The sequence below is a fragment of the Gossypium raimondii genome, chromosome 1 (genome assembly GCF_025698545.1).
Source record: "Gossypium raimondii isolate GPD5lz chromosome 1, ASM2569854v1, whole genome shotgun sequence".
Taxonomy (NCBI): Eukaryota; Viridiplantae; Streptophyta; class Magnoliopsida; order Malvales; family Malvaceae; genus Gossypium; species Gossypium raimondii.
This window is the reverse complement of record NC_068565.1, coordinates 50944065-51085217: the sequence shown is the minus strand read 5'-3', so window position 1 is coordinate 51085217 and position 141153 is coordinate 50944065. Positions and strand designations below refer to the sequence as shown.

At 30.8% G+C, this 141153-nt stretch overlaps 17 protein-coding genes and 3 long non-coding RNA genes across 35 annotated transcripts; 9 read left to right on the top strand and 11 right to left on the bottom strand.

The window, feature by feature from the left end:
* The first annotated feature begins 629 nt into the window (after positions 1 to 629).
* LOC105787117 (beta-glucosidase 44-like) lies at positions 630 to 3852 on the top strand. The gene is made up of 12 exons (XM_052628309.1): positions 630 to 654; positions 1063 to 1269; positions 1363 to 1421; positions 1544 to 1619; positions 1719 to 1790; positions 1949 to 2036; positions 2139 to 2391; positions 2479 to 2594; positions 2795 to 3012; positions 3096 to 3127; positions 3342 to 3444; positions 3575 to 3852. The coding sequence occupies exons 1-12, from the start codon at positions 630 to 632 to the stop codon at positions 3850 to 3852; spliced, it is 1527 nt and encodes a 508-aa protein (XP_052484269.1).
* Positions 3853 to 7014: 3162 nt separating this feature from the next.
* LOC128032037 (nuclear transcription factor Y subunit B-10-like) lies at positions 7015 to 10000 on the top strand. Its single transcript, XM_052620597.1, has 7 exons — positions 7015 to 7198; positions 7317 to 7556; positions 7714 to 7843; positions 8287 to 8292; positions 8417 to 8491; positions 8708 to 8764; positions 9597 to 10000. The coding sequence occupies exons 2-7, from the start codon at positions 7327 to 7329 to the stop codon at positions 9633 to 9635; spliced, it is 537 nt and encodes a 178-aa protein (XP_052476557.1). The 5' UTR covers positions 7015 to 7198; positions 7317 to 7326; the 3' UTR covers positions 9636 to 10000.
* Positions 10001 to 11834: 1834 nt separating this feature from the next.
* Positions 11835 to 14935, bottom strand: LOC105786441 (protein SRG1). Its single transcript, XM_012612883.2, has 4 exons — positions 14577 to 14935; positions 13869 to 14119; positions 12824 to 13145; positions 11835 to 12310 (listed from the first exon to the last, which is right to left on the bottom strand). The coding sequence occupies exons 1-4, from the start codon at positions 14817 to 14819 to the stop codon at positions 12074 to 12076; spliced, it is 1053 nt and encodes a 350-aa protein (XP_012468337.1). The 5' UTR covers positions 14820 to 14935; the 3' UTR covers positions 11835 to 12073.
* An 8024-nt stretch (positions 14936 to 22959) lies between these two features.
* LOC105786437 (PWWP domain-containing protein 5) lies at positions 22960 to 26087 on the top strand. The gene is made up of 3 exons (XM_052620587.1): positions 22960 to 23115; positions 23257 to 25150; positions 25250 to 26087. The coding sequence occupies exons 2-3, from the start codon at positions 23266 to 23268 to the stop codon at positions 25876 to 25878; spliced, it is 2514 nt and encodes an 837-aa protein (XP_052476547.1). The 5' UTR covers positions 22960 to 23115; positions 23257 to 23265; the 3' UTR covers positions 25879 to 26087.
* On the top strand, positions 25791 to 32217 carry LOC105786438 (uncharacterized). Of its 5 annotated transcripts, XM_012612873.2 has the most exons (10): positions 25791 to 25939; positions 27759 to 27869; positions 28237 to 28431; positions 28875 to 29141; positions 29503 to 29537; positions 29627 to 29731; positions 30016 to 30166; positions 30268 to 30932; positions 31078 to 31888; positions 32041 to 32217. In XM_012612873.2, exons 2-9 carry the CDS (start codon positions 27779 to 27781, stop codon positions 31846 to 31848), a joined length of 2280 nt encoding a protein of 759 aa, XP_012468327.2. In that variant the 5' UTR covers positions 25791 to 25939; positions 27759 to 27778; the 3' UTR covers positions 31849 to 31888; positions 32041 to 32217. The 5 variants fall into 5 exon arrangements, with proteins under 5 accessions (XP_012468327.2, XP_012468331.2, XP_012468329.2 ...); XM_012612877.2 differs by having other exon boundaries at positions 29636 to 29704; positions 31078 to 32217; XM_012612875.2 differs by having other exon boundaries at positions 29636 to 29731; positions 31078 to 32217.
* An 880-nt stretch (positions 32218 to 33097) lies between these two features.
* Positions 33098 to 34761, bottom strand: LOC105786442 (40S ribosomal protein S23). The gene is made up of 4 exons (XM_012612884.2): positions 34603 to 34761; positions 33715 to 33870; positions 33500 to 33626; positions 33098 to 33412 (listed from the first exon to the last, which is right to left on the bottom strand). Exons 1-4 carry the CDS (start codon positions 34605 to 34607, stop codon positions 33272 to 33274), a joined length of 429 nt encoding a protein of 142 aa, XP_012468338.1. The 5' UTR covers positions 34608 to 34761; the 3' UTR covers positions 33098 to 33271.
* A 545-nt stretch (positions 34762 to 35306) lies between these two features.
* On the bottom strand, positions 35307 to 38438 carry LOC105786440 (interactor of constitutive active ROPs 2, chloroplastic). 4 transcript variants are annotated; one of them, XM_012612882.2, is made up of 4 exons: positions 38267 to 38438; positions 37427 to 37507; positions 37042 to 37225; positions 35307 to 36954 (listed from the first exon to the last, which is right to left on the bottom strand). In XM_012612882.2, exons 2-4 carry the CDS (start codon positions 37444 to 37446, stop codon positions 35416 to 35418), a joined length of 1743 nt encoding a protein of 580 aa, XP_012468336.1. In that variant the 5' UTR covers positions 37447 to 37507; positions 38267 to 38438; the 3' UTR covers positions 35307 to 35415. The 4 variants fall into 4 exon arrangements, with proteins under 4 accessions (XP_012468336.1, XP_012468332.1, XP_012468334.1 ...); XM_012612878.2 differs by having other exon boundaries at positions 35307 to 36957; positions 38267 to 38437; XM_012612880.2 differs by having other exon boundaries at positions 35307 to 36957; positions 37042 to 37222; positions 38267 to 38437.
* Positions 38439 to 44536: 6098 nt separating this feature from the next.
* On the bottom strand, positions 44537 to 52443 carry LOC105786434 (ribonuclease MRP protein subunit POP4). 4 transcript variants are annotated; one of them, XR_008188609.1, is made up of 10 exons: positions 52125 to 52441; positions 49903 to 50125; positions 49777 to 49812; positions 49611 to 49687; positions 49262 to 49527; positions 48856 to 48924; positions 48663 to 48721; positions 47949 to 48050; positions 45308 to 47820; positions 44537 to 45173 (listed from the first exon to the last, which is right to left on the bottom strand). XR_008188609.1 is itself a non-coding variant. In XM_052620586.1 (10 exons), exons 3-10 carry the CDS (start codon positions 50102 to 50104, stop codon positions 47723 to 47725), a joined length of 909 nt encoding a protein of 302 aa, XP_052476546.1. In that variant the 5' UTR covers positions 50105 to 50125; positions 50360 to 50423; positions 52125 to 52443; the 3' UTR covers positions 44537 to 47722. The 4 variants fall into 4 exon arrangements, 2 of the variants coding, with proteins under 2 accessions (XP_052476546.1, XP_052476542.1); XR_008188600.1 differs by having other exon boundaries at positions 44537 to 45667; positions 46935 to 47820; XM_052620586.1 differs by adding an exon at positions 50360 to 50423 and having other exon boundaries at positions 44537 to 47820; positions 52125 to 52443.
* LOC105786435 (flavonol sulfotransferase-like) lies at positions 44744 to 45677 on the bottom strand. The gene is made up of 4 exons (XM_052626109.1): positions 45616 to 45677; positions 45308 to 45468; positions 45035 to 45173; positions 44744 to 44948 (listed from the first exon to the last, which is right to left on the bottom strand). Exons 1-4 carry the CDS (start codon positions 45675 to 45677, stop codon positions 44744 to 44746), a joined length of 567 nt encoding a protein of 188 aa, XP_052482069.1.
* A 2108-nt stretch (positions 52444 to 54551) lies between the features above and the next one.
* LOC105786436 (mitochondrial import inner membrane translocase subunit TIM14-3) lies at positions 54552 to 56258 on the bottom strand. The gene is made up of 3 exons (XM_012612866.2): positions 56125 to 56258; positions 55835 to 56013; positions 54552 to 55092 (listed from the first exon to the last, which is right to left on the bottom strand). The coding sequence occupies exons 1-3, from the start codon at positions 56155 to 56157 to the stop codon at positions 54933 to 54935; spliced, it is 372 nt and encodes a 123-aa protein (XP_012468320.1). The 5' UTR covers positions 56158 to 56258; the 3' UTR covers positions 54552 to 54932.
* An 880-nt stretch (positions 56259 to 57138) lies between these two features.
* On the bottom strand, positions 57139 to 60217 carry LOC105786433 (protein IQ-DOMAIN 2). The gene is made up of 6 exons (XM_012612855.2): positions 60043 to 60217; positions 59707 to 59803; positions 58763 to 59050; positions 58330 to 58551; positions 58075 to 58194; positions 57139 to 57985 (listed from the first exon to the last, which is right to left on the bottom strand). The coding sequence occupies exons 2-6, from the start codon at positions 59779 to 59781 to the stop codon at positions 57290 to 57292; spliced, it is 1401 nt and encodes a 466-aa protein (XP_012468309.1). The 5' UTR covers positions 59782 to 59803; positions 60043 to 60217; the 3' UTR covers positions 57139 to 57289.
* Positions 60218 to 71432: 11215 nt separating this feature from the next.
* LOC105786431 (elongation factor 1-alpha) lies at positions 71433 to 74068 on the bottom strand. Of its 2 annotated transcripts, none has more exons than XM_012612852.2 (3): positions 73843 to 74068; positions 72554 to 73024; positions 71433 to 72458 (listed from the first exon to the last, which is right to left on the bottom strand). In XM_012612852.2, exons 1-3 carry the CDS (start codon positions 74038 to 74040, stop codon positions 71577 to 71579), a joined length of 1551 nt encoding a protein of 516 aa, XP_012468306.1. In that variant the 5' UTR covers positions 74041 to 74068; the 3' UTR covers positions 71433 to 71576. The 2 variants fall into 2 exon arrangements, with proteins under 2 accessions (XP_012468306.1, XP_012468307.1); XM_012612853.2 differs by having other exon boundaries at positions 72554 to 73035; positions 73843 to 73987.
* Positions 74069 to 77713: 3645 nt separating this feature from the next.
* LOC128039783 (uncharacterized) lies at positions 77714 to 78634 on the top strand. The gene is made up of 2 exons (XR_008194430.1): positions 77714 to 78093; positions 78182 to 78634. It is a non-coding gene; the product is annotated as an uncharacterized LOC128039783 (long non-coding RNA).
* A 4226-nt stretch (positions 78635 to 82860) lies between these two features.
* On the top strand, positions 82861 to 85716 carry LOC105786432 (cell number regulator 8). Its single transcript, XM_012612854.2, has 3 exons — positions 82861 to 83301; positions 83856 to 84058; positions 85150 to 85716. Exons 1-3 carry the CDS (start codon positions 82998 to 83000, stop codon positions 85387 to 85389), a joined length of 747 nt encoding a protein of 248 aa, XP_012468308.1. The 5' UTR covers positions 82861 to 82997; the 3' UTR covers positions 85390 to 85716.
* Positions 85717 to 87613: 1897 nt separating this feature from the next.
* LOC105786430 (DNA-binding protein S1FA) lies at positions 87614 to 89952 on the bottom strand. The gene is made up of 2 exons (XM_012612850.2): positions 89797 to 89952; positions 87614 to 88248 (listed from the first exon to the last, which is right to left on the bottom strand). Exons 1-2 carry the CDS (start codon positions 89824 to 89826, stop codon positions 88030 to 88032), a joined length of 249 nt encoding a protein of 82 aa, XP_012468304.1. The 5' UTR covers positions 89827 to 89952; the 3' UTR covers positions 87614 to 88029.
* A 4618-nt stretch (positions 89953 to 94570) lies between these two features.
* LOC105786429 (L-type lectin-domain containing receptor kinase VIII.1) lies at positions 94571 to 96924 on the bottom strand. The gene has a single exon (XM_012612849.2). It carries the CDS (start codon positions 96791 to 96793, stop codon positions 94691 to 94693), a length of 2103 nt encoding a protein of 700 aa, XP_012468303.1. The 5' UTR covers positions 96794 to 96924; the 3' UTR covers positions 94571 to 94690.
* A 12722-nt stretch (positions 96925 to 109646) lies between these two features.
* LOC105786428 (pentatricopeptide repeat-containing protein At5g14770, mitochondrial) lies at positions 109647 to 113661 on the bottom strand. The gene is made up of 2 exons (XM_012612848.2): positions 110348 to 113661; positions 109647 to 110149 (listed from the first exon to the last, which is right to left on the bottom strand). The coding sequence occupies exon 1, from the start codon at positions 113564 to 113566 to the stop codon at positions 110459 to 110461; it is 3108 nt and encodes a 1035-aa protein (XP_012468302.2). The 5' UTR covers positions 113567 to 113661; the 3' UTR covers positions 109647 to 110149; positions 110348 to 110458.
* A 1887-nt stretch (positions 113662 to 115548) lies between these two features.
* Positions 115549 to 124179, top strand: LOC128039780 (uncharacterized). Of its 3 annotated transcripts, none has more exons than XR_008194426.1 (3): positions 115549 to 115602; positions 123320 to 123405; positions 124046 to 124179. It is a non-coding gene; the product is annotated as an uncharacterized LOC128039780 (long non-coding RNA). The 3 variants fall into 3 exon arrangements; XR_008194428.1 differs by lacking the exon at positions 123320 to 123405 and adding an exon at positions 116070 to 116155; XR_008194427.1 differs by lacking the exons at positions 123320 to 123405; positions 124046 to 124179 and adding exons at positions 116070 to 116155; positions 116797 to 116927.
* Positions 124180 to 126093: 1914 nt separating this feature from the next.
* Positions 126094 to 127355, top strand: LOC128039779 (uncharacterized). Its single transcript, XR_008194420.1, has 2 exons — positions 126094 to 126206; positions 127155 to 127355. It is a non-coding gene; the product is annotated as an uncharacterized LOC128039779 (long non-coding RNA).
* A 1558-nt stretch (positions 127356 to 128913) lies between these two features.
* LOC105786427 (probable DNA helicase MCM8) lies at positions 128914 to 138276 on the top strand. 3 transcript variants are annotated; one of them, XM_052620549.1, is made up of 18 exons: positions 128914 to 129028; positions 129931 to 130182; positions 130831 to 130971; positions 131054 to 131168; positions 131252 to 131474; positions 131613 to 131776; positions 132030 to 132293; positions 132590 to 132685; positions 132871 to 133023; positions 133209 to 133279; positions 133353 to 133471; positions 133611 to 133740; positions 133947 to 134004; positions 134126 to 134279; positions 134377 to 134551; positions 135302 to 135472; positions 135562 to 135675; positions 138087 to 138276. In XM_052620549.1, exons 2-18 carry the CDS (start codon positions 130003 to 130005, stop codon positions 138135 to 138137), a joined length of 2379 nt encoding a protein of 792 aa, XP_052476509.1. In that variant the 5' UTR covers positions 128914 to 129028; positions 129931 to 130002; the 3' UTR covers positions 138138 to 138276. The 3 variants fall into 3 exon arrangements, with proteins under 3 accessions (XP_052476509.1, XP_012468299.2, XP_012468300.2); XM_012612845.2 differs by having other exon boundaries at positions 134123 to 134279; XM_012612846.2 differs by lacking the exon at positions 128914 to 129028 and having other exon boundaries at positions 129910 to 130182; positions 134123 to 134279.
* Positions 138277 to 141153: the final 2877 nt, after the last annotated feature.

Genomic DNA, 141153 nt, shown 5'->3' with positions numbered 1-141153 from the left:
GCTTAAATTGGAAAATAATTTTACTATGATTTGAATTTTGTAGCTAGGATTTTGCTGATTATGCAGAGCTTTGTTTCAAGACATTTGGTGATAAAGTAAAGACTTGGATAGCTTTCAATGAACTGAGAGTGGTTGCTACTCTTGGTTTTTGACAATGCCATCAACCCTCCTAATAGATGTTCAAAGAAATTTAGAAATTGCACGGATGGAAACTCTGCCACCGAGCCTTATATTGCAACACATCATTTGATTTTAAGTCATGCTGAAGCTGTTAAAAGATATCATGAAAAATATCAAGTAATTGTCTAGAAATTATTATGTTTTTACATATTTACGTAGATGTCTAATATACTTATTTGAATGAATTTGATGAGGTCTCTTTTCAGGCTAAACAAAATGGAAGAATAGGTCTCACTTTCATCGAGTTTATCATAGTGTAGTAACAAATAAAAGATTGGAAGAATGAACCAAATAATATATGATTCGAGTAATATATTTTTCGCGTGATTTTCTAATAATGCATAAAAATTTGTGAATATATCAAACTATTCAAAAATGTCTAAGGCAATCTCTTTGAGTTGGAGATTTGTATATTTGATTAAATTTCATTTTATTCAAATTTGTTTGAGATGAAACTACAATGGTTTCTAATTTGTTTTGATTTTGTTAAACTTGTAAAGAGAATTGTTTTATGTCTTATGTTCATTTCTTAAACATTTTCTTTATAAAATTAGAAATATAAATTAAGCGAAAAAGTGAATCGAGAGAATAAATTAAGTCCTAGTAAAATTTTTATTAGTGGTTACCATAATTTTTTCTGTTTTCATTATACATTGGAATTTATTTTACTATTTCATCGATTCAAATTTCATATAGATTCTCTTAACTAATAAAATATTGTTTAAAAGATTTGATTTTTTTTATTTGATTTCAAAATATTATATTATAAAAAAATCATTTGGCATCAAAATTTTCATCCCACACCTCTCCATAAATAGGGATGGATAACAAGGTTTTTAATTCATTAAGAAAACCAAGCCCTAACCACCATGAAGCCTTTAGTGATTTTACTATCTTTCACTTTTTTTAGCACAATTTTATGTGCAAATTCCAATTTACAGCAACATTTTGACACTGGAGGCTTAAGTAGAGGAAGTTTTCCAGGAGGATTCTTATTTGGAGCAATGACATCAAGATACCAAGTGGAAGGAATGGCTAGCGAAGATGGTAGAGGGCCTAGCATATGGGATGCATTTGTTAACACTCCAGGTTAAATGAAATGGTTTCTCTTTTCCTTTTTCTTCTTTGTGGCTATTTTTTTTCTTATTCTAATGCTAAATGATGCGATATAACTTGAAACAGGACATATTGCAAATAATGAGACTGGTGAAGTTTCTATTGATCAATACCATCGCTATAAGGTATCTTTTTTCTTTTTTACTTCACATTACATTACAAGAAAAGCATTCACTTTCTTATTCCTGTGTGAAGCTCCCATGTTCCCAATTTCATCACTACCTATTGTCTTCCTTCTTGTTTGTAGGAAGATGTTGATTTGATGCAGATGTTGAATTTTGATGCCTATCGATTTTCAATCTCGTGGTCGAGAATTTTTCCAAGTATCTAAGCTATTTGTTTCGATTATATCAATAATCAACTAATTTGTAATAATTATCATATACATTTTAAGACTAATTATTAAAAAATCATACTTGTAGATGGGACAGGAGAGGTAAACTGGAAAGGAGTTGACTACTATAATAGATTGATTGACTATTTGCTAGAAAAAGGTACGTATATTTACAGATACTTACACATGTTGAGCATAGTTAATATAATATTTTCAATGGCTTGATAAAAGAAAATATGAATTTGGACCAAACAAATGATGTATAAAAGAATTATAGTTATGCTCACGTGAAATTCGTAACATGTGGCATGAATGCAGGAATCACTCCACATGCGAATTTGTACCACTATGATTTGCCACTAGCACTTCAGGAAAAATATTTAGGTTTGCTAGACAGACAAATTATGTAAGTCCAAAAAAAAATCAATATTTTTCAAAGAGAAAAGCTAATATTTGAGAAATTTTGCTTAAATTGGAAAATAATTTTTCTATGATTTGAATTTTGTAGCCAGGATTTTGCTGATTATGCAGAGTTTTGTTTCAAGACATTTGGTGATAGAGTAAAGACTTGGATGACTTTCAATGAACCGAGAGTGGTTGCTGCTCTTGGTTTTGACAATGGCATCAACCCTCCTAATAGATGTTCAAAGAAATTTGGAAATTGCACTGATGGAAACTCTGCCACCGAGCCTTATATTGCAGCACATCATTTGGTTTTAAGTCATGCTGAAGCTGTTAAAAGATATCGTGAAAAATATCAAGTAATTGTCTAGAAATTGTTGTTTTTATATATTTACATAGATGTCTAATATACTTATTTGAATGAATTTGATGAGATCTCTTTTCAGGCTAAACAAAATGGAAGAATAGGTATTTTCTTGGATTTTGTTTGGTACGAACCTCTAACAAGATCTAAAGCTGACAATTATGCTGCACAACGAGCAAGAGACTTTCATATTGGATGGTAAAATCTCTAATGAATAGACAAATTAATCATCCTATAGAAATGCTTATATGTTTTAGAAAATATAATAAATGAAACATTTCTCAACCAAAAGACCGAAAACATACCAACAATAACTTCATTTTCTTTCAAAAATTCATATCCGAAACATATTGTTATTGAAGTATAGTCTCCAACTTTTTGTGAATTTGATTTTGTAGGTTTTTGCACCCTCTAGTTTATGGAAAATATCCAAGGACAATGCAAAAAATTGTAAGAGAAAGGCTTCCAAAATTCACCAAAAGTGAAGTGGAGAAAGTGAAAAACTCATTTGATGTTCTTTGTCTGAACCATTATACTTCGTACTACATATACGAACCGCATCAACCTCCATCTAATGTGACTGGTTACCAACAAGATTGGAATGCTGGGTTTGCTTGTAATTTCATCATCTCTTTTTTCCATCAATTTTTTTATTGTTTCCATACTATGAACTAATTAATTTATGTTTTAATTTAATAGATGAACGCAATGGTGTGCCAATCGGTCGCCGGGTAATTATTATGCAATTATATCATGAACTTTTTCAATCTATTGGTGCTTTTTACAAAACATAAATCAATATATAAAAAGTATTATGCTCAATGTTGTCTTTGGTGGCAAATTTAAATGTTTATCTCAAAAATGAAAAATTGATGGCATTTTCAATTTGTAATATTCTTAATCATGTCAATTCTAGCTCAAGTGTCTAATTTACAAGAAATGCAGGCTCACTCCGAATGGTTATATGAAGTTCCATGGGGTATGTACAAAGCAGTCACATATGTAAAAAAACGTTATGGAAGCCCTAATATAATTCTCTCTGAAAATGGTGAGACAACAGTTATTTCAACTCTAATATATATATATATATATATATATATATATATATATATATTGTCCAATTTTTATTTCTTTAAAGCAATTGTATCTAATTATTTTGTGTTGTTAATTAATGACAGGAATGGATGATCCCGGCAATCTCACATTTCCTGAATCGTTATATGACATTAATAGAGTAAGCTTTTATAGAAGCTACTTGAAGGAATTGAAAAGAGCTATGGATGATGGAGCTAATGTTACTGGCTACTTTGCTTGGTCAATTCTAGACAATTTTGAATGGCTATTAGGATATACCTCAAGATTTGGTCTGGTATATGTTGATCACAATGATCTCAAGAGATATCCCAAACTCTCGGCATATTGGTTCAAGCAAATGCTCGAAAGAAAAAATTCCTAGGATTGATTAAGAATACTTTTTAGGATCTTAATGTCGTTTTAGATATTTTTTTATCGTGATTTTGGTTTTAACTTTTCTATTTAGAATAATCTCTTTCTAGATTTATCATTTAGGGATCTTGTAATAAATTATTTGGTGGATAAATTTTAATTATATATTTTATGGTGAAAAATGTCCTTTAGCCATATTTACTTTATTAAATAAGAGTATTATTAGCGTGTTTACGTTTTGATCATCCAACTTTAAAAGGTTACAATGTGGTTATTGAACTATTCGAAAGTTTTCATGAAACAACTTTGAACGTCACAAATCTGCAAACCAAAATCCAAATCACTTTCTTTTTTGATCTCTGGTGGGGTGAACAAAACTCGATTCGAAAAAATAAAAAAAATCAAATTTTGAGTTAATCGAATCGAGTTGTTTGAGTCAACTAGAATAAGTAATTCGAGTTTTGAGTTCAAGTCGAGTTGAATTTTACAATTCGAATAACTCAAATAATTCGAATATTTCTAATAACATATTGGTGTAAATACCCCTTTGGTCCTTGTCAATTTTGAAAATGAGCAAATTAGTCTCTCTCTCAACTCAACAAAATTACAAAATAATTCAAAATAATTTTTAAAACTTAAAATATTTATAAAATTGTAACATTTATATTTTAAAATATTATAAAATTTTAAAAAATTCTAAAGAATATATAAAGATACTTAAAATTTTAATTTTTCTAAATAATAATTTTGGGACCTAAATAAATGAATTAATTATTCAAGCTTATCTTATTATTTTTAATATATATGATTTCAAATTTATGTGCTAAAACATGGAATTAGTTTACTGCAACAAGATTTTAATTAACATGTTTAGTTTTTTAATATAACTAGAACAATTTTACTCGACTCGAATTTCATTTCACTCGACTCGATTTGAAAACATTTCAAATCAAGTTAGGATGATAAAATAAGACTCGTTAACTCAATTAACTCGAAATTTTTTCACTTGATTTGATCAAAGGCTCACCCCTATTCTCTAACACTTACTATCAAATCAACATCAATGGGTATCGTTCAACCATTTTGATCGTCGAATTGTTGCTTGAACATCACTAGTTGGACTTTAAAAAGAAATTTAACAATTCAGTGACTTGCATAAAAACTTTCTAATAGTTCATTGACTTAAATAAAAACTTTTAAATAATTCAGTAACTAAAACGTAAATTTACTAATAATTTAATGACATTGACTAAACCTTACCCATTAAAAAATATGAAATAAAAAAAGTATTCGATTGGTGACTCGTCAAAATTTGTGATCACAAGCTGTGAAGTAGCCATCTCTTTACTTGAAAGATGAATTATGACAATAACATCACATTGCCATGTCCACCATTGTTGGTGCACCATCACATCTCCTTACCCCATGATTAGAAGAAATAGGTCTTAGGTACATTAGGATATAGGGCAGAAGGTATTGGAGGATATAGGGTTGTCTAAGGATCAAAATGAGAATTTGGTATTAACTAAAATTTCATTTCAAGGAAAGTTCTCGTTGGTTGACATCTAATTATGATTTTAATTATTTTATTGTGAAAAATATTACGATTTAATCTTTATATTTTAATAACATAATCCTATCTTATTGTTTTTATAAGAAAAATAACAATATGACGGTCCATAAGACGTCCCTTGCAACTTATAGATAAGTTTTCTTGGTCACAAATGGTATCTAATGGTACTTAAACTTTGTTTTGTCACAAATGGTACCTAATAGCTCTTTCATCAAATAAAATCAGTGTTTCAGAATCGGATTTGACTGATTGGCCAGTCGGTCGAACTGGTTGAACTAAGAATTGACTTGAGTACTGGTCTAGAGATAATCGATACAGATCAATTGAATCAAGCTAAAAAAAATTAATTGAACCGATTTTTCTCTATTTTGTAAATGTTTTTTTATTTTTTTATGACTTTTTAATAATTTAGTTAATTAAATCGGACGAATCGATCAAATCGAAAGTCGGTGGCCTGATCGGTTTAATCGTTGATCTGATTCTAAAACCCTTAATAAAAACCATGAAACCCAAAAGAAGTCCAAGTGAGAAGAAGAAAAAAGAAAGAAAATATAAAGTAAAAAGGAAAATATTTTTTTTGTCCTTTTTATCGCATGATAATTTTTAATTGGATACTTTAAAAATAGATTTAACGATTGAACTAATGAAGTACTAATCCGAGAAAAAAGTAATTTAAGCAGCATTTATGACTAAAAATATTTAGGTATTATAACGAGAAAACGATATAGTTTAAATACCAATTTACAAGTTTTGATGTAAATAATTTTACTCAACTGAATTAGTATCTAATTAACCCGAGACACTAATTCATTAATTAATGACATGAATAAAAATAAGTCATAGCATTATTATAGGTTGAATGTACAGCTTGCTTTCTTTTAATGACGTGAAATATTTGGAGTAAACTAATAGAATAGTAATTTAAGCATCAAAGTTTACCTAAAATAAATTTAGGGTAAACTATATTAAAGTTCTTGAACTATTAGTAAGTTTACATTTTGATCATTTAACTTCAAAAAGTTACAAAATGATCATTAAACTATTTGAAAATTTTCATTTAAGTTACTGACTTTCTCTCATCTTCTATAGTTTAGTTTTTTTCAAGAAACAATTTTGAACGTCACCAATCTACGAATCAAAATCCAAACAACTTTCTTCTCTGATCTTCGATACTGACCATTAGATCAGCTTGGATCTAAGATTTTTTTTACTCATCGATGGGTTTTGTTCCATCATATTGATCATCAAATCGTCGCTCGAAACTCGTTAGCCATACTTAAAAAAAAAAAACTTAACAATCTAGTGATTTAAAAGAAAACATTTGAATAGTTTGGTGACTATTTTAATTTTTTAAAGTTAAGCCATGGAAATGTAAACTTACTAATAATTTAACAGCTTTGGTTGTAATTTACCCATAAATTTAAATATTAATGTAAGAAAAAGATATTATTTATGAACGACGGCGTTTAGGTTCTTTTTGACAGAGTGAAAATCACCGAACAAGTGGTCAAATAAGAGAGCAGAGTAGCACATAAAAACCGTGCCTCTCATAACGGAACACCTTCAATATATTATATTTTTAAAATAAAATAAATAATAAAAAGGGAAAACTCAACGAACGGTGTTGATAAAACCTGGTTGGCTCATCAGATCTGATCTGAGTCGACTTATCTTTTTCCTTTCTTCTCCAGCGTCCGATTTTCCCTTGAAAATCCAATCTCTTTCACTCCCGCCCTTTTCCATTTTTCTTTTTAATCAATTTCAATTTTTTCCCCACTTTCTGGTAATTTTCTCCCTTTTTTTTTCTTCCTAGGGTTTATCATTTATGTTTAGAAAATTAGAGATATTTTGATTTTAATTAATATTTATTATGATTTTCGATGATTTATTGGATGAGTCAGGATTCTTTACATGGCGACGTCGGCACCGGTTCCGGCGAGTCCAGGCGGCGGTGGAAGTCACGAGAGCGGCGGCGAGCAAAGCCCGAGATCCAACGTGCGAGAACAAGAGAGGTTTCTCCCTATCGCTAACATTAGCCGTATCATGAAGAAAGCTCTCCCTGCTAACGCTAAGATCGCTAAAGATGCTAAGGAGACCGTACAAGAGTGCGTTTCGGAGTTCATCAGCTTCATCACTAGCGAGTTCGATTCTTTAGCTTATTTTCTTTCTTTCTTTTGTTTTTCATTTTTTTTATTAATTTTGGCTTTTTATTAACTGTTTTAGCTGAATTTTGTTAATTTCATCATATGAAATTTATTTATTTTTAATTGTAAAATTGGGCATGAAATTGATGAGCAGAGCCAGCGACAAGTGCCAGAAGGAGAAGAGGAAGACAATTAACGGGGACGATCTTCTCTGGGCTATGGCAACTTTAGGGTTTGAAGATTACATCGATCCGCTTAAGATTTACCTTACCAAATATAGAGAGGTAATTATCTAAAAACTGTTCTTTGTCATTTGATCCATTTTTCCCCTTATGGTTATTTTGGATGTTTATTTGTGACCCTTTAATCTAAAGTAAAACTTATTATCATCCTATATGTTAGAGGCAGAATCAAATGACTTCGTAAAAACTTAATGGGTATTTGACAAGTATATAGGTAATAGTGAATGAACAAAAAGAAATTTATATAGGTAATTGTCCATGTGAAAATAATGGCAAAGAAAATTGGCTTATGGATGGTGACATATATGAGATTTCATTTTTTTTTCTCTGAAACCAAAGGGGCCGTCTGGTTTTAAATAATTGTGTATTCTCTGACTTCTATATTGGTTTTGATAGCTAATTTTTTTATTAAGTTGTATTGAACTGATTTTTGTTTTTTGGTGTGTATGTGTGGTTATTTTCATGGTCAATTTGGGTCACTGCAGATGGAGGTGAGTTAATGCTTTTCTCTACAAATCAAGTTGCTAATTATTAAATATTATATTGCCTCATATTTGTCTCCTGTAAGCTACCTCTCTGATATGGCTTTGTTTTTCAAACTATGTTGTTTGGTAGGGTGATACAAAGGGTTCGGTTAAAGGTGGAGATACATTTGCTAAGAAAGATGTACAACCAGGTCCAAATGCCCAGGTAGGGTGTAAGGTGTTTTTTTTTTTTTTTTTCGTTTGAGATTTCTCCTGCATTCATTTAAGTTTTGGTCCTCACTCATGCATTGCACATCTTTTGTTCCTTTCTTAAAAATAAGGTAGTCCCTACACAAATTATGCCATCTTTTTCTTTGATCTTTCTGGTAAACTAGAGAAGCTTTGACATCTTATTCCATCTTCTGGTAAATAATTATCACAGCTTGCTCATCAAGGTTCGTTCTCGCAAGGTGTTTATTATGGGAATTCTCAATCTCAAGTAATCTCTCTCTCTCTCTCTCTCCCTCCCTCTTTTTATGCTGCAGAACCTATTAATGCATAAACACACTAGTAACTCCTTACATATGGCTGCTTGTGGTTATCCATCCCCTTTTTGTTTGGTTTTGGTATCTCATATGGCAGCTTATGCTTGTTAACAATCATAACCTAGCCTTTCAAAGTACAAGTGGTGAACCTTTTTTATTTGCTGAATGCTTGTCGCTTAACCTGATAATAAATAACCTAAGAACATTAGTTTGTCAATGAAACCTCAGAAAGTATCTTCACAGAGTTTAATAGCTATTTGAGTATTGTACTACTACTACATTTATTTCCAAACTACCCGTGATGATTCATTGTTGTTGTGATGCATCATCTTCCATCAATTTTGGTTTATGGTATGCTTGGTTGAGTGAAAAGAGGGAAGGACCAAAAGATGAGAGTGGAAAAGTTGGAAGTAAAATAAATTTTGAGCTTACTTGATAAGAAAGAAAAATGAGAGTAAAGAAAATAAGAAAGACAAGTATTTTCCATCATAATCCATAAAAAAAAATAATTTTAAATTGGAATGGCAAGAGACAAAATGAGAGAGATATAAGTAAACATTATACATTTGTTAAAATTTTCATTTTTCCATCTTTTCTACCAAGCACTCTAGTGAAAAGATATATATATATATATAATGCTTATATCTTTCAATTTTCTGTCTTTTCAATGTTCTTTTCACCCTACCAAGCAAAGACTTAATGATATTACTCGATGATGTTTAAATTTTAAGAAGAAATAAGATTTGGTTGGTCAGTCCGGTTCTAATATCTCTCAAACTTTTGTAGTCACAAGCCCATATGATGGCTTCTGATGCCAGGCACTGAGAACGAGACCAAATCCTACTTGAGCCAATTTCATCATCTAAATCTCATTATCATGTTTCAATGGTGGAAGAAACAGGTGTGAAAAACTGACATTTTGGATGGTTCAGATCATCCTTCACATGTAAGCTGTTAATATCAGTATGTTTGGAGTAGATTGAGTTGTGTGAAAGAAATGGTGTAAATGTTAAGAGGGTATTATTGTAGATTTGAGCTCTTGGAGAGGACATAATATTGTGTTATTAATGACATTGTTTAGGGAACTTGGTAGTTTATGTTAATCATATATTTATAACTGAACAATTTAAGGTTCAAATACAATGTACAAAGTTTATTTATGTGATTGTTGATTTCTACTCTTTGGACAATGTTATTGTTGCCAAATTTGGTGATTGTTGATTTCTACTCTTTTATGTATCTCTTTTTATGGAATTATATGATTTCTTATTGTGGAAAAAATTGGAGGATAGGGTAAGGACTAAGGATTAGTTTAGAATTTTATTGGGTTACTTTTTGAAAAGTTATGGTTTGGAAAATAAAACTTTTGAAGATTGTTGTGAAAAAAAAGAAAAAGTTTAGCATTTACATCAAAAGTATTTTGAAAAGTAAAAATAAGTTATTTTAAATTATATTTAAAATTGTTGAATATAAATTTTGAATTTTTTAAAGTAATTAATATAAATTGTTTGTAATATTTTTTAAAGTTTTTTTGTCACTCAACTATTTGAATTTTTCTTTTATGGTCATTAACCGTTAAATTACTTATACCAACGGAAGGATGAAATAGTAGTATAATAATTTTAATCCTCAAAATTTATACATTGTATTAATTTAGTCTTAATTATAAAAATAATTTAACCCTCAATATTTACACATTATGTAATTCGGTCTCTCTTTTTTATGGTTTTACTTTTATTTGTGACATTAATGGTTAATTTTAAAAGAATGAGAAAAATAAAATTATTATCTTAGATTTTTAGGTGGTTTCATTTTTGGTATATTTTCGATCAAATTTAGTTTATAGATTTCCTTTTTTTTTTTACTTTTAGGTGAAATGACACAAAGAAAAGAAAAATTAAAAAATAAAATAATTTGTAAACGTTGAGGATTAATTATTTTTTAATCAAGCCTAAATTGACACGATAAATGTTTAGGGTTAAATTGGCCATTATTCCAATTTTAAAAGTGACATGTCATCTTTCCATTAGTCATATAATAACTGGTTCCCAAAGAAAAAGAAATTGAATAATTGAATGATCGTTTTATAACTTTTCATAGTTGAGTGACCAAAAGAAAAACTTACCAATAATTAGGTGAGTATAAGTATAATATACCGATACTAAAATAACATATAAATATAATTCTTACAAAAATTAAGGAAAAATTCATAATTGAGAGAATAGCTTATTTAAACCCAAAGTATTTTTTCTATCATTATTATTATTACTATAATGTTATATTACTATTATTTTGGTATTAACCAATGTTGTCTGCTAATATTATTTATAACAGATCGTTTGATTGAACCGATTGAATTGAAAGATGAAAGTCAAATCAATTCACCAATGACATATAATTGAAAAACTTATATCATTTTGTATCCATACAAAATAATAAATAAATAAATACAACAAAATAAAAGATTTTGTTATTTTTGAATTCATAACCAATTTTTCATTACATTTTTAAAATATTTTTCTTCATTTTAATTATTATTAATTTTTTAAGTGTTTAAATACAATTTTTGTTAAAAATAACAATTTTAATTTTTCAATAATTAATAAAAATTATATTTTGTAAACCGAACAATGATAATAATTATTTAACCCAACCGCTTATACATCGCATACGGATCGGAAAACTAGTATCGTAATATTAACAATGAATTACCATAAATTATTTTATTATGTTTATATTATAATCTAAGTTGATATTTGTTAATACTAAAATAGTAATACGACATGTTCGTAATAATTATTTCATCACTCACGATTTTTATTAATTTACAAGAGTTATGTTTATACACTATTATAATATCTAAAATATGATTCGTGTATCAAAATAGATTTTACAAAAAAAATTATATTAATTCCTTAATTTTATTTAAATTCGATATTAATAAATTTAAATATTTTTAAATTATCTTTGTAACATCGTATCTAAAACAAACATTTTAACTTTTCACAATATTTTTAGTAACACTTTAATTAAATTAGCCCTAATTACATACAAACATATATTAATTACATATATTTTCCTTCACCACACATATTTATTACATTCCTTTTTCAACCCAATCATTTATTATTTTGACCCCAAACTTAACCAAATTCCCATTAATATACACAGTTATTTAAAACGCGAATTTAAACCTTGAAAACGATAGTATTAAGAAGATAACTACGAACCTCACACATAAACCGTAAAACCAACCAATTATTTTAAACTTGTGCAGCATGGAGAGCTCTCATACCTCTTTGGTAATGCTCCCAATGTATGATTTCATAATCTTTAACATGCTTGAAAAGTCTTGGTCTTTCCTCATTCACTAGACCATCTTGGGGTCCAATCTCTTTGTTTTTCTCTGGTGTGTAGAAAACTGCAATTGATGTCCTCACTTTCTCTTTGTTTGTTATTACCCTGTGAACCGGGCTCTTGAATATCCTATTTGTCATTATCTGTCACAAATTTCGAATATAAAAAGTACAACAGTTACGAAAAATATTCTCCGAAAAAATCATAATCATTATCTTGTTCGTGTTTATTTCTTATATTATAATCAAGTAAAAGTATCATAGATGACATTGTACTAGGAATCAGATTATATTTTGGTCAATTTACTTAAAAATGGACAAATTAATTCTTATACGTTAAATTAAAGAGCAAATTGATCATTTGTGTTAAAATTTTCATCCATATCTATTGTTCAAAACCGCATTGCTAATAGAATAACCATAAAGTTACATGTGACGTGCTATGTGCACATCATTTTAACGTACAATGACCAGTTTTTAATAGTAGATATGGATAAATTTTTTAACAGAATGACCGATTTGCTCTTTGATTTAATGTACAGAGATTAATTTGCCCATTTTTAGAGTAGAGAGATCAAGTCAAACACAATCTAACTTTTAGTACAAAGGCTTACATTATATTTTTATCACCATAGTTGTGTATTTATGTACGTATACCTCCATTTGATCACCCATGAGGATGAAGAGGGCATTTGGTACGGTGGGAACAGTAAGCCATTGTTGATTTTGGAGGATTTGAAGGCCTTCAATATCTTGCAAGATGATGGTGTAACCTGTGCCATCTGAATGAGGTTTTAAGCCAAGAACAATGTCAGGCCTTTGACAACATGGGTAATGGTTGAACCTTGCTTGCAATGTTGCTCCTTCACCAAATTGTTCCAAGAAACAGTTTTCCTCTAAATGCAATGACTTAGCCATGGATTTTGAAACAAGCTTTGTCACCATCCTCATCTTGCATGTGTAATTTTCTAAAATTTCGCTGCAATAAAGAATGGTGGGTTAGTCACATCTTCACAATCATGAAGCCCGTTATGGTTGCGCATAAAAGTCCGTGATCAAAGTACATAAGACAATCATTTCAGTAAAAGGAAAATTATATACAATATCACTCAATTATTAGTAAGTTTACGTTTTGGTCAAAAAGATACAAAATAGTCACTAAACTATTTGAAAGTTTTTGTTTAAGTCATTGAACCAAAATCACTTGGCAGTTAAGTTTTTTTTTTAAATTTGGCTAGCAAGCTCCTAGTGACAATTTGACAATCGGTACGGTAGACTAATACTTATTAACGAGTAGAATAACATACCTTAGATCCAAGTTGATTTGATAGTCAATATCGAAGATTGGAGAAGAAAGTTGTTAGATTTTGGTTCGTAGATTTATGATTTAAAGTTGTTTCGTAAAAAAAAGCTGAATTGAAGAAAAGAAGAAAAAAGATAACTATTAATTAGTGTAGACAGTGCAAACAGAAAATATCATACAACAATGATTCTAACTGTCTCTCATAGTGAAGAACCATTGAGAAACTCATGTTATGCATAGGACTACTCAAATTGAATGAAAGGGGAAAGGTACGAGAATTTCAATACCCTTCAATTTAAGCCATTTTCAACATAATGTTTACTTTTTGACCCCTCCAAAGTTTCAAATTTTTATTTTGACCCAATATCGATTTCCTAGTTTTGCTCCAAGGTAACTCACCTGAATGATTGAGGGTTTTGAGGCCAAAACTTGGGGACCCTTAAATCATGAGGGTAAACCGTGAGAAGCAAACGATCTTGCCAGTCAAGGAATTGACCTTGTTCAGGTGAAGGATCACCTCCATACCCTTCCATCTCTTCCACTACTCCTTTGCTGTATTTCTTCTTCTCTTCCATTGACTGTCGAAAGAATTCCCTCGTCACTTGCTGAATCTCATCAAGAAATGAACTTGGTATCCCATGATTTATAGCCTGAAACAAATTAACCACCTATTACATACATACATACATGCATACATACATACATATGCAACCTTACTAGTGGATAGTGATTAAAAGATGATAGAAGTACCACCGATATCACTTATTACGAGTTAGATTACGTTTTGTTTTTTTATTTAAAAATGGGTAAACTAATTTATATATATTAAATTAAAGAGTAATTAACTTTTTTTTGTTAAAAACTAACGTAAATGACATAATAATCAAACAATAACTCGTGCGGTATCACTTGTACCATATATTGACGTATAGGAACCAATTTTTAACCACGAAAATGAATGAAATTTTTAATAAAATGACTAATTTACTCTTTTATCTCATGTATATGAATAATTTATCCATTTTTTTTAAATAGAAAGGAGTAAAATGCAACTTTTAGCTCTAAAAGAAGAAAAGAGAACTGGGTTTACAGTGTTGAATTCCAAACCTGAAAGCAACCCCAACAGCATAGTGCTGATTTCAGCTTCTGCAATTCTTCTTCAGTGCTTGATGATGAGAGGAGACTAAGGTCGATAATAGGGATTGGAGCTAACGGGGAAATTGGAGCATTTTGAGCATCTTTTTCATCTCTACAAATGTAAAGTGATACAGGTTGTTCGCCATTGACGACCATTTCTTGAACTCGCCTTGACAACAGCACCTCAGCAAGGGTATTTGAAGAACTCGCCATGTTTGATACTATGATTACTCGGAAATCGCTTTGTATTAACAAGGTGAAGTTTTAAGTTTACAAGGTAGATCTCGAGGAGAAAAGATTGAATGAGATAGTAACGCCACGTTATTTGTATCTTTTTTAATAGTTTTATGTCCATTAAGTATTTTTATCTTAAATTTTAATATTTTTATCATGAAAAAATCGAACCTAAATGAAAATTTTGAAATTCAAGATGAAATTGTTGATGTGATATAAAACTCTTGAAAATATATAATATCCCAATTTCATACAATACTTTCTCGATGTTGAGTTAGGCAAGAATATATACACGTAAATTAGACTCTCTTTTTTAATAAAATAGATATTATATATGCATGCAAATGTTTTTTCAAATGTAATTATAAAATTATATCATTTAAGTTGCACTTAATGTCACTAAATTATTAGTAAATTTATAAAATAATCATTGAATTATTTAAAAGCATTCATTTAAGTCACTGGGCTCTTAAAATCGTTATTGTACTTGTATGCCCTTCCTTGTTCGCACTATCTACACTAATTGAAAACTTTCATTCATCTTCTCTTTTACAGTTCATTTTTTTTTCATAAAATAGTTTTGAATATTATGAATCTACGAATCAAAATCTAAACAACTTTCTTCTCTGATCTCCAAAATTGTCTGTCAGATCGATTTGGATCTAAGTATGTTCTTCTACTCATTAAATGAAAACTTTCGAGAAATTCAATTATCATTTTATAACCTTTTAAAACTGAATAATCAAAACGTAAACTACAGCACAACTTAAATTATTTGATATTGATTTCGACACGAAAGGTATCTATTGGTTGATACAAAAAGTATGATAACGACATTTTTAACTTTTCTTTCTTCGACTCTTCACTTATTTTTATCCCAACATGTACATAAAAATGCTATCTTCTAAAATGGTTAAAATAGTACATATATTTTTTAATAAAATAAATCTCAAAATTATACGTGATTTTTTATTTAAGGTGTAATTTGATTTGATACAATTACACACATGAAACTTTAATTTTAATTTAATTATACATATTTAAAGGAAGAAATACCTCGATTTATTTTTAAATTGGGTAAATATAATTATATATGTATACAATATATATACATAAAATGATATTATATCAATAATCATATATAAATAATTTATAAAAATTAAATTAAAATTTTATGTATAAAATTATATAAAATTACACATTGAACTAAAATTCATGTTTAATTTTAAAATTCATCCCATAAAATAAAATATACTTACATCAAGCATTGCTTAGCTGAAGCTGTAATATTGAGGAGAAATGTCAATTAGCATATGGCTTGTGTACGAAGGTTATTGGTTAAACCTTCAATGACATTTGATTGGACCAAATTGAAAGATAACATTTTTTTTTATAATTTTTCTGAATAGATGTTTAGATATTTTTGTGCACACCCCTTGATGACCAGAGAAATTGTAGAGGAAAAACGTAAGCAGTGATGTAATTTAATTTTGTGAAGCAATTATTTACGTATCTTAAAAGAAATTATGTTTAATTTTTTAATTATAAATAATAATAAAATTAATTATTTCTCAAAATTAATTTTTAGACCATGACCATAACTGATATTTTGAAAGTGTGTGAACCCGTCTTTGAAGATCGATCATGTGAAGCAACGATTTCTTGCGGATTGGATCGAATTAGATCAAATAAATTAAAACCCTAAATTAAGGAGACTCGATCAAATGAATTGAAGACTTATCTTGAATATCTCTAAAATATCCTAGACTTTATTAGGATATTCTTGATGTTGCATTTGTTGTGCTTTCATGGGGATGGAGATTGCGTTTGATTCTTTATGGTAGCAAGTCCGATATGCTTTATGTATCGAGATTTTAACACTTAAATTGTTCTATAGAAATTAGAATTGAGAGTGCATTTTGTAAGTAAAACAAGTTAATCATTTTATTTTACTTTTGTCAAAACCAAAAATAACAATGATATTCCTAGTGACAAGAAAGTGAATCAACATTATAGGATTGTGTGCTATCACTATAGAGCGCTCAGGCATATCAAGCCAAAAATGCTTCAAAATGTTGAGACTTGAGGTTGAAGTAGGCAAATACAATTGCAGTTCCAATTGCTCATGGCACTGATTGCATGCAAAAGCAAAACCTTGTATGGAGGAGGAAGTATCAAAGGTGTATGCTATTTGGGCATCAATATTTAAAAGATTATTGTCAATCTAGTGCGCTATTTTGATATTGGATGCTCTCACCACATTAATGGTAATATCGCTATAGTATTTAATCTCACCATCATCGTTATTTTTACGCTAATTGTAGATAAACGCATTGCCCATCCAAAGGGACCCTTATTTTATTGAAGTGTCATTATTTTATTGAGGCCTACAATAAATATAGATCCGATAACGGTGAATGTACCTTAGATTTTCCTTTATTATAAGGACCTAACCAAATTAGTCCATCCACTATTAAATGGATCAATTTAGTCCATGTACTATTAAAAAGAATCAAATAAGGCCAAACTGGAACAGAGCTAACATTATATTGTTAAAAAAATATCATTAATTGTTTAACGTAGTTAATATTTTAAAAGTTTTTATGGTTCTGTAAATGAAATATTTTGTTTGGAATTGAATTGCGACTGAAAAAAATAAATTTCAAGATATTTTTTCTACAGTGAATATTAGCTCGGTTATAATCTAGACTTATTTGGTTCTTTCTAATAATATAGTGACTAAATTAATTCATTTAATAATAGAGGGACTAATTTGATCTAATCCCTGTAATCCGAAGAACTCCCAAATATTTTAGCCATTCAATAACCATAAATTTTGCTTTAACCATATAAGATCTTGTTATGTGGCACGTGTATGCCAATTGTAAAGCTTTCTAAAACGGACACAAAGCATAAAAGAAGGCTTTATTATGATTTTAGTCCCACTATTATACTGAAATTTGATATTTATTTTTCTTTTCTTTGAATTTATAAATATAATATAATAAAAATACTTGCAAAGTAAATCAAAATCCAAAATAAAAGTCATCAATTAAATTAAATAAAACCCATGTATGATAATAGTTCACGATGAAACGAAGACATATATATGACAATTACGTATAATGAAACTCAAACTTAAATACTCAAACACTCGGAGTTTTAGCTTTTGTTAATAGTATTAAGGCAAATCTCTTTAATATAATTTGGACAAACTACACCCATAATTACCCCTTTTAGTGCATTTTCATTTTGATCACATATTTATGAAAATTTTCAATTTCATCACTAATATTATAAAAATTGATTATTGTCACTCATCTATTAATTCTCTAATTGAACATAGAGATGTCCATGCGAAGGCTTGTCCCAAAAATGAGAGGGTTTGAATAAAAATATAAGCTCGAAAAATAGGCTTGGGAAAAAAAAAAGACACATTTAGAAAACTGGCAAATCCCCAAGTAAAGCTTTTTGGCCTGGGCCCAGCCCGATTAAATTTTCAAAAAAAAAATCTATTGTTTTTGCTACTGTTTTTCCATGTTTTGCTGTAGTTTTTCCACTTTTTGCCACTGTTTTGCTACCATTTCACTATTTTGTTATTAATGTTTGGATATTGTATAACATTTATTTTATTGTTAATTTTACTACTGTTTTAGATACATTTGCTTGTTAAGTTGCACTTATCTTAGTGTTATTTAAATATAAAGACTTTTTAATTTATTTTCATTTTGTTGAGAAAACATTCATTTTAATATTTGTAGTGCATTTTTAATTTTTTTATATAAAAATAAAATTAAAAGAAATTAATATGGGTCAGACCCAAATTTTAGTATTTTTATCCAGACTGGACTTGAGCAAAAATTTAGATTCATTTTTTGAGTCGGATCTGGGTCTAACAATCGAGCCTAAAATTTTGTTAAAACTTTGTCCGAAACCAACCCGACCCATGAACAACTCTAACTGAACACTGGTATGTATTCTTTTCACACCCATGAACAACTCTAATTGAACACTGTATGTATTCTTTTCACACGTAGGAGTTTTTTTTTTTTTTTAATCACTAGCCAACCCAAAAAAAAGAAAATGATGATACTCAATTCTATATCAGGATATTATTTACTTTTTTAAGTTAACTCCTTATTTTCCGTCATTTTCTGAGCATCCAAACAATAATAAAAAATCCTCCAAAAGTCTATTAAAATACCCAGGATATTATTTACTTCCCAAAAAGTAATTTTTTAGAAAGTCAACTAAAATACTATTATTTACTTTCCAAATATATCTCCTCATTTTCTCAAACTTTCTCAGCAGCCAAACAAATCCGATCTTTAAAAACATTAAAAATAGTGTACGCAACATCAAAGAAATTCAAATCTTGAAATACATAATCCTACTAGAAAATCAATCTCTAAGGAAATAAAACGAAATCCAGAAAAATAATAATCAATAAAAATCTTAGGATATTATTCGAAAGTCAATAAGAAAATTCGAATGATGAGTACATCGTTAAGTCACTAAATTATTAGTAAGTTTATATTTTGGTTACTTAATTTCAAAAAGCTACAAAATAGTCACTAAACTATTCGAAAGTTTTCATTTAATCACTAGATTGTTAATTATATGTCTCCTCTATTCGCACCGTCTGCACCAATTAAAAACTCTCTTTTACCTTCTCTTCTACAATTCTGAAACACCCCTAACCCGTATCCATCGCCGGAACAATGTTTCAGAGTATTACCACGTAACTGTAATCTAAATCATTCATTTTCAAACATTTTAAAAAAATCATAATATAATTCATCATTAACATGTATAGAGTCCCTTATTAAAGCCTTTGAGGGCTTAAAATCACTTTAGAAACGATTTGGGACTAAATTGGGAACATTTAAAAATTTTAGGAAAAGTTAGAAAAATTTTAACTGCAGGGTTCACACAACCGTGTGGTCAGGGTGTGTGACTCACATGGCCAAGTTACACGCCCGTGTGTCTGGCCGTGTGGGCATTCGTAGTAGAGACACACAGTCGTGTCTTAGACCGTGTCCATGCCGGTGTAACTCACTGACTTGGGTCACACGGCCAAGCCACACGCTCGTGTGCCAGGCCGTGTACCCTTCGAAATGGCCTCGCACTCCCGTGTGGACCTAAAATGTGCCTTAAACAACAAGTTTACCATTTCCTACTTGCTTGGGCATTAAGTAATTCAAAAATTATTCGTTTAACCTATTCAAAACACGATCAAACACATTCAAAACATGCCAAAACAATCATCCTAGGTGCCTAACCAATGTACCCTCATCGGTACCACATTTATGTCATCAAAACATATCATCAATGCATCATTCAAATTAAAATTATAAACATGCCAAAATCCATCAATTTGGCCTAGCTCATATCTACCTAAAACATTAACTTAAATTCACATGCACATATCAAGCATTGCTTCAATTCACCATACCATACTATGGCTTCAAACACAAACACATGTTTACATAAATACCAAACCAACATTACACTTATAGCCTCATTTACAATCCATGTAACACCCCTAACCCTTATCCATCACCAGAATAGGGTTACAGAGCATTACCGAACTTTACGGATTAAGTACAGACATTTCACAACCTTTATTATACATTTCAAACCACACGCTGAGTAAAACTCAATGATATTTCTATAATCCGAACATTTAAAGACAGGAGAATACAAAATGCATAATTGAAATATAAACACATATTAATGACTAATATCACAACTATCATATGTCAACCTTTTGAATTCATACATATTAGCACTATCATTTCAACATTGTTTCGTACTATACTCAAATTGCACATGCTAACATCTTTTATTTGATTAACAATGTCCCAATTCACACAATTGCTATATAAATAGCTATTCACATATCAAACCACAATTGTTTATACATTGGCATTAGCAATTCAATACTCAATTCATGAGTACATAACTCATGTATCTCATTTAGTCACAAAATATCTCATTTTCATGTTTCAAATCTCTATCACATTTTCAATTCACATACAATATCATCCAATATCAATTATAGAACCGTTTTATTTAATTACCCTTATTAACACGACTCGGACTCGGATGGATACACGGATCTAACCAACACACCAGTTTGGCACCCAGTGCCTCATCGGATAAATCCAAAGTAATAAGTGTGCCCAGCGCTATATACATTGACACCCTGTGTCTCATCAGTTAAACCGAAGCAAATTGGCACCTAGTGCCTCATCGACTCGAAGTCGAAGAAATTCCTGAACTCTTCTTATCCTATGGCATTCCATTTATATCCGACTCAGCCCGATACAGTTAATAGGGTTTAATTTTACATTTCAAAAACAACCAATATCCAATATAAAGTTTTCTTATAATCACATATGCACATGAATTCTATAATAATCAATATTCAAATTTCACATTAGCACATATATTCCTTTCAATTCAATAATCAATACATTCATAATTTATATACCAATTCAATCCATTTCAATCAACTATCAAAATGTCAAATACTCACCTCAAACACTTACCATATGCATTAAATCGAATTACAACAATTAACAACTAGGTTCGAATTATAAAAATACAAACCGTGAATTTCGAGCTATTCGACGTCGATTTTATCCTTCCCCTTTTTAGTCGAGGATTCCGATACGACGTTAGCTACGGAATTAAAACAATTAAAATTCACCAATACAACACAATTCAATTTCATATTGAATATTTTAATCTTTTTTCTCAATATTAGCCTAAATTCCAATTTAGTCTCTAAATCGAGACTAATTTTTATTCTTTACATTTAATTCTATATTTTCATACAAATTTCACTTTAAAATAAATTTAACTCTTTATTTTCAATTACCCTAAATTTTGAATTTTCACACTTTAGTCCCTATTACTCAAAATTTACAATTTGTTCTATAATTTAATCCTTTTTCATTTCTAGCATAAAAATCTATCAATTTAATCCCTAGTACAAAAACTATTCAACATTAACAACATTTAAAATATTAATAATTGCTAAAATTTTGACATGATTCGGATAGTATTAACACGAGATTCTAAAAATATAAAAATTACAAAAAAATTAACTAAATTAACTAACCAATTGAAATTTGAAAGTTTGAAGCCCTTAGGCCGTGGGTCTCTCTTTCTTCTTTCTTTCTTTTTCTTTCTTAATTTTGCATGTTTTTCTATTTCTTTTCTTTATTTCTTTTAATACCTACTTTGTTTTATTATACTAATTATTATTATTATTATTATTATTATTATTATTATTATTATTATTATTATTATTATTATTATATATACATTTAACTTAATAATTAAGATTTCTTAATATTAAACATATTTTTATAACATATGCCGTCCATTATACATATATATATAGGTATAATAACTACATTGGCCCTTTAATTAATTTTTAATTTATAATTAAACTTTTAACTCAAATGCGATTTAGTTCTTATACCTAATTACTTTTAATTCAAGTAATTCGCTTAACCAAAACCTAATTAACTACACAACTAACTTTGTAAATATTTATTAAAAATATTTACGAGTCTAATTTACGGAAATGGAGTCCCGAGAATATACTTTCCAACACCCCTGACTATCGAGTCATTACAAGTTCACTTTTTTTTCATGAAATAGTTTTCAACATCATGAAACTACAAAATCGAAATTCAAATAGCTTTCTTTCCTGATTTCGACACTGATCGTCAAATCGACTTAAATCTAAGGTATGTTATTCTTCTACTCCTCGATGGGTACTGATCCATCATACTGGTCGTTGAATTATCGCTTGGATCCTCATTAATCGGACTTTATAAGGAAAAAAAAAGTTAACAACCCAATGACTTAAATAAAAACTTTCAAAAAATTTGGTGATTTAAATGAAAACTTTTGAATAATTCAGTGACCATTTTATAATTTTTTGAAGTTGAGCGAACAAAACATAAATTTACTAATAATTTAATAATCTTTAATGTAGGTTAACCAAAAAAAAAATAGAGAGATTAAATAGCAAATTTCAACATAGTAGAGGGACTAAAAAACAAAATTAGACCAAAAGAGGAAAAGAAAAGAAAAATGAAAATCCTGTTTAACACACCAGACACGATTCCACTTCCCTCACTTTTTTTTTTTACTCTCTCTATCCCAAAAACCCTTTTTTCCCAAATTTCTCAGGTTTATTCATATTTGACTCTCGAATTAGGGCAACTTCATTTCTCTGCTGCTCCAAAATCAAGTAATTTCGTTAATCTCATTGCTAATTAGTTTCATATATTAGTACTTTTTTTTGTTCTTTTAACTATTTACTAGGTTTGTTTTATTCTAGTGAATTTAGAGTTTTTGATGTTTTCTTTTTTTTTTTTGTTATGATTTTTAGGGTGCTTTAATGTCGCAAAAAGTTAGTGAAGAAATCGACTTGAACTGTGATGCTGTTTCGGTTGACCGTGAAAACGGGGATAATGATGTAAATATTAGGGATTCTGGAACTTGTTTGAAAGAAAGTGTAAATAAGGCAGGGGAAGAAAGCAAAATTGAGAGTGTAAAAGATGAAGAGGTGAATTTGGAAGCTGATATTGGGTCTTTAGGTGAAGAGGTGGCTTTCGGCTCGGGTGAGGTTTCGAAGATGGAGGTTGATGGAGAGTTGAAAGGAAATGGAGATGGTGAGTGTGTCTCTGTGGAAGATAAGAAACCAGTGGTGGCTGAAGAAATGGCTGTGAAATCTTCTAGTGAGGTAGCTGAAGACCTTAATGTTGGAATGTGTCGTAGTGGGGATCCGTTGCTAGAGGGAACTAGTGTTCGGTCTATCTCAATTGTTGACTATGCTACTCATTCTGGTGACGAGAGGCTGAATTCTCGAGATTTAAGTCATGAAAACTCTTTACCTTGCGGGGACCAGAAAGAGAGTTTGAACGATCGATCTTCTTGTGGATTAGAAAGCCGGGATATGGAAATTGATGCACACGATGATACCAAAAAGAAACGAAATGCTGAAAATAGGTCTAGTGTGTTAAATGATGGGGTAGACTCGAATCAATGTACAAGCACGGATGAGGATGAGGATGAGGATGAGGATGAGGATGAGGATGAGGATGAGGATGAGGATGAAGATGTAAAACCAGAAGAACCTGAATTTTGTGTCTCGGATTTAGTGTGGGGTAAAGTAAGGAGTCACCCTTGGTGGCCAGGACAAATATTTGATTATTCAGATGCCTCATCGAAGGCAAAGAAGTATTTTAAAAAGGGCTGTTATTTGATTGCGTATTATGGTGATCAGACATTTGCTTGGAATGAAGAGTCACGGATCAAGCCGTTTAGGCCTCATTTCTCGCGTATGGAAAAGCAGAACAATATGGAAGAGTTTCACAATGCTGTGGATTGTGCCTTGGATGAGGTTTCTAGACGGGTAGAGTTTGGTCTGGCCTGTTCCTGCATTTCCAAGGAAGCATATGCTGAGGTCAAAACTGAGATAATTGTTAACGCTGGGATCCTGGAAGAATCTAGTAGAAGAGTCGGTGGGGATCGATTCTCAACCGCTGCTTCTTTTGACCCTTCTGAACTTGTTGAGACTATGAAAGCGTTGGCCCTATCACCTTTGTACAGTGAGGTTGATAGACTGCAATTCACAACATCACAGGCACAATTATTGGCATTCCATCGTTGGAAAGGTTATTCCCAGCTACCTGAGTTTCTAAATGTTGGTGGCTTGTTAGAGACTGATGCAGAAATCCTTTTGTTTGAGGAAGTGGAAACTGAAGTTCCTAGTTCCAAGGTTGAAAAAGAGAAGCCCGAGAATCAAGATAAAATCCCTGCAGGTTCGTGCAAAAAGGAGAAAAGCTTGTCGGAGTTTTTAGCTGAAAGACGGTTGAGTTTGCAGAAAGTTAAAAGGAAATTGAATAACAATGCTGGTGACAAGTTAACTTCTTCCCCTGCGAAAAAACTAAAGGCCGTTGACACTCTGCATGATGACTCAGCATCGAAACTGAAGAAAAGTTATGTGTCACCAGGGTCTGGTGATAAGTCTTTGCAGTCTAAGCAAACTTTCAGGGTTGGAGCTAGCATACTTAGGGTTGCAAGTCTACTCAATGGTTCAACGGTTTCATCTCCACTATTTAAGCATTGCGATGGGAAATCTCAAAAATCTGCAGTTAACAACAAAAAGAAAGGAAAATCTATGTCTGGCAAGTCTCCTGGGAAGGTTTCTCGGACAGATGCTTCATCACCTACTGGGATTCACTCACAGCTTTGCTCGGCTGCCACAGATCCCTTGAAAGGTTATAATTTTTTGACCCCTATAGTTTCTTTCTTTACAGAACTGAGGAATTCAATTGCTACGGATCTTAACTGCTTTGAAATGTCTGAACAATCTTCAGATCAAGGAACGGATGATATAACGAGGGAGAAATCAACCGGTTCCAAAGTTACTGGAAGGTCTGAGCTGGCCTCAATTAAAGACTCTTCTTGTTCTGACAGGAAAATCCGATGCCTTCCCGAAGAGCAATCACCGGTTGACAAGGACAATGAAACCTCCGAGGTTTCTCCAAACACACAACCAACTGTTCAAGCAAGTGTCAATACGGATTCTGAACCGAAACATACAGTGGAAGGTGAAATTCTTGGAACAGAAACAGAGAAGCAGCAGATAGCAGACTCAGATGAAAGTTTTACGAAGGATCAAACTCCAACTGCACTGATTCTGAACTTTTCAGACATCGATTCAGTTCCTTCGGTAGAAGACCTTAATAAGACCTTTAGCCATTACGGGCCATTGGTTTCACCAGGTGCTGAAGTGTTCAAAAAGAGCACCCGAGCCAAAGTGGTTTTCAAAAGACGAGCAGACGCAGAAACGGCCTTCAGCAGTTCCGGAAAGTACAGCATTTTTGGTCCCTCACTTGTTAGTTACCGCCTCAAACGACTAGCTGTTACACCAATTAAAGCTTCTACCGGTTCAACAAAACGATTCAGGGTGGGTGAAGCACGTGAAGATGAAAATACTACTTGATGATGGCTTATAGTATGGTGAAAGTTGATGTAGAAAAGAAAGGTCCCATTCATAGCTCAAGGTATGAACTTCTAAAATGCCTTTCTTTATGAAAATTATATTATTATATACAATTATCTTGGTAGGTTGTATTAGTTGAAAATGTTGGTAGTATCAAAACACTTGATTTAGCTATCAAATTCTTAGTGGCAAGCGGGTTAATTTACTTATGGCTGAGTAGCTAACCATCTCTTACATTTTGATTTTGTTGTGGTCAAAACTTCTTTTACATTCACTTTCACCACATTTTTTGCATTGCTTTTTCTATTTCTGTGGGTGTTGTATAGAAATCCTTAAGCATCAAAGCATCATTTTGAGTATGGATTTCTTGTTGAATCAGATGTTTTCTTAAATTGCAACAGCTTTTCCAGATAAAAGATGGAACCATTAGTAAGTCTCAAATATTTAGTTTCATCAAATTATACCTTTGAGTTCTATTATTATCAAGTCAAGTCACTTGTGTTCATTTCATTGAATAGTTTTTAAGGTACAAAGATGCACACTTGTGAATTTCTGGATCTTGTGTTAAAGTGTATGATGAGTTGACTTTTCCATAGTAGAATTACTTGGGTAGTTTGTAGAACTTATCAAATTTGTTAAAGTTTGGTTATTGATAATAAAATTATAAGTTAATCCTTTAAAAAATAATATAGTAATAATTTTTTATTATTTAGTTTTAACTCAGTTGATAATCTCATTACTGCAATGAGTTTAATGGTGTTTTTGGATATAATAAAATATATTTGACCTATTCAAACATCTGGGGTGAATGGCAGGGCACATTTTGAAACCCCCATATGGCATTGTAATGATGAAGGTTTGAAGGTGGCAAGCAGCGCCTTCTTATCATCACCTTACCCGCTCATCATCTGAGAGGAAATAATATGCCCCAGCACATTATAATAATATTTATACAAACACAATACACTGAATTACTTAGATCCTGAATCATTTTAATTTCATCTATAACAAGTATATAACAAATTCAACAAATTATACCATTTTTCATCAATTTTACTATTTACATTGTTGATAAAAGAAAAATCAAAGATGTGTCAAGTATATTATAAAAAATTTAATTTATTATTTGATTTAACTTAAAGATAAAATGTAATTTAATTTTAATATAAATTATGCATAAAACAAATGATATGTATTATGCCATTCAATTCTTTCGCAATTCACACGTCATAAATTTGAAATTTAATGTTTTATTTTTATTTTTAAAATTTAATATATTTTCTTTTCAAATTTCAAGATTTAAATTCAGTTATTAACACTATTAAAATTATTTCGTTAAATTTTACATTACTGCCAAGTATTGTTTAATTTCAAAATATAACACCAGCAAAATGAATAAAGTTAATACTTAGATCTAAATTTTGAAATTTGAAAAATATAACGACTAAATTCCTAAAAAATAAAAATATGAGGATCAAATTTAAATTTGTGAAGAATATAAGGACTATTAATATCTAAATCTCAACAACCGTTGGATGATTCAAAATCCAACGGTCCAAATCACCTAATCACCACCACTAAAAGTCACAAAGTATTCGTAGATAAACCTCGTGAAAGTGCTTTATACATAAACCAATCCCAAACTTTTCTTTAAAAAAAAAAAAAAATCTTTTTCTTCACTTTATTTAATTAAATTTAATTTTGAACCGCCTCTTCTCCCAAATTCAAATTTTTTCCACTCTCCCCTTTTTTTTTTCATTCCTTTCACTCATCTCGCCTTCACTTCTCCATCTTTGATCAAGCTTTTATATTAATCGGCGTCGTTTTTTTTTTAAAAGTACAAATTTATATTAATCTCTGTGTGGAAATGGTTGATTCAGAGAAACAAAGCGATTTCAATATGAAAGGGCTAAGCCTCATCGATGTTTCGTCCGAAGACGATTCTCTCATCAATTCGCCACTCGCCGATCCCATAAACCTTAAATCTTCAGGTTCGGATTCGATTGTAACAATGTTTTCTATTTTTCCCCTGTTCAAATGGTTAGATTTGCTTGATTTGAGTATCTTTTAAATTTTAATCATGTTTTAAGATCGTGTTAAATGTTTTTGGCTGATTTTATTAGTTATTATCAGTAATTAGTTCCGAAAAGAAGTGTTAGATATTAAGTTATTTTTGCAATATGCTCGCTTCTTTTTCCGTTAACTAGTAATGGATTCCTTTTTTTTCTTTTCCGAACTAAATTTGTTGGGATAATTCTGGGCTGCTTCATGATGATACCCCTCCCCCCATTTTACTTTTTTCGAGTTGAAATTGGAACTTAAATCGTATTTTTATTGTTGGGGTTTTATATTGTACAGAGAAAGGAAGTGAAACCAAGACTGTTAGGTTCGCTGTGGATCCCGAGAGCGTAGAAATGGCAGTAGGCTCCATTGAAGAAGCTGGAAAGGTAAAGGAACCATCGGAGTCTTCAGAACAAGAGAAGACAAGCAAAAATGGAAAATATAATTTACGCAAAAGTTTAGCATGGGATAGTGCTTTCTTTACTAGTGAAGGTACAGATTTGTTTAATTTTAGGTCAAAATATGTTCTGTCCATATAGTTTGACGAAGTATGAGATTCAGTTCATGTAGTTACAAGTTAAAAATTAAATCTTCTTACCTTCTTTGGTTTAAAAATACTAATTCAATTGATACTGTTAGTAGTTTCTTTGTCAAATTTTCCTTCTGCCTACTGAGTTTATAGTAATTTACTTTTGAGGTTGGTATGATTGCATGAATGTATTGATGGTAAATTTTCACAAAAAATTGTCAACATTGATCCGAGACTTTTAAATCAAAAAGCAAGAGAGTAGTTTTCAACTTATTAAGTAAATGGACAAAATCTCAAACTTCATTTAAGCATATGGCTGACTGCATATTTTGATTTTACTTGCATTTGACCATTTATGATTCTAAAATTCCGGTTTTACATAATGTTTTGTGCTTTGTTTTTTAAGGTTTTCTGGAGCCGGAGGAGTTGTCTAGCATGCTGGGAGGCAATGAGAAAGGTCAACTACAAGCATTGCCTGGGATTCAAGAGGATGTAAACAAGTCTTATGATTCATTAACAACGTTGGATTCTGAGACTTTGACTTTGGAAAGTCTTGAGGCTGATTTATTTGAGGATGTAAGAGCTTCAATCCAGAAATCTAACAAAGTTTCTGTCACTGCAAATTCTAGTGGCAAAAAGGAGTTGAAAACAACAGATACTAAAACTGTGTCATGTAAGTATAGTTTGTTTCCCTTTTGTCTTTGCATTGTTTTATTCTAGTGCACCCCTGATTTTTGTGTTTGACGCCACACAACCACATATATAATTTCAAAGGGTTCCTCTTCTGTGCAATGTGATCATTAGCTATATGGAACTTATACTCTACTTATATGATACTCATTGAAATGAGCATAGGGAAAATGAACATTCATCACCTAGTTACCTAGAATGCCCTTTGATCATATTCTGAGGCTTTCTTCCTTCTTTTCTGTAAAGAGTATTACATGGAGTTTAAAGCTCAAATTAACATTCTAGACATGCATATTCATGGAACAAAAGTATTCTCAAACTGACAGTTTCCTTTTTATTTGCAGCTTCAAAGAAGGTAGAACTTCCAACTCAAGATAAGGTACATTGAAGAAATTTCAGCTGCAGTAATTTTTCTTTACTAATAAGTTTGTTGTATTTCTCTACAATAAATTTTTCTTTTTTTAAAAGAAAATCCAGATTAAGCAGAAAGCTACTCCAAAGAAGCCTAATGTTGGTGTCAAAGACTCTGGGAAAACAGTGAAGCAGGTTGTTGTCCATCCACAAATTTCACAGGCATGTACAGTGCTATATCATGCAAATGAACTGATAGTTGTATTGCCTTTTCTAGTTGAGATAGAAATATTATTATTCAACAATATATTGTTCTAAGTAAGTCTTAAACTTCCAAATCTAAATATTTAAGTTAAATTAACTGGCTGCTTGTGTTATACTACAGGTTCATAGAAAACTATGCTATAAGCTTGTAAAAGTTCACTTATTGTAACTGCTAGACATGCAGCCATATAACTGCTATTTCCTATCACTGAAGACTGATTTTTTTTTTTAATAAACTCTAGACTGTATGGTCCGTTGCTAGAGCCGGAGAATCAACTTCATCTCTTCTTAAGCCACCAAAAGTATTAAGTGGTGTTGGTCATACACCAACCAAAAGGGCTTCCTTGGGTGCTAAGAATGTCAAAATGGATAAGGATGCAAAAACTGTTACTGGTAATTCGAAGTACAAATTTTACAGATTAACTTCTTCAAAAATCGAGGATGTTTCTTGCTCTCTGCTTAATCCATTCTTCAATTAATTTTAATGGTTGCAGGTAGAGGGACTACAGTATTAAAAACTCCTGCCTTGGGTGGTTCTAGAAACATTGTGCCTAGGCCTAAATTATCCTCCAAATCTTCTTCCTGCTCCCCAGCCTCTAGCAAAACGGAGCTGACATCTTCGTGTTCCTCACTTGAAAGTTGTGCCAGTTTTTCATCTAACAGAACTAATAAATCTTCCTTGAATTTGATTAAACACAAAAATGGCCCCCGAATTGTTAACCCTTCCTCTGGTTCCACTATTAGTGCTCGATCCAAAATAGCACCAAAAGGTAAAATTCAAGCAGGAAGTTCAAAGCCCCCAACATGTTTGAAGTCTTCTACAAAGTTCTCTTCCAGTATATCTCCTACAAGCTCTATCAGTGAATGGTCCTCAGAGTCGTCATCATCAATCTCTGCCACTAATCGAAGTTCTAATGTTGTTAGAGATAGCCTTGGCACTGGCTCCCGCAAGGGACTTACTACAAAACGTGACGCCCACCAAGTTCTGGACTCGCAGAACCTTCCTACTGGCTCAGAGGGAGATGATACTGAGGTTAATGGCTCACTTGATGAAAGTGAAAACAAAGTCTCAGCTGGAACGAGCCGGCTTCTTCATCCAGGTTCAGTGAAACCCTCTGGCCTCCGAATGCCATCACCAAAACTTGGCTTCTTTGATGGGGTTAGTTCTTATTTCTTGGAGTTTCTTGACAACCTTTTCAATTATGAAATCTATATGATAAACACCACCTCCTTGTTTCTTCTAAGCTCTAGTTTGCTTTGTCGATCAAGGAGTATAACCTGGTTAAAATTGGTGATGAATGCAGGTACGATCATCGGGACATACTCCAAATGGGAGTATGCTGTCTCATTCTGGTGTAACTAGTGGCTTGCCTAAAATTGGTACAAAAAGCACTAGTCAAAGTGGAAACTCAAACAAGGCAAAGATTGGAAAGCTTCAACCTGTTAGATCTCTCACTGTAATCCAGAGCCCCAAGGTAGATGTTAAACAAACTTCCTCTGCTGTAAAATCGAGATCTTCCTTGTCTATCCAAAAATCTCCGGTTGCTGCAACAAAGGTACCAAGTTCTTTGAGAAACCTTAAAACCTGTCCCGGCATATCTCCGAAACTCCAGAGTACATCCTGTCCAAGAACTAGTAGAGAAAGTTACTCTAAGGCTCAGGGCATTGGTTCAGCCGGGAAAGTAGAGATTGTTCCTCTTGATGGAGTAACCGAATCAACTGCAGATATAGCTTCCAAGACCGATGTTCAAAACACAATTGCATCAGAAGCTGAAAACAAGACATACAGTTATCCATGCTTCAAGAAGGAAGAAGCTCCCGTTGAAGACCGAATTGTCGCTGTTCAGAAAGAACCCATTGCTGACTTCGAGAACAGTATGTCAAATCCCACTCCGACATCTCCATCCCCAATGATTTCTGAAGTTACTTGTGGCTCAAGGATACCTTTCTCGGTCAAGGACTCTTTTTGCAATACAGATGCATCACTTGATGTTTTATCGGGATCAACAGTGGCGGCCGAGAAGACAACCGTATTACCATTGTCGGAGAGCACCTTGCCAGAGAATAATATCTAAGTGGAACAGTCTAGTTTCATATTCTTTTTAAGGTACCTTGGTATGTGCCTCTTTCCAATTGTTCTTATTTGGAATTTTTGATACAATCTTGTAGATGCAATCATAAACTCTGGTAATTCAGTAGAATTTGTACTCAGTTCCATCACGGTTCGAATTTCACCAAGTTCGAATCTGATATTTTCTTTCATGTAGGTAGTGTCTTATGATGCGCGTTTCGCAGAGTTTCCGGGCTGAACTTGAAGTTTTTAGGTTTAGATTTATCTTAGTTTGAGAATTGAGAGCAAGCATTATAAGATCTCATGGAACAGAATCATGTCTGCAAATCTCAACATGTAATGGAATTTCTTGTTCTTATGGAATTTTGCTAAACTATTTTGTTCATAGTTTTATATTTCATAGAACCAATATTTCAAACGAATATCATATCATTTATGGATAGGGATAAATATCAGAATTATACATTAACTATGATTTTGTGCAATTTTACAAACATTAACATGTATATATATGAATTACAAATTAAATTTCATATTTATAATTACATAAAATCAAAATTTATATATAATCAATATTTATCCTATAGTATGTATGGATGTCTTTCCAAACTCCCATCTACTAGATGAAGATATTACCAAATAATATGGGATAAATTTCAAAGTTATGCATGAATTATGGTTTAATATGTAATTATATACATGAATTTTGATTTTGTATAATTTTATACATAAAATTTTAATTTGATCCAATTTTCGTAAACTATAAACACAATTATGGATATAACATCATTTTATGTTTACATATTGCATACATAAATAATTATATTTATTCAATATAAAATAAATTAATACATTTATTTCTTTAAATGTGTATGATTAAATCAAAATTAAACTTTTAAGTATACATTTATACTATAATTACAGAGTCTCACATGTATAATTACACAAAATTAAAATTTATGTGTACAATAACACATCAAATAATTTTAAGATTTATCCTGGCATGAATTTAAATTAGGATGTTATATTTATCTCATTTTTAGTATTTTTAATATTTCATATAAAATATCATTATATTAATATTAATTAGATTATTAAAACCAATTTTAAATAATTTCCTCATCAAAATAGGTTTTAAATAATTTAATTTTAAGTATGTAAATTTCCTAATTAATAAGCATAGATGTTTTATAAAATATGCTTCAAATGTTGAACACAAATACCCGGAAAAATTATAGATTCCAAACAATAAGTAGAAAACACCAAAATACTTTTGGATCAAAACATAACATCACAAAATTCAATACAATAACCAGAAGATTAAACAAAATGTTACCAACAAAAGCTAACGAGAAACACATTGCTTTAAATTCAATCCCAAAAAAAACTATGAAAACATCATAAAAGATATCCTCATTGTTGCAAACTTAGGATCTAGGCTTCTCCTTCTTCTCTTTGAAAAGTGCCAATAATGAAACACCAGACACCTTCACAACCTTGAATCTAACACCGGGAATATCACCGACGGCATGACCCTTTCGTCCAAATCCGGCAATCAACACCTCATCCTACAACAAACGTATTATCCTCGTAAGAACATTGCTTAAAAACAATTTAAAGATATTGTAAGGTTTCATTCAAGTACTGCTACTCACATTTTCTTCGATGTAATTTAAACAACCGTCGTTTGGAACGAATGCGGCAATCTTTTTTCCATTCTTGATCAATTGAACTCGAGCACACTTTCTGATAGCAGAGTTAGGTTGCTTAGCTTCAATACCTCTGCATGATATGAAATTATTAGTACAAAAGTTTCAATTTTCGAGGAAATGAAGGAAAAAGGGATGAAAAAGAGAGGATCTAGTCTTACATCTTTTCAAGGACAATGCCTTTGGCATGAGAAGAACCAGCAAATGGCTTCTTCCATTCATTACCAAGGTTGGATTTTTTGTATGACTTATCGGCCCACCTTTGCCTCCTTCGGTGGGTCCTCAGCTTACGTCCAGCTCCCATACCTCGTGTCTTCCTGAAAGAAACACCATTAATGACATAATCCAACTCCTTAAATACCCGGATTCCGGCAATGAGTGTATAACATGGGTATGCATTTGATACAAGTATGTTGAAGTTTATAAGTTGCTTTTCATATATTTGGAGAATCATACCATATAGACCTACTAATTTGTCTACCGAACTCGAAAACTCAATCCAATTTAACCATAAAAGGTTAAAAATTCCAAAGCATTCCAACTTAAAACCATAAAAACACGAATAGAAAATGACCCAAATCAAAAAATACAGAAACTAAAATGAACAAAACCCACAATTAACCTCACAACAAGCCCAAAGTGACTAGAATCTGAAATAATCTGAACCCAAAACGACCTAAACCTAAAACTAAAACCCCAAGCATGAAATCTGAATGAAACTATCAAAAACCGAAACGACCCAAAAATTTAAGTTTTTTTTTTCTTTCTAATTAGTCTAATATATGAATGAATATGGAGACAATAACACTAGCAGTGAAGGAAAAATTACAACAAAAAAATCATTATTCAAATACAATTCTCCACAATCATAAGCAGAACCCAAATTAGATCAAATAAAACAAATCCGAATTAAATTTTAGTTCAATACTTTAGAGCAACAAATTATCAAAAAATTAAAAAAAAAACCCCCATCAAAAGCAAGAACAGTGTAAAGAATTAATAGAAAAGCTAAAAGATTTGAGCTAAGAACTGAGAACAATGAAACATACCCCATGTTGGCTGCTTGTTTTCAATTGAAGGACGGTTCCAAAAGGGATTTGAATCGAAAGCCAGAAGCAACCACAGCCGCTGAGCTCAAACCTTCAAGGCTTTAACCCTAGAAAAGGCATATATATATACACACATATGAGTACTTTTAGTGGGCTGGAATTTGTGCCCAATACTAACCTTTTTTAAGCAGTCTCTTCAGGATATTAGGCCCAAGTCCAAAAACTTGGGTCCGGTTCGTCTAAGCCCATTGAGGTTATGGCCCGTTTTACTATTTAAAAAATAAATTTATATTTTTATAATTAAATTTAAATAAATAAAATATTTTTATTAGTAAATAGTAATTTGGGATAACCTGTTTCAGTTTTAAAAAAATTATGTTAATGTTGGACCAATTAAACCCCAACTCTTAGCCTAGTGGTACTGGAATAGTTCTATTGGTCGAATGTTCGACCAACTGAACACCATAACCAACTAAAACTCGATGCTTCATAATCTTTCCCCAACCCTTAAAGCATACTCGAAGCTATATACTCTTACACTGATAACAATATCGATACCAATCGAACTAATACTCAATTCGCCATATATTATTGTTAATACAAATTGAGTAGATATACTAATCGATCAGTGGTTTCCATGTAAAAAAATTTCCATTAAACTCAATTGAAATCACCCTTAAAAACAGACAACTTTAAAAGCAAAATTAAAAGACAAAATTTCCTTAAAATAACCATAAAAAAGATAATAAAAAAAACATAAAAATGTTTATATCAGAATTATATGCAAACCTGCAATGCAAATACAATTAATCTTTATTTTTGACCTTTCTTCCATAACACACCAATCTTTCTCAACATATTGTTCTTCTTTTTCAATGGATCGTCATCATCGTCGTCATCGATGTTTTCCCACTTCGGTGATCCGATAGCTATATCGAAAGGTATCGTCTTGTCTGAATATTTCCCATTGTTAGACAACATAGCAGTAGCTGCTTCAGCTGCTTTTCTCCATTGATTTGCTTGTACTTTAAGTCTCTTCAACTCGGCTTCCATTTCTGTGTTAGCTGCTTGCGCTGACTCGAGCTCTTCAGTCAACCGAGCTGCTCTTCGGTTACTCTTATCGGTTTCTTCCGTTAAATATCCGACTTTCATCAATGCTGCTCGCTCTGCAGCCTTTGATGCTTCTAACAACACAACAACAGGTTCATCACTCTTCGTTTTGCTCTCGATTTCCCTTTTGAGCATTTTGTTTTGCTCAGTTATGGTGTTCAGTTCGGTTTCCTTGACGGTCAAGTTATCTTTCAATTCTTTCAAATCAAACTCTAACTTCTTCAACTCCGCTGCAAGTTCAGATTCTCGAAGACCCTCATTTTGTGATCTTAATTCTTCAACATTGGCTTTGGTTCTCGTTAATTCAGCCTCGAGTTTGGCTTCCTTTTGGGACGACTCCGATTTTATGCATTCCACTTGTTCATAAGCACACCTAATTTTCAATGTGCTTTTGATATATTCTTCTTGGTACCTCACTTCAGCTTCATCCAATGCCGATCTCAATTGACTGATTTCAAGTTTCGCGAAATTAAGCTCGGTCTTAACCCGTTTTATCTCCTCATTTTCTTCATTCTGTTGTTCAGGATCCTTAATGCAGCCATTACCAACCAGTTCTACTTGTAGCTTACTAACAAGTCCTTCTAATGACTTAACTCTACCTTTGGATTGTTCCAACTCCAATAGTAACATGTTGTAAACTTCGGTTTCTTTGGTTGCATCGGAACGTAGCTTTTCGATTGTTTTATTTGCTACTTCGAGTTGCATTCGGGTTTCGCTAACAAGTTCGAGACCCCGTGCTTCAGATTCTCGGCAATCAGTGAGCTCGGACTTGAGTTTTTCAACCAAGGAAAGAGTTTCGGTTAATTCAATTTTCATATTCCGAATCTCAGCATGTGCGGATTCAGCATGCTTCGTTTGAATAGATTCAGATTCATAGACCTTTTCAAGCTGAACTTTAAGCTTTTGAATTTCGGTCACAGCGGAAACCAACGCAGCCGAATCCATCGAGTGATGTTTCTGGACAGCCTCAAGTTCGGACTGCCATGCTCTATCTCGATCTTTCGAGATTTTACGGAGTTCTTCCACTCGATCATCCTCAGAAGCAGAAATTTCCATCAATTGTCGTTCAGATTCTTCGAGCTTAGCTGACATTATCAATACTTCCTTCTTCGCCGCCTCAGCCTCCTGTAAGGCCAACCTCTTCCATGACTCAGATGCAGTTAGTTGATCCTTCGTCTTCTTCAAATCACCTTGGAGTTGATCGAGCTGTGCTTCAAGTTCCGTCACTCGGCTCAGTCCATTCTTCTAGAACTCATACAACAAATGGCAATCACATAAGCACGTGAGTAAATAAACAAATGTTTTATAATATAAGTGACTAAAGAATACCTCAGACACCGGACTTTTCAGTGCTTTACGCTCGGTAACCTTAGGACTTCGGTCTTTTGACGCCTTACTTGCCGTATTTGGTGACGAAACAGAACCCGAATTGGCTCCAGGTATCTTCAATTGTCGAGCAGTTTGTGGTGTCATAGGAGATTTTTTCCGAGGCACTACCACCGAGCTTGTTCTACTGTCACAACATGAAAACCAATGAAGCCTATGGCTAAAAGCCTAAAACAACACGGTGCATCATACGACTCGACCATCGGTTAAAACGGCCGGTCAAGCCAAGAAGCTGATGGTTGCACCATTTCTAACAATATGACATATAAATCTTTACAATCTAAATCATCAAAATGCAATAATTAGATCGATTAACAACCTATCATACCTTGCTTTCGGCGTTTGCATGATTCCCCCGAGTCGAATCGAGAAAACGGAAGGATTTATATATGTCCTCTGCTTCAAAAACCTGCAAATAGTTCAATCATGGGATAAGAGGCTATATATATACATATATGCATGTATGAAGGACCTAACTAACAAACAAATAATACAAATAATTCCTTCAAAGAAACTCAATAGGAACTACATCCACTACCACCAACCATAACCAATTGACGAAGTTTAAAAACAAAGGAACAGAATAAGGTTGCCATCAAATGAATTCAATTACATATCATTACACACACAAAAAAAAACATGTTTCCACTTTTTATTGTCTTTTTTGGGTCCTTCCATTATTGAAACCAGAAATGAAAAATTATGATTTTGGACCAAAAAGTGAATCATTTTGTCTTTAATGAAATTTATGTTTTATTCATTGAATCCAATCAAAGAAAACTACTACTACTTTTTTTTAATCAAAAGTTCCCATTTTTTTTAATGTAAAAATTTAAGACGAACTTGAAGAAAACAAAGTTTCAAGGATCAAAGAGAAAAAAAAATTATCAGAGAAAACTAAACTCTGGCTAGTCGAGAGCTAGCTTTAAACAAGCTTGGCAGTTACAAAAAAAAATGAAGCCATGAATTTTCTTTTCCGAGAAAATGGAATTTTCTTGGAAAATGAAACAGAAAAAAAGGAGATAAGCAAAACCCAGAAAGAAAATCATACTCAAAGTATTGAAAACATTACCAAAAACATCAAACACTAAGAAAAGTACAATGCTCAGTAATGAAATGTAACATGAAACAACACAAGTCTCAAGCAAAAAAAAGACTTGATTTTTACCTGAAAGAGAGGCTTAGCTTGAAAAAGAAAAAGGCTTGGAGAAAAAAAGAACCAGACAATATTAAGTTCTGTTTGAGAGTTCAGCTGTTTGTCTCATTTTCCCTAAAGCAAAAGTGTAATAAAAATCTTTCCTTCTTTGTTTCTATGTTTCACTTTTTTTTTGTTTTTTCTGGTTAAGCCATGGCAACAATGGCTCTTATTGGGACGTTTACAGAAAAGCTTGTGATTTTTTTATTAAAAGAAAGGTGAATATACCTGAGATGTCCCTTTATTAAGTAACCTGATCAAATTAGTCCCTCTATTATTAAATGGATCAATTTAGTCTCTATATTATTAAAAGAATCAAATAAGATTAAATTGGAATAGAACTAACATTTTCTATTTAATAAAATTAATCATTTTAAAGTTTTTATTGTTCTATAAATGGATTTTTTTATTTGGAATTGAATTGCAATTAAAATAATAATTTTCAAGATAATTTTATACATTAAATGTTAATTATGTTACAATTTAGACTTATTTGATTCTTTTTAATAATATAGAGACTAAATTGATCCATTTAATAATAGAGAGACTAATTTGATCAAGTTTTTATAATACAAGGACCTCTCAGATACTTTAGCCTTAAAAGAAGCAATACACTACACTCTTTCACCATCATCATTCACGTGCCATTTTCCTTATTTTAGAACTTTTATTACAGCCATTACAAACGACATCTTACTCTTTGTCGTCTTTCCTCCTAATATAATATATATATTATATCGGTTTAGCATTATGATTAGAACTTGATTTTGAATTCCGAAGATGGTAGTGTTGTTGAGAGGAGTAGTTATGAACCTTGAAAGAATTAGTCTCCATAAATCGTATAACATATATAAAAGATATATTGATTATTCTATTAAAACTCAAATTCTGATTTGAAACTTTTGATATAAGATTAGTGTAAGAGATCGAAAAAGACTTACACGAAAATTTGAAAGATGTTAATAATGGTTAGACGTGTGGGTGAGTCATGAAACAGTTTGAGCAAAGTTTCGATAGTAAGTTCATATGGAGATTGGACTTTAGCACGAACCCCTCCAAACACGTGTCATTTTGTGAAAAACTGATAGTAAGGTCGTAGAATGCTATATTTGGATGCGATATGGTTAAACTTTTATAAATCAAGGATAAAACTTTTGGGAGCTTTATAAGATATGATGGAGAAGTTGTTTAGTGAATTTTTATGTGATTTAGTGACAATTCATATTATAAATAAACAAGAATCTTTCGGTTAAACGAACTAATCTACAAGTAAACTTCTCTTTGATCAAAACAATTAACTCGATAAAATTTTTCAAACAGAATGATTACAATGAAAAGTGTTACGTGTCAGTCACTCAATGTGCCACGTCAGCAATTCGTTATAAGAAAATGATAATTTTAACATTAATGACTAGTTCGCACAATTATTTTATTTAGAGTGACTAATTTGAAAAAAAAATTTTGAAGTGACCAAAACAACACAGGCACTATTCTAGAGTGACCATAGATGTAGTTTACCTTTATTTTTATAATATTATCGGTCCTTTGATTATTCAAGTAAAATAGTGGCGTAATGTTTTTTTTCAAAACATCTCTTTTAATGATCATCATATTGAATGAGAACATTTTAAGAAAATGATCGTAACTATTATAATCATAATAGCTATCGATGTTAACTATTTAAATTAATTAATAACATTATAAAAGAGATATCAAATTATACCAATTTAAAGTATAATGACTAAATCCTAATTTGAGTATAATAAAGGGGCAAAATTCAAAATTTGACCTTTCCTTTTCTTATATAGAATTTTGCTGTCCGACTAACCCTTGTATAATTTATTTATACATTTTCCTAGAAAATCTCAAATTTTCCTTTTTGGAACTTTCCTTTTGCATTGACAATGGTGAAACATGAGACAACCTAATGAGCCAATCCAACCCATATATATATATATATATATATATAGTAACTGAAATTAATTAAAATTGTGGGGGCGTTGGATCCCAGTTTCAAGTTTCAACCAAGCAATTCACATGCGAAAAGCCTTGTGATTCATGGCATCATTTTGTTTTTGTGTGGATCCCTAGAAAATAAAAGGTTAAATTACCCAACAGGTCCATGTACTGTAATCTTTGAGCAAACTAGTCCCTCAACTATAAAAGTGAGTAGTTTAATTGTTAATATTGTAATATACTTTATTTTAAAGCAAATGCGTAATATTAAACTTTAAAAAATGCTACCTTACGAAGAACTCATCTCTATTTCTTAAGACGAAAAGCGCTCTAAGTGTCAGGTTGACCAAGGGCGAAGCGAGGAATTTTTTTAGGATGGGTAGAGATTAAGTTATAGATTTTTAAAAGAGAAAAATTGTAATTTCATCATTGTATTAGTTTACATCCATGTAGTTTTCAAAAGGACTAAATAAAAAATCTAGCATTTTTGGGACCAAATTATAATTTTACTATATATTAACTTAATATTTTATGAAGCTTGGGGTCTAAAACAATAATTTCCCGAAATTGTTGAATTTCGGGGTTTTTTTTTTTACTTTAAAACACGACAAGTTAACTTTTAATGTTTAAACTTACTACCATTTAAAATATTTATGTTTTTACTTCTTGTTAACTTATAATATCTCAAAGACTAATACGTCAATATAAATATCACAAAATAACCAATCAATGACATTGAATTGGGATAAAAGAAAGAACTAATTTTTAGGGTTTCAAATATTAGAAAGCAATCATATTTTTATGTATTGGATTGCAATAAAACCTTTTTTTTTTCTCTTTGCATATGAAAGGATAAGCTTGCAAAAAAAGAGAGAGATAGAAAAGAGGTGTTTTCATGTGTTTTAGACCTTTGCTTTGTTTGCAATGAAAGCAACAACTAATAATGTATTGCTTGTGATCTTTGATTTTTTTCTCTTTTCAAATTGGACAATAAAGGGACTAAAACAAATAACATGACAACTTAGTGTTATATATATATATAAAGTGAAATAATATTTATTGACACTAGTCAAAAGGAAATAATTAATAATAAAATAAGTCTAACAAAAAAAAATTGTTTTAAAGAATTTGAATTTGATTTTTCAAGGGGCACCTTGTGATTTATGGCATTTTGTTTTTGTGGATCCCTAGAAAATAAAAGGTTAAATTTTCCAGAAGGTCCTTGTACTATAAGATTTGAGCAAATTAGTCCATGAATTATAGAAGTGAGGAATTTAATTGTTATATAGTTAATTTTGAAGCAAGTAGGTAATATCGTAAGTAATAAGATTAAGGGTGTGTTTGGTTGGGTGGAAAAGTAGAGGGATGGGAGGAGGTAATAGAAAAGCGAAAAGAAAATAAATTTTGAGTATATTTGATTGAGAAGAAAAGTGAGAGGAAATAAAATAAGAGGGATGATCATTTTCCATCATAATACATAAAAATCAATCCTTTCAAATAGGAAAGACGAGAGGAGAGAAAATGAGATAGATGCGTATATTAGTTCAAATGTATGCATTTTTCACATGTTTCATTTTTTTCCTCTCGTTTTTCAACTTTACCAACCAATGAATAAAATGATTTTTTTTCCATTTTTTCATCTTTACTACCAAACACACCCATAAAATGAAAAATTATGTTTTCGATCGTTCTAGTTTTTTACCCCTTCAATTTTCCATCATTTCAATTTTCTTTCCCCACTACCAAGCAAATCCAAAACGTTAAAAATGTTAAAGTACAGAAGTTGAAAAACGTTTTTATAAAAGCAAAATGTTAGATCAAGAGGTATATGGGTAAAAATATAATGGAAGTCCCTGTGCTAAGAGTCAGATTGCATTGTTCTCTATTTACTCAAAAAAATGAGTAAATTAGTCACTGTACGTTAGATCAAATAGCAAACATGCAACTTTTGTTAAAAAATTTATCCATTTTTTCTGTTAAAACCCAGCATTGCTAACTAAATAACCAAACAGTCACATGTGTTATGTTACGCATATCTTGTTCTAATATACAAGGGCCAATGTTTAACAGTAAAAATGGATTGAATTTTTAACAGAAACTCTAGTTTGCTCATAGTGCCTTAAGTTAAAAATCCTCTCATGTGCATTTTTTTTAGATTTTACATAAAATATATAAAAAAAACATTTATAATAATATATGAAATGTGTTTTTTGATAAATTTTCAATTGAGTTGAGACTTGATTGACGAGTAATCGACCATACTAATTCAGCTGGTGCCACAAATTAACGGGATGCCAACTCAATTGGATAATGACAAAAATACCCTTTATAAAGTAAATTGTATTATATATAAAATTATTACGACTACTTTTAGGGGGCTGGAGTTTTAGCCAATAGTCTCTTTATGATGCTTGCCCCAATTCCAGAAACTTGGGTCTGGTTTGTCTAATCCCATTATTCAAAAAATATGAATTAGATTTTATATTTTACAACTAAGTTTAAATAAAATAATAATTTGCTCTAAACACAAAATAATAAAAAATAGAAATTTTAGAAATTATTTTCGAACCTAAATTTAACAATCTTAATAGTTTGACTTGAATTTTATTATTATTATTATTATTATTATTATTATTATTATATTTTTGAACAGTTGATTGAGTCTTTATTTAGTTGGCATCGATATTGTTGACAGTGCAGAAATACGTGGATTCAAGTGCGCTGAAGCGTATTATCCTCCTGTTTAAAAATTAAGAAGGGGTTATGAGTAGTTCTAGATATTGTATCAAAAAAACAAAGACCAAGAATCGTGATGCTACACTCATGTGAAAAGATTTACTGAGTGAAAAGAAGGAAAGAGCCATGTACAAGGACAATGGGATTTTAGTTTTCTTTTAAATAATTTTTTAAAATAATTTTTTGTATAATTATTAATTTGAAAATATTTATAATTTTAAAAAATATGAATTATTAGATTTTTTATTTTTTTATATTTTTGTTATAGTATAGGGATGAAATTAACTATTAAGTTAATAAGCTTTTCATGGTTTTTTTTATTAGTGATTGTTTTATAATTAGTCATAGTTTAGTTAACAAAATTAAAATTTAATAATGACTTAACCGTCCACGTTGGTGTGTTAGCAAACTAATGAAGAAATAACTTAAATTATTAATTTTAAAAATTTGAGTGATTATTTTGTAATTTTTTATAAATAAATATCCTCTGGCCAAATTAGACAATGTAGGAACGGTAGTTTAGAATTAGGACGGTGGAGAGTGGAGACCAGTTGTTAAACGTCAGTATATGTTTTATTTTCCAGATAAATTATACTTAAATTTACTAAATTATTAGTAAGTTTATGCTTTAGTCATTGAACTTTAAAAGATTAAAAAATGATCTTTAAACTATTCAAAAGTTATTATTTGAGTTATTAGGTTGTTAATTTTTTTCTAAAAGAAATTCGACTACCGAGCTTCAAGCGATGAATTGGAGATCGGTATAGTGAATTCGTACCCGTTCATGAGTAGAATAACATACCTTAGATATAAGTCGATTTGAAAGTCAGTGTCGAAAATCAGAGAAAAAACTATTTGAATTTTGATATGCAAATTCGTGTCACTCAAAGCTGACTCATAAAAAAAACTGGATAATAATAGAAAAGGAAAATATAGAGAGAGAGAACTTTTGAATGGTATAGATAATGTAAATAAAGAAGGCTATACAATAACAATTTTAACGATTCAATGACTTAAATAAATTTTTATATTATTTAATAATTATTTTATAACTTTTAAAATTAAAACTTACTAAAATATAATTTACCCTAGAAATAAATTACTGCTATTGATATTGGAATTGCAGATTACTAAGATAGAACAGTCCATTACCCAAGCCATGCAGTAGCATTATGAAAGTTGTAATAATTGCAATCTATTATTGTTGATTGTGGGATTCTGTTTTATGTATTTAGATTATATTTATGTATTATTTTTTTATAATTGGGGAGTGAATTTAATATTGTTTATAATTGGAAAAAAATGAAATTATTTGAGATTAAATTCAAGTTTTCGTACATAATACTGTAAATTTTGATTAAAATAAATATTAAAATACTTTGTCTAAGTTCCATTCAATTAATTTTTTAAACCGTCAATCATAATATAATTCGATTGAGTTAAATTCTTAATCGAATTTCGAAGAACAACAATTTTTAAATTTTCATTTCACAAATTCAGGTCAGTTTTTTGGATTTTTCTTGCTTATCACACTTGCCATCACTAATCAAGTTATTCCAAACATGAATCTCAATAACAGAGAGAAATAGGTTTCAATAACATGTTTGGATCTTTGAACAAGAAACTCAACGCATCCAAACCAAACACAGTTGCAAATGAACACACAATTATTACCCGAAAGACAAATGATTTTAGTCCATCAAGATGATCCATTGTTGAGTTCAAAACTCAAACCGGTTCCACTCAGTTTTTGCTCCACTATATTGTCGAGCCGATTAGCCATCTCGGGTGTAAGATGGTTTTGCCAATCTCCAACCTAGCCTTTTCTGAAGAACGTCTTGTTCGTTGCCTCATCGTCGTCTTCATGTCGTTTCCCGTCTTGTTCACGTCTAAATTACTCAAGTTCTCAAAACTGCATAAATCTATTAGTTTCTTCACTAGCCCACCTTGTTCTTCTTCAAAGCTAAAAGGGTACCCTATAGACTCAGCCAATTTTTTCACATACAACTCACTATCATTCATCACTTCTTCGTATTTCAAAAACATTACCTTTTCCGGTCGTTCTTGACTAGCTTTCCGATAGCCAGAATATGATCCCAAGCCGGTCCAAAAACAGACCTCCCTTGACAGAAAAGCTCAAAAGCCTCCTCTATCGAAATGTGTTCGTTTTCCCTCGGCCTTTGCTTGGCTGCAAAGTGAAACATGGAAACAAACGCATCTTTCGGGGTCTCGACAAATGTAAACAACTTTAACATCACCGGAACCCAAAACAGATTTGGGCAAACAATGGGTAAGGTGCATGGGTGGGTATGAGTGGGATACCTGGTTGACGTATGTCTGGTTTATGTTCAAACCCGACCATATTTGGGACACAATAATGAGGACCCTTGGTAAGTAATGGACTATTGGAGGTGTCGTAAAGGTTTCGAGTGACGATGGCGAAACTCAGTGCTTTGAGCCAAGTAGTTCCACTTTTCGGAGCGCTACAGAGGAAGATATCGCCGGGTTTAGGCTTGAAACGGTGTTAAGCTAATATGACGCTTTCGAGGAAATGAGGGAAGGTCCAAAAGCCTTCGTATAAGCGAAGAGGCTGGAAAGAATTCCACCCACTTTCTGTTCAGAGTGTTGACATGAACTCCACCACTCTTTCAATGGCCTCAGCTGAGGAAAGCTCTTTAATGTCTGCAATCATTGTGAATTAGCCTTTGTTTTCTTAACAAGTCATGGTATTTTAGGGACACATTTATAATGAAAACATAAAATCTACCTTAAAAAAAAGCATAATGATAAATTTAGCCCTCAAAGTTTACATTTTCTATCAATTTAGCCTTTATTCTTTTTCTAAGCTATCACTTTTCAATATTGTTAGTGTGACAACCTACATGGCAATTCGCTTGCAATTCATGCTGACATGACATTGTTTGTCTTATTATGCCACTTCAACAAATAATTTAAAAATAAAAAATAAATCAAAATTCATAAAAATTCAAAAAAAATATTAAAATGAAGTACACGTAGATTGTCATGTAAGCTACCACGTTTAAAAATTTAACATTTTAGTAAGTATTTTCGTTAAAAATATCATTACGACTCTTTTTCAAAAGGTTGATCAAATTTGACTCTTTTCTAAAGGTTGAAAACCAAATATAGGGTAAAAGTACCATAGAGGCCCCTATATTAGAAGTCAGATTGCATTTTGTTCCCTCTATCCAAAAAAGGGCAAATTTGTCTCTGTATGTTAGATCAAAGAGCAAATTGATCATTTTTGTTAAAAAGTTAATCCATTTATACTGTTAAAAACTATGTAGCTGATAGAATAACCAGACAATAACACGTGGCATGACAGGTGTAGCTCATGTTGACATACAGAGACCGATTTTTAACAGTAGAAATGGATGAAACTTTTAATAAAAAGACCAGTTTACTCTTTGATCTAACGTACAAGGACTAATTTATATATTTTTTGAGTAAGAGGGCAAAATACAATTTGACTTCTAATATAAGGGCCTCCACGGTACTTTTACCCCAAATTTGACAAAATACAATTTGATACCAAATTAACAAAAGATATAAATGTTAAAGGACTACATTTTACATTATGCCACTAAAGAGTAGCAACTACAGATGCTATTTTAGAAGAAGACAATCATGAAAAAGACAAACAGTAAAATGGAAAAAGGAGTTAGATAAATTGAGCGGTCTAAATCGAATTTCAGTTCAATACTCTGAGCAACAAATTATCAAAATTCTGAAAAAGGGGCAAAGTTTTCATCAAAAGCAGCAGCAATACACTTAAAGCTATACATAAAAATCAGTATTGCATAAAAAGAAAGTACTTCCCAAGGCAAGAGAAAAAAGAAACTAAAGAATTTAATCTGCAAGAGCAGTGTAAACAAACAATAGAAAAACTAAAGAATTTGAGCTATGAAGTGAGAATAATTAAACATACCCATGTTGGCTGGTTCTTTTCACTTGAAGTAGGGTTCCAAGAGGTCGCTGAGCTTATACCTTCAAGGCAGGAATATAATATATACATACGCATATGGTAACATGGAATTAATTAAAATTGTGGGGTGTTGGCTCCTGCTTTCAAGTTTCAACCAAGCATTCGCATAAATTTTTAATGATGACACTGCTATTTATTAAAAAAAACATAAATAAGATCTTTTATAATTTTACTGGTACCATATGTTTGCCATGTTGAAAATAATAATATGGACAACTTGCCTTCTTTGTTTGTTTATTGATGTAAATTGCCTTCTAGTCTCATATATTGATTTTATTCGTGATTTCTGGTCATTGTATGCAAAATGTCTCATTTACCTAAAGTCAGCGTGTGTTCTTAATTGGTGTTTAGAAAAGATAATTATTTAATAACCGTGCCAAACAATAATCTATTTAAATAATAAAGAAAACTAAATAAATGAGAGACTACAAAATAAAATGTGTAATTTTATTTTCAAGCAACCATTAATGGGTCCAATACAAAGACTACAAAATAAAAAAGGATAGAAACTTAGCAATTTGATTCTAATTCTTGAAGGAAATGGGCAAAAACACAACAGCATTCTCTAAATTTTCTAATTGTAAAGGAACTATACCTTGATATCTCTCTTCTTCTGGTATATTCTCTCAAGGTAAAAAAATGATAACAAAGTTACTTTAATAGTCTCCCATGTGGAACTCTGAGTGAAAAGGAAAGCCTAAAATGGGATGTTTAGTATAAATGTTAAAACATCACAAACCCGAGTTTCTTGAAGTGAGTTTATCGCCTTGTAATGTAATTTTCCAACAATCAACTTGGAATATGAAGATAGATAACTTTTTGGGGACAACTGCAAACAGCATAAAATTGAATGGTTAAATCATTGTTGTTAAAATCAAATAAATTATAACAAAAAATCACAAAAACAACATAAAAGTTTTTAAAATGCCACACTTTTTAGGTAGATGGCTGAATTACCTCGGAATTTATTGTCCTGCGTTATTAGACCAAATGTTTCCGCAGTCTCACGAATCATAATACCACTCACTCCAGTGAAACTGGTTACCTTACACTCAGCCACTATCAGAAAATAGAGAGAAGATTACAACAGAAATAAATATAAAAACCAACAACAACAAAATTGAAAACCATCAGTATAAAGTTTGCAGATGAATTCAATTAGTTAGAATTAGTAATTACTGCATTATTTAAGCCTGTGTGCTCATTGTCTAACCCAAATAGCATACACAACATTCTTTAGTTACACATTTTAGAGCAAAGCTTTCAACAAATCAAAGGTGAATAAATTCTTTAGTTACCCTTTTGAATTGATTTGGAAAAATTGACCAAAGAATAGACAAAGGGTACCAATAGAGGAAGTTATAATGGCTCCTATGGATTCCTTTTTCCAAATTGGATTTTGAATTTTCAGGAATCATTGTAACCTCAACGAGAAGAGTTTATAAGTTCTTTCATAACAACACAGAAAATGAAGGTCCCTCAAAATAAACTTTGTTACTGCATTCACTCAAATACCCTACTGTTCCCATCAAATCAACATATATTGGTACAGTTTATGTAGTTGTAGGCTGATTGAAGTGGGTAGAGTCTAAATGCATTTACAACTTCATAAAAAGATAAAGTTGCACGAATAATATGAATTATTGCTATAGAAGTAAAGTATAGACTAACCTAGAATGAGAGCACCATGTAGATCCGCACCAATAAGACATTGAGCCAACTGATTTTTCCTACAATTGAGTGAGGAACAGATGTATCATTGGACCAAACAGAATTTAACGATCATATGACTCAATAATAAATAGTACCCTCCACCTCCGCATGATTGAAGAACCAACATAAGTAAAATGAGATGATATCTCACCCACTAGTTTTGAGAAGTTGATTCATGTAGCCTTTCCACATTTCATGCATTGGTTTAAATGTATCAAACCTGAAGATCAAAGACATACCAAATATTTTCAAAATAAATGGTAGAAATGAACATTGTCACTAAACCACAAACATATAAAAAGTAAATAAAGTATCCCGTTGACAAAGGAGTACTAACTAAAATCCTTTAGTTTTAATCTCTTTTTCTTTCTGTTTTAACAATTAACAAGGAGATCGCAGTTTTATCCTTATTCTTCTTCATATTCAGAACAAAAAGATCCCCGTAATCTATTTCCAGATAGACATATGTAAACACTTGCTAACATCCTCACTCTTTCAATGTGAAGTGAAGAACAATGCAACACAACGGCATATAACAATATTCCTATAACACTCACTTTTGCATAGCTTGAGGCAGCTCAAATAATCCAGATGTCTTAAGCTGCTTCATCGACATATGTCTTTTAGAGCGCTTAGAGTGGTTCTTCAAAGCCCTGATTTGAGAGCCGGTAGACATAAGTCGACCTTTCACGAAATTATCAAGAAGGATCCAATTTTCGAATTTGATACTTCTAGATCCTTGCATATATTTCTGAGCTGAATCACCACCTTGAAGAAGTTCATGCAATATCTTATCTGCCATGCTTCCTTTTTTGTTGGAAAACTACAACAAAAGACATCAACATTACATCAGTTCTACTAACTACAAAGTCTTAAAGCACCGCTATTCAAACAAAAAAATGTTACCTTGGAATCAGAGGGTAACAATTTCTCATGCATAGGTTCCGATAGCTTGGAATATACTTCACCATTTTCTTCAACATCTATATATGTAAAATTATAATTCATCTTATATCAAAACCAAGATATAATACATACTGAAATGTTCACAATCAGCAATACTAGAAACTACCTTGTGAACTAGAGGGACCCGAGAAGGGAAAATTTCCTAAATATAACAGAAAAATGGAACATAAATTAGCCAAATGAACATTGAATATGTATATATAGGGGAAGAAAAGTGAAAACTTTTGGAAACCTTTCTTCGATGACAAATTGGAGGAAGGAGCAATGGGTGCTTTAGTGCAAGAAATTTCTTTTCCATCTTCTTCAACCAATGTCTTTTTGTTTTTCTTCTGTTCTTGAAGAAGCTCGGCTTTAGCAACGGCAAACCTTCTTTCTAATGCTTCTTCTAAACCACGCTTTCTTTGATTTTGACTAACCGGGGTTGTCGTCGCCATCAGAAACTAAACTGGTTTAAGCTGGCCAGGGTTTCAAAAAGCAATTAGTGGTATAACGGTGTCAGCGGCATTCACCACCGCTAGTGACCACAATAGCGAAATCTAGATGATGAGATTAAACAGAGTAACAAGCAGTAATATCGAAAACAGAAAATCAGATATAGCAAAGAGCATATAATGCAATCAGAGCCATAACTCAAAATCTCATGAGTCAAAGTAGAAATCTTCTAAGTTAAGTTTGGTTTAAAATTTTACCTTAAATTAATTTTCTGGTATTTGGTCTGGTTGGAAACTTGAAGGCAAGACGGATGAGCTGAGACTGGGTCAAAAGTTTATAAAGGAAATTCAGAGAAAAATATTAACAGTGTGTTCTTAATTGATCTGATAATGGGCCGGGGCTAGGTCTCAACAGAATTTCAAACTCATTTTCTAGGCCCAACCCGAAAAATAAGCCTAGAATTTTGCGCAAGCCCAACCTGAATTATAGATTCTAAACCCAAGCCCGGCCCGTATTTTAGGAAGAATTTCCTAAGCCATCTCCAACGAATATTTTCCAGTGAAGATTTAGCTTTAGTTGCTTACTAAATGACATTAGTTGATAGCTGGAAATGGATGGTAACAAGCAATAATTGAAAAAAAGAAGAAAAAAACACCTTGAAAATAAAGAGGAAAGAAAGAAACAAAAGATGTAAGAGATGGAGGGTCATAATTGAAGGTACTAAAAAGAGGGCATTGGCCATTAAATCCGCCATGAGAGATATCATACATCATATATAAACAAAGAGCTAAGATCAATGAGTTGCAGACTTTTACATACAATTCCAAATTCAAATAATAAAGGAGGGAATATTGTACTGGAATTGCCATCATATTAGATTTTTTATTATCACACCCAATATTATTCATATACATGAAAATAAAAAAATTTACGAAAAATAGATGGTATAGCAAATTATTTAATGAAATAGATGATATTTTACGGCACCTTAGTGAAGTCGGCAAATTATTACAAATGTATTACTTAATAAATTAGACCTCAAATTATATGCAAATACATATGATTTTACAAACTCAGATTTAAAAACAAAATAAAAGCAAATTTCAAAAGTAAAGCAAAATACTAAAATCAAAACAAGGAAAAGACTTGAGCTTTTAAATTTCAAAGCAGTTAGGAAGAGCAAAATACTAAAATCATAACAGTTATGGAAGAGCAAAATAGAAAGCAAATTTCAGCTCTTCCTAACTGTTTTGATTCAAGGTTTTATATATTTTTTTACAAAATAAACAGTAATGCAAATGCTAATATTCCAACTCTACATTTATTAAACAGTGCTGGTCTTTTTGTTCTTCTTCTCAACGATTACAGTCGCCCAAAATCAGTCAAAGATTCTCTTAATGGTTGAATAAAAAAAAAACCAGCAACAACAGATAAATGCCGCGAAACCATGTAGAAAATAAATCCACAGATCTCGAAAATTGGAGACATATAGAGAAAGGAAGCTCGAACGATCAGATACAGTGAACTAAGAAACCAACAGAGCCCCAACTTCATGCTATTTACATACAAACAAACAAAATACAACAAAGGCAGAGGATGTAGCAGTTTCAACCTATTTTCTCACCGACCAAACAGCTCCAACAGAAAATCACCTAAAAGAACTCGAAGCTGCAAAAATAGAGTGCCTATGGAACGATGATGGTGGTGGCTGGTGGAGAAATTGGTGGATTGAGTAGAGTGGAGACAAAAATGTAATGTATTAAAAAAATTGCAATTTTAATAAAGACAAAATTTATTTTTTCGTCAACAAAATCAAGAAATTGCAGCTGTCCATAGAAAAAAACCAACTGTCCATAGAAGCCATGGAGAAGCAGTTCCAAAAAAAAAAACATAGGTCTTCGCCATGAAATCAAAGCAACCAAAAGTTATTATTTATGAATTTAATTAATTAGCAAAGCAACCCAACTGTTCTCCGCAATTCTTTTTTTCTGAGTAGAGCAATTATCAGAAAATAGAAGATACCTGGAACTGGATGAGATTGACCGGCGGCACAGCGGCATGGCAACGTCTGAAGGCTGGAGCGGAGGAGGCGACGGCAGTGGTGAACGCCGGCGACAGAGGAAGCAGCAGCTTGACCGGAACGACGACAGTGTCTTGATGGAAGAACGAGCGGGACGACGCAACGGTGATGGGCGCCGGCGAAAGAGTAAGCGGGAGATAGAGTGACCGCCGGAGTGGAGACGGCTGTCGACGGGCAGCGGCGTTGGACAGCTGGAGGTGATGAGCGGCACTTAGGGGATTTTTTGTTTTTAGGAATTGATTTGGGAAATTGGGAATAAGGGAACGTCATAGGTCAGTTATAATTAAAAAATGATTAATATAACATTTGGTACCTGAACTTGACCCTTTTCCTAATTTGGTACTTAAACTTTTTTTAATTTAGTACCTGAACTTGACACTTTTTCTTAATTTGGTACTAAACTTGTACTAAACTTGACCCTTTTTCTTAAGTGAATACTTAAACTTTTCGGGGTCCTTTGATACCTGAACTTAACTCTTTTCCCTAATTTGGTACTTAATCTTTTTTTGTTCAATTTGGTACTTATCAAACATTTTACAAATTACTCCACTATACTAACAATGTTATTTTTCTATAAAGTAGCAAAAATAATCAATATATGACCAACATGTGATATGATATGATATTTTTATATTTTATATGTTCAATTACTTTTAATTTTATTATTTATTTATTTTATTAATTGAAGATAATGAATTTCTTTATTTGAGGTTTTAAAAATCTTAATTTTACTTATTTAATATTAATTCATTAAGCATAGCTCAATACCTATTTTTTTAACATGAATTTTAATATTGACAATATTTTTGTAGCATAACAAAAAAAAAATACCGCTAGTGTTCTACGTAATTTGTATAACATTTAATAAATTTAGGTATCAGATTGAACCTAAAAAAGGCTTAAGTACCAAATAAGACAAAATGTCAAGTTCAGGTACCGAATTGGGCTAAATTTAGATGCCAAATTAGAAAAAAAATGTGTCAAGTTCAGATATCAAATGTTATATTAAACCTTAAAAAATTAGTAAATTATTCGAGCTAAATCGAGCCCAGGCTGAAACACTTTGACCCGAGACTCGACCTATTTAGAAGACGGATCTCTTTTTTTTTTTTTTTTTAAATCCATTTTTTAGATTTGCCCAAATCCTTTCACTTTTCAAATAGACTTTAAGTCGAAACGGATAAACTGACTTATGATCAAGTTTAGTTCTTAAAATAAAATATCTAATAGGCTTAAATGCCAAGAAAAAGTGATAGTATGGTAATAGTATGGTAAGTCACTTAATTTGGGGGAATAGAGAACATAATTAATTTTTTAATTAAAAATTAATTGGTTTTTAATTATTTAATATTATTAAAGTTTTATATTAAAAATTATTAGAAGTTAGAAAAAAATACATTTTTTTTTGCAGTAAGAAAACCATTATTTATATATTATAAAAATATAAAATATTATTAAATCTAGTATATAGTTGCTCTCTTTGCCAACTTGATTGCCCGACTTCACAATAAATGACTTAAAATTACATAATCCAAGGAAGCCATATGATGGCATGATAGTTAAGGATATTCATCGTCTCAAGTGTAAATTGGATTCATAATCCCAAGTGTAAACTAAATTCGAGTCGCACTAATTCCGTTAATTATTCAAATTTTACCCTATTGTTATAATTTACCAAAAAAAAAATATTGCAATAATACAGAAGGTAATTGGTATGAGACATAATCGGCTCCCATTTCCTGTGATTTGTTGTTTTCCTTGAAAGAAGATTATCCCATAGCCGAATCTAGAAGTGTTTATCAGCCGGACAGGATCAAGTTTGAATCTATCTAAATATGATATTAATACATTTATTTTTATCTAAATTCAAATTAACTCAAAATACATGCTTAAAATATTACTCAAATCTGCCCATTTTCGCAAATGATTAACCCAACTCTATTTTAAACCCGACCATATTATTTTAAAAAATGAAAATATTTATTAATTATTTTTACTTTTATAATTTTATATACAGCCATCTTAATTTTTTAATATTCATATTAAAATATTATACATTACTATAGATTTAATTTCACGTGTTATAACTTACATAACATATAAAAGTAATGTTATATAAGACATTACAAACTTAAAAAATGAATCTGGCCAAGCCGTACAAAACTCAAGCTTGAAGATATAGGCCTAATCTTTTAACCCAAATTTCAAGTGAGCAAGTATACTCGAGCGTATAACCCAACCTATAAACAAGTCTAGTGAAATCCCAACAATTAATAGATGGATTGGCGTGTTCGAATAATGAATATCAAATCCAACTCCGCCTTAAAATTTTCTTTTTATACTTACAAAATGTTAAATAAATATTTGAATTTGAATAGTAATACTAAAGAGAATGCATTAAAGCAAAATTGAGGGTTTCAAATTTGAATTTTACAAAAATTCCAAATATTAGACCTAATGCCATGCCATCCCCTAAAGCAAGGCCAACTCTATTATGAATTTAGCTAAAAAATCGTATCCATTACAATTATATTGCCTCTATCAAACATCCAATCAAATTAGAAACTAAAATTTTGACAATCATATAAAGGGTACTCGTTTTGCAAACAGCTCTACAACTATTGGGTCAAAAGAATGATATGAACAAATACCTTTGCTCTCTTATTTCGTCATACGGTAATCAGAAGAAGCGTATAATCCGGGTAAGAAACGACACCGTTCGAGTTAACAATCGTAAAACTCCAACCACATCAAAATGCTGAGCCACTGCCACCTTTGTTTCTCCTCAGCATCATATCTTTCGCCTCGTTGATCTTCGATGCAAGGTAATGGCTTCCACCGGCGTCGGGATGATTCGCAACCATCACCCTCCTATGTGCTTCCTTAATCTTTTCCGCCGGAGTACTTTCTCTGTTTGGAAAAATTATATATAGAAAGAAAATTGTTCATGCGTAGCTCGTGAAAGAACATTGTTTAGATGAAATTGTTTACGATACAAGGTGCAATGGCCAGAAGAGAACTAAGGTAAATGTATTCAAATAACCCTAAATGCAATAACCGAAGCAAAAGCTCACAAAAGAACATTGTTTAGATGAAATTGCTTGCGAGACAAGGTGCAATGGCCGGAAGAAAACTAAGGTAAATATATTCAAAGAACCCAAAGCAATACAGCCTTTGTTCATTCTTGAAACGAACTTGAACCCTGGATAAATGATTAATTTCTTAGCAATCCCCAATCTTAAACTAAATCTCAGCTAAGATCATAAAACTAACATCAATAAAATAGAACCTATAAACCTCATTAATATGCCAAATAACCACAAAATCAAACAAAGCCCGTTTCATTAAAATCTACTATAAAGCATAAATTATTTGAGACAAACAAGGGGTTAATCATCATTAATGATTACTAACAAGGTTCACAACATCAAACACCATTAGTGATTAACAATCATCCATATTGGAACTATACTAATTACCTCTACCCTCAAATTATCCCACATAAAATTCATTCATTTGACGAATAACCCATAAAAATCAAACAAAACCCATTTCATTGAATTCAATTTTCAACTTCAACTTCAAACATTTCATAACATAAAGCAGAAAATTCAACACAAAAAAAAGGGGTTAAAAGAGGAGAAAAAAATACCTTACGCCGAGAATAAGAGCGGCTTCTCTCCGTGTCATACTAGGCTGAAACCCACCTTCATAAAATCTTCGAACCCTAGCCGTCGGCGGTCTTGCCTTAAACGCCTGCCAAGCCCTAATACTATATCTCCCCGCATAAGCAGCCGCCGCCACCGCGATTCCGGCTATTAAAGGAGCAACCTAAAATTAAAAAAAAAAAAAAAAGAACAACCCAAATCCTTTTTAAGCATATTTGAATATTAAATACCTATAATTTTTGACATAAAAGGAGAATCAAATTAAGGGACTCACCATTTCTGTGCTATCTCTGGATTGTTGTTGCATTTCGTTATAAGAGATTTTAAGTTTTAGGGTTTTTATGTGATGAGAGAAAAAAGACCCGATTTGTTATTTATATTACTTGACCCACCCACCACCGACCCGGCTTTTACGTATTTCCCAAGGAAAACATTTCTTTTAGATTTTTTCTCTCTAATTTATGGACCGCTGATTTTTCTTTTTTTTTCTTTATAAAAAATTATGGTTTTCTTAAAGGCAAAATTTTAAGTTTAGCCCCTAACTTTTATCTCTTTTATCAAATCGGTCTCAACTCCTTTTTGGGAGGACCTTAATCGTCAACCTTTAAAATTTAGTCAAATTGTTTTTTGATAGACGAAAAACTAATAGAACTGTTAAAATTTTGACAATATTAAATGGCAACCTATGTGGTAGCCTACGTGTACTTCAATGTTTATGTGGACAATCTTTTTTATAAAGTACACATAATCCATCATGCGGACTACCATGTCATCATTGTTAAAATTTTAATAGTCCCGTCAAATTTTCTCCAAAAAAACAATTTGATTAAAGTTTGAGAATTAAGGACCAAAGTGAAAAGAAAAGATTAAGCTCAAATTGACAAAATAACTAAACATTATAGGATAAATTTGACATTAACATCTTTTCAAATTCCTTGATCTTAATTTTACGAAGTTAATTTTAAAATTTATACATGAACTTTGATTTAATGCAATTTAATACATAAGCTTTAATTTAGATGCACTCATATACATTTGAAGAAATAAATACATTAATTTATTTTTATATTAGATACATATAATTATTCAATTTTGTATAAATTTACACAAAATCGAAATTCATTTATAAAATTACATGTTAAATCGAAACTAATGTATAATTTTAAAATTTATCCCTTTAATTAAAATTAATATTTTAACAATTAAACCGTTCAATTTATCAAATTTCATCAATAAATTAGCAGATAAATATCATAAAATACAATTAAACAGTGTAAAAACCTCAAAATAAACAAGTAATGTATATAATTTATTAAACAAATCAATACAACAGCAGCACAAGAATTATAATGAACAAATTTTCAATGAACTAAAATTATGCGTAGTTTTGTTCTCAAACCTCACAAATAAAACATGTATGAATTAAAAACATATAGAAATTAAATGACTCCATCATTCACCGCACCAACTTCTGTATTAGTAATAATGCTGGTATCGACTCTCGGTGGGCCGGAGTGCCGCCTCGGCTTGGCCGGTGAAGGTGGATATGAGAGTCGTTTTTTGGTCGACATGATCGGTCCTTTATCGGGTGTACCATTTGCTTCTAGTCCCAAGGGACTTTGCAACCTGGTTTTGGCTCTTGCCGATTTAGTTGGTACCATATAACTCGGAAGTGACGGCGAGCTTGCTAAGCTCTCGTCGTCACGCACCGATGAGCCGGCAATGCTGTGCCTTCGGTTCCGTTCGGATTGCGCGCTGACTATGCTTCTTGTGTCGTCATCCAGGGCAATGATACTGCCACTAGGGCTTGCGGACTTCAGCTTTCGGGATGGTGTGGAAGGTGGTTTCGGAGAAGGGGATAGGTGACTTGATGTTCGGTTTGGCTTTTGGCTCGATTTCGGGGATTGTTTATTATCCAAATTGAGTTGGTAACGAGCGTAAGCTTTGCTGATTTCTCCTTCGAAATGTGCATTCTTTACCGATGACTGGTCGTTGTTCGGTTCTTTTCCCGTCACGCCACGTCCTTCCCATGGTCGAGCGGCCATCCATCGTTCTAACCAACTCCAACCCCATGTCGGATTGTTCATATCCATGAATAACGGATTCATAGATTTCGAACTGTTCTTCCAAGTTTGCTGCAAATTTGGGATATTTAGAACATCATCACCCATTATTATATTTCAATCCATTAGTGTTTCGAGTTTATCGTAATGCTCGGAATTACCTGATGAGTAAATGAATAAGCCATTGCCCTTTCTCGTCTCATTGCAGCTTCGTGTTTGCTCAATAAGCTCGCTTCGATTTGTTCCTTCGATTGCAAGCTATCGTCCCAATCTTCCCCCATCTGTTTAAACAACCAAAACCGGCACTTTCCCGATGAGAAAACTAAGCGGTTTAACGAACATATATAACAAAAATCACTCAAAAATGCACTCTATTGATTCAAGCAATTGAATAACCCCGATTTTATAGAACTTACCTGCAAATTCACAAGCTCTTTCGCATGTTTCTGCAAGATTTGTCTCTGAAGAGCTTGATTTTCTTCGGTCATACGGATTCTCCTCATCCGAATCTGACACTGCACACGAGAAAGTGTTTGCATACAACGAAGGGTACTCGTCGCTTGCCGTTTCACCGCAGGTCCTTCCATTAACGATTTCAGCCTCACAAGTCCTCGTAAAGCACGCAATGCTCTTTTCGCCTTTAAAACGAAAATCATACATAATCAATGAATCCATTGCTTAAATTTTCGGTTTGAATCGTGCAAAAAGGGTAAAAGTACTATGGAGGCACTTTTACTAGGAATCAGATTGCATTTACTGATTTTTTAGGGGAAACGACAAAATAAAATCTGACTCCTAATACAAAGACCTCAATGACACTTTTACCTGCAAAATACTATCCAACATTACCATGTAAACTCGAAAAGCTGTCTGAATTTTGATCGCTGCAACTTCCTCCATAGATTTTCCAGCAAACCGAGAATCTGTATTAAGTCGGCGTTGAACGACCGTAACAGCAGCCGGGGTCGGAACAGCTGGAGCAACAACAACATCATCATCGGTAGCTTCAGCAACCGTCTCGGGTTTGATTATTTTCTCATCTTCCGGCTGAGGTGGAGGGGACAAATTAACAGTTTCTAATGTGGGTGCAGCTGCATTAGAACTACTAGGACCCAAATGCACTTGCTTATCCAAAATCTGTTCTTTTTACATATGAAAAGAAAAGCGGTAAAATTATAATTTTAGTCCCTCTATTATATTCAAACTTGAAATTAAATTCCATATACTTCAATTCGACATAATTTTATCATATACTTTTATAATCAGTGAATGTACGTTAGAGATCCCTCTATTATAAAGACTTGATCAAATTAGTCCCTTTACTATTAAATAAATCAATTTAGTCCCTATAAAAATAGCATTTACTATTTGGCAAAGGTAATATTTATTAAAGTTTTTATAGTTCTGTAAATGAAACTTTTCTTTTGGAATTGAACTACAATTGAAAGAAACAATTTTAAGACATTTTTACACAGTGAATGTTAACTCTGTTACAATTTGGAATCATTTGATTCTTTGTAACAGTATAGGGACTCAATTAATTCATTTAATAATAGAGGGACGAATTTGATCCAGCCCCTATAATACAGGGACCTCCTAGGTACTTTAACCTTTTATAATCTCATTAGTCTAAATAATCGACGCCTTATACCAAATTAAACAAATCTCAAATTTGAGTATAACAAAAGGATCAAAATCACAAATTGACCCCCCAAAAAAACATTAAAATTAAGTACATGTGGGTTGACCAGAAATTTAACATGAATTATGGACTGAATTGAAAATTTTCAAACCTGGTTTTTCTTTTCCTTTGACTCTGGATTGAAGGCTTTCTTTAAAGAAGATAGCCATTTTACTTTCTTTCCCATCTTTTCTTTCCTCGATATGATCCTTCAAAAACAAAAAAAGAAAATCCATGATCTATCGTGTTAATGTATATTTATTAACACAATCCAAAACATGATTAAAAACCAAGCTAAAAAGGTGATTTTTTTTCCTACTTCAGCTAAAAATTTTCTCTCCTTTTTTCCAAATTTTCTCATCAACCAAACAGAACAAAAAAAAAAACCCCTGCTATTTAAAGTTTTAACAAAATTGGGAATGTACCCAGATTTTGAAAGAGAGAGTACCTGAAATTGTAATGCCCAGATCTCAAGAAGTTCGAAAGAATGAACTTTCTTTTGTATGTCGGTAAACAGTTACAGAGAAAGAACAAAAACAGATCTTGAGAAGGAGGAAAGGTTCTGTTTTTCAGACAAATTGAAGAAGAAACAGCTGTTTTTTAAGTGAAACCCCCCACTTTATTGGGTTGGTCAAATTGGGCCACTTTTAATTGAAAAGATTTGCCTATTCCTTATCTGATTGGTTTTTTTTTCTTTTTTTTTTAAAAAAAAAACAGCTGTTTTTATTTTCACGAAGTTTAGTAACTGACACAGTTAAAAAAAGGCACCGCTTTCTTTTTTCCTGTCGTTTTCGTGTTTTAATGGCGATTTTATGTTTTCTTTAGATCAGTGAAAACTGAGACTCAACTGCACATATTTTAGATATGTGTATATAGGTTAAAATATGTTATAGATCCTTGTATTTTTAAAAATATAAATTTAGTTCATTTACTTTTTAGATTTCAAAATTTAAATTCAATCGTTAATTAAATTTATTTTATTAAATTTGTTGATGTTATATTTTGAAATACAAACAATATTCACTTGGTGGTGACAGCAAACAGTTTAAGATTTTTTCCTTGAATTTTTTAGAAAATTAATTAGACCGCTCGAAATTTTGGAAACTATTTGCAAATTCTCATTGTAACTTTTAATATTTTTTAATTTTAATTAAGCTAATTAAAAACGATGTTGTAATTAACCTAAATTTAATAAAAAATTAATTGCATTAATAGTTGGACTTAAAATTTAAAATTTAAAAGAGTAAAGAAATTAAATTCTGAAAATAAAAATATAAGGACTAAATTGGAAACTTTCAAAAAGTACATAAAGTTATAATATATTTTAATATATTTTTTATTTATTTTTATTGTTTTGATTTTTGATTTTGATTTATTAAATAAATAGCAAAATGTAATCTAATTTTAAATTAATTTAAAGATTTATTATATAAAATAATATTAAAATATATAAATTCGAATATTTTCTTTTATTTTAGAATTTGAAGAGAAATTTATAAATAATAGTAATAATTGCGTTTAAAAAAATTCCAACCCAGCTAACCACAATTTTGTTTTTATTTGGACACATAATTGCAAAATGACTTTTAAGAATATATTAAATATAATCTTTCTTGTCTTACACTAAACCAATTTATTCCTCTTGTAGTAGACCTGTCCATGGGCCGGGCGGCCCGGCCCAACGACCCGCCCGAAATATAGGAGGGTTTGGGTAAAAATATAAGTCCGAAATATGGGCTTAGGCAAAATTTTAGGCCCGTTTAAAAATTGGCGGGCAGGCCTCGGGCAAGATTTTTTGGCCGGGCCCGCCCGCCCGAAAAATATTAAATATATATTTTTTATTTTTAAAATATAATAGTTTTTTATTTTAAGTTTATTTACTTTCATTTCCTTGACTAGTGTTACAAAATAATAATAATAAAACATCAAGTTTGTTTTACTAATCAAATGTTAGATTTTGTTACAACAATTAATACAATTAATACAATTAATAATTTGATAAATTTACTAATCAAATGTTAGATTTTATTACAACAATTAATACAATTAATAATTTGATAAATTTACTAATCAAATGTTAGATTTTATTACAACAATTAATACAATTAACAATTAATAATTTGATAATTTTACTAACAATTAATTTTAATAACAATTAGTTTTAATTTTATTAAAAAAATAATTTTAATTTTAATTTTAATTAAAAATGGGCCGGGCCGAGCCGGGCTCGGGCCCCATGTTTTTTCTTCGGGCCGGGCATGGGCAAAATCTCAGGACCATATTTTGGGCCGGGCCGGGCCCGGGCCTAGTAAACGGGCTGAAATTTTTTGTGGGCCCGGCCCATGGACAGGTCTATCTTGTAGATTATGAAAAGGGCCCAAAAAAAATTATCTTTTTACTATCCTTGAATTTTTTTTAACAATTTGGATTCGTCAAAATCAAATCTCAAAGTTTGTAGAAACCATTTTCCAATCGTCGATCATTCATTGTCAAATCGTTGTGTTTTCCACGCCAAGATCCCTCTTGACCAGCTAAGAGACTTAACCTTTTAGGATTTTTTGTAAGACGTTTTGAATGGCAGGGCGGGAATCAAAAGCCTAGAGTTTTCTAGAAGTTTTCATGGTTGTCAATTGTTTGGCCATTGAGCAACTGTTAATCATCCCCCGCCATCCCTAGTCACGCCCTTAATGGCAACCATCAGTTATTTTCCAAGCATATTGTGAAAAGGCCCCTTGAAATAATATTTTTTGTCAATTGGTTTCATTGTGATCTGGCATCACTTGGTTACCATCCGTGACTTTTTTTTAATTCCTAGTGACTCCAGTTTCCTATTCTTTTATGATTCAAATCATAAATGATTTCGCTATCATATCAATAAGGATTTGCATAAAGGCTCATCGTATCAAAGCTCTATTCGTCTCCATGGCTAAAAGGTGTTGAGGTTATATATCATGATCTCTTCTTGCTCCCACTCTATCATCAATGAGGCTTTGTCTATCAAAGACTGATATGCTTTACATGACTTTCGAGGCTTTGTCTTTTATGAGACCGAGGTTCTCAACTGCTTTCCTTTTTTTCACGTCGCTAGGTCTATGGCTTTGTTGGCTTTTGTTTGTATAGGATGCAGGTCCTCATTTAATATAATCCCTTATTTCTTTAAGAAATAAAATGAATATTTGAACCAAAAAAAAAATCATTTACACCTATATAAAACCCTCATAAAAAGTAAAGTACCAAAAAGAAACATTTTCCCTACATGGCTCCCAACCCACCTTACAACAATCAATCAACCAAAAGGCATGTACCGCAAACACATTGTCTTCTCAAAATTTTCCCCTTCACGTAGCTTGTCTTTGAAGTAAGGGTACTATTTGTCTCACCCAAAAAAGAAGGATGCGAAGGGGACCAACCGAATATTAAGTAAATCTTCGAGAAGATAAGCGCCTTTCGAATCATCATTAAGTATCAACTTGTTAAAACAAAATCTTACCTCGACTGATCACATCAAGTCAACTTAAACAACCCATTGGTCTAACTACGGGCCTCTCTACTCCTGAAATCTAGGTGTTAAAACCCTTAGTCAATGGGACGCACGACAAGCTTCGAGCTCTCTATAAAAACTCGTTCTTCACCAAGGAACCCCAAGTTATCTTTTACCATAAACCTTTGTAAAGAACTTGTCAACTATACGAAATAAATATCAACGATTCTTGATAATACGATTAGGGGTAAATTTAAAGGAGGCAAGCATGGGACTTGAACTTTCCAAAAATAAAAATATTGCTTGTTTAGTGCCCTTTAAAATGATAAAATTATAAATTAATATTGATAAAAAATATTTTTAATTCTTTAAAATTATAAATTAATAAATGATGAAATTATATTTAACCTCCTAAAATTTTATAATTAAATTCGGTCCTTTAAAAAAATTTCTAAATTCTCTCCGAACTCCATCCAACCTACTCGATCCAGCATATTTTTTGTTTTATGGTTTGGGTCACATAATTACACTATTGTTCTTAATGATTGCATGAAATTGTGATTATTATTAATGAGTTGGTAAAAATTAGATAATTAATGAGGCATAATCTAACTAGCCAACTCTACAAATACTGAAGTTCTTGTCCTAATTTGTTTTTATTTAATTTCAACAATAAAAATATATTAGATGGGTCCATCGAAAATTTATTTTAAGGACCCTTTCCATCACATTATTCATGGTCTCTTTTCAATTATTCAATGACACTTTAACAAATTTTTTTCATGTCATTGACACTTAATTTTGGTAATTATTTTATCCCAAACTTGGAATCCCAAACACTGAATCCTTAACCTTAAACCGAACATAGAACCTAGAATTCCAAACTCCAAAACTAAAACCCTAAGTTTGAACCCTAAATCTTAAATCCTAAACTTGAATTTTGGATTTCGGGGTTTAAGATTCAGGGTTCGATGTTCAGGATTTAGGATAAAAAAATTACAAAATTTATGTGTCAATGACATGAAAAATTCTTCTGAAATATAATTAAATAATTAGAAAAAGACTATAAATAATATAATAAAAAGGGTCCGGTCCATAAAATAATTTCAAATTTTAAATTCAATCGTTAATTAAAATTATTTTATTAAATTTGTTGATTTTACATTTTGAAATAAAACAATATTCACTTGGTGGTGACAGCAAACAGTTTAAGATTTTTTCCTTGAATTTTTTAGAAAATTTAATTAGACCGCTCGAAATTTTTGGAAACTATTTGCAAATTCTCATTGTAACTTTTAATTTTTTAATTTTAATTAAGCTCACTTGAACTATGTGTAATTAAAAACGATATTGTAATTACTTAAATTTAACAAAAAAAGTAATTGCATTAATAGTTGGACTTAAAATATAAAATTTAAAAGAGTAAAGAAATTAAATTCTTGAAAATAAAAATATAAGGACTAAATTAGAAACTTTCAAAAATATTTTAATATATTTTTTATTTATTTTTATTGTTTTGATTTTTGATTTTTATTTATTAAATAAATAGCAAAATGTAATCTAATTTTTAAATTAATTTAAAGATTTATTATATAAAATAATATTAAAAATATATAAATTCGAATATTTTCTTTTATTTTAGAATTTGAAGAGAAATTTATAAATAATAGTAATAATTGCGTTTAAAAAAATTCCAACCCAGCTAACCACAATTTTGTTTTTATTTGGACACATAATTGCAAAATGACTTTTAAGAATATATTAAATATAATCTTTCTTGTCTTACACTAAACCAATTTATTCCTCTAGTAGACCTGTCCATGGGCCGGGCGGCCCGGCCCAGCCCGACGGTCCGTCCGAAATATGGGAGGGTTTGGGTAAAAATATAGACCCAAAATATGGGCTTGGGCAAAATTTTAGGCCCGTTTAAAAAATGGGCCGGGCCTCGGGCAAGATTTTTTTGGCCCAGGCCCGGCCCGGCCCGAAAAATATTAAATATATATATTTTTTATTTTTAAAATATAATATTTTTTTATTTTAAGTTTATTTACTTTCATTTCCTTGACTAGTGTTACAAAATAATAATAATAAAACATCAAGTTTGTTTTACTAATCAAATGTTAGATTTTGTTACAACAATTAATACAATTAATACAATTAATAATTTGATAAATTTACTAATCAAATGTTAGATTTTATTACAACAATTAATACAATTAATAATTTGATAAATTTACTAATCAAATGTTAGATTTTATTACAACAATTAATACAATTAACAATTAATAATTTGATAATTTTACTAACAATTAATTTTAATAACAATTAGTTTTAATTTTATTAAAAAAATAATTTTAATTTTAATTTTAATTAAAAATGGGCCGGGCCGAGCCGGGCTCGGGCCCCATATTTTTTCTTCGGGCCGGGCCTAGGTAAAATCTCAGGCCCATATTTCGGGCCGGGCCCGGGCCTAATAAATGGTCTGATTTTTTATGGGCCCAGACCGAACCCGGCCCGGCCCAGCCCATGGACAGGTCTATCTTGTAGATTATGAAAAGGGCCCAAAAAAATTATCTTTTTACTATCCTTGAATTTTTTTAACAATTGGGATTCGTCAAAATCAAATCTCAAAGTTTGTAGAAACCATTTTCCAATCGTCGATCATTCATTGTCAAATCGTTGTGTTTTCCACGCCAAGATCCCTCTTGACCAGCTAAGAGACTTAACCTTTTAGGATTTTTTGTAAGACGTTTTGAATGGCAGGGCGGGAATCAAAAGCCTAGAGTTTTCTAGAAGTTTTCATGGTTGTCAATTGTTTGGCCATTGAGCAACTGTTAATCATCCCCCACCATCCCTAGTCACGCCCTTAATGGCAACCATCAGTTATTTTCCAAGCATATTGTGAAAAGGCCCCTTGAAATAATATTTTTTGTCAATTGGTTTCATTCTGATCTGGCATCACTTGGTTACCATCCGTGACTTTTTTTTAATTCCTAGTGACTCCAGTTTCCTAATCTTTTATGATTCAAATCATAAATGATTTCGCTATCATATCAATAAGGATTTGCATAAAGGCTCATCGTATCAAAGCTCTATTCGTCTCCATGGCTAAAAGATGTCAATGTTATATATCATGATCTCTTCTTGCTCCCACTCTATCATCAATGAGGCTTTGTCTATCAAAGACTGATATGCTTTACATGACTTTCGAGGCTTTGTCTTGCATGAGATCGAGGTTCTCAACTGCTTTCCTTTTTTTCACGTAGCTTGGTCTATGGCTTTGTTGGCTTTTGTTTGTATAGGATGCAGGTCCTCATTTAATATAATCCCTTATTTCTTTAAGAAATAAAATGAATATTTGAACCCCAAAAAAATCATTTACACCTATATAAAACCCTCCTAAAAAGTAAAGTACCAAAAAGAAACATTTTCCCTACATGGCTCCCAACCCACCTTACAACAATCAATCAACCAAAAGGCATGTACCGCAAACACATTGTCTTCTCAAAATTTTCCCCTTCACGTAGCTTGTCTTTGAAATAAGGGTACTATTTGTCTCACCCAAAAAAGAAGGATGCGAAAGGGACCAACCGAATATTAAGTAAATCTTCGAGAAGATAAGCGCCTTTCGAATCATCATTAAGTACCAACTTGTTAAAACAAAATCTTACCTCGACTGATCACATCAAGTCAACTTAAACAACCCATTGGTCTAACTATGGGCCTCTCTACTCCTGAAATCTAGGCGTTAAAACCCTTAGTCAATGGGACGCATGACAAGCTTCGAGCTCTCTATAAAAACTTGTTCTTCACCAAGGAACCCCAAGTTATCTTTTACCATAAACCTTTGAAAAGAACTTGTCAACTATACGAAATAAATATCAACGATTCTTGATAATACGATTAGAGGTAAATTTAAAGGAGCATGGGACTTGAACTTTCCAAAAATAAAAATATTGCTTGTTTAGTGCCCTTTAAAATGATAAAATTATAAATTAATATTGATAAAAAATCTTTTAATTCTTTAAAATTATAAATTAATAAATGATGAAATTATATTTAACCTACTCGATCCAGCATCTTTTTTGTTTTATAGTTTGGGTCACATAATTACACTATTGTTCTTAATGATTGCATGAAATTGTGATTATTATTAATGAGTTGGTAAAATTAGATACTTAATGAGGCATAATCTAACTAGCCAACTCTACAAATACTGAAGTTCTTGTCCTAATTTGTTTTTATTTAATTTCAACAATAAAAATATATTAGATGGGTCCATCGAAAATTTATTTTAAGGACCCTTTTCATCACATTATTCATGGTCTCTTTTCAATTATTCAATTATACTTTAACAAAAAAATTTCATGCCATTGACACTTAATTTTGGTAATTATTTTATCCCGAACTTGGAACCCTGAATCCCAAACATTGAATCCTTAACCTTAAACCGAACATAGAACCTTGAATTCCAAACTCCAAAACTAAAACCCTAAACTTGAATTTTAGATTTCGAGGTTTAAGATTCAGGGTTCGATGTTCAGGATTTAGGATAAAAAAATTACCAAATTTATGTGTCAATGACATGAAAAATTTTGTTGAAATATCATTAAATAATTAAAAAGACGGTAAATAATATAATGAAAAGGGTCGGGTCCATAAAATAATTTCTCCCATTATTTGAATTTAAATAAAGATAATTATATGAATTAGTATCGATTAATTAATTTAAATTATAGGATAATGCTTGTTAATGTCACACTGTCATCATGTCTATGCTTGATAATATATAAGACGTGGACACACGTCTATTTCAAGAATAATTGGACACCCACAATTAAAATTAAGTCCAAATAATATAATTTGATTTTAAAATACAATAAAATAAAATAAAATCCAAATTATAATATGAAATTCCTTGGTTTAAATGAAAAAAATTTAATTGTATAGGCATTGGGTCCAATTTGTTGGAAATTTCAATGTTCCGTTGAAAATATCTGTCGTATTTTAAAATTTGAATCATAAAACGACAAAGAAAATATATTTTGGAGAAATTAATATTATTTGATTGAGGCTAAATAAATAAAAAACAATATTTATTCCAGAGCTGTCAATTCATTTCAAAATGTTACAAAGAGGTCCACAAATTTGACCATAGACAAAATGTATGTTACCTACTGAACTTTGAAATTGATTTAATCAATTTAATTGACCGAATTTGATTAAATTGGTAAAATCAGGGGCGAATTTAGAAAATTCTTTAGGGAGGTCGAAATTAAATTGTAATTTTGAAATGATTAAATCAAAATTTTGTCATTTTTAAGATGGGCCAAAGTGTAATTTTACTTTTACTAATTTAGAATTTTAAATATTTTAGGGGGCCAGGGCCCATAAAATTTCAAATATATTTATAATATATAAATATTTAACTCAGGTCTCAAATTCAATCAAATTGTTTATCAATTCACAAACCAGCCAAACCTATAAATTTTTTGGTTTAATCGAAAATATTGATCAAATTTAAGTTAATTCAATTTCACTTGTTATAATCATGATCGATTCGTTAATCAATTAAAATTTAGAATTAATCGATTAAATTAATTTTTATTTTTTTTAATCGAACCGATGGGTTACTCTTTTCCGACAAATAAATACCCCTTGCTTGGCCCATAATTAATTATAGTTGTAACCACTTTTGATTCTAACAAACCCATGTTCTAACAAACACATTGATGATCTTATCCCCTTATAATTGTGTTCAAAATATTTCATATTCCAATTGGTTAATTTATTATACAAACTTGAAAATACATTATTTTGAAGTAATAACATTGGGATTAATAGTGGTTATAGAAAGTGGTAATAGACTTCTTCTATACATATTTGGGTCGAGTTCAAATTCTAAAATTATCATTATTGAAAAAATTTATCCAAATATCACTCGAGTCTAAACAATATTATTTTAAGATTGTAAAACTGATAAAAACAGTGTAAGTAATAATATTGGACAACCATGACAAATTCCATCCATTTATGGGTGCAAGGAAAATTTTGTCTAAGTCGAAAACGATTCACATAATAGTGTTGAGAGTCGAGAAAAAAAAGTTAAGCATAAGATATCATGGTTGAAAGGGAGTGAAGTGGTTGAGTCATGTATACATGGATTTGGAAATTGTTGAGGGGAGATCGGTTTTATTCTGGGAGATAAATTTTTAGAGTGTCATCCAGGGAGCCAACAAACCTCTCAACAATAGAGGTATTGTGTTTGAGGTGTCTATACTCGGGTTTTATCTTCCAACTCCGAGAGTTAAGTGGTAGTGTTCTTACCCACTAATGTCATTTAAGGACATGAGTTTAAACTCCACCAAGACTAATTGTTCACATCTCCTCGAAGTCAAGAGACAAAACATAAAGCCCCGAGTAAAATACCTCCATCGTTTAGGGATTAACCAGCTTCTTGAATGACACTTTAAGAAGATATCTCCCAGAATAAGACCAACTTCCTCTGGACAGAAATAATTAGAGAATGTATTACCTATCTATTTGAAGTCGGGTCGGACATGACATGGAAATTACCCACGTATTAAACATGCATGATTTAACAGTCCAAAGACTGTTAGCCCTTGAAATCTCGTAACTATGCGAAGTACAGATTCGAAAAATATATTTAGTTGCCTGTAAAGTTCCTAGAACTGTGGGGTGACCCCATCTCTTAAGGTCCCAAAGGATTTTAAATGTTGAATAAAATTAAGGAAGCAATATTATATTCTATTATATTATATTTGTTATACACTAATGATTACTAACTCGAAACCTGAATGAGATTCGGGTTGCCTACCCACGACCCGATTAGGCCCCGCCAGATGGATATGTGCGAGGCATATAGCGAAAGGACAGCTAGGTAGGGGAGCTCGCAATATCAGCTCGCACGAGTCAAAGGGAGTTCGCATGTAATGGGCCGTGAGGTCTAGCAGGCAATCCAGAACGGTACACGTGTTCAACATGCCCGAAGCTTACTCAGAATGTCAGTCCTATGAATAGTGGGGTCAATTCCATGAACAGTAGAGTCAAACTATGAACAGTAATAATATGTCTAAATACATGAATGTTTCTTTTAATGAGACACATAGAAAAATTATTCAATAATATTATATTATAAATCTGTGGATGAGAATTAAAATAATGACAAAGTAGATTAATTTGCATTGAATTAATTTAATTAAAAACATGTTATAGCAAGAACATGTTTTACATTTTTTTTAATTATTTAATTTTTGTAATTTGCCCACCAAAAGAAGCTTTGATATATCCACCTACTAGCCAGCATATTATATTCCATATTTTAGTTTCAATGTTGAATGACTAAAATTATTATATACCTAACAAAAGCATGATTTTTGCAGGCACTATGGAAGTTATATGAGGAAGAATTTGGTGAGGTTACATACTCAATTTGTTCAAGTTCTCCAAACAAATCGAGACCGTAAACGTTGGAAAGTCGGCGAAATGGATGATCTCGATCCACTCGTGATGCTCAGTGCGTTTCAATATAATATTACTTTGATTATCAAGCTCTGATTAATCTTCATAGACCGTAAATTTATCTTTAAACACCCAAATGCATATATATGTATGACCCCTTTTTTTTCTTTTTCTTTTTTTGTAATTTGGATACATTATTGGTATCAGAATATTGTTCCACAACGATCCAGAACAATGGTTGAGGAATAGCATAGTGAACAAATGGCAATTATTAATTTTTGCCACTAAACTTTGAAAGAGACTACTGATTGATTCTAAACTCTAGTTTTTGGCAAACCAGAAAGTGCGCCTTATCTTTTCATGTTCTCCTATGGATTTCTGCCACAAAAACTTGAGATATTTGCAAAATTGTCAGATCACCAATCACTACAACTTTTTTATATAATTATAAATATTTTCATTTTTATCAAATAAATTAGTTTCAATAATAATATAAAATTCATACTCAATTTATCGAATCGAACTAAAGATCTCTTTGAACATGTGTTTATCTCTAGTACAATACGATTAATTTTTTATCTTACGTTACAATACCACTACAATATTTAAATATTATATTTAATCTCATTTTTACACTAATCACAAATAAATAAATCCGTCAGATAAAAACGAGCCAATTTGAAACATGATATTAAATCGATTACAGATCAATTAAACCGAACTTTTAATTGGTCATCGTTCCATACTAAAAAGTATAGCTATGTAAAATTTGCCTCACCTATTCGCAAGTGAGAGCACAGCTGAAAAGAACAGTGAAGGCTGTGAATTATCTGTCGCTATTGGAAGCAATCGATATAATATATGAACACTCAGAATTGGAAAACATTAAAATATAAAACTAGGATTTGTTTAAAAAGCAAATCAAAAAGTCTCACAAAAAGTAAATTTTAAAGTCCAAATTTAAGATAATTGTCCAAAGCTGTAATGAAAACTGATATAATTCTCTCTCAAATAATCTCTCATTTCTTCTTGGCAGCAGATTTGGTGACCTTAGCACCAGTTGGGTCCTTCTTCTCAACACTCTTGATGACACCGACGGCAACAGTCTGGCGCATGTCACGGACAGCAAAACGTCCAAGTGGTGGGTATTCAGAGAATGTCTCAACAACCATGGGTTTGGTGGGAATCATCTTTACCATACCTGCATCACCGTTCTTCAAGAACTTGGGTTCCTTCTCGAGTTCCTTGCCAGATCGTCTGTCAATCTTGGTCAACAGTTCGGAAAATTTGACAGCAATGTGAGAGGTGTGGCAGTCGAGGACTGGGGCATAACCATTTCCAATTTGGCCAGGGTGGTTCATGATGATAACCTGAGAGGTGAAGTTGGCAGCTTCCTTGGCCGGATCATCCTTGGAGTTTGAAGCAACAAAACCACGTTTAAGATCCTTAACAGCAACGTTTTTAACGTTGAACCCAACATTGTCACCAGGGAAAGCTTCCGGGAGGGATTCATGGTGCATCTCAACAGACTTAACTTCAGTGGTCAGACCAGTAGGACCAAAAGTAACAACCATACCGGGTTTGAGGACACCAGTTTCAACACGACCAACAGGGACAGTTCCAATACCACCAATCTTGTAGACATCCTGAAGTGGAAGACGGAGTGGCTTATCCGAGGGCCTCTTGGGCTCGGTGATCTGGTCAAGAGCCTCAAGGAGAGTAGGACCCTTGTACCAATCGAGGTTTGTAGATCTCTCGATCATGTTGTCACCCTCAAAACCGGAGATTGGGACAAATGGGATCTTCTCAGGGTTGTAACCAACTTTCTTAAGATAAGAAGAGACTTCCTTGACAATTTCATCAAACCTTGCCTTTGAGTACTTTGGGGTTGTTGCATCCATCTAATAATACCAAATGACAATCAAAAATCAGTTCCAAACAACCGAAAACAGTTACCAATTACAATATAATACAATAAACAAGTTCTAAACTTTACCTTGTTGCAGCAGCAAATCATCTGCCTAACACCGAGGGTAAAAGCAAGCAAAGCATGCTCACGAGTCTGACCATCTTTAGAGATACCAGCTTCAAAACCACCAGTGGTCGAGTCAATAATGAGAACAGCACAGTCAGCCTGTGAGGTACCGGTAATCATGTTCTTGATAAAGTCACGGTGTCCAGGTGCATCAATAACGGTGCAATAGTATTTGGTGGTCTCAAACTTCCACAGGGCAATATCAATGGTGATACCACGTTCACGCTCAGCCTTAAGCTTGTCAAGCACCCAAGCATACTTGAATGACCTTTTGTTCATTTCAGCAGCCTCCTTCTCGAACCTCTCAATCACACGCTTGTCAATACCACCAAGCTTGTAGATCAAATGACCGGTAGTGGTCGACTTGCCAGAGTCGACATGGCCAATGACAACAAGGTTGATGTGAACCTTCTCCTTACCCATTATAAAACTCTGGAGAGAAGCTGAAAGTCAAAAACAACAAACTCCATATATAAATAACAAATAACAAATCTAAAACCCTACCAAGTTAAGAAAAACTAATCAAGTTAAAATTCCACAGATTCAACAAGATAAAAAGTGGCTGCTGGGATTCGAGCCCATGTCCTCCATAGGTATGGAGTTCTTTCCACTGAACTACAGCCACTAGATCTTAAAATATACTTTACCATGAAAACTATCTTTAATTCTTTTGATAATTTTCATTAAAAATTTTCGCTTAGGCTGAATTTGCTTCAATAGATCGGTTTTCACAGAAATTATTTTCTCAAAAATATAAAATTAAAATTTTAAATCATAAAAGATTAAACGAACATAGATGCATAATACCTAAACACAAATCGATCAAAGGAAAAAAGTCAGATTAGATTATTTACGTAAACAACTAAATCACATAAAAATAGAACTAATATTTCGGCAAAAACAATCAGGTAAGATTATTTCTTCAAATCAATAAAACTAGCTTCTATATATCAGTTATCACAGGAATCATGACCACCAGAACTAAATTTAGAATTTTACTCCACCTTAGATGCATAGAATATAAATAAAATGGATCGAAACAAATAAAAATAAAGAACTACGAAATAAACGAATCATCCAGAAAAATAATCCAAAACAAACTTCGATTAGCATAAACTATAACTAAATCACGTAAGAAGTAGAACTAATAGACATATAAGCAAACAACCAATCAGAAGAGATTTACATCTTCTAATCAAAAGAATAAAATTTCAAAAAAAATTAAAAACATATAAGAATAGGATCTATACCTGTAAGCTTAAAGAGAAGACTAACTGAGAATCGCTACACAAAAAAGGCTCTCCACGTAATAGCTGAAATGAAAGTAGAAAGCAAGTGAGGGAGGCAGCCTCCTTTAGCTTAAGTAGCCAGTGATTCAACTTTGGTTTAACTAGGGTTTCTTTCTTACCCGTTGGATTAAAGATAATCCAACGGCTCATACTTGACATCTCACATCAGCAGCCACAAAGTTTTTTTTTTAAATAATTATTTTTGGATATTTCGTCCTTGCTTCCTTGTTAAGATTAGATGCCCTAATCTGACTTCATTTGCTCTGGAAAACCCTAAAGTACCCTTTAACTTTTTGCAAAATAAAACGAGAGTCCTTAAATATTTTAACTGACAATTCTACCCTCATTCTTTATTCGATTTTCGGTTTTTTGTTCTGAACTAGGGTGTTGTTAGACCTGTCCTCTAGTAGCTCTCTCAGTCCAATTTAGGTAGAGCTTAGATAAGTATTTTTTTTGTATCTCAAGCTGACTTGATTTAAATTCAATTTAGATAATAAAATATATTTAATATTTTATTAATTTTTGAATAGTAAAACGAGATTTTTGAATAGATAAAAAAGCCTTAGTTTGAATTCTTTAAAAAAACGGGTTTTAACCCAACCTGACCATGAACACCTCTAAGTGTAATTGAGTAAAATCGAGTTCAAGCTATAAGAAGCTAGGTTCAAACTTACTTAATTTGAGTTTTGCTTAGCATTGTAATTGAGTAAAACTAAGTTCAAGCTATAAGAAGCTAGGTTTAAACTTAGAGCTTAATTTTTGAGTCGAAAGCAGTTTAGAGCAAAAATTACAAATTTTTGCTTCTATTTTTTATTTTGGTTTTTGTCCCAAAAGAGCTATTGGGACAAAAAAATATTTATTTTAAGTAAGGTTAAACTAACCATTATTTTCATGTTTAAAGTTTGGGTTTAACTCTTCTGTTAAAAATATATATTTAAGTTTAACTCAAGATAAAAACTAAGCTACTCAAACTTGTTGGATTTGACTCAATTAAGTTGTTAAACCTAATAAAAATGAGTGAGTTCACAATTGTTTATGTTGGAATTGAAATTTTCAATATTATTTTTATAAAAAAAATTTAACCCATAGAACAACTAGAGCTCAAAATTTTACATTTAATTTAATCCATCCATATTAATTTATAGGTGAACAATACAACCTCTCTAATTGGGCCTCATTAATTTTCATATTTAAAGCCCAACTTGAGCCCAATCATTTGTTTAAATGAAATAATAAGATTGTTGCATTAAAATATTATCAACTTATTAAATTTGTTTTATTAAAAACATTAAATTTACAATTTATTACCAAGCACACACTCTATTGTTTAATTATTGAACCTGGATACTCATAATCTAGTGCCTCCATTGCAAAAAAATTAATTATTTTATAGGCGAGTGATCGTGAAATTTATTGCTCTAGGCTGATAAGTGTTTTTATTCATATTTTTTTTAATTTTATATTTAAATAATTTTTAAAAAATAGTCGCATACGCATGATTCGTCTTCTCAAGCATTCTAACAACATGCTATTACTCTATAAAATTTTTGTAACTCTTGATAAATTTAGAAGACAAAACCCTCATAAACAATAACACCAACGAATTACACATAAGGAATCCACCTCCCATCAATAAAAAGAACACACATTTCCTGGTGCTAAAACACCAAGTATCTACATGTTGTGTATATATAGGCATAATTTAAGAAACGAAACGATCCTTAACATTTATATATTTTTACAATTTAATCTTTACCTTTTTTAGCAATTATGACCTCAATGATTCAATTATTTTATTATTAACGAAAAAGTAATTTTGGAAATTAAATTTAGTTTGATTTGGATTTTTTTTTTAATAGTTAAAGTTAGAGTTGTCCATAGGTTGGGTTAGGTCAGGTTCGGATCGAGTCAAGTAAAAAATTTAGGCATGGACTCGACCCAAAAAAATAGGCTTAAAATATTTAAATTATTCTTTATATAAAAATAAATTTAAAAAATATAATACATTAAATATACTAAAAATATTAAAATAAATGTACTTAAATAACACTAAGATAAGTGCAACTTAACAATCAAATACCTCTAAAATAGTAGTAGAATTAATAATAAAACAAGAGTTATACAATATCCAAACAATAACAACATAAATAGTAACAATATAAAAACGAAACGATGGCAATGAAAAACAATAAAAAAACAATCATTTTTTTTCAAATTCAGGTCAAGCTCGGGCCAAAAAAACTTACCCGAGACCCGACCTATTTAGGAAACGAGCATTATTTTTTATCCAAACCCATTTTCTAAACCTATCTTTTTATCTAAATTTTCATAATTTTCGATCGAATCGAGCCATGAATAATTCTAGTTAAAATTCTGTATTTTTATTTATTAAAAATTTCAATATAAATATGACACGTCGACATCATTACCATATTATAACAGTGTGTAATATTTGGTTAAAAAGAACAACTTAGTGTTCAAATATATGGTGGGGAAATTCATCACCGACTGTCCCCCACACCACAAAGCTAAAATAAACATCATCAAGACTAATGTCACCATCAATACTATGCCCCCAACTTTCATTACTAAAAGGGGTAAATATCAAATCTATACGTAAATTTTAGTTCAATATGCAATTTGATACATAAAAATTGATTTAGTATAATTACACACTTAAAACTTGAATCGTAGTTCATACTTATACGCGAAACTATAAATTTGATTCAATTGTACACATCTAAATTAACAAAACGTATATTTATTTCTATATTGGATTTAGAGTGGGTTTGGATGGGCAGTGAGGTTGTGGTGTGGTGCATTTAGCTTATTTTTTATCTCACACTACAGTATCGCTCCAGTATCAAATCTCACCGCCAACCGCAAGTAAACGCGTCGCCCATTTAAACCCACCCTAAATATAATTGTTTGTGTATATAATATATCAACGTAAAATAATGCTAATTCGATAATGCTGTTAGTGATTTATAAAAATTGAATCAAATCAAAATTTCATATATAAAATTCCACAAAATCAAAGTTCATGTATAACATTACACATTAGATCAAAGTTCATGTATAATTTTGATATTTATCCCATATTAAAAAAGGAAAAAAATAACAATAACAGCAACAATACTAATTTTTTAAACTTAAAGTAATTAATATCAAAATTTAACTATTAAATTAAACAAAAAAACAAAAAACAAAAGAGTAGGTGTGAAGAATGTGAAATCCAGCCAGCTAGACTTCATTGCCAATGGCATGTCCCTCATTTAACACACACATGGACTTGTCCCATGCTTCAATTCTTAGAAAATTAATAACATAAAATGCATCATTAATGTGTAAATTCGTATATTTTTATTATATTTATCTTAATATTTATTATTTAAAATTTTATTTTAATTTGTATCACCGATGAAACCCATTATTTTTATAAAAAATAAATATTTTTCAGGTCCACCATAATTTTCCTTGTCTCAAATTTGCCATTACAACCAAATTCAAATTAAACTTAAATTCGTTACCTATCTTTTTAGTCGCGTCATGAGTATGTCATAATTTAATAATTTCTAGAAAGATTTATATTTAGTCGTGTGTTAAAAATAATTTATTTATTATTGATGCATCATAATATGATCTATTGATGTACATGAACTTATATCGTGTATAAATTCAAACCCCGAAATCCTAATTACAAGCAATGTATCCAAATAACTATGATCGGATAATCGAAATAAATCTGAACCTAAATCAGAATAAATCTGAACTGAAAACTCATATGTAATTTACTCATAATGAAACATAAACTTGAAATTCTCGAAACATCAACTTTATCATTAAACCGAGACATACTAAAAGGGAATTGAGTGTGTGGTGTTTAGTTATGCTTAATAAATGTTCCAACCAAATCCAACACACCTTCTCAACTCATTGCTGTATAGATGCCGACGGTTTCATCTTTTCAATACCCAATTATTATTTTACCCCCTATTCAATTTCTTTTTTGGTCCCTCATTGCTTTATTTTCATCACTTAAATTCTCTCTTATCCACCCTTTTATATACCATCACCACCTTCTCAACTAATAACTTACATTATTCATCATCTTCTTCTTCATTTCCATGGAGTTTACTATCATCAAATCTAGACCCATCTCCATTCTTTTGCTTCTCCTTCTCTTACTTTCCATACCCTATTTTTCAACAGGTTATTTTTGTACCCTTTTCTTTTTTAGGAGGAAGTTTAATTTAATTTAATTTAATTTGATGTTGTTGCTGTTTTTTTCAAATCAAAGGTAGCTTCGATGTTTCGGAAAAAGAAGTTTATGAGATTGATTATAGAGGTCCAGAAACACACACTTCGATCCCTCCGCCTGGTCACGGCCATCGCAGTTCGGTTCACCAACAAACTGATTTACCAACTCATGAATTAAGAAGTGTAAGTTTATATATATATATATATATATATATATATATATTCATTTTCATTGATTTTATTTATTTATTTGGGTTTTGGATTGATTTTGCAGGAAATAAAATTCATGGGTGAAATAAGACAGTTTTGAATTGAATGGGTTTTTAAAAGCTTTTGTTGTAGTTTATATATAGCTATTTAGTTTTCTAGATTTGAATATCATATGTAAAAATTTGAGATATTTATTTAAAATTGTATCGTCGACGTTAATTTGTAAATTTGGATGGTGTGATTTTGCATCTATATATAAGATTTAGAGTTTGATTAAATGAAATTATATTTATATAAATTTACAGATGAGTTAAAATAATTACTCAATTAAATTATAAATTTTAATTTTCAATTAACATTAATTTCGAATTTAAATGTTGAATAGCAGCTATTATTATTCCCTCAAAAATTTGAAGTTTATAATATTTTATGAAGATAAATTTTAAAACTATACGTAAATTATGATTTAATGTGTAATTTTATACATAAAATTTTGATTCGATTAAATTCTCGTGAATTATCAACTTAATTAACGATATAGTATCATTTTATGTTTATATATTGCATAAATAAATAAAATATTTATCCAATAAAAAATAAATTAATGTATTTATTTAAATATGTATGGTTGAATCAAAATTAAAATTTCATGTATATATTTAAATCACAATCAAAATTTTATGTATCAAATTATACATTGAATAAAAATTCATATATAATTTTCAGATTTATCCTATTTTCTTCTACTAATAATAAATATATAGTTGAAATTTACTTGAAAATATATTAAAAAAACAAAAAAAGGTTCATTCGTTTCCATTTTTTATTATTTCGTTTTTGTTTAAGTAAAATGAATCAAAATCGTTAAAAATGAGAAAATTTTATAAAAAAAAGTTACATTGCCATGTAAATTTAAATAAGATAAGAATGGATGATTGAATATTAATTTGATTGGTATGGATATTGTTACCAATTAAACTTGTTCATGAGTCGGGCTATCCGTCCAGGCTTGTCCGAAGTTTGAGAGGGTTTGAGTAAAAATATTAGGCTCGAAAAATGGGTTTGAACAAAAAAAATAGAGCCATTTAAAATATGAGATAGGCTCGGGCTTAAACATTCAAGGCCCGAGCCTGAGCCAACCCATTTTTAATTTTATAATACTTTATATTATGTTATTTTTATATATATATTATGTAATTTAGAACACATTAAAAAAATAAACTTATAATAAATATATAATACTACTCAAATATAAGCATTAAAATAATATTAAGATGACTATATAAAAAAATTCAATAAATAAAAAATGTAAAAAATTATTAAATATTAAAATAAAATAAAATAAAATAATTAAAAATAATTAAAGATAATATGGGCGGGTCTAAAAAATGCTTGGGTTAGTCTTTTGCAAATATGGGCAAGTTTTGGTAAATTTTAAGCCATATTTCGAGCCAAGTTGGACTTGGGCAAGCATAAAGTATATTAATATCATGCTTAGGCCCAACCTTGCCCGACCCATGAACACATCTATTCCCAATGCAAAAGGACGTGGATTTAAGTGCGGCGAAACGTATTATCTTCTTATTTATGGGTGGGGGAGGCTATACCTAATTCTAGGCTTTGACAAGACTTACCTATCACTTAACACATAATAAATTCAATTATTTTTATTTTATTTTATATTATTCTTTATCAAATAATCTAATTATTTTTACATTTAATTTTAAATAATATATCAAATATATTTTATTACTTATATTCAACAATTAATTTTTCTGTATTGTTTTTCAGGTTAATTTTTAATTTATCAAACGTAATTTTATTCGATTTTTTTCTATTTCATTTAAATAGAAATAAACTAATAAATTTATTAAATTAAGCTAATTTGATTAAATTTTGAGCCGAAAACCATAATTTAAGAGGCAATAATTGTGGAGTTTGAATTTAAATGTCGAAAATATTTATTCTGTTGAATCACATGTTAGAGAAATGAATTTTGTGGAGTAATGTCAAATCATGGTTAATCATACTAAATCATACTATGATAAGTACTAATTCATAATTGCATGCATTAATTAAACTTATTTAATTCCAAGGTGTTGAACATCAATTTTATCTACAATAATTAATCAAAATATATTGAATGGGTCAGTTCGGAACTGTTTTTAGAATTTAATATAATTCAAAAACGAGTCAAACTTGATTTCGATAAAATGTTCAATCTGAATCGGCCTAATTCGCTCAGTATTAATATTTTTATATGAAAAGAAATTTAAAATATAATACATTAAACACACTAAAAACATGAAAATAAATGTTTCCTAACCATTTGAAAATCCATTAAAAAATATTTATACTTAAATAACACTGAGATAATTACAACTCATTAAACAAACTCCTCTAAAATAGTAAAAAAACAAAATAAAAACAATATAATAGCAAATTATAGATGTGATCATGGGTTGGGCTACCCGGCCCGCCCGAAAAATGGGGGGATTCGGGTAAAAATATAGGCCTGAAATATAGGTTTGGAAAAAAAACGAGGCCCGTTTAGAAAACTGGTTGGGCCTCGGTAAAACTTTTTTGGCCCGGGCCGAATTATATATTAAATATATATTTTTATTTTTAATCCAATATATATTAAATATATACTTTTTTGGTGTTGTAAAATTTAATATGGGCCAGGCCGGGTTCAGACTTAGCAATTTTCTTTCGGGCCGGGCTTGGACAAATTTTTAGGCACATATTTCGCGCGGAGCCGGGCCCGGGGCCTAGAAAAAGGGCCTAAAATTTTGTCTAGGATCGGCCCATGATCACCTCTTTAACAACAACAAAATAGTAGCAAAAAGAAAAAAAAAGCAGATTTGGGGCGGGCCAAAAAATCTTACTCGAGGTTCAACCCGTTTAGAAAACGAGCATTATATTTTTTTTTAAACTCATTTTCGAAAATATATATTTGCCCAAACCCTTTCACTTTTCAGATGAGCTTTCGAACCTAGACGAATAGCCCGACCCATAATCAGATCTTTTACAAGTAAAATATATTTGGCCATTTTCTTATTCTTTAAATTAATTAGAGCTGGATTATTTACAATGTAAGTGAATATTTTTTTAAAAAAAATTTGGTGGTTAAAGTTATTAATTAATAATAATAATAATAATATATTTTTAAAATTTTTATTTATGACTTAACAAACTTAAATTTAGACTTCAATTTTTGACTAATGGGCCGTATTTGGGATTAAGACATGATAAAGACAAATCAACTTCCGACAGATGGAATCAAAATTACCGTACTAAGACAGCAATATTATAATAAATACACAAATAAATCATTTTGGTTTAATTTAATCCTCAGTCCCTATAATATTTGAGGTTTTGAAATTTAATACCTTTACTTTTAATTCTAAAAGTTTAGTCTTTTTACTTATTTGATTAAAAAATTAAAATCCAAATTTACTACATTAGTGACTGACTTTTGTCAAATTTTAATACATATTATCTATTAAATATTAAATATCAAAATCGATAATCTATAAAAAGTCATAATATTAGATTTTGATACAGGGAGAACAATTTTGGTTAAAATTAAAAAGTCGATTTAATTGATTGTCGATTTGAGTGGTTGGGTTACGTTTTTATTTTGTTGATTATTTTGATTGGTTATCAGTTTTGAATTTTAAACTGATTCGAGAGAAAAAAATTTTAATTTAATATATTTTTATTTTTTTAAATATCTAAATTGCTCCTCAAACTTTAAAATATTCTAATTACATCCTCAAACTATAGATGTTATATTAATAATGTTCTTCTATTACTAAAATTATTAATTTAACCGTTAAATGAGAGGCCGATCTCATGTGATATAATTTAAAATGAAAATTATAAAGCAAAATGAATATCATAAAAATATTGGTTTTGAAGTTTCAAAGTTTTTACAGAAACTACCATTTACTCTCTTTCTTTTTGTTTTACTTTATTTTTAAAAATTATGCGGAAAATGTGTATTTATCTTTTTAATTTTCATTTTAAATTATGACACGTAAGATTTTATATATCATTTAATGGTTAAAAATTTGAGATGTAATTAGAACATTTTGAAGTTTAGAATGAAAGTCGTAGTTTAGGAATGTACGATGCAATTAACTCTTTATAATATATAAAATAAATTCATATTATTTAAGCTCAAAATCCAACTCAATAACTAAGTCGATTAATCAATCGACTTAAAATCAAATTAGTTACGTCGATTCTTAAGCTTTAATTCAGATGGATTAATTCTTATAGATCACGTTTGGCTAAGGCAGTTAAATAAAAAATTGATCCAACTCATCGAAAAAACTGAATACTCTCTTACTTTAATCTTCGATTGAGAGATTAAACTCTACAAAATGAAAGTAGAGAAACTAAATTTCAAATTCATAAAAATACAGGGATTTGAAGCAGAATTAAACCATTTTCTTTTTTCTTTTTTTCTTACACGCAAAGAAGCTAACACCAAAATATTGAGACCATTTGTGACCACTCATACTTTTTTCTGTCAAAATTTAGATCCGAATCTAATTCTACGATTTTCTTTAGAGTGTTAAATTTGATCTTTCTCTTCCAAAATCAATTCCAAAAAGAGAGAAAATCCCACCAAAAAAATGGCGAATTCTAATGACAACAACAACGACGAGCACCATGAATCGAGTCCTCTTTTGAGCAAACAAGTGGCAGACCAAGATTTGAAGGAAAAACCTAGTGGTAAAAAGGCAAAAGAAGCTGCCGCCGAGGTGCCAGCTCATCCGGTAGTTGCTACCGGAGATGGGTTTGGGTGGACAGCTGATGGGTTGCCGTTGGTCCACCGGAGTGTCGTCGGAGAACCCTTGGGTCGATCTCAATGGAACTCATCTCTCCTTGCTTGCCTTGGCCGTAACGATGAATTTTGCAGCAGCGACATTGAAGTCTGTAAGTCTTTTTATTGGATCTGATACTGTGATGAATTTGTTCGATTTGGGATTTTTCCATAGATTAGAAGGATAAATTGTCAATTGCTTAGAAATCTATGCTTATGCCACCATATATGCAATTGATTGAACATAGTTATTAGCTTAAAGCTGATATTCTTATTATTGTTTTTGTGTAAAAGAAAATTGTTCTTGATTGTAGAGAAATTGGAATTTAGAATGGAAAAAAATATGGAAAAAAAAAATCAAAAGATCAATTATATTTGTGTAAAGAAAAGATAGATTCTGGCTAGTGAACTCGAAGCTTAATCCGGTTCATAGGTTAGCCGAGGCGATATTTAGCGGATTTGGATTCAAATTTCGATATCTTGTATTATATTTAGCGGATTTGACTTATGAACTCAGGTTTTAATCCGGTTCATGTGGTTAGCTGAGTTGATTTAGCAGATTTGGATTCAAATCTCAGACCTTTTATGATTTCTGTAGTTCGAATTTGGATTAATTTATGTGTGCTTATTTTGGTTGGGATTTCTAAGTGTGATGTTTTTTGGCTAGGTCTCCTTGGAAGCTTGGTCCCTTGTGTGCTATATGGAACCAATGTCGAAAGACTTGGATCTGATCCCGGGACATTTGCAAATCACTGCTTGCCATACTCAGTTCTTTACCTAATCGGTAATTCATTTTTTGGCTGGAATTGCCTTGCACCATGGTTTTCGTACGCTACTCGTACTGCCATTCGGCGAAAGTTTAATCTCGAGGCAAGTTGTTCATATCTTTCATCTTCTTTAACTTCATCTTTGAGATGATCAATATACCTAGTTCGTTAAGCATAGTGTGGCTTTGCATTTGGTGTTTGAAACTGCTTTCTATCTGTATATAGAATATTTTGTCAACCGGTGTTTCTTTTCCGATAGTAATAACATAGTTCGATGTCTTCTACCATCCTATGGTTATAGGGAAGTCGATGTTCGGTTGTCTACTCATTTCCGTACAAATTGTTACCTTGAACTATTGAATTAGTTCATCCTTGGTTGTGTTTTTCTTGTGGAAGGACAACAAGGAGTTTTATGCCTAGAATAAAAAGAACAATACGAATCCCAGGTTTAGCTTAGTTGATTCATCCAATCACCTTTTTAAAGGAGACATATAGTAGATTTGAAGTTCGAATACTAATATTTGAAACCATTTCTTTTATTTCTAAGTTATGGCCTTTTCCCTATACCGGAAAAAGAGAACTATACGAACTGGGGAAAAGCTTTGAAGGCTGGTAAAGTACTATGGAGGCCCTTATAGTAGAAGTTGGATTGTATTTTGTTCCATCTACTCAAAAAAAGGACAAGTTAGTCCCTATATGTTAGATCAAAGAGAAAATTGGTTAATCTGTTAAAAATTCCATCTATTTTTAATATTAAAAACTGGTCCATGTATGTCAACAAGAAGTACACATGGCATACCCTGTGTAACTATCTGACTACTTCATCAGCTACGCTAGTTTTTAATAGTAGAAATAGATGAATTTTTTAACAGAAATGACCGGTTTGCTCTTTGATCTAACATACAAGAGCTAGTTTACTCATTTTTTGAGTAAAGGGGGTAAAATACAATTTGACTCTTATTATAGGGGCCTTCATGGTGCTTTTACCTTTGAAGGCTTAATTTTGTGGTTATCTTCTATGTTGGTCCAACTCCTTTTTCTGTTTTAAGTATCTATTTTTGGCATCCGATTCCATCTAGCTTGTGCTTGGACAAAGAAAATTTGACCTCGAGTCAGTCCAGTCCAAATGGATGGATTCCGTATCTAACACTCACACTTGAGTCCATGTAACATCAATTTCCTTTGGATGAACAGGGAAGCTGCGAGGCACTCCATAGGTCATGTGGATGTTGTGGAAGCTGCGTAGAAGATGAGTTGCAACGTGAACAATGTGAATTAACCTGTGACTTAGCAACCCATGTCTTGTGCCATCCTTGTGCCGTTTGTCAGGAAGGTCGCGAGATTCGTCGAAGGTTGCACCATCCAGGGTTCAATGCTCAACCTGTCTTCACCATGGTCCCTCCTGGCGAGCAAACCATGGCCCGTGGAGCCTAATTTCATGTTCTGCCCATTCCCTACCTTATAACTAAAGGTAATCTAGTAGCTAGCTCAACAACATTTTGTTGCGTGATGTCTATGTTGTGAAAAATATATTGTGTGTAATGTGTTGTGGAAATAAAGTTAAAAAGCAGCTTTATGTTACATTTTCTAGTATGAAAGTTGATTGCTCTGTTATGGGCAGATCATATACATTTTGTGTATAAATATATTATGTTTTAAATATTTTATTTGGGTCAAATTGTAAGGATGGTTTCTGTTTTGTGTGAATTCAGTCTGTATAATTTGGTTAATAAATGGTCCTCGTAAATTTTGAAATGTTAATTTTCAGTCCGAAATCTATTTTCTCTGTTAATTTATTTGACACGAAAAATCTTTGAACGAATGTAAAAGTATTATGGAGGCTATTATATTAGGCATTTTGCTCATTGTATAAAAGAATGGGCAAATTAGTCTTTATGCGTTAAATCAAAGAGCAATTTGGTCTTTTTTTGTTAAAAATTTTATCTATTTTTTTTCTGTTAAAAATTGGCGTGGCTGACAGAATAACTAGATACTTACGCATTGATAAGCATTATTAAAATCAAATAATAATTTAAGATATCAAATACTACGAAAAGGTTTTTTTTTGTTAACAATCTCATTATATGATTATATTTATTCTCCTTGACACTTAAAATTGCTAATTATTTCTCTCTAACCCATAAATAGAAGGATAATGCGCTTCATTGAATGAACAACAATGTCCAAGTTAATTGAACTAAGACTTAATCAACAAATACTACAAAAGAATATGTTCTAGTAATTCTTTAAATATTACATGAATGAAGATACCTTATTCATGTATCTATTTATAAGGCTAAATATTAATTTTAATTAGTATATTATTGTAATAATAATAAAGTGATAGTTAATTTAAAATGATAAGTGTAATTTAATATGAATACAAAATTTAATTAAGTGGTAATGATTGTTGAAACTAGGATATTCATTACCGATAGCAATGGCTAATTCCACGACCTCGATGTTCTCTAAAGTGGCAAATAACTAACTACAAAATGTATTTCATTTATATTGAATAAAATTTAATTATTATCGTATTTAAAATAAAATTTAATTTGTAAATAAATATTAATTTATTTAAATTATAAAACTCAAATTCTTATTATTTTTAATCTATTCATTTATATTGAATATTTTATAAATTTAAAATTGTTATAAATTAATAATATTATGATGCTATTTTAAAATATAGGACTAAAATTAATATATTATCGCGTCAATTAAAAGTTAATTAATATTAATTTATTATTATTACATAATAATTATTAACAAATTAATTATTTTAGTATGATTTAATAATATAATAAACAATAAAAAGTATTATGATATTTTTACAATTTTCCTTAAACTAAATTTGTATACATTATAGATATATTTTCCTATTCTTTTTAAAATAAACTATAATATATATTACATTTTCTTTCACTCACATAAGGCTATTAATGGCATGGTAGTCGGAACCGTTCATACCGGCTAATATGTACCGTTTTAGTCTTAAATTGATACAAAGTAACTTATGTATCGTTCCAGTCAAAATTTTAGCGTATTTTCAACTTATTTCAATCAAGCGTATTGACTTATAGGTACAAAATTTTGATATTTTAAATTAAATTTTAAATTTTATTTAAACACTTTAAATTTTCTATAATTATACTTAAATTAAAAGCTATTAAATTTGAACCTAAATTAATAACTTTAAAAATTATATTTACATATAAATATATTTATATAGATGTAATTGAGATATATTTATATATATATAATATGATAGTTTGTTCTTTTACCAAAATAATATATAATTTAGCAAGAAACTAAAACTAAGACTATAAATACATGTATCTGAAAAATATTTAAAAATATGATAAATATAAAATAATAGATAAAAACCAACTATACATGAATATTTGAATGCAATTTTTTATGATTTCTAATTTGTAGTGGATTGAAAAGAATATTAGTAAGATGCGGATATTAACTCTCAGATATTTATTATCCGAATCTATTTTATTTCAATCGATAATAAATTGTGCAAAAAAATTTACAAATTTCACAGAAATTACAAAAATTCGCCCGACGAGAAGAATCGGTATAAACCAATTGAATTAAATTCCGGATTTCAATGCTTTCCGTTTTTGAAATGATGATATATGAAAAGACATTATTTTTCAACATGGCATGCATTCAAATAATCCAAAGTTTGAACACTAATATCTCACGCTACTAACCAAAAAAAAGTAACCCTATGAAGCACCAATGGCTTCTTTTGGTGAATACTTAGAGATATATCTCTATCAAGTAAACATCACCCAAGTATAGCCATTATCTTGGTTGCATGTTGACGGCTGACCGAAACGAGACAAGTACCGAGATCAATGGAAACATGCAATGAAAATGTGACACATAAACTGCATCCGACGAACAAAGGAACAGTATTTTACTCTCTAGTCTTACCCGAGTATGGGGTTTACTTCTAATTCAGATGTTGAAGTTTTTAACTCTCGAAACTGGACAGAAATTGTGAACAAAACAGTTTTTAACAATGGCGAAAAAAGAGAAAAGTCGGACCTTGAATTCCTACTCCCCTGGTGCTGAGACTCCCTGCTTCAGCCTCTCTCGTTTCATCTTCTTCTTGGATACGGGCTTCTTTTTCCTAGGAGGAAGAGTCTTCTGCGCGTACGAGTAAAGTATGTAGTTTCCCACAAGGAATGTTATCAGTAGTCCACCAATAACCAGCAATACAATCAATCCCGGGTTGAACCCTTTGGCTTCGGTTTCATAGATAATCTTGTCTCCCTATTGCATCACCAGAAACTAAATTATTACCATGTAAGTAAAATATCGGATGAACAAAGATATGTAGCAAACCACAGATACTTGGAGGACCCCGAACCCAATTCGAATATGTTCAGAAAAACGAAATGTCCAAGTAGCATAGAGAGTAAATACATGCATATAAATGCATTGCTTCCAAAGATACATCTATTGTTCTTTATGATTAGAGGTAAAAGGATCACACAAGGTTTATATTGCGAGTTGAGACCCTAAAAACTTTTATATAAAAAATGAAAAGTCCAAGTAGCATAGATGGTAAATACATGCATCAAAAGATACATCTACCGTAATCGATTACACAAGGTTTCTATTAAGACACTGCTAGCTTACTGGAGATGTTTCGTAATCAAGAAGCCTGTAAAAACCTACCATGTAAGCGGACCAGGCATATTTATTATGCTAGGGAAATGGTGATAGTAAAAAAAAAGAAGAAATTGTTAAGGGACATCATATTTTGACAGCCATTGGAAGAATTTTCAGGTTGTCCACTTAAGAATTCAGCCTCCATTTTCCCTTTTCTTTTCTGTTTTCAGGGTAAAAGTAACATGGAAGTCAATGCACTAGGAATCTGACTGCATTTTAATCACTCTACTCAAAAAATGGGCAAATTTGTCCCTGTCGTTAAATTAAAAAGCAAATTAATCCTTTCAATTTAAAAAAATTCATCCATTTGTATACCGGACAATGACACGTGATGTGCCACATGTCCTTAATTTTTAACCGTAGAAATGAAAGAAATTTTTAACAAAAATACTTGTTTGCTCTCCGGACTCCGATCTATCGTACAGAAACTAATTTGCCCACTTTTTTAAGTAGAGAGGGTAAAATCCAATCCGACTCCTAATGCTTTACCCTCTTTTCAGAATTCATTAGGAGTATTGATATCGAAAAATTCAATTCGGTCCGAGTTGAATATTCGAATCCCATTCAAAAATGGTGTTCATATTCCAAGAATTATCAAACATACAACGATTTCAATGACTTCTCAGCTCATCTTCAACTCATAAATCAATGGAAACATTAATGACTAAACCAATATTTACATCATCAATTACTATCATTACCATTATTGTGCATTAAAATTGGGCCAAAACACATCAATTATCAACAAGAAAAATACTTTTTTTCTTTTCTTTTCTCTTCTTTGTCTCAACGAAAAGGAGATTATTTGCTCAAAGAAAGCATTAAAATTTTCTCCAAATGAATAAATAAATAATAAATTCGATAATTTATATGCAATAATCTCCAAAGATCTTATTAAAAGGGGGAAAACTAAATTGAGAGAATCAGAATGCGAAATTCTCATAATTAATAAAAAGAACCGAAATTAAACTTGTAAAAACAATAGATCGGGACGATGACATGCAAAAATACAAAGAAATAAAACCAGATCGATAAACTAGAAGGAAATTTTCAAATTAATTTAGCACGGATCTCGTTGAATAGCCAGTCAAAATGAGATTCAAACAAAAAAAAAACAAATAACAAGCGATCAAAAGAGGGATGTACCTTATCGGCGAACTCGTACTCGTTCGACATCGCTGCGAACTCAACTGTGAACACGAATTTGGACCAAATAAAGATTCAGAAATTTGGGGAAAAAAATCAAATGAACACGACTTTTAGGTGAAGCAGCTGATTGTATTTATAAATGGACTATTTCAATATATGGGTATTTTTCTGCCATTTTTATGATCCAGTTGAAATTTGAAGCCCATTTTTGTAATGGATCCAATTGAGGAATTGAGCTTTTTACTCTAAAAGGTAATGCAGTATTTGATACCTGAGCTTAGATTCAATATTCATTTTGGCATCTAAATTTAGTTTTAATGTTCATTTTGGTACCTGAATTTTTTCGATTTGATACTTGAGCTTTCTTTTGTCTCAATTAAGTAATGAGTCTGGTTTCGGTGTTAAATGTTCATAGGCTACACAATACCATTTGATCTCGATATCAAATTAAACATTAAAATTAAACTCAGATATAAAGACTCGAAGACCCTTTACACTAACCTCACGTTCTTTTCTTTGGGCCCATTTGGATAAACGTTTAATTCTAGGGTGGTGCGTTTAGGTTTCTTTTTTTTTTCATGTTACAATATTTAATCTCACCGCAACTATTATAATTACACTAATTATAGATAAACGCACCATCCATCTAAAGAGACCCCTAGACCACAATCAACAAAATTATCTAGGATTGGATAAATTAAAATATTCATTTACAAATTACAATCTAAATATTTTTTAAAATTTTAGTCGTACAATACACAGTCACCATCAACATCAGTGAAGAAGCAGTTTTAGTAAACATAAAATTTAGAGCTGGTCAGGGCAGTCAGAATTTTGTTTTATTTTTTTAATGTCTGAATATCTGAAATTAGGAACAATGCACGTCGGCAAAAAAATCCAAGAGATGCCAATGAAAACAACACAAAATATAAGAATCTTTCATCTTTTCCCTATGGTAAATTTATGATTAAATGACAAAACATTTATAATTCTACCCACATGCAATGATAATCTCAATAAATTCGTGAAAACAAGTAGGGATTTTGTTTCTAACTCTCTTTTAATTAAGGGTAAATCCCACGTAAAAAGTTATTAAATTATTAATAAATTTACGTTTTAGTTATTTAGTTTTAAAATGATACAAAATGATTATTGAATTATTCGAAATTTTTTTATTTAAATCATTAGGCTATTAAGGTTTTTTTTTAAATACTGGTTAGCAAACTCCAAGCAACGATTTAATAATTTGTGTGATGGATCTGTACCCATGACAAGTAGAATAACACATCTTAGACCTAAGTCTATTTGACGGCCAGTGTTGGAAATCGGAAAAGAAAGTTATTTAAATTTTGGTTTGTAGATTCATAATGTTCAAATATATTTTATGAAGAAAAAAAATTGAGCTGTAGAAGATGAGGGAAATGAGAGCTTTTTATTTGTGCAAGTAGTGCGAACAGAAAATGTCATACAACAACAATTTTAACAACTCGATAACTTAAATGGAAACTTTTGAATAGGTCAACGACTATTTTGTAACTTTTCGAATCTGAACGATCAAAACATAAATTTCTATTAATGTAATAACCTTAAATGTTTATATTTAATGTTTATATATTGTCAGTTAAAATATTTATATTTTAATTATTACTTATTTCATGGTTTTTCTATTCCTTTTTTTTATTATTTTGTTAGAGTTTTTGATTTTTTTTGTAATGGTTGAATTAATAGTTAAATCTATTGAAATAAAAATCAATTCAATTCATACAACATTATTATATAAAAATGACATTAAAATTGTTATTATCTTATCTAAAAACAATGCTATATAGAAAACTAATTTTTTAAAATTTTATTATATTTATCGAATTCAGATATTCGCCAATGATATTATTAATCGAATTTAAATAATAAAATTAAATTTATTATAAAGAATAAATAAATTTGGATTTTAAATTATTTAATGCAAATCTACCTAGGAAGAGTCTTAACCTATAAATATTACATTGAATGAAGTTAACCACGTTTAAAAAATATAATTTTGTCGATTGAGTCTGAGCTCGATTGGTATGAGTATTGCTGTCAATATAAAATGACGTGAGTTTGAGTACGCCGAAGCACATTATTCTCCCGGATAATCCTAAACATTGTGTCAAAAAGAACATATATATTTAGAATGAGATTGTTCAAAATAATAATTATTATTATTTTTTGCTTTTTTAATTTTTTAATTTTTTTATTACACTCAACGGCTATGGGTGATATGACATCGCCATACTTCAATAAAAAACAAGATTAAAGGGTTAATTACATAAGATATCTCCAACTTATGAGTTAAATTCTAAATTAGTTTTGGACTTCAAAATAAAGTATCGTGATCAAAATGATATTTTAATTTGAGGACTTAATTGGAATAATTGAAAGTTTACTTAATTATGACACACTCGTGAAAATATATTTACTTATAAAATTTATATAAAAAATTAAATGAAATATTAATTGAAATAGTAAATTTGAATTTTAGTCCCAGATTGTCTTAAGTTTAAGCCCTATCAAGTGTGAATATATATTTTTTAATTTCTTATAGATTTAAATTGATTTTATAAATTTTATATAAAAAGTTCAAAGATAAAAATATGCTTCTAACCATTTCACTATTAAATTGATGTCTGGTTGACTCGTGATACTAACTTAAATAGACATATAAATTTAGTGTTAAATACGTTAAAATATGCTTATAGTCCACGTACTCTTAATACATTTGGAATTTAATCATTTTACTTTTAAATTTTCAAATTTCATGCCCGATTGTTAACATAGTTAAAATTATGCTACTAAACTTACTAGTCTAACTTTTTTTTTTGGTACATTAAGAAGGACAAAACCATAATTAGACTAGGCCGGGCCAAGTTATTTTGTAGCAATCGTCATGTAGCTTTTGAAGAATTTCATCCGAGGGTTGCATATATCTATACATGCCTAGAGGACGTTGAATAATTTCTTTAATAGCTCGCAACACTACTGAATGATGCAACTCCACTGATTCGTCTTGAATTAATTGGATTGCAGTCATACTATCCATCTCAAGCACAACCCTTTGAAGACCTAGAGTTCGGTGTTTAAAATGAAACAAATATTCACTTACTAGCTATATAACAAAAAAAAGACATTAAATCGAACCTAAATTTAACTATGTCAATAATTAAACTTGTTTTTCGAAATAAAAGTACAAAGACTAAACTCAAAATGCGCAAAAAGTATAAGGACCTAATGTATATTTTAACCATTTAAAAAAAAGTATAAATAGATGACCAATTTAAAAATTGATTTATAATTTGAGGACATTTCATGTAATTAACTTATAATAAGAAAGCTGAAATCCCACTTCCTCAAGCAAAACCAAGAATGCTTGTAAAAGATGCAAAAGGAGAAGAAAAGAATGTCTAAATAAAGTCTACAAGAAAAGGTAAATCAAAACTACAAGATTAAATGAAACTTTATTTCCTACCTTTCTCTTCAACAACCCCCCACCCATGCAATTGCTTCATCATTTTTTCCTTTATTACCAAACATGATACAAACTCAAACAAAGTTGAACTTGTTAATTTTTTTTCAATTGTCACCCTTTGATGTAAACGCTTCGAAATTAAAAAATAACGATCATAACGTCACGTTAAATTTTTTAAAAAATTGAAAGAAGAGAAAATTTGAATCGTGATAGTGACAATTTTGAAATTTTAGTATAGTGGAAAAGACTAAGTAAAATGCAATTTCATCATTTTAATAGTCTATATATTTATAACTTTTAAAGGATTAAATCAAATTTTATCATTTTGAGGGGACAAAGAGTAATTTTACCGTTATTAATTTAAAATTTTATAAATTATAAAGAGCCTAAATGAGTTTTTTTCTTTCTATTTTATCTAAAACCTTAATCAAGACAATCTTTCAAAATATTCTATTTAAAAATATATATACATATATATAAATGGTAAATTAAGTCCTTAATGTCTCGTATCACTTGTTAATTCATTTTTATTGTTTAAAGCTAAATTTATTCCTAAACCTTTTAAAAGAATCGAAAATACCAACTAAAATGTTAAATTTTAAACATAATATTTCGCATTACAATCAAGATAAACTTCATGTTTTTTTTTTTGTTCTTATAAGTTTTTAAAAATATTTTTATAAAATTTAAAGGGTGATAATAAGAAAAATATTGCATCGGTATTGTTAAAAAGTAATGATTCGATCAACATTTTCATTAAAAAATTAATTCTTTATAAAAATTAATGATTATAAAAAATTAATTAAAATAATGATTAAATAGATAAAAAAATGTGAAATTTATAATAATGTTATTAAAAATACTGGCTTAAAAGTCATAATAATTAATAAATGTAATAAATGTGCACCTTTCCTTAAGTATACTTTACCAAGCCTCTACTCAAACTAATGGGTATGCTTTTTAACAATGGAGATTGCTTGTGAAAGCAACTATCTAACCATCATCTACAATATAAAATACCCATCATATTCTACTAAGAAAATTGACTCCCACCATTTTCATTTGTCTCCAACTACATTGTCATATGGATAACATTAACAATTGATTGAAACCCCCAAAATTTTCAGCATTTCCCCCTCTAATCAAATAATAACAAATTACTCCTTTTATATCAGGATGAGACATACATAATACGTCACATGAAACTGTTTATCTTTCAATTCAATGTACGTAGATAAATTTACCTATTTTTCTAAATAAATGAGATAATATATAATCTGACTCTTCGTATAAAAACTTTTTTGTATGCTTAAATTACATGTTATTTTGTCATACATAAATAATCAAATAAGCAATATACATGAGTTTGATATTTTTTTCCTTATATTACACAAGATCAAGACCAATGTAGCTATTCTCTGATGAAGAACTAGAGATGGTGACAATGCCATTGTAATCAGATACACTGTCTTGTAATGTTAACAATAGATGGGAAGTGCTAAAACTTGTTGATGGTTTGGTTCTTGGAACCATTGGGACCTCAGCTTCACCCACCAACATTTGGACCACACTTCTCATAGTGGGTCTAGCCAATGGATCAGGGTGTGAACAAGCTAACCCGACCAAAAGTACTCGTCTCATCGCGGATTCCTCGAAACGACCTTCGAGTTTAGCATCGGCAGCGGTTAACAATTTACCTTCTTTATGTAAACCCCAAACCCATTCCACCAAATTGCCACTCACACGAGCCGGAGCTTTCCCTGTCTCGATCGGTCTTCTGCCGCTAGCAACCTCTAAGACAACTGCTCCGTAGCTGAACACGTCGGTTTTATCCGTCGCTCGTCCTGTTAGAAGGTATTCGGGAGCTAAATACCCCATCGTGCCGGCGGCTACCGTTGCATCCGGGGACTTATCGTGTTCAACTTGCCGAGCTAAACCGAAATCTCCGAGCTTGGCATTGTAAGCTTCATCCAACATTATGTTGCTGGTTTTAACATCTCTATGAATAACTTGCCGATCACATTCTTGATGTAAATAGGCTAATGCTGAGGCCACCCCTAACAAAATTTTTTGCCTTTCAGGCCATGGCAATGGCGTTTTGGCTTCAAATAAAGCTTTATCAAGACTCCCTTTAGGCATTAAATCATAAACTAATAAAATCTCTCCTTTTTCATGGCACCATCCTTGTAATCTTACAAGATTTCGATGCCTTAGAGTTCCGATTATTAATAACTCAGCTAAAAACTCGTTCTTCCCTTGACTGTTATGACTACATCTTTTGACGGCTACAATGTCACCATTTTCCGGCAAAATACCTTTATAAACAGTCCCAAAAGCACCATGGCCGATGATTCTATTGGCATCGAAGCATCTCGTGGCGGCTTTAAGCTCTTTGTAAGTGAATTCCTTTGGCGATTTGATTATCTCCGATGCAAAAGATTGGCCTAATTTGTTCTCATGTTTGAACTTTTTAGAGTAAACCCAGATTAAAGCACCGGCAAATAGAGCTAAAAAGAAAGCTCCGGCGGTTACCACCCCTGCTACAGCTCCTGGACCTTCTCTGCAAAGCTGGTTATGGCATGAAGAAGAAGGAGGAGAAGGAGAAGAAGACGACGGCGGAAGAGGCGGCGGTGATTTAACGGAATCCGCGGTTGGGTTTGTTAAAGTAGTCGCAGTTGACGGCGGCGGAGATGTTGGCCCTGATCCTGACCCTGACCTTGAACTGAAACTCCACCATTCGATGCTATGAACCTCAGTGCTTCCTTGTGTTGAGCCTGAAAATCCTACGTACATGAAATCATTAACATACTGATCAAGGCTTAAACTCACTGATAAAATGGGGTTTTTAGGCTTCAAATTTGAGTACGAAATCGAAATATTCAAAACCCCAAATGAAGAATCGTATTCGATCCATGAATTAATAACATTTCCACTCTTTAGATCGATATCTAAACCACCCAAATCGGCAGCTTGTGATGAAACTACACTGTTCAGATCCAACCCAACATGGTTACCATTAATGTCTTTGTATTCAACGTCCATGAGAGTATCGAATTCCACCGCCACGAAACCCAATGCTTGACCTTTATCATCAAGAAGTCCCAATGAACCCCCACCGGCGCCGACGAAATCACTGTCCGGTGAAATGACAAAGGCTAAACCACCGCCGATGGAAGATGGGTTAAGGTTACTGATGGAAAATGAGAAGAAAGTGGAGAAACTACAAAGTTTATGAGTTCCTGGTTGTCTGAATCTCACCGGTTTTGAATATAAAACTCTACCGGCACCGGAGTCCGGTACTTCAACGTCGCGAGTGAGCCTGACGCTCCCGTTGCTTAAGTGAGCGTCCCCTAACAGTTTCAAACTGGTGAGAGACAAGGTTCCAAAATCAAACTCTGTGGTTGAAAAGATACTGTTGAAGCTTAAGACAAAACAGAGGAACCGAACAGAGAAAATTATTGAAGCAAGGTTGTAAGAAACTGGCAACATTATTCTTCAGTTTCTGGTTATTTAAAGAAACCCCATTTACAACAACAAAAATAAAGCTTGTTTGGGTGGGGAAGGGATTTGAGAGGAATTGAAGAAGGAGAGTTTTTTTTTTTGCTAAAAAAGCAGAGCAAATTTAAGAAAGAAAAGAATAGTCTGAAGGAGAGAGAGAAGGGTGAATTTTTGGAGAATCTACGGAGAGTGGGTGGGTGATGAGATGAAGATGACAGGTGGATAGGTAACGCGACACGTGGATATTTGCAACGGTTATTTTTTCTGTTTCAGTGATTATAAAAATGAAGATTGAAAGTGTGACAATTAAAAGAAATCTAAGAACATTTATCGATCTAATCAATCCAACTGATTCGTTTAATTTGATTAAATAAATTATTAAAAATTATATAAATTACTAAAATTTTAATTCAATTACCTAATTTAATCAATTTAACCGATTTTCAAATTAAATGGTCTAATACTTTTCTAAAGATTAAAATCTTGGTCGATTTTTATTTAACCAACCGATCCGATATAATTAAGGGAGATTTATCGGTAATTTTAGAATTCTATTAATGTGTAAAACAGTAAGTCTATATATGTAATTTTTTGTAAATTTTATTTTGAAATTTAAAGTTGTTTATTGTTTGTATTAAATTCAAGTATTATTATTTATTGCAATCGATTAAGTCTTAATTTGATTGACATGAATATTGTCCTTAATGTAAGAAAATGTGAGTTTAAGTGCTTTGAAGCGCATTATCTTCCTATTTATGAGTTGAAAAGGAACTACGGATAAATTATCTAATTTCATTAAAAGCGATAAATAAATATTTTTATTAATATCCACAATTAAGTGAATTAATTTTTTAAGTTTGCCATTTAATGAATAAAAAAGAGTCAATTTCGATGTCTAATTCAAGTTTAATCATTTAAGAGCTTTTTTGTTTTTTGGTGTTTTTCCAATTATACAATATTCAATTAATTTAATATAGTTGAGTGATATATAAATTTAATAGTTGAATCTAATTAATTAAACTGTTTATAATATTACTTTAATTTTAAAAAATATAATTAAAGTTTGGATCTATTTTTATTAATGTCAAATAAGAACTATTAATGCATTATTTTTATTAATTTATTTTTATAATATTAATTCAATTTTAAAAATATTAATTAAAGTTTGGATATATTAATGAGTGTCTATAAATGTCAAATAATGGTAATTTAAAGCATTGCATTTAGTAAATCTAAGAAAAATAGTTGTTTTTATTAAACTTTATAAAAAAAATTCAGATTACATTTTAGTGACTTATTGTTTTATTACGAAGTGGTACTTTGTTGTTAAGCTTGGTTACTTCTCTAGCGATAATCCTGCATGACAGTCTAAATAGGTTTTAAATGCCAACTTAAATGTCCAACTGGGACTAGAATAGATTTTTAATTAATTAAAATTTTTAAATTAATTACACCTTGAACTGGAAAAGAAAAAATTGTTCGTCTCCTTTTTCTTTTAGTTTTCTTTTCTATTTTGACTGAAAAAACTATTCCCATCCCAATTGGACATCAGTTGGTATTTAAAACACATTTGCACTGCCACGTAGGATTGTCATTAGAGAGGTAATGGAACTTAACGATAGAGTGACTACTTCATAACAAAACGATAACATAAGTGGCTAAAATGTAATCTGAAGCAAACAAAAGTGACTATATTTACAATTTACCTAAAATAAATAACTTCAATATAAGAATTATTGTAAACAACAACTAAAAAATAATAGTATCGATAAACATCAATTAATAAAATCCTTTATTTCAATAATTAATCATTTTATACAATTATTTGAACTTTTAAGTGAAATTGATAATTGTTATAAAATAAATAGACGGTGAGTAAATTACAAAAAAAATGGGAGAGCAAAAGAAATAGCGTATTTTATTGATCAATCGAATATTTACAAAACTTTTCCAAAGTTTCAATAAAATATTTCGATTGATCAATAGAATATGCTCTCTTTACTCTCATATTCTCGTTGTTCTTTTTTTTTGTCTTTTATTTTATAACAATAATTTTATATTCTAAAAAAATATGGATTAGCCAACTCTAAAATTGAGGTCTAAAATTTCAGTAAAAATTATATTATTTTAAGTTTCCATGTTGAATAAATCTCGAATATCTCACCAACTAATCACATGTTGTTCAAATTAAAAAAAAACAAATGTCAGAAGAAAATATTATTTATTGGTTTAAAATCATAAACATTAATATAATACACTTATTACACTGTTACAAGTTATTGTACCATAATGGGGATTGAATTTTGGTCTTTATCCTTTTATAATGAGTATCAAGATTCTTCTATCCAAGGATGAATTCATAATTTTTAAGGGTGAGAGAAAATTATAGAATTTTAAATAATATTTAGGGTTTTAAGTTATTTTTAAAATATTTAAAAAGTAAGTCGATTTTAGGGAAGAAAGCAAAAATGTTTTCTTTGTTAACTTAACACATTAGCTTATTTGGTTAGATGGTTATATATTACTGGTTTTATCCTTGAGTCTTGGGTTTAATTTCTCTCCGACTCATATTTGTATTTTTTATTTCATCTTGTTTTAAACTTTTTTAAATTGATTAATAATTAATAAATATATTTTTAATTCATCTATTTAATTAATAATTCTTTTATTTCCATAAATAAAACAATAAATATGTAATTATATAATAAAAATATATATTATATACATTATTATGTTAAAGATATTTTTAAATAATAACTCCTTTATTTATATATATAAATTAATAAATATATTTGTTTTTTCAAAATCGGTCCAAAACCCTTAATACCATTTAAAACTACCATACACATCAAATTTACCCACTAAAGTTAGTAGAGTTTAAAATGAATTAGAGGTTTTAAAAGCTTAAATTGGCTAATTAAATACTATTAGGGGCTATAATTGCAATTATCCCATTAGCTAGAGCGCCAAAACCCTCCTTGCCAAGGCTTCATCCCCTCTTATATCTTAGAAAAAGGAGCAATAAAATATTTTTAAAAATATGTTAATTATATGAGGTGGACTTAATTAAATGATGTGATTTTTTATAAAATTTATGTGGAATTATTATTATTTTGGTAAGAAGAAGAAACTAAGTACAATTAGCCAGTGTTTACCAACACTTTCTTGTAGTAATTCCACAGCAATTTGTTTGGGTGGACGATAGTAAATGGGCAATCCAATTGGATCATGACCACCTAGAGCTGTCATATTATCCGCAACCATGTTAGTTAAACGTGAAACATACACAATACCTTAATATTCCAATCCTTTGCTATCAAATGTCTAATAATTTGCACCAAACTTAACTTGACTTCCTCTGCTTGCCCATTAAGAATATTAACCGCAGTCAAACTGTCACTCTCCACCAGCATTTCTTTAATCCTCTCTTCCATTCTATAATAGGCCATAGTTCCGCATCAATTACAGAACATATGCCTATATTTCTACTGAAACTACCAGTTGCTGCTCTACCTGTCGTCAAATGCTTGGCACCGTCCGCATTTAACTTGCCAACAAATCCGATCATTGTTTTGATAATACATGTTCATACAATTCATTATAGGTTTAAAAACTCAAATAACTGTATTTAACCGATAAATAGACTATAAAATCGGATTGAATTAAACGATATTGTTTAAGTTATTTAAGATGTAATAAAGTGGGTGAACATTTCACGTTAGTTAAAAATATCATATCATATTATATTATTTAATTAAATTAATAATTTTTTCAACTTCTATAAATAAGGCCATTTTTCTTATTTTTCTAACGAATATTTTTTTAGTAAAAACGAAGAATTAAATTTTTTTTTTACTAAAATAAACCCACACTATAATACAAAAAAAAATTCATAGTACTATTACCTATATTTATTCTCATTAATGATCATAAAAACAGAAAAAATAAATAAATCCTAAAATTATTTGAGTTCGTATTGTCACGCGCATATGAGGGGAGTGGGCCATGCTTTCACTAAGCTCCAAGCTAGACAAGTGTGGATGAGAGCAGAAGCAACTTAGATAATACAACGGACAATATGGAATCGGTGAAAGTCACTTCCAAGTCTATTTATTATAGGATTTATATCAAATTAGTCCCTCTATTTTTAAATGAATCAATTTAATCCATCTACTATTTTTAAACTATAATAAAATTTAATATTTAAAAATGACATAAGATTTCACTTGAAAAACTATAAAAAGTCTTTAAAATATTAACTTAAATAATAAATATTAACCCTTTTGAAATTTGGTCTTATTTAATTTTTAACAAGATAATGACTAAATTAATCCATTTAAGAATAGAGAGACTAATTTAATCTGATCTCTATAATAAAAGGACCTGTCAAGTACATTCACCGATAAAAATCTATATCTATGTGTTTATTACTTTCAATTTTTTTTACATTATAAGATAATAGTTAAATTTTAATTTTAAACCCTAACCTTTTAATTTTCAGAAATTGCACAAAATGGTCAAATTTTAGTTTTAGTCCCTATATTATGTTCAAATTTTAGATTTAATATATGTACTTTAAATTTTGACATGATTTAGTACTTCAAATTTTGTAATGTCATTAGTTAGCTTAAATACATTATTTTGATTAAAAGGCTGAAACAAATTTTAAGAATTATTAACACTTCCATTAAAATTAAATCAATTACAATGTAATTTTTATATCACGAGTCTAGGGGGGCTGGCAGGGGCCCGATCCCTCCTAAAATAAAAAATTACTATTTAGGCCCTTTAAATTTTTTTAAATTTTAAATTTGTAAAGGTAAAATTGCACTTTGGCTCCCCCTAAAATTATAAAAAACTTGATTTAATCCTTTAAAAATTATAAATATATAGACTATTAAAATTTAAAATTTCATTCAAATTTCTAAAAAATTTTCTGCTTCACCCCTATTATCACGTAGTGTTAAATGATTTTTGTTTCAAAATGTTACACCAATAATTTAATAGAAGAATTTTAATAACTGCAAGAACTTAACCCGACATGTAATACGAGTTAGAAACCATATTAATATCAATTTAAAATTATGTTTGATATATTAATGTATTAATATTTTATTAAACAAATAGATCACCAAATTATAGTGTGATGAACATACTTATGTCTTTTAGTACCAAACTTATCACCAAAATTAAAATATGTGTTTTAGTATGTTGAATAATTATATTTATTATGAAAATTATATATAAAAAAAAGCATTAGCACCAAGATATGAGAATATATTTGCCACATCATCGTCTCTAAATCGTTTAGGGACAAATCCAAAATTTTATTTTAAAGGTATAAATTAAATTATAAATTTCATTATTGTATTAATTTGTTGTTTTAGGATTATTAAAGGGATTAAACTGAAATTTTATCTTATCGAGAGTGAAAGTGTACTCTTACCCTTAAATTAACTTATAATTTTAGAATTTTTAAAAGGACTAAAATGAAAATTTGTCACAGTGAAAGGCAAAGCCCTTGCTTACCTCTTGACTCATCCATATTCATAGGTCAGTTAGACTCTAGTTCGATTTTTTTTAAAACATTAGTCTCATTATAGATTCGTATCATCTTCGCTCTTTTTGATACAATGCCTAAAACTACTTATAACATTTCCCCAACCCTTAAATAGGAGGATAATGTGCTTCAGCGCACTCGAACCGATGACCTATATTTTATATATTATTTAAGATAATTTTTTTATAAAATGAAATAAAAAGTCAAAAGTATATATTGATTTATATTAATGATGCAATATAACATTTAAGCTTTGAATTGGAATAATTATATAAATATTTTTTATTTTAATTTAAATATATACATGAAAATTTTATTTACATCTAATTATATATATTTAAAATAATCAAAACAATTATTTTAAAATTCAGTAAATGTATATTTTATGTAAATCTAAAATTTAAATTTCATATTTATCAAAAAATATATACAATAAAGAAACTTTCCTTTGTCATTTCTTTCTCTACCTTTCTTCTTATCCAATAAAAGTTTGTGGTTTTCAACTTAAAAGAGTTTGATTTGATTGCATTGTCTAAAAAGAAAGTTTTTCTTTTCTTTTCTAACCAATTTTTTTAAGGTTACACTACAAAAATAGCCACTTTTGTTTGACTCAGATTACATTTTAGTAACTTATGTTTGAAATATTATGTTTTAGTCACTTACATTATCATTTTGTTACGAAGTGGTCACTTTATCGTTAAACTCTGTTGCCTCCCTAACAAAATTCCTACGTGGCAGTTCAAATGGGTTTTAAATACCAACTTGAATGTCTAATTGTTGGGATGAAAATAGGTTTTTGATTAAATAAATTTAATTTGGACTTCCACATAGGATATCCAAGTTGGCATTTAAAACACATTTGGACTGCGACGTAGAACCACCGTTAGGGAGGTAACGGAGCTTAATGGTAGAGTCACTACTTCATAACAAAACGGTAACGTAAGTAACTAAAATGTAATCTAAGATGAAGAAAAGTGATTATTTTTGTAGTTTACCTGTTTTTTAAATATTAATTAATTATATTTTATAATAATTTCGATAATTATATTTTATAATAATGTTTTTATATTTGATAATAATTAATGATAATGTTTGATTATTTTATTTATTTATTATTTTTTCCATAATATGGTTTAAAAATATTTATTAACAAAAAATAAATAAATATTGCATGTGATGGGCCCATTTACCAACCCATAGATCTGGGCCCTACGTTAGGTGGACGTGCACGAGTTCGAGACATCTAATCATTGATTTTATAGTCAGGTTATTTCATCGGACGGTCCAGATGGAGCCATGCGAATGGAGGAATCTCTTATACTCTCTCTCTCTCTCGACGTTTATCCTTTTTTGGTTGGTGACTTTTCCACCCGTGATTTTTATTTATCCAATGACTGATTTTTCCTCTCTTTTTTATTTTCTTTATTTAATGATTTTTTAATAAAACTTAAATCAAATCAAATTATTTCATGGGTAAACTCAAAAATAGTCACTTTTATTTGTCTCAGATTATGTTTTAGTTATTTACGTTATCGGTTTGTTATGAAATGGTCACTCTACCATTAAACTCCGTTACCTCTCTAATAACAATCCTATGTGGCAGTCAAAATGAGTTTTAAATGCCAACTTGGATATCTAATTGCTGGGATGAAAATGAGTTTTTAATTAAATGAGTTCTGTTTTTCCTTTTTTTTTCCTGAAATTATTGTTTTTTACATTTTTAAGCAGTTGAAACAACGGTCTAATCAGTTGAACCAATTAGATCGAGAAACGATAGTCTAATCAGTTCAACTATCAATCCAATTCGAAAAACATTGCTTAAAGGATATTTCAAATTAGATTAAATTAAATTAAGTCTTCTTTTATTAAATTCAAGTAATAAATTGCCAATTTTAAATTGTTCCCAAACTTCAAATATTTAATCAAGTCTTCGAAATATCAATATCGTATCAATTAGGTCCTCATGTAAGTTCAGCCATTAGCTTGGGTGTTAAACACTATCTCAAATATAATATGGAGTGTATTTACAACACTTGGATTCTAAATTTTATTGACAAAAGTGTTTACAATTTGATCCATGTGACTCAAACCGCAATTAACGCTTAAATTGATTATTATGCTACCAAAAAACTTGAGTGATACAATACCGATACTTTAATAACTCAGTTAAATCGTCTTGAAATTCAACGACCAATTCAAATTTGGGCCAATGTCGCAATTAACCCCTAATGAAAAAGTTGTTTTTCCTTTTTCCGGATAGAGTTTTATTTTAATAATTTTGTTTGGTGGTTCATTCAAAATTAAAAAATATATATTTAAAAATTATAAATGGGTTAAATACATGTGAATAATTATTAATGGACAAAATAATAATGGAAAGGTACCCTAAATTGTACATAACAACTTAAATGTGAATCCTGTCTCTTTTAATTTATATATATATATATATATATTTTTTTCATATAAAACATAAATATAAATATAAGTTACATTATTTTTAAATATAATTTAATGGTGGGCTTGGGCTCTTTGATTAAATGGATAAATAGCAACTTTAATCCCTCTGAATTACAAAATATTTAATTTAAACTCTATTTAAATAAATTTTTATTTTTATTCATCCACTGTTTTGTCCAATTCCTTGTGTTATTGTTAGCTCAAACCATTGACATGATTTCACTACTTTAATGCCATGATATTGATTCTATTAGTTGAGTATTTATTAATATTTTCTATATTATTATAATGGTTGGTTATGTTAAATACATAATTGAAGATATGTTGATCAGTGACGGTTCACCTGAGTGTGTCGAAAGTAAAAAATATATATATTTTTAAGATTAAGGTAATGTATGGAAGATTTTTTTGGATTTAATTATTATTTTAATTTATTTTTTAATTAATTTGGTATTTTTATTGATATGCAGCCAACACTATTATTTTTATCATTTTCAACTAATTAAATTATGCCACTTGTATTGAATACCATTAAGATTATGCTACGTGTATTAGAAATAAAAAATAATTTAAATTGTAAATGAATTTTAAAAAATTAATTAATTAATTAAATTTACAATTAAATAAATTTACATTTATCTTTTTATTTTAATACTAATTAATTAAAATAGATTGAAAATTAAAAGAAAAAACTTTATTTTCCCCGTTCAATCACCGTTCAAGATTGTCTTCTTCTTCCTGCACCATCACCTTTATGTTAACAATGAAAACACATAGTTCACAGGAACACAATGAAAAAAGCCCAGATCTCAATATGCAAAGGTCTTGCTCTTGACTCTTGACCTGAAAACTTGCAACAAAAAGGACGAAACAAATATTAGAACTCAAAAAAGCAAGAAGAGTCACACATCAAAAGGGAAAAGCGAAAGAAGACAAACATAAAAAGAGAGGAAGGAAAACTTTATCTTGATTTAGAACTTGAGAATATTTTCAGAATCTTCTTTTTTTTGAATTTTTTTGCTATATATAAAAAAGAGGGATACGTTTTTGCTATATAGTTTCCGAACATTGTATTTGAGATGAATTGTATAGAGGCAGTTAATCTGTTAAGTGGTCATACTTGAGATTAAAACTTGTTCGGAAAAAGGGTGAAGGATTTATTGAAACAGATGAAGGAATTTCGAGTGGTTTATGTATAACCAACCTTGTCATGAGAATGAAAAGTTTTTGACTAACCTTGCTGGACAGTTTATGATATTGTGGTGGTTGAGGCTCCCAACTTCATGGCAAGACAAAACAGATAAGTTGTTTCTGTTTTACTTTAATATTTTTTTTTTGAACAAAAAAAAAAAGGAGAAATTTTAAGATAGTTAAGCCATAAGTCGAGAGAGCTCCTTCTCACTTTCTTCTTTGATGAAGGGGTAAAAGTATTATGAATTTTTTTGTATTAGAAATCGGATTCCATTTTGTGAGTAAACTGGTCTTTCTACTGTTAAAGATAGGCCCATGTACGTCAGATGAGGTACATGTAACATGCCATGTGTAACTTTCTAGTTATTCTGTCATTCATACCAATTTTTAAGAGTAAAAATAGACTAATTTACCCTTTTTGAGTAAAAAAACAAAGTACAATCCGAGTTCTAATATATAGACCCTATGATACTTTTGCCTCATGAAAATGAGTGATTATAGAAAAATTGTTGATATAATTTTGATATTTTTAAACTTCACATTTATTATACAGAAGGACATCATAATTTGTAATGATTAATACTCATATATTTAATTTTATGAATATTTTTATGGATTAATTATAGGTTATATTATGATTATTAATTGATTTTTTTATATGTGTTGTATAAAATAATAATAATAAAACCTCAATAAACATATATAATAATAAATAATAACCATAACAATCGTATGACGTAATTTAGAAGTCAGATCCAGCAAGCTACCCATTTCCCTCGTGATTTAATATGTTAAAACATGTGAACGAAACGTAATGGGCATGAAAGAAATATGAAAAACAACATCTTCTCAATTAAAAAACAACCCACGAAAAACAAACTGAGTTTTGATTCGATTTGCATGAGTATTATTGTCAATATAAGAAGATATAGGTTCGAGTACACTGAAATACATTATCATCCTATTTATGGATTAGAAAAAAGTTATGAGTAATTCTAGGCATCGTGTAAAAAAAAACAGATATAATCATAGGCGAATTCAGGGGCTGGCAGAGGCCTCGACCCCCCTAAAATAAAAAATTGTTGTTTTAGCCCTTTAAAAGAATTCAAAATTTAAAATTAGTAAAGGTAAAGTTACACTTTGACTCCCTAAAATTACGAAAATTTAATTTAATCATTTTAAAATTATAAAGCTATAAATTGTTAAAAATTAAAATTTCATTTCGACCTCTCTGAAAAAAATATTATGGGTTTGCCCATGGATATAATTAGAACCATAAAATGAAATAATTCTCTCTTTACCTAAAAATCAAAGGAAGACAAAACTAAGGATGGAGACAATCTTGCAAATACATTGAAAACCATCATTTCTCGTTTTGAAAAACCAGCTTCTCATGTGGCAGCAAGTCAGTGGTACCGTTAATTCGACCATGATTGTCAGAGGGCTAAATAAACCCTTTTATCGAAATTGTATTTTCGAATAAATGGATCGTTATCGTTTTTGGTTTTCAACTGAAGAATATTTTCTGTTATTCTCATATCATAAACTGTTTCAAGTGTGGGTTTGAACGATTTAAATCAAACACAGAATTAAAAATAATTTTTTAATTAAAAATATAATTTTTTTACTTTTAGTGTGAAAGTAAAATATCTTATCAATATATATCGATAGAATTATTATTCTAAAAATAATTATTATTTATGCATTGGAAGTTAATCGACAAAATAATAATGGAAGGTACCCTAACTTGTACTTAACAACTTAAAAGTGCATCCTGTCTCTTTTTTTTTTCATATAAAAATAAATGCAAATATAAATTACATTAATTTGGAATACAAATATTAAATTCATCTATTTTTTTTCATTTTTATTACATTATTTAAAATAAAAATTAATGGTTCCATATTACTCTATGGGCTGTATCTATAATTAGGTTTTGTCTAGAGGCATATATAAGGGACAGTGAGGAGTTTGGCTTCTTTGATTAAATGGATTAATAGCAACTTTAATCCTCTCGGTTACAAAATATTTAATTTAAACTCTAATTAAATCAATTTTATTTTATTTTTACCCTCAAACTTTTAAAGTTTTATTTTGACTCATCCATAGTTTTGTCCAATTCCTTGTGTTATTGTTAGCTCAAACCATTGACATGATTTCACTACTTTAAGGCCATGATATTGATTCTGTTAGTTGGGTATTTATAAATATTTTCTATAACATTATAATTGTTGGTTATGTTATTTTCTTTCTTGAATACACAGTTGAAGATACGGTGATCAGTGACGGCTCACATGACTGTGTCGAAAGTAAAAAAAAAATTAAATTAAATTAAGAAAAGATATCGAAGATTAATTTTTTAGATTTAACTAGTATTTAAATTTTAAAAACTTTAATTAAATTAATATTTTTATTGATACATGACTAACACTATTAATTTTATCAGTTTTAACCAATCAAATTGTACCATGTGTATTAAATACCATTAAGATTACGCTACGTGTATTAGAAAATAAAATTAATTAAATTAATTTTCAATTTTTATTAATTAAAATGTATTTGAAAAATAAAAATTTTAATTAATTAATTTTACATTTATCTTATTCTTTCAATACCAATTAATTAAAATAGATTGAAATTTTTAAAAAATCTTTCTTTTCCTCATTGAAGATTGTCTTCATCTCCCTGCACCATACAATGCAAATACATCGGGCAAAGGCGAAATTAAATTATAATTTTTACGATAGTAAAATATACTTTTAAAGTGTTAAATTAAAATTTTATCATTTGTAGGGTCAAAATATAATTTTACATTTATTAATTTAAATTTTTAAAATTTTTAATAATAAAATAAAAATTTTCCATTTTAAGAACATCAAGACCCCTACCAACCTTTAAATTCGTGAAAATCAAATAGTAATTCACATAAATACAATGAAAAAAAGGCCCAAATCTCAACATGCAAATGCCTCCGCCTAACAAAAAAGTTCACGAAATTTCCCAACAAAAAAATTCTAGAATATTTTGAAAGAATATAGAAATCTAGAATGAGTCAAGAAAAAACTAGAAGCTTGTGGAACTAGGAACATTTTCAAATCTTAGGCTTGTGTAGATAACTACAAAGATTAATATTTCAGCATATACTTGTATCGTTTTTAGTTGTTAGATTGATAGGACTTGGCCTATAAATAGTAGCTACCTCCCTCACTTTTGAAAAACAAATTTCATTTATAATAAAAGATATTCAAGAAATAAATATTAGCTTTACAACTATATTTTTTAAACATGCATAGTTCAACCATTAATACTTTTTAATTCGAACTCTCCAATATAAATTTTATTAATAAATTTCTTTTGAGTAAAAATCCTGGTACTTTAATCTAAGTCGAGTAACATATATCTAAATCCAATCAATTACATGAGTATACATGCATAAAAACAAAGAAAAAACCCAAACCATAGACTAAATAACTTTATTGTCCAAAAACTAAATGAATTTAAAAAAACGTAAGCAGAATAATTTATAAGTCAGAAGTCGGCCATGTCTGCATATCATGTCTGATCCTAGCCTTGAGCATTACCTGAAATGGTTGAAACTATGGGGTGAACTAACTAGCTTAATGTGAGTCTAGAAAATAAGAACATTCAAATATTCATTCAAATATCATTCACCATTAACATTATAATACAAACATAACATAAACATTATCGTTAGTAATAAAATACAACTTTTAACCTCAAATTGTGGCAACAATATAGGCCTAAATGCCATGCGTGCACATTGAATAATAAGGTGTGGTGCTGTTATCCAAATTATCATCCGATATGCTATGTCAGCATTGCGTTTGTAGTGAAATACAACTATTGACCTCGAGTTGGGGCAACAACAATACTAAGCAGGGAGATGTGTGCATTTTTGCTAATGCATCGCAAAAAAATAACTGAATCTTGCTTCTGAACCCTAATTGCCTAAAGCTGAAACCAACTGCCAATACATTGCTCTTCTCTTCACAATCTGTTCAAAAGGAAATCAACGATTACCTCCACTTCTCACATTTTGAACCAAATACCAACTCTGTTGGGACTAGGAATTCCAGGCAAAAGTCCATAAATGAAACCCGTGACTATCACCGCGCACACTGAAAAGAATTTAGAAAAGCCCTCACATGTCAGTGGTCAATCATGGTGCTTGAGAATTGCCATAAAATGCCAATAGAAAAGATAAAAGGGATAATGTTTAAAAGTGGAAGAAATTGAAAATAGTTTTCATTGTCAACATCACTACTTATCAGATACGAAATATCTATATGTCAGTACCAATGCAGTGAAGTACATACCGTACAAAAAGAGCTGAAGCCAGATTTCTGAAAGAAGAGCTAATGAAGATCATTAAAAGGTTGGCTATCCGTGTAGAAGGAATCCCTTTTTTCTTGTATTACATTTATTCCTTATACAATGTTTCTCTTGTATAGTCCCTTCGAAAATTGCCGAGCATCAAACCTCTTTCCTAGTTTTGCAAAGGTAGAACTGATATTGAAAACAGTACTTTCACTAGGTACAAGCTGTTTATCATTCATTTCCAAAATTAAATTTTTCACCTCAACTAGGCACGACATTTTTGAGGCCCTGTCCAGCTCTGACTGATTAGAGAGGTCACACCAACCAGAGATTAGTATGTCATAAGTCGAGGAATTAGGCAATGATCCCCTCAATTGCATCTCCTTAAGAAGCTCTTGAGCTTGGGTCATTTTTCCTACCCTAGAAAAACTGTCAATAAGCACATTGTAGGTGCTAGTTCTGGGAATAAATCCTTTGGTAATCATTTCACAATAAACTTTTACAGATTCCCTATTACTTCCAATCTTACCATGCCCAGATATCAACGTATCATATGTTGACGCATTAGGGTTCAAGCCTTTTTCTTTCATTAGGGCAAATAATTCATCTGCTTCTTTCATTAAACCAGAAGTCGAGAGACCTTTCAGAAGAAGATTGTAAGTAACAATATTTGGTGTAACTCCTTTTGCTATCATCTGAGAATATGTAGCAAAAGCCTTATCTACATGGCTGCCTGTGCAATATCCATGTATAAGCGCATTGTAAGTTACTCTGTCAGCTGACAAGCCTCTTCCTGTCATATCTTCTAAAACTGAAACAGCTTTCCGCGTCATCCCTAGTCTGCATAAGACAGTGATGAGAGTATTGAAAACTGCCTGGTTAAGTTCAAGCCCCATGGAAACAAGGTGTTCATGCATTTGCAAAATGGCATCAGCCCTTCCATTCCTTGAGGATGCATCAAGCAGAAATCTGTGAATGGCTGTGGTAGGTGGAAATCCTAAACTCAGCATCTCATTCAAAACATTTAGAGCTTTATGAATTTCACCAGCTTTACAAAGACCTCTGATCAGAATGTTACAAGTTATGGAATTTGGCATTAACCCACAACTCTTCATGTCATCCCAGAGGTGTAGCGCATGTTCAAACTTACCCTCTTTGCAGTATGCATTAATCATGGTATTGCATGTAATGATGTCTGGAGACAGATCCAACTCTCTCATTCTAGCATAAACAGATTGTGCATCGTATTTACCAAGCCTCAAAAGACCATTAATTAATACATTGTATGCAACAACATCAAATGGAATATTCTTCTCTGTCATTTCCTGGGCCAAGGTAAGAGCAGCTGACTCCTTTCCCTCTTTGAAATAGCCATCCATCAAAGATGTATAATTTACATGGTCAAGTGACAAGCCCCTAGACATCATATCTTTAACTAATTCCTCTGCTTCCCACATCCTTCCAGATCTTTTCAAGTTGTTCAAGAAAGAATCGAGTATAAAATTGTTTTCCTTCAACCCTATTAATTTCATTTCACTATAGAGATCAAGAGCAACCATTTCTTTACCTGCCTTGAAATATCCATCAATTAGTGCAGCATAAATATATTCGTTTGGCAAGATATTTTCGCTTACCATCTTCCGCATCACGTTAACAGCTTCATCAAGCATTTCCTTCCTGATATAGCAGTTTACAATAGAAGAATAAGTCACGACATTAGGGACAACATCTTTTTCTTTCATTTCTTCTAATGCAGATTCTGCACCATTTATGTCTCCCAACTTGCAACGACCATCAATCAATGCTGAATAGGTGGTCGTATTAGGCACCATTCTGTTCTTCAAAAGAGTAATAAAAATGGTCTCGGCCTCTTTGGACTTCCCAGCCTTAAAAAGTCCATCCATCAGTGTAGTGTACACAACAACGTCAAAGACAATCCCACGAACAATCATTAGACTTTGAAGGGCAGAAGCATCCACAGAATTCCCAGTTTTGAAGATCGAGTCCATAAGAGTAGCATAAGAGACATGATTGGGATCCACACCCATCTTCTCCATCTCCATCATAAGCACTTTTGCCTCAGCTAACTTCCCATGCTTGCAGAAGCCATTTAAGATTGAACTATAAGTAACGACATCGGGCAAAATACCATTCACAACCATTTCTTCATATATAGAAAGTGCCTCCTCAAGAGCTTCTTGCTTACAATAGGCACTTATAAGTGTAGTGTGTGTAATAAGGTCCGGCTCCAATACCACACCATTATCTACCTCCTTTCGATTATCAGTACCAGCCAAAATCTTAAAATCTTTCTTCCTACGAGACCCCAAAATCTCATTGATTAAACTTTTGGCCATAAAGAAATCACCTTTTTTGCAAAATCCATTTATCAAAGTATTATAACTAATGATATCAGGAACTATACCTTCACTTCTCATCCTGTGGATCAATTCGACTGCATAATTCACATCTCCAATCTTACAATATCCATCAATCAATATGTTAAACCCTATAACATCCTTACAGATCCCACATGTAGTCAAATTATCCATAACCCACTCACCATATCTAACAAATCCAATTCTACAAAATCCCTTAACAATTATATTACAAGAAATAGCATCAAAAGTTATACCTTTTTTGACCATTTCAGACAAAACCCCTAAACCTTGATAAGCTAAACCTTGCTCACAAAATCCCCAAATCAAAGTATTATAAGTAACAGTATCGACAATGTTCTTGGCGCCAAAACTTCTAAGCAGTTCCAAGCCAAAGCTCAAATTACCATCTTTGACAACAGAATGAACCAAAACATTTGCGGTAAAAATATTAGGCAAAACCCCACAAGCTAGCATCTCAGAGTAAAGTAGCATTACCTCAGAAACCAAACCAGATGCATTGAAACTATAAATAAGGTGATTCCACAGGGTTAAAACGGGAATAACACCATGTTTCCTCATCTTGAAAAATGTCTCCTTGGCATGTGAATATCTTCCACAGCTTAAATATAGGTGGATAAGAGTGCAGAAAAGTGAGGCGTAAAGATGGGTCTTGGTTGAGGGGATTATTGGATTGGAAAGGGGTTTTGGAGAAAAGCATGGTGGGGTTTTGGGGAGTCTAAGGGGCGAAGGGTGTTTGTTTGATGAGAAAGTGGAAGCTCTTGAGTGAAAATGGAAGAGAAAGAGCGATTTTTTAGAGAAGGTGAAATATTTTATCATAACTTCAAATCTTTTTGGATTTTGTTTGTTTACAGGCAGTACAGTGGGAAATAGAAAAGGGGTTCCGCCGAGTAGTGAATGAAGGGGATGCCCTCGGTATTATCAAACAAAGAAGAGGACAAATTTCTGTTTGATTATTAAGTAAAATGGGTCTGGCCAGAAAACAAACAATAAAATAAGGGTAAACTACTAAAATAGTCACTTTTGTTTACCTTAGTTTACATTTTAGTCACTTATGTTTGAAATGTTACGTTTTAACCATTTTTGTTATCGTGTTGTAATATTTTAGTCACTAAGCCATTAATTACCGTTAACGGTGTAATGGCGAGCTGATGTGACACTTTAATTCATCATTTTAAACAAAAATTTTAGGTTAATTTATACAATTGGTCCCCATATTTTTTCATTTTGAGCAATTTAAATTTTTTCTTTGATTTTTTTTAACTTTCTCTTTTTTTCTTCTATATTTTTCAAACAATTAAATAATCTTTCGTTTGAAATGATTATTTAATGTGCCACGTCAGTTTACTATTACATCGTTAACGGTAATTAACGGCTCAGTGACTAAAATGTTATAATAGGATAACGTAAGTGACTAAAACGTAGCATTTCAAACATAAATGACTAAAATGTAACGCGAGACAAATAAAAATGAATATTTCAATAGTTTACTCATAAAATAAAGTGTAATAAAAACAAACCTAAGCTAAAATCCATAATTCACCTAAAGCTAACATCAACCTAAAAACCCAAGCCCACTTTCGATAATCTCTATGCCCGGTCACTAAAAGAGAGTCTCTCCATCGGGGTTTTTACCCAAATAATATAAAAAAAAACCAAAATGGTATGTTGCAATAATTATGTACCAAAATGGTACATTTAGATGGGTGGAGGGTGGTGCATAAGCGGCACCACCCTGATATTTTGACACAATGCAGTTTTAAAAATAATAATAAAATAATGGTAGAGACATGCAGATAGGCGGCACACATGTAAAAAAACGGGTTGTATACGGTAAAAAGTAGACCTGAAAACTGACCCGCTGACACGATGGGACAGGACACTAGGTCACACTTAGGGAAGAGGTGGCACCCAATGGTAGAGGAGACGGCACCACGGTGGCAGGCGATGAGACGGCTGCATGCAGCAGTTCATTTGTTTTTTATGTGTTTGGGGACCTAAAGGTTCATTTTTGCTTTGTGAGTGAAGGGGAAGAAAGAGAAAAAGATGAAAATAAGAGAAGAAGAAGAAAAGGAGAAGGAGAGGGTAGGAAGGGAAGGGAAAAAGAAAGAAAAAAAAAGAGAAGGAGAAAAGAGATATAGAAGGAGAAAAAGAAGGAAAAAAGAAAAAAGAAAATGTTTTTTTTGTTATAAATTAATTGATTATTATTAATTTAATTTGTTTTTGTTGTTATTATTATTTATTTAATTTAGATTTATTTTTTAAATTTATTTTGTAAGATATTATTTGGTTAAAAAGAGCTATTAATGTATGTTTGTATTTATCTTATATTTTTAATGTTCATTGGAGTAAAAATGTAACGACCCAAAATCCGTGGGCACCGAAAAAGTATTGTGATAGCCCGAAATAGGGCCTAATCGGAATAGTGGTTTCGTAACCACAAATCCGAAGTGAAATAGTTTAATTTTATAAATTTTTATTAGTTACTGATTGATTGAAATATTGTGTGAAAATATGGATAGGAAATTTTAATGCTTTAGTGCTTAATTGAATTTTTAGGACTAAATTGAAAAAAATGCAAAGTGTGTCTAATTAGTGATTAAATGACTTAATTGAATTATTTCATGAAATTGGAAGTGTTTATGTGGCAATTAGACCATAAATTAGTGTTATGGACACAAAAGGGTATTTCTAGAAAAATATCTAAGTAATGGGTCAAGGGCATTTTTGTCCAAATTGAATAAAAGACAAAACAAAGATGAAAACAAGTGTTCATCTTCTTAAAATCAGACGTTTGCTGCCAAAAAAAATTCATGTCACCATAGCTAGGGTTCTTGAACTTCCTAAGCTCAATTGTAAGTGATTTCTTGCCCCGTTTTTAATTATTTTCGTATTTTTATGCTTATTGAAGCTTGAATTTCATGTTTCTACTATTTAATTTAAATGAAATTAAAGTTTGAAAATTTACCCATTCATGATATAATTGTAAATTGATTAGTGATGTTAGATAATGAATGTTTGAAGTGTTAATTACAAGTTTTACTAGATGAATTTTGATGAAAATGTTGAAAAAGGGCTAAATTGTGAAAGATGGTAAAGTGTGCATAAAGTTGTGATTTTGTGAAATTGAGGGCTGTTATGAGCATGAAATATGATTTAGTGAAGTTTGAAATTTAAAAATTTAGTGAATTTTATTTTACGAGCTTAGGGACAAAAGTGGAATTTTGAAAAGTTTAGGGAAAATGTAAATTTGCCAAAATGTTGTGTATGAATTGTATTTGAATGAAATGTTGATAAAATGTATTAAATTGTGTTAATATAGATCAAGAAAGAAGAAATAGTGGAAGTGATCGGGGAAAAGAGAAAGTTATCGACTAAATTACAAAAAATAGTCGTTTTGCATCCGAGGTAAGTTATATGTAAATAATAGTTATATTTGTATAAATTGTGAATTATATTTGATATGTGAATTAATATTGAATGTGGAAGGAAAATTGTTCATGAATTATTCAAGTAATAAAGTGTTAAGTGTAAATTCCCGGTTGAACTTAGGAATAGAATTGGATACAAGTGACATGTCACTAGAGACCAGTGTTACAGTGTTACAGTGTTACAGTGAGTCCCGGGTGTTGGGTGATCTAGCATGTGTTGCAGACACCTGACAACTTGTGAGCGAGCCCGTGGACATTTCGGTGTTATTGATCGCTGGTAGCTTTGCTACATTTCATGGTAACTTGCTACATATCGCTGGTAGCTTCGGCTACATATCAGTGTGGCACTTATGTGCTAAATCTCTACGTATCCGTGTATATTCCAACTGTTCAACGGGATTAATAATGAATTAAAGTGAATATGAAATGTTAAGTGTGAAAATGTATATGCAAGTGAATTGGTAAGATTGTGCATGTGTAAGTGATTGAAATTGCTAAGAAATGTTTTGATTAGTTATATGTTAAAAGTGTTAATTATTAAATGAGTAATTATTGTTTACATGTAACTTACTAAGCTATTTATAGCTTACACATCTCTTTCTTTCCTTTGTTTTATAGTGATTTGAACTTGATCGAATAGTGGACCGTCGGAGCTCGTATCACACTATCATAGCCATCTCGGTATTATGTGCTTTTCAAAATGTTTGAACTATGGCATGTATAGAGTCTTAATCATTTTGAGCATGTTCAAATGATATGACTAAGATTAGCTATTGAAATGGTTAGTAAAGATTATGTTTTGGTATTATGTATGTGTAAATGGTAACTAATTCAAAGAAGCAGTTTCTTTGACAGCAGCAGTGACGTGAATGTAAAATTCACCATAAATAGTAGAAATGGAATTAGAGAGTGAATTATATATGGAATTAAAGCTTATCAAGTCTATTTTTATATGAAAGAAACGATGTAGGAAAAGGAATTCTGTATTTTGAGATATTTGAATTTTAGTGAGACAGGGTCAGAATGGTTTTGAAGTCCCTGTTCTGACTGTATAAAATCATTATAAATTGTACAGAAAGAATTATGGGTCATAATTTATATGTGTAGATTTCTTAGTGAGTCTATTTTCAAAATAAAAAAACGATAACCTTATATGTATTCTGTACAAAGAGATAATTGATTTTAGTGCCGAGAGGTCAGATCTGTCGAGCTGTGAAACAGGGGATACTTTAATGAATAAACTGTACTAATTGGCCAAGTCAAAATTCTGAAAATTTTATGGTAAGTAGTAATATGAGTCTAGTTTCAGGAAAATTTACGGATTTAAATTTTGAGTTCTGTAACTCGAGTTATAATTAAATTAGTGAAAGTCACGCAGGTAGACAGTTTTGTTGTGAACAGTGAATTTAATTTTAAAAGCAATTTTTTTATGCTCCGAATTGGTAAGTTAAATTGGATAACATCTCGTACTAGATTCCGGTGACGGTCTCGGGTAAGGGGTGTTACATTTAGTGGTATCAGAGCTACGGTTTAGTCGATTCTCGGACTAACGTGGCGAGTGTAATAGACTATCTATACATGCCATAATTGAATAATGATAGTGTGACGACTCCTGACATCTTAAAATGTTTTTTATAGTAATGGATTCTAACCGAGATACAGCTGATGATGCTCAAAGTAATGTGCCTGTTGAAAGTCGATTTGAGACTCAGGGTCAAGGAGATGAGGCTCGAGAAGCTTTTCTCCAAATGATGAACAATTGGTACACTGAGTTTGTTAGAACTAATCCTAATGCTCAACCTCCTCCGCCCCTCCTATTCCTCAAGTCGTTCCCATAGCTCCTCAACAAACTGAAGTGTTAAGATTGTCAAAGCCTCCGATGGACAAAATTGAAAGTATGGAGCCAAGAGTTCGAGCTAATGTAAATGATGATCCTGAAGAGCGAGTTCGCTTGATAATACCATCGAGTGTTGGATGAATTATCTTGTACTCCAGAAGAAAGTCTCAAATGTGCTATCTCATTGTTGAGGGATTCAGCTTATAATTGGTGGAAAACTTTAGTGTCAGTGGTGCCTAAAGAGAAAGTTACATGGGATTTCTTTCAAGAAGAATTCCGAAAGAAGTATGTGAGTCAGCGTTTCATTGATCAAAAGAGAAAAGAGTTTCTTGAATTGAAACAAGGGCGCATGACGGTAGCCGAATATGAACGAGAATTTGTCAAATTAAGCAAGTATGCCCAAGAGTGTGTATCTAATGAAGCTACATTGTGCAAAAGGTTTGAAGATGGATTAAACGAGGATATCGATTGCTAGTGGGAATTCTTGAAATTAAAGAGTTAGTGGTACTAGTTGAAAGAGCTATCAAGGCTGAAGAATTGAGCAAAGAGAAAAGAAAGGTGGAAAGTGAAGCAAGAGATGCAAGAAAAAGATCAATGGGCAAGTCATTTCAATTTCAAACGAAGAAGTCTAGAGAAATGAATACTCGATCGAATGTTTCTAGTGTGAATTTTCAAAGAGATCGAGGAAGACAATATTCGTGTTCCAAAGCTCAAAGCGACTTCTATGGCAAGTGTAGGTAGTGTTAAACCTACTAGACCGGAATGTCAACATTGTGGAAAACGACATTTAGGGAATGTTATTTAATCACCGAGCATGTTTTAAATGTGGATCTCAAGATCATTTTGTGAAAGATTGTCCGAAAGAGAAGAGATAGAAAAGTTTCAAAATGTGAGATCGAAAGCGAGGTGACTACTAGAGGAAGACCATCGAGAAATGTGGGACTGGAACTAGTGGTAAAGGTGTAACAAAAGACACGATCAGTAAGATCTCAAGTGGGAGCTCCAGAAGAGCTTATGCCATCCGAGCTAGAGAGGAAACATCTTCCCCCGATGTGATCACTGGTATATTTCTCTTTACGACACTAATGTTCTTGCATTGATTGATCCTGGTTCTACTCACTCGTATGTATGTATGAATTTAGTGTCTGATAAGAATTTGTGTGTTGAATTGACTGAGTATGTAATTAAAGTGTCGAATCCTTTAGGCAAGCATGTGATAGTTGATAAAATATGCAAAAATTGTCCTTTGATGATACAAGGTCAGTGTTTCCCTGCCAACTTGATGTTGTTGCCATTTGATGAATTTGATGTTATTTTGGGGATGGATTGGTTGACATTGCATAAGGCCAAGATAGATTGTAGTCAGAAAATTCTTGAGTTGAAGTGTAGTAGTGGTACAGTTCTTCGGGTTGAAACAGATAAGTCAATGTGATGCCAATTGTGATTTCTGCCATGTCTGCTCAGAAATGTTTGAAAAATGGTTGTGAAGCATATCTTGCTTATGTGTTGAATACAAAAGTGTCTGAAACAAAGATCGAATCAGTGCCAGTGGTATGTGAATATTTAGATGTGTTCCCAGAAGAGTTGCCAGGTTTGCCTCCGATTAGAGAAGTAGAGTTTGGTATTGAAGTAATGCCAGGTACTGCTCCAATATCGATTGCTCCTTACAGAATGGCACCAACTGAATTAAAAGAATTAAAAGTGCAATTGCAAGAGTTGACGGATAAAGGATTCGTCAGACCAAGTTATTCTCCGTGGGGTGCTCCCGTGCTATTTGTGAAGAAAAAGGATGGGACATTGAGATTGTGTATTGATTATCGTCAACTTAATAAAGTGACAGTAAAGAATAAATATCCATTGCCCCGAATAGATGACTTGTTTGATCAGTTAAAGGATGCCACAGTGTTTTCCAAAATTGATTTGAGATCCGGACATTACCAATTGAGGGTTAAAGAGTCGATGTGCCAAAGACCGCTTCGTAACCCGTATGGTCACTATGAGTTTCTTGTAATGCCTTTTGGTCCGACTAATGCTCCAACTATTTTTATGGATTTGATGAATCGAATTTTCCTACCTATTTGGATAAATTTGTTGTGGTGTTTATAGATGATATTCTTATTTATTCTCAAGTGAATTGAGCATCTTGAACATTTAAGAATTGTGCTACAAACGCTGCGAGAAAAGAAATTGTTTGCTAAATTTAGCAAATGTGAATTTTGGCTTAGTGAAGTTGGATTTTTGGGACATGTTGTCTCGGAGATGGCATTCGAGTGGATCCGAATAAGATATCGGCAATAGTTGAATGGAAGCCTCAAGAAATGTATCCGAAGTTAGGAGTTTTCGGGCTTAGCGGATATTATCGTCGATTTGTAGAAGGTTTTTCGATGATAGTTTCACCGATGACAAAATTGTTGCAAAAGATGTTAAGTTCGAATGGACCGAGGAGTGTCAACAAAGTTTTGAGAAATTAAAGAAGTGTTTAACCGAGGCACCGGTGTTAGTGCAACTTTGAGTCGGAAAGGAATTTGTTGTTTATAGTGACGCGTCATTAAATGGGCTTGGATGTGTATTGATGCAAGAAGGAAAAGTGATAGCGTATGCTTCTCGACAATTGAAACCGCATGAACGAAATTATCCTACCCATGATTTAGAGTTGGTCGCTATTGTCTTTGCTTTGAAGATTTGGCGTCATTATTTATATGGTGAGAAATGTCATGTTTTACAGATCATAAAAGTTTGAAATATGTTATGACACAAAAGATCTGAATTTATGCAGCAAGATGGTTGGAATTGATGAAAGATTATGAACTTGTAATAGATTATCATCCGGAAAAGCCAATATAGTTCTTGATGCTTTGAGCGAAAAGTCTCTCTTGCTTTGAGAGCTTTGAATACAAGATTAACATTGATCAAGATGGATCATTGCTTGCGAGTTAAAAGCTAGTCCATTGTTTCTTCAAGAAATTTATGAGGCTCGAAAGTGGATAATGAATTACAAAGAAAAAGACTCGATTAATGCGTTAGGCGATAATTCGATTTTGGATTGATTCAGATGGATGTTTAATGTTTCATGACGAATATGTGTTCAAAAAATGTTGATTTAATTCGAAAATTTTGCGGAAGCACATGATAGTCGCTTAGCGATTCACCCATAGTGTAAAATGTACAATGATTTAAAGAAATTATATTGGTGGCGGGTATGAAACGGGATATCTCTCGAGTATGTGACAAAGTGTTTTGTGTGCCAACAAGTAAAAGTGAACACCAAGTACCTTCGAGGTTACTTCAACTTATTATGGTGCCCGAGTGGAAGTGGGATAGAATTACTATGGATTTTGTTTCGGATTGCCATTGTCACCGAAAAAGAAAGACTCAATTTGGGTAATAGTTGATCGATTGACTAAGTCACTCATTTCATTCTGTGCGAATGAGTTTTCACTTGACAAGTTAGTGAATTGTATATTCTTGAGATAGTTCGATTACATGGTGTGCTGCGTCTATTATATCGATAGAGATCCACGGTTTACTTCAAGGTTTTGGAAGAAATTACAAGAGGCATTGGGTACTAAATTGAATTTTAGTACAACATTTCACCCCAAACCGATGGACGATCTGAAAGAGTAATTCAAGTGCTCAAGATATGTTGAGATGTTGTGTATTGGAATTTGAAGGTAATTGGGAAAATATCTACCTTTGGTGGAGTTTGCATATAATAATAGTTATCAATCCAGCATAAAATGGCACCTTATGAAGCGTTGTATGGACGAAAGTGTCGGACTCCATTATATTGGATGAACTTAATGAAAATCGTTACATGGAGTCGATTTGGTAAAAGAAATCGAAGAAAAGTGAAGATAATCCGTGATTGTTTGAAAGTCGCATCGGATCGATGTAAGTCGTGGATTTGAAAAGAAAAGAGATTGAGTTTCAAGTGGGTGATAAAGTATTTCGAAAGTGTCTCCATGGAAGAAAATTCGAGATTTGGCCGTAAGGTAAATTAAGTCCAAGATTTATTGGTCCGTATGAAGTGATAGAAAGAATTGGTCCGATGGCTTATCGATTGTCTTTACCCCGAATTGGAAAGAATTCATAATGTGTTTCATGTTTCTATGTTGAGGCGATATCGATCGGACCCATCACATGTGATTTCACCGATGAAGTGGAAATTGATCGGATATGACATACGAAGAAGAACCGATTCAATCTTGGCACGAGAAGTGAAACAATTGAGAAACAAAGAAATTGCTTTAGTGAAAGTGTTATGGCAACGACATGGGATGGAAGAGGCAACATGGGAAACCGAGGAGGCTATGAGGAAACAGTATCCCAACTTATTCACTGGTAAGATTTTCGGGGACGAAAATCCCTAAGGGGGGAGAATTGTGATAGCCCGAAATAGGGCCTAATCGGAATAGTGGTTTCGTAACCACAAATCCAAAGTGAAATAGTTTAATTTTATAAATTTTTATTAGTTACTGATTGATTGAAATATTGTGTGAAAATATGGATAGGAAATTTTAATGCTTTAGTGCTTAATTGAATTTTAGGACTAAATTGAAAAAATGCAAAGTGTGTCTAATTAGTGATTAAATGACTTAATTGAATTATTGCATGAAATTGGAAGTGTTTATGTGGCAATTAGACCATAAATTAGTGTTATGGACACAAAAGGGTATTTCTAGAAAATATCTAAGTAATGAGTCAAGGGCATTTTGTCCAAATTGAATAAAGACAAAACAAAGATGAAAACAAGTGTTCATCTTCTTAAAATCAGACGTTTGCTGCCAAAAAATTCATGTCACCATAGCTAGGGTTCTTGAACTTCCTAAGCTCAATTGTAAGTGATTTCTTGCCCGCTTTTAATTATTTTCGTATTTTTATGCTTATTGAAGCTTGAATTTCATGTTTCTACTATTTAATTTAAATGAAATTAAAGTTTGAAAATTTACCCATTCATGATATAATTGTAAATTGATTAGTGATGTTAGATAATGAATGTTTGAAGTGTTAATTACAAGTTTTACTAGATGAATTTTGATGAAAATGTTGAAAAAGGGCTAAATTGTGAAAGATGGTAAAGTGTGCATAAAGTTGTGATTTTGTGAAATTGAGGGCTGTTATGAGCATGAAATATGATTTAGTGAAGTTTGAAATTTAAAAATTTAGTGAATTTTATTTTTACGAGCTTAGGGACAAAAGTGGAATTTTGAAAAGTTTCGGGAAAATGTAAATTTGCCAAAATGTTGTGTATGAATTGTATTTGAATGAAATGTTGATAAAATGTATTAAATTGTGTTAATATAGATCAAGAAAGAAGAAATAGTGGAAGTGATCGGGGAAAAGAGAAAGTTATCGACTAAATTACAAAAAATAGTCGTTTTGCATCCGAGGTAAGTTATATGTAAATAATAGTTATATTTGTATAAATTGTGAATTATATTTGATATGTGAATTAATATTGAATGTGGAAGGAAAATTGTTCATGAATTATTCAAGTAATAAAGTGTTAAGTGTAAATTCGGTTGAACTTAGGAATAGAATTGGATACAAGTGACATGTCACTAGAGACCAAAGTTACAGTGTTACAATTGTTACAGTGAGTCCCGGTGTTGGGTGATCTAGCATGTGTTGCGACACTGACGACTTGTGTGAGCGAGCCCGTGGACATTTCCGGTGTTATTGATCGATGGTAGCTTGGCTACATTTCGATGGTAGCTTCGCTACATATCGGTGGTAACCGGCTACATATCGGTGTGGCACTTATGTGCTAAATCTCTACGTATCCGTGTATATTCCAACTGTTCAACGGGATTAATAATGAATTAAAGTGAATATGAAATGTTAAGTGTGAAAATGTATATGCAAGTGAATTGGTAAGATTGTGCATGTGTAAGTGATTGAAATTGCTAAGAAATGTTTTGATTAGTTATATGTTAAAAGTGTTAATTATTAAATGAGTAATTATTGTTTACATGTAACTTACTAAGCTATTTATAGCTTACACATCTCTTTCTTTCCTTTGTTTTATAGTGATTTGAACTTGATCGAATAGTGGACCGTCGGAGCTCGTATCACACTATCATAGCCATCTCGGTATTATGTGCTTTTCAAAATGTTTGAACTATGGCATGTATAGAGTCTTAATCATTTTGAGCATGTTCAAATGATATGACTAAGATTAGCTATTGAAATGGTTAGTAAAGATTATGTTTTGGTATTATGTATGTGTAAATGGTAACTAATTCAAAGAAGCAGTTTCTTTGACAGCAGCAGTGACGTGAATGTAAAAATTCACCATAAATAGTAGAAATGGAATTAGAGAGTGAATTATATATGGAATTAAAGCTTATCAAGTCTATTTTTATATGAAAGAAACGATGTAGGAAAAGGAATTCTGTATTTTGAGATATTTGAATTTTAGTGAGACAGGGTCAGAATGGTTTTTGAAGTCCCCTGTTCTGACTGTATAAAATCATTATAAATTGTACAGAAAGAATTATGGGTCATAATTTATATGTGTAGATTTCTTAGTGAGTCTATTTTCAAAATAAAAAAAACGATAACCTTATATGTATTCTGTACAAAGAGATAATTGATTTTTAGTGCCGAGAGGTCAGATCTGTCGAGCTGTGAAACAGGGGATACTTTAATGAATAAACTGTACTAATTGGCCAAGTCAAAAATTCTGAAAATTTTATGGTAAGTAGTAATATGAGTCTAGTTTCAGGGAAAATTTACGGATTTAAATTTTGAGTTCTGTAACTCGAGTTATAATTAAATTAGTGAAAGTCACGCAGGTAGACAGTTTTGTTGTGAACAGTGAATTTAATTTTAAAAGCAATTTTTTTTATGCTCCGAATTGGTAAGTTAAATTGGATAACATCTCGTACTAGATTCCGGTGACGGTCTCGGGTAAGGGGTGTTACAAGTATATTATCGGGCTTCCGTCTTAGTAAACTGAGTCATAAATAATTATTAGAAGTAATTATGAGCTTAGTTGAGTGCTTAATTAGGTGAATTTAGTCTAATTAAGAATAATTAGGAGAAAAGGATCAAATCGAATAAAGAGTGAAAGTCTAATTATAAATTAAAAGAAAGTAAAAAGGGCTAAAGTGGCAATTAAGCCACTTACATGGAAAGAGGCGGCATATATGCGTTAAATTCAAGACTTATTTAAGTTATATATAAATATTATATGTATATAATAATAATTATTATTATTATTTATTTAAATTGCAATTTATATTAATTGTATTATTTTATTATGGAATAAATTAAAATTAAGACAAATGTGTGGTGATAAGATGGTACAAGTGTAATAATGTATAAATATACACTTGTATTATAATTATTAATTACTTAAAATTTAAGTAAAAGATATTAATTAATTAATTAATTATATTATGAGATTTTTATTTGGTAAACAAATTAAATAGTGACAATTGTATGGTGTTGATGGTGTACAAATGTGAATATATGATTGAATATTTAATAGATATTTAGAATAAATATATTATTATAGTATAAAGTAAATAAAATAAAAGGAAATAAAAACAAAGCAAAAGAAAAGAAACAGAATAGAAAGAACAAAGAAACAGAGAAAGAGACGAAACAGAGGAGAAACAGGGAGAAAGAAGAAAAGAAAGAAAAGGAAAATAGGGTTTTAAAGCTTGGAATTTAACTTGGTAAGTCAATCAAGTCCTTTTCTTTTAATTTAGATGTTTTAGAAGTTAGTTTTGTTGAAAATAAGTTGAGGTTTTGGAAGTTAATAGATTTTTTTAGTAGGGTTTATGTTGAATAATGATGGAATTGAGGGTTTATTTGATAAAAATTTTGATTGGAATTGAATAAAGGATTGAATTGTAAACTAAACTATAAGTTTTAAATTTTAGGGATTAAATTGAAATAAATTCGAAATTATGAAAATATGATAAAAATTAGATAGTTACATATAAGTTTGGCAAGAAATTGAGTAGCAAGAAGGTATGAATTGAGAAAGAAAATATATAGATTTAGTTAGGATTAAATTGAAATTAAAGTAAAAGTTAGATAAAAATTTCAGCAAGTAAATTGTGTTGTGCTAATGATTATGAAAATTATCTTAATTTCTTTTCGTAGCTAATATCGCACCCGAGGCATCCACGAGGAAAGGAAAAGAAAAAGTGGACGAGGAATAGACACGGGAATTACGGTTTGTATCACTATAATTCAAACTTTATTATTATTAAGTGTTTAATTTGCTAATTATGTGTGGTAAGTATTTTAAGGTAAGTGTGTAATAAATAATAAATTTATAATGTAGTAATGAAATTGAAACTGATACTGAACCGAATTATGGGATACTGGATATTGTTTTGATTACTGAGTGAATTGTGAAAATACTAAATATTTTTATGTATAATGCATTGAATTGTGAAATTACTGAAGTAAAGAATTACTGTAATACTGTGAAACCGATTGAATTAAGGAATTATAATTGATACTGAATTAAGATGGAAATTTATACTGAAAAGTGAATTAAATACCCTATTAACTAGTCGGGCTAGTCGGATATAGTTGGCATGCCATAGGATATGGAAGTGTACGGGGTATTTGCCGGCTTACTGATCAGGCACTTATGTGCCGACTCATCGTTATCTTATTCGATTCGGCACTTTGTGTGTCGAATCATTATCTTATTCATCGATTCGACACTTTGTGTGTCGAATCATTCTTATCTTTATCAGCTTCGACTCGACACTTTGTGTGTCGAATCATTATTATTCGTTATTACGTGTTCAACACTTTGTGTGTTGAATCTTTATTCTTATTCTCGTTATTGATTATCTTGTATCTTGGTGTGTTTGGTTGGAATCCGTGTATCCGTCGAGTCCGAGTCAAGTTAATAGGGGTAAATGAAATAAGTTTACTACTTAAATGATATGGTATATGTAAAAGGTGAAATTTGAAATAAAGAAATAAGAATGATGTTTATAAATATATATAATTAATTGATAATATTAAATGATTGAATTGTTTATTAGTAGTGATAATTGTAATAAAAAGTATGTGTGTGATTTAATGTATTTAATTATAAATTGGATTATAGTGATACCACTGAGTATATGCATACTCAGCGTACGGTTGTTTCCGTGCGCAGGTTGTAGAAGTCAAGCACTGAACCAGCATTCAAAGCCAGACCCGACTTCAGCAAACTTTGGTGATGTATATTTTCTTTAGTAATGTGGCATGTACATAGGATGTGTATAAAGGTTATTATGTTTTTAATATAAATGGTTAGAAATGTTAGTATTATAAGTTTATGAATTATAATGAAAGAAGTTTATCTATTTCTATTTAATTAGTATATTGATAAATTATATTGGTATTATATTGATTGAGTTCGATTAGATTGTATTTAGAATAGAAAATGAGAATGTGAAATGAATTGGTTGAATTGGTTGTGATTGGAAAAGATATGGTTTCTAATTGCAGGGGGTTTTATGTAAAAACAAGCAGAAATGTTGCCGAAATTTTGTAAAAAAAAAAAAACAAAAAAAAAACCTCGGAGTATTTGAACGAGTTTCATTTCACTTTTTCATTCATGTGTTGAACTTCAAAAGTTTATTATATGGATTTAGTTATACAGTTATATTACAATTGTTATTTTATTATGAATTATTCGTAAACTGTTTGATATGTCTGGTAATGCCTCGTAACCCCGTTCCGGCAACGGTTTGGGGTTAGGGGGTGTTACAAAAAAAACCTATTTATGTTGTATACAAAGACTGTTTTATTATTTTATGTAATTTATTTATTATGTGTGTTTTAGGTTGATTATATATATATATTTATGAAATTTATTTAGCATGTTATTTTGATTATTTTAATATTTTTATTTTTATGTAGGTAAAAGATGAGACTATTGATATGGAATTTGAAATTTATGAGATAAATTGGGAATTAGCTTACATGTTCTAATTTTTAAGATTTTATAATTCGAATAAGAGTTAATGTTTTTAAATTTTATTTTATATTTTTATAAATATTTAAAATGAAAAATTTTATATTTTTGACAATAATTAAGTTGGCATGTTATTATATATATTATATTTTAAACTAAAATATTTTACTTATTATCATTTTATAATAATAATAATAATATTCGTATTTATTATGTATCGTTTATGTTATATTTTTGTTATTTTTTTAGTGACATGTTATTTTTAGTGTTTTAATATAATTTTTTTGTATTTTATGTAGGCAAAAGATTAAACCATTGATATGAAATTTGTGAATGAGACCATTAGGTTGAAGTTTGAGTTGGAATTTATAAGATATATTTATTTTGTTAATTTAGGATAGCAAAAATATGACGTGAAAAAAATTGTTTGGTATTTTTTGTAATTAAAAGCAATATAAAATTTAAGTATTTTGATAAAAATATTTAAAATCTATCAAATATTAATTTAATAACCAAATTTTGTTTTGAAATTACAAATATTGCAATGGCTCCATTGATTAAGAATAATTGCACCACTAGTGCCGCCTATCAGATAGGCACAACCAGTGCCGCCTATCAAATAGGGGTCACTGGTGCCGCCTATCAAATGGGCACCCCACCCCCTTCGTATTTTTGTACCCATATATACCAGAAAAAAAAAGTGGTGCCGCCTATTTCTTTGACACAACTATTAAAATATTATTATTTTTTAAATTATATTGTATCAGAATGAGGATGGTACCGCTTATGCACCACGATTCACCCGTTTAAATGTACCATTTTGGTACATAATTGTTGCAGCATACCATTTTGATTTTTTTTTTTTATTTGAGTAAAAAAGCCTTCTCCATCTCTATTACCAATTTCCCAGTCACTGAAAGAGAGTCTCTGTATCATTAAAGCAAAAGCAGACATCATTATCCCTTTCATACTGATAGGGTTCCCGAAGCTTCTTCCCTCTCCAATCTACCCATTCTTCTTCCATTTGATTCACTTGCCCTCAGCGTTGCTTCTGGCCACCAATCATCCAGGTAAGTTTTCGGTTGTCTCTTCTAATCCTTCCCTTGCTAATGCATGTGCTGCTTCATTTCCAGATTTTGAGGTTTTTTGAAATGACATTCTTTAAAACCTCTTTCTAACTCTTTTATTTCCATTATATATGCTCGTAATACTGATCTGTCCTCCTCTTTGCTTTGTGTTTTACAATTCGAATAATAAATTGACGTAAATACAATACAAAACTCTATTGACATAAGTAGCATCAATTGCAGGATTACCAAGTTTATGACTTAGATTGTTATTATTAACCTTGAAAATTTTTCACGAACAATCATCGACACGACATAACTTGACATAAACTTTGATTCTGTCAATATTTGATAATGTGATTAGTGTTACTATAACAGGATCGAATTGGACTGATTGAGAAATGATCAATATAACAGTTCAAATAAAGAGGTTGAATTAATTTACTCGAAAACTACTTGAAATTGGTAAAAATTGAAAATCGAAACAAAGATCAATAGTTGAATTGGTTTAATAATTTTTATTTTTAAATATTTGAATTATTTATTTAAATATTATTGGTCCAACGATACGAGTTGTTTGAATTAGAAACAAGTGATCTTAGCTATTCATCCATTGATCCAATTATTAAAATATTGAATGTAACACTTTGAGATTATATCATATCATCATTGAAAATTTATATAATTTTTCATTTCATATAATTTTCAATTTTAGGACTAAAATGAAAATAGTTATCAAATTCAAGTACTAAAGTGAAAAAAAGTACATGTACCAATATTAACCTAATTGCCAAGTTTTTGGGTTAAAAGTTATATTATCCTTTTAAACAATACATAAATCACATTTACGTTTTGGATTTTATATTTTTCCCTCTCGCGTCATTTTTCCCGCCAAAAAGCTGCAGATTACCAGAAAAGAATTTAAGCCAAAATTTGACGAAAACTCGGTAGCCAAAATCAAGATCACCAACGTCGAGATGTTTGGATCTCACGGGGAGAGATCAATTGAAAAATACGGTTCGATTAATGCAAGCAACGTTGGCTCTATCGTTCCCGTTTATTTCACCGAAAACGAGTACTCCAAGGACGAAGAAAAGCTTATTTTTGACCTCATTCGTTTCTTCTCCGCTTCTCCAGGGAAAGATCTTGCTGATCAGGTGTGTCTTCCTCTCTTTCTTTTCTTTTTTAAATTATAGTCTCGATTTTGTGGACGTTTTGTTTATTCATTTTTTTTCTGGTTGACTTCATTTTAGTTCTCGATCAGGTGAATTTGGCATATACAAGTACGATTTAGTTAAGGATTTTCTTTTTTGGTACTAGTTTTTTTTTTGTTTTATTACCTTGTATTAGCAATTTTACAGTAACAAAGTTCCTCTGTTGATATTTTAAATTTTAAATCGATTAACGAGCAGCTGCAACGCCAATTTATTAGCAATAAGCTGTGCGATTTCATCATGAACAGGTAAAGGATGACTGTGGTGCCGTTTCTTTGTCTCTCGATTATCAACGATCTCGGAAATTATGTGATATATTTCAAATCTTTGGACATTTTATTTATTGATCTTTAATTTTCTGTTTGACTTCGTTTTGGTGCTCAAATGATTGAGAGTGATCTATATTTTCTTCGATGTGCTTAATTAGGTGAATTAGGCATATAAATGAACGATTTAGTTAGGGAATTGCTTTAGTTGTTACTAAAATTTCGGTTTTATTGCAGTAACTTTTGTTGATATTTTAAAATTCGAATCAATTAACGAGCAACTGCAACGCCAATATTCAACTCTTTGCAATTTCATCATGAACAGGTAAAGGATGACTGTGGTGCCGTTTCTTTGTCTCTTGATTACCAACGATTTCGAAGATTATGTGATATCGAAGAATTCTATGCCAAAATGGAAGATAAGCCTAAAATAGCTCTCTCATGCATGAGTGCCGCTATTCACCAGGTATGAATGAGCAAATGATGGAAAGAAGTGATTTTTAAGTTTAATTAAATTTAATTTAACCGCGGAGATATGTTGCGAGCAGGTTTTATTAAACAACCAGGATTTCTACTTGGAGGAAGGAAAGAAGATAAATATTCGTCTGCACAACTACCCTGAATCCATGACTGTCTTGAAGAACTTAAAGGCAGCATATATCGGTACCCTCCGATTTTCAACTTATAGTTGCACTTATCCAGCTACCATGATTTATGTAAAGATGTTTGCTTGATTATATATACAGACAAGCTTGTATCTGTGCGGGGTACAGTGGTAAAAGCTAGCAATGTCAAGCCTCTTGTGATTAAAATGAATTTTGCCTGTGAAAAATGTGCAACCGAGATTCCTCGTTCATTTCCTGATGGAAAGTTTTCGCCACCATCAGCTTGTACTATACATGGCTGCAAGAGCAGAACATTCAAACCAATTCGATCCTCGGCTCAAGCGATAGATTTTCAGAAGATAAGGTAAAAAACTTGATGCCCCAATGTTACAGTATTTCTTAGCAACTCCATGCACACTCTATATCTACACATCCTAATCACTTTCCATTACATTAATAAAAAAAATTGGCTACTCACTTTTCTTGTTTACACAAATTCCAGGTTACAGGAGCTGCTGAAGTCTGAGGATCATGAAGAAGGTCGTGTCCCTCGAACAGTAGAATGTGAATTGACTGAAGATCTTGTTGATCTTTGCATCCCTGGAGATGTAGCAACAGTCACTGGAATTATAAGAGTTATCAACAATTACATGGATATTGGAGGAGGTATATAAAGAAATCGCTTCATAGCCAATTTATCATGGAATTTGAAATAGCTTTACAAACAATATCTCATTTTCAGTAAGGGCAGATGCACTGTTAATGCAGTACCTTCTAGTTATTGCCATTACATACATGAAACATATAAACAAGAATTTTCATGAATGAAGAGATTGTGATTGGGAACATGAAGGGTCATCGTTGGTTGGAATGAATATAACACTTGCTTACACATGCAAAAACTTTGATTCTTTTTCAGGAAAATCAAAAGGCAGAAATCAAGGATTTTACTATCTGTACATAGAAGCAGTTTCTATAAAAAATTCTAAGTCGCTCTCTGTGACTGAGGATATGGAAGATTCCAATAGTGATGCTAGAGCAAAAGAGCTAGTTGATTTGTTCTCTTTCTCTCCAAGGGATTTGGAATTTATTGTGAAGTTTTCAAAAGAGCATGGTTCAGATGTCTTTCGCCAAATACTTCAATCCATATGTCCATCCATCTATGGACATGAGCTTGTTAAAGGTAAACCTTTAATTTGCACTCGACTGAAACTTAATTAGAACTGTCATCTAAAATGATTATAATGTTGGCCAATCCATTACGTAATGTTGTCATTTTGGGGCACCTGCTTCACCCACCAAACTACTACCATGCCACCAACCCATTATACATGGTTGTAATCTGTAAATTTGCTTGATATAAACCCCATGCCGAGTAATACAATTAGTGTCACAAACGGACATGGTCAAATATTTACGGGGTTGCAATTTAATACTGTGACATTGTATTTAAATGAATATTTTTGGCTTAATCAACAGCTGGGATAACTTTGGCGTTGTTTGGTGGAGTACGAAAACATTCAATGGATCGGAATAAGGTCCCAGTCAGAGGAGACATCCATGTCATTGTTGTTGGTATATGCTTATTTTCATCTGCTCCTTTTATAATAAGTAGCCTTTCTAGCTACCTTTTAATGTTTAGGAAAAACTTTGTATCACCTTACCATCCGCATCCAGTAAACTGAACAGTCTTCATACTTCATATTTTCCGCATATAAACTCAATAGGTTGATTCTTAACAATTACTACTATTTTACCAGGTGATCCAGGTCTAGGGAAGAGCCAACTGCTGCAAGCAGCGGCTGCTGTTTCCCCACGTGGTATATATGTTTGTGGCAATGCCACCACTAATGCTGGTTTAACTGTAGCTGTAGTGAAGGACACTATGACAAGTGACTATGCTTTTGAGGCTGGTAGTTGATTCTTTCTCTCCGTTCTTTCAACCTTGTTGTTTGATGGGCATGAGGTAGCTCATTTGAAATGTATTTGCCACCCACGAACAAGACAACTGTTGGACTGATCTACATAAGATTTACATGTCATTTTATAGTGGAAACTAAGATTATATTTATTCTTGTAACAAATACATTTGCTGCAGGAGCCATGGTACTGGCAGATGGTGGACTATGCTGTATAGATGAGTTTGATAAAATGTCTGCTGAACATCAGGTTTCTCCTGATTGCTTTATTTATCATTTGACCTCTAAGCATCCGGGCATTGCTTACATCAGGATTGCACCAGGCTTTACTGGAAGCAATGGAACAACAGTGTGTTTCTGTTGCAAAAGCTGGACTGGTAGCAAGTTTATCTGCTCGAACATCTGTCTTAGCAGCAGCAAATCCCGTTGGTGGTCATTATAAGTAATACTTTACGAATTCTATTATTGTGTTTTCCTTTTCCTTTTACATACTGATACATAAATTTTATGTTGGTTTTACTTTGTTCTATTTGTACTGGTTTTATTTGTTGATAATTAACAAAACCAATATCCAACTGCAGCCGTGCGAAAACAGTCAATGAAAATTTGAAAATGAGTCCAGCTTTGCTCTCAAGATTTGATTTGGTTTTCATATTGCTTGATAAACCTGATGAGCAGCTGGACAAGCAACTTTCGGAGCACATAATGTCAGTAAGTACTAAGTAGTCTTCCCTGGCCCTTTCATATTGTTCATCTCCAGTGAGTGAATAAAAATTATATATTGGAGTGTTTCCTTCAAATTTTGCACCTTATAACAAAAACAAAATAGCTTATTGACAACATTTTATATAAGCTTATATGCTTGAGCCAAGGTTTTATAAATCAAAATGTCAACTACCCTTGTGTCTATGTTGTAGCTTCATGCAGGATATGGAGAAAGTTCACCAGCACTGAAAAAGCCACGTATAGCTAAAGGTTTCATTTTTTATATTTTCTAATCTGCCTTATTACAAAAAAAGTTTTTATTATGCATGCAAGTGATCAAACTTAGAAAGAGAATCTAACAAGAAAAACTTCTGATTTATAAATGTAGCAGCACAAAACGTTGAAGCAATAACTATGAGAGTGAAAGGAGGTTCTTTAGTTTCTAGGCTGAGACTTGACCCCAAAAAGGATGCTGATTTTGTCCCATTGCCTGGTGCACTTCTTCGCAAATATATTTCTTATGCAAGAACATACGTCTTCCCCAGGTAATTAAAGGCGATCTCAGCCTTGAATACTTGCATTTGCGTGCCACAGCAATTTTTTGTTGTTTTATCATTGTCTCTTTACTTTTATGCCAATTAGGATGTCCAAACCAGCAGCGGAAATCCTGCAAAAATTCTACTTACAACTAAGAGACCGCAATACAGCTGGTGATGGCACGCCTATAACAGCGAGACAATTGGAGAGTCTGGTTAGACTAACACAAGCTCGAGCACGAGTGGATTTGAGAGAAGAAATAACAGTCCAAGATGCTAAGGTATGAGGGTTAATTTTCCTTGGTTTCTAGGTTGGGCAGGTAGGGGGAACCTGATAATGGTCCATTAGTTCATAGTGTCTGATTGAAGCTAAATGGTAAGTCATTAATTTAGTTATCTTTCCTCTTATGCTGTTACTCGTATTCAGATATAAGCGTTGGATATAAATAAATATTTGACTTGGGCATGTTTCTTTATTTTTTCTAGTTTTTCAATGTATTTGGATGGCTATATCCTCTTACTGGTCAAATTATGGTTTTCAATCCTATACTAAACTTGGGATTGAGTCTATGCTTTAATTTGGTATAATTTGATCTTCTTCTTATTATTAACATCATGTCTTTGTCCAATTACTAACGCCATTACAATAATAGTAGTAATTTGAACGAAATTTTTAACAGTATTAGTAATTTGAACTAAGGCATACATTAATAATAGTAGAAGGATCAAATTGTGCGAAACTAAAATATATGGACTAAATCCCCTAGTTGAATACAGAACAGGGACAAAAACCATAATTGGACCCATTCCTATATCTAAAATCCGACATGAATACTTGAAAAAAAGAAGTTGCAGTGACATAGTTTCTGTCTTAGATTTTATTTTTACATAAAAACTTTCTAGAATATAATTCTATACAAGGCACCGAAGATAAAATAAACTGCTTCCATTGTTTCAGAACAACTAATTTTTGAACTAAGGCCTTTTTGTCTTAATTATCTTTTGAAATTTTGGATTATTTTATTTTGCAGGATGCAGTTGAAATAATGAAAGAATCCCTGTACGATAAGTATGTTGATGAGCATGGATTTGTGGATTTTGGTCGAAGTGGGGGAATGAGTCAACAAAAAGAAGCAAAGCGCTTTTTAAGTGCTTTAAACAAGCAATCAGAGTTGCAACAAAAAGATTGCTTCTCCATATCTGTATGAGCTTTAGCTTTTTATAGTTGGTTTACCAAATAATTTTATTCTCATTAAAGGAAAATCATTGGTATCCAATTACTTTATTTCAGGAAATCTACAGTTTGGCAGATAGAATTGGGTTAAGAGTTCCTGATATTGACACATTTGTGGATAACTTAAACAGTGTAGGTTATCTTCTTAAGAAAGGGCCAAAGGCATACCAGGTATGAACTCTTAAAACTCTTGACATAAATGTGTAAATATGCGTACTATATTTAGATATCCACTAGTTTTTAACTTGTCATATATTTTTAACAAATCAATTGGTATCACTAAAATTTTAAATTGATAATGCTAAATCATTTTGGTCTTCAACTTGTCAAATTTTCTTATATTGGAGTTAAAAAAAAATTTTGGTTCAAGTTAGGCTTTTGAATTTGGCAATTAGTCTCACATTGGGGCCTGAACTTTTTTTTTTCTAAGTTAGTCCTTGAAAACCCAAAGTGTAGGCTCCATCATGAAAATAATTGCCAAGTTCAGAGACTAACTTGAAAAAAGATTCAAGCCTCAATGTGAGAATAGTTGTCTAGTTTAGATAACAATGTAAGAACAATTGCTAAATTCAGAGTGCTTTACTTGAACCAAAAAAAGTTTAGCTCCAAGTCAAATAACGATTTAACTCAAATTGATATGATGCTTTAATAAACTTGAAAATGAAAAAAAATATATTGGTTTTAAAATCTATCTTCATGTATGTATATATATAGGGTAAACTATACCCATGTTCACTCTAAAATAGGGTTTGTTTTATTTTGACTATTTTAATTTTTTTCTTAATTTAGTCACTCTAATTAAAATAATTGTCTGAATTAGTCAAAAGCTAGGGTCCTCTTTTTAATTATCCCAAAACACTTTTTATTTCAATGTCAACTTCTTGATCATCATTATTTGTAGATTTTTATCTGTGGGTGTTCTATAATTCTGAAAAAGTTTAGTAATACACTGTGCTTATCCTAAGTGTGAAGCCGGTGTTGTTGCCTCTTCATCTTTATATCGATTCGCATATTTATTTTAACATTGTTGATGTCCTCCATTGTTGCTTTTAATTTTTTGTTGTTTCTCTTCTCTTGTGTCCTTTTTTTGTTTTTGTTTTCTGAGATGACATCAATATATTTGCATTGTGAGTACCTCCATAACATTACCAGCGTTCACCACGATAGCTTCCGAATCAGCTTAACTAGAATCTATTCATCCTTATGCCGGATTTGGAGTCCAGGAACCTCATCATCTTGCCAAAGTGATCTTCCTATATCTGAGTCAGGGTGAGGGCTAATACCAAGAACAAAATCAGACCTTGAGCATGGTGGATAATAGTTTTGTATAGTCAAATCTCTTTTTTTGCAAAAAAAAAAAGAAAAGAAAAGAAAGAAAAGAGAGTGGATCTTCAAGTTCCATTAAAAAATGGCAGAGACAAGTGAATCTCTGCGACAAACCCATGAGCCAAACCCTGCTTCTTCAGTCTCTGTTTCATGTCTTCAATCTTATTTCTTTCATCCTTTCTCATAATTCAAGTCCCGGTAACCCAATTCCTTTAAAGCTTACAAAAGAGAGTTCCATAATGGAAAGAGGTCCCGGATATGGAGCTTATGCAAAGCTGAGAGAAACAAAGTTAAGAATGAAGGGTGGGAAGATGCAACAAGAAAAAGGAAGAAATCGAACTTAAACAAACGCCACCGAAGAAACAAGTGAAGTTTAATTCAAGTGTGGGGGTTTCTAGGAAAGTGTCCTCTGTTATGGGCTTTTGGCTCAATTAGTGCCTAGTTTTTCTGCAACTTTAAGGAAAGAAAATCGAAAGCCACTAGATAGGAGTGGGATGGAATTGACATCACCGCCAACATTGGGGAAGAACTGGTCAATAGGGAATGGGGTGTGGCAGTTGAATTCGATGGGGAATAAATTTGCAAATGAGGGGGAGAAGAAAGGAGGGAACGATGATGTTAAAAAAAAAAAAAAAAGAAAGGGAAAAAAAGCGAGAGAAGAGAAATAACAAAAAGAAGAAAGTGTTTTGGGTTAATTAAAAAGATGTCCTTAATTTTAATAAAAAATTAAAAAATTATAACATGTTAGTCATGAGTTAATATGTTACGTGACTAATTTTTAGTGGATTAATAAATTTTTAGCGATAGTGATTAATTTAAATAATTATTTTAATTAGAGTAATTAAATTAAAAATATTTTAAATAATTTTATCTTATTTTAGAATGATTATGGGATTAGTTTACTTGTATATATTTAGTTGTTTAATGAAATGAATTAAACAGGTTTTTTTTGGGTTAAATTCCTTCTCTCTTATATATAATTCATTACATTTAAAAGAACCAAATATCATCTGGTAGGTTTTCAGTTTCTTATCCCAATGGTAGGGAAGTATATGCAAACTATAACCAACTTAAAAGGAAGATAGAATCCATTATTATCATTAGTGTTTAACAGATAAATTATATATATTTTTTATGTAATATGCTGATATGACACTATTTAGGTAGGTTTCTTAGTATAACTTTAATAAAGGTAAAGGGTCAAGGGTAGATGCATGCATGGCCCTTTGACTGATCAGTCGTGCTTTTTCATGCAGGTGTTATCATCATCATATTCAAGAAGCCAACCATCAAGATCAAGATGCTAATTACCATTGGTGCATTTGAAATGTGTGGTAATGTGACTTCTGCATTTTTTTTTCAAGATAATTTCTAGATTATATGTATGGCAAAGCAACCATTCAATTCATATTATGAAACTTTTTTTTTGCATTTAACTTCACAATACACATTTACGTCTGTCTGTAATCTATACATATTTATATTAATTAAGTTATAAAATTAATTATATTAATTATATATGTTAAATAATAATTATATATTTATTGAATCATTAACTCAATAATAATTAAATTCATTATTGAAAACTTCAAAAACTTACTCAACTAAATAACTCAACTCAAAATATAAAATTTTAAAATTATATTTAATACAATAAAATATTTATTATATTTATTTATATTTTTAATATAACGAAACATTTATTATATTTATAGTAATGTTTTTCTAATAAAAACACTTTTTAATGTGTTAGTAAACTTTTATTTTAATGGTTTTAGTGCATTTGGTGTATTATATTTTCTTAAAAATTATTTTTAAATAAAAATTAATCTAAAAAAAATCAGATATGAGTGGGCTGGGTTGGGCTTGGGTTTTTGTTTCTTAAATTGGGTTGGCCTTAGGTAAAAAGTTTTATTTTTGGGTTGGGTTGACTCGGGCTTAAAAAATTAGTGTAGTTACCTTATGTAAGTTTAGCTCATGAGCATTTCTACTCTCAATATATATCATTTACAAATTATTATATATCAATTTATTTACTATTAAGAAAATAAAAATTGAATAATAAAGAGTTTATTTTACAATATAATATTTTTTATTGTTTGTACAAATGTTTTAATAATAGAATTCTTTGTTTAGTAAATATGAATTATCAAAATAATTAATATATTTTAATAGCCTTTAGTAGTTATTATTTTAAATAATGATTAGATGAAGTAAAATTATATTATATGTTGAAAATAGTACTAATGTTTTAATTATGATTTAAATTTTTTAATATTATCAAAAATTATTGATCTAGAAAATATCAATCTTTTGATATAATATTTGAAAATTCTTTTTCTTATATTTGATTTGTTAAATAGATTAATATATTTTAATTATATTTAGCAATTCATATAACAAATTAAAATTTTAATTGCAATAATTAAAAACACTTTATTTAAAAACTATTTAAAAATTAAACGCTAAAAATCATACAAATCAGTATTATTTTAAAATCTCTTCTTTCTCTATAGTAAAGAATGGACATCGAAGTTCAAAAAAAAAAACCCCCCAGAAATTTCTTTCCGAAGTTCGACAATCAGCCAGCATATCTTTCGTTGCCTGCCACCATAGTTGCCGTTGGTTGACTTTCACTGTGACTTTCACTGCCAGCATATCTTTTATCAAGATGTCATTCTCGTAACAATTTTGATCCATATTTATTATTTTTCAAAAAAAATAAATTTTGCAATTTTTCTTAAAAATAAAAAATGCTAAATTAGAAAGAAATTATCAAATTATTATACCCAGACAGCGTATAAAATAGATTTGATGTTCTATTGTGATTGTATGATAGGAGAAAAGATTAACAAGGATAAGGGCGAAGTTAAAATTTTTTTTAAGGAGGGATCGAAATGAAATTTTAACTTTTAATAGTTTATATTTTTATAATTTTTAAAAGATTAAATTAAATTTTCATAATTTTAAGGGGAATTAAAATGTAATTTTATTTTTACTAATTTAAAATTTTAAATTTTTTAAAAGATAAAAATAATAATTTTTCATTTTAAGGAGTCGGGCCGCTATCAGCCCTTAAATTTGCCTCTGGCAAGGATGTTAAAATAAATTTCATAAACAACTTAATCAATCACAAACTAGAATTCTTTCGTTCAAAATGATTATTCCATTTCAAGTGACATAATAATGATAGATTATACTTGCTTACAAATAAATAATAAATAAATATCAGCTCAAAGAAATTGTATTTCAGTATTGTATCTGCCTAAAATGATTAATGGAAAACTAATTAAAGAAAAGACAAGTAATCACACAATTAATTAAGAAAAATATATTATTAATAACATGTTTTAGCAAAAAAAACAACTTTTAATGAAAATATAAATTATTGACTGATTAATAAAATAATCACAGCTTGATCCAAGAAGACATTTAGAATCAGTAAGGAGGAAGAAAACATTTTAGATTTTATATGTTTAATTATTTCATATATATTATGTGTTTATATATAATTTTTTATAATATCTTTTAGCTTTTTATTTTTATAAATTTTAAAAATTTAAAATAATTTTACAAATTTTTATAATAGTTACCAGTTTTTTTCATGTTTTACAATAATATTATTCATTTCAATTAATTTCTTTTCATTTATCGTATTTTAAAATAATTTTTATGAGTTATATTTTTCTTGATTATATATATTTTGAATTTTATATATTTATTTCCATATTTTTATATATATTTTTCAATTTTTATATACACTTGATAAAGAAAAATATATATTTTCTACAAAATGACGTCATTTGACGTTATGTGATTGGTCATTAAACTTTTAGTGTCCATTAAAATTTAATTAAAAATATAACGAACGTATACGTTAAGTACTAAATTAAAAAGCGATTGTATTTGAAGTACTAAATTAAAAAGTGAGTTAAGCATTTTAAAAATACAAGTGTTGCACTTGAAAATGGGTTTAACTAAAAAATTGGCCATAAATTATATTGTTTTTCACTGAAATATATAGTTTTTGATAAAAAATGGAAATTAAATTATTAAAATTTAATTTATTTTACCAAAAATATATGGTGTTTAATAAAATATGTCACATCTCATGGTTTTATTGATTACTACTTAAAAGTACGTAAGTGAAAAAACCAATACAGTATGAGGTCTAATTTTGATTTAACCTAAAAATTTGCTATATTGATCAAATTAGGCTAGACGACCCTAAAAGCAAAGAAAAACAAATTTATAGATGTTCCTTTAAAAAAGGGTTGATATATTATTTGATTCGTAAATTTAGTTTTAATATTCAATTCAATT

Excerpts from the sequence above, each read along its gene's own strand:
- LOC105787117 (XM_052628309.1), top strand. The coding sequence starts at position 630 with ATGAAACTACAATGGTTTCTAATTT. Across the intron at positions 3,128-3,341 it reads GTGTGCCAATCGGTCGCCGG|GCTCACTCCGAATGGTTATA; the intron begins GTAATTATTATG and ends CAAGAAATGCAG. Across the intron at positions 3,445-3,574 it reads TATAATTCTCTCTGAAAATG|GAATGGATGATCCCGGCAAT; the intron begins GTGAGACAACAG and ends AATTAATGACAG.
- LOC128032037 (XM_052620597.1), top strand. The coding sequence starts at position 7,327 with ATGGCGACGTCGGCACCGGTTCCGGCGAGTCCAGGCGGCGGTGGAAGT. Across the intron at positions 8,492-8,707 it reads AACCAGGTCCAAATGCCCAG|CTTGCTCATCAAGGTTCGTT; the intron begins GTAGGGTGTAAG and ends TAATTATCACAG. Across the intron at positions 8,765-9,596 it reads ATGGGAATTCTCAATCTCAA|TCACAAGCCCATATGATGGC; the intron begins GTAATCTCTCTC and ends AAACTTTTGTAG.
- LOC105786441 (XM_012612883.2), bottom strand. The coding sequence starts at position 14,819 with ATGGCGAGTTCTTCAAATACCCTTGCTGAGGTGCTGTTGTCAAGGCGA. Across the intron at positions 14,120-14,576 it reads GCTGTTGGGGTTGCTTTCAG|GCTATAAATCATGGGATACC; the intron begins GTTTGGAATTCA and ends AATTTGTTTCAG. Across the intron at positions 12,311-12,823 it reads TCATGGGTGATCAAATGGAG|ATAATGACAAATAGGATATT; the intron begins GTATACGTACAT and ends AATTTGTGACAG.
- LOC105786437 (XM_052620587.1), top strand. The coding sequence starts at position 23,266 with ATGTCGCAAAAAGTTAGTGAAGAAATCGACTTGAACTGTGATGCTGTT. Across the intron at positions 25,151-25,249 it reads TGCCACAGATCCCTTGAAAG|ATCAAGGAACGGATGATATA; the intron begins GTTATAATTTTT and ends AACAATCTTCAG.
- LOC105786438 (XM_012612873.2), top strand. The coding sequence starts at position 27,779 with ATGAAAGGGCTAAGCCTCATCGATGTTTCGTCCGAAGACGATTCTCTC. Across the intron at positions 30,167-30,267 it reads GGATGCAAAAACTGTTACTG|GTAGAGGGACTACAGTATTA; the intron begins GTAATTCGAAGT and ends TAATGGTTGCAG. Across the intron at positions 30,933-31,077 it reads AACTTGGCTTCTTTGATGGG|GTACGATCATCGGGACATAC; the intron begins GTTAGTTCTTAT and ends TGATGAATGCAG.
- LOC105786442 (XM_012612884.2), bottom strand. Across the intron at positions 33,627-33,714 it reads GGCATTGTCCTTGAAAAGAT|AGGTATTGAAGCTAAGCAAC; the intron begins GTAAGACTAGAT and ends CATATCATGCAG. Across the intron at positions 33,413-33,499 it reads TAAATTACATCGAAGAAAAT|GATGAGGTGTTGATTGCCGG; the intron begins GTGAGTAGCAGT and ends CGTTTGTTGTAG.
- LOC105786440 (XM_012612878.2), bottom strand. The coding sequence starts at position 37,446 with ATGCAAACGCCGAAAGCAAG. Across the intron at positions 37,226-37,426 it reads ATGCAAACGCCGAAAGCAAG|TAGAACAAGCTCGGTGGTAG; the intron begins GTATGATAGGTT and ends ATGTTGTGACAG. Across the intron at positions 36,958-37,041 it reads TGAAAAGTCCGGTGTCTGAG|AAGAATGGACTGAGCCGAGT; the intron begins GTATTCTTTAGT and ends TATGAGTTCTAG.
- LOC105786435 (XM_052626109.1), bottom strand. The coding sequence starts at position 45,677 with ATGATTGCAGACATTAAAGAGCTTTCCTCAGCTGAGGCCATTGAAAGA. Across the intron at positions 45,174-45,307 it reads ACCAGACATACGTCAACCAG|CCAAGCAAAGGCCGAGGGAA; the intron begins GTATCCCACTCA and ends TTCACTTTGCAG. Across the intron at positions 44,949-45,034 it reads GTCAAGAACGACCGGAAAAG|CTTTGAAGAAGAACAAGGTG; the intron begins GTAATGTTTTTG and ends GTACCCTTTTAG.
- LOC105786434 (XM_052620586.1), bottom strand. The coding sequence starts at position 50,104 with ATGGCGACGACAACCCCGGTTAGTCAAAATCAAAGAAAGCGTGGTTTA. Across the intron at positions 49,813-49,902 it reads CAATTTGTCATCGAAGAAAG|GAAATTTTCCCTTCTCGGGT; the intron begins GTTTCCAAAAGT and ends TGTTATATTTAG. Across the intron at positions 47,821-47,948 it reads GCAGGACAATAAATTCCGAG|TTGTCCCCAAAAAGTTATCT; the intron begins GTAATTCAGCCA and ends TGCTGTTTGCAG.
- LOC105786436 (XM_012612866.2), bottom strand. The coding sequence starts at position 56,157 with ATGCAACAACAATCCAGAGATAGCACAGAAATG. Across the intron at positions 56,014-56,124 it reads CCAGAGATAGCACAGAAATG|GTTGCTCCTTTAATAGCCGG; the intron begins GTGAGTCCCTTA and ends TTTTAATTTTAG. Across the intron at positions 55,093-55,834 it reads GCTCTTATTCTCGGCGTAAG|AGAAAGTACTCCGGCGGAAA; the intron begins GTATTTTTTTCT and ends TTTTCCAAACAG.
- LOC105786433 (XM_012612855.2), bottom strand. The coding sequence starts at position 59,781 with ATGGGAAAGAAAGTAAAATGGCTATCTTCTTTAAAGAAAGCCTTCAAT. Across the intron at positions 58,195-58,329 it reads AAGAGCTTGTGAATTTGCAG|ATGGGGGAAGATTGGGACGA; the intron begins GTAAGTTCTATA and ends TTGTTTAAACAG. Across the intron at positions 57,986-58,074 it reads CTTATTCATTTACTCATCAG|CAAACTTGGAAGAACAGTTC; the intron begins GTAATTCCGAGC and ends CCAAATTTGCAG.
- LOC105786431 (XM_012612852.2), bottom strand. The coding sequence starts at position 74,040 with ATGTCAAGTATGAGCCGTTGGATTATCTTTAATCCAACGGGTAAGAAA. Across the intron at positions 73,025-73,842 it reads TCTTCTCTTTAAGCTTACAG|AGTTTTATAATGGGTAAGGA; the intron begins GTATAGATCCTA and ends GCTTCTCTCCAG. Across the intron at positions 72,459-72,553 it reads TGATTTGCTGCTGCAACAAG|ATGGATGCAACAACCCCAAA; the intron begins GTAAAGTTTAGA and ends TGGTATTATTAG.
- LOC105786432 (XM_012612854.2), top strand. The coding sequence starts at position 82,998 with ATGGCGAATTCTAATGACAACAACAACGACGAGCACCATGAATCGAGT. Across the intron at positions 83,302-83,855 it reads CAGCAGCGACATTGAAGTCT|GTCTCCTTGGAAGCTTGGTC; the intron begins GTAAGTCTTTTT and ends TTTTTTGGCTAG. Across the intron at positions 84,059-85,149 it reads GGCGAAAGTTTAATCTCGAG|GGAAGCTGCGAGGCACTCCA; the intron begins GCAAGTTGTTCA and ends TTGGATGAACAG.
- LOC105786430 (XM_012612850.2), bottom strand. The coding sequence starts at position 89,826 with ATGTCGAACGAGTACGAGTTCGCCGATAAG. Across the intron at positions 88,249-89,796 it reads AGTACGAGTTCGCCGATAAG|GGAGACAAGATTATCTATGA; the intron begins GTACATCCCTCT and ends GTGATGCAATAG.
- LOC105786429 (XM_012612849.2), bottom strand. The coding sequence starts at position 96,793 with ATGTTGCCAGTTTCTTACAACCTTGCTTCAATAATTTTCTCTGTTCGG.
- LOC105786428 (XM_012612848.2), bottom strand. The coding sequence starts at position 113,566 with ATGATAAAATATTTCACCTTCTCTAAAAAATCGCTCTTTCTCTTCCAT.
- LOC105786427 (XM_012612845.2), top strand. The coding sequence starts at position 130,003 with ATGTTTGGATCTCACGGGGAGAGATCAATTGAAAAATACGGTTCGATT. Across the intron at positions 133,472-133,610 it reads CCCGTTGGTGGTCATTATAA|CCGTGCGAAAACAGTCAATG; the intron begins GTAATACTTTAC and ends ATCCAACTGCAG. Across the intron at positions 134,552-135,301 it reads TAACAGTCCAAGATGCTAAG|GATGCAGTTGAAATAATGAA; the intron begins GTATGAGGGTTA and ends TTTATTTTGCAG.